At 37.8% G+C, this 121,956-nt stretch overlaps 4 protein-coding genes across 5 annotated transcripts; 2 read left to right on the forward strand and 2 right to left on the reverse strand.

The window, feature by feature from the left end:
* Positions 1 to 77: 77 nt before the first annotated feature.
* On the forward strand, positions 78 to 1,457 carry LOC143876417 (protein FAR1-RELATED SEQUENCE 5-like). Its single transcript, XM_077378113.1, has one exon. It carries the CDS (start codon positions 78 to 80, stop codon positions 1,455 to 1,457), a length of 1,380 nt encoding a protein of 459 aa, XP_077234228.1.
* Positions 1,458 to 13,756: 12,299 nt separating this feature from the next.
* Positions 13,757 to 18,873, reverse strand: LOC143876833 (AP2-like ethylene-responsive transcription factor AIL1). Its single transcript, XM_077378526.1, has 9 exons — positions 18,418 to 18,873; positions 17,040 to 17,664; positions 16,535 to 16,617; positions 16,194 to 16,202; positions 15,931 to 16,019; positions 15,756 to 15,829; positions 15,418 to 15,468; positions 15,174 to 15,250; positions 13,757 to 14,608 (listed from the first exon to the last, which is right to left on the reverse strand). Exons 1-9 carry the CDS (start codon positions 18,635 to 18,637, stop codon positions 14,010 to 14,012), a joined length of 1,827 nt encoding a protein of 608 aa, XP_077234641.1. The 5' UTR covers positions 18,638 to 18,873; the 3' UTR covers positions 13,757 to 14,009.
* Positions 18,874 to 35,853: 16,980 nt separating this feature from the next.
* On the reverse strand, positions 35,854 to 38,692 carry LOC143877905 (growth-regulating factor 1-like). The gene is made up of 4 exons (XM_077380218.1): positions 38,187 to 38,692; positions 37,666 to 38,086; positions 36,957 to 37,342; positions 35,854 to 36,165 (listed from the first exon to the last, which is right to left on the reverse strand). The coding sequence occupies exons 1-4, from the start codon at positions 38,359 to 38,361 to the stop codon at positions 36,158 to 36,160; spliced, it is 990 nt and encodes a 329-aa protein (XP_077236333.1). The 5' UTR covers positions 38,362 to 38,692; the 3' UTR covers positions 35,854 to 36,157.
* Positions 38,693 to 47,868: 9,176 nt separating this feature from the next.
* On the forward strand, positions 47,869 to 121,451 carry RGD3 (ROOT GROWTH DEFECTIVE 3). 2 transcript variants are annotated; one of them, XM_077380219.1, is made up of 29 exons: positions 47,869 to 47,994; positions 57,107 to 57,343; positions 57,768 to 57,862; positions 63,014 to 63,234; positions 63,347 to 63,404; positions 73,499 to 73,580; positions 81,123 to 81,427; positions 85,039 to 85,147; positions 85,248 to 85,872; positions 86,436 to 86,568; positions 86,664 to 86,732; positions 93,183 to 93,394; positions 99,301 to 99,541; positions 99,669 to 99,842; positions 99,947 to 100,369; positions 100,659 to 101,096; positions 101,360 to 101,479; positions 101,599 to 102,081; positions 103,762 to 104,300; positions 109,777 to 110,266; positions 110,377 to 110,445; positions 115,750 to 115,854; positions 115,946 to 116,170; positions 116,501 to 116,764; positions 116,854 to 116,903; positions 118,408 to 118,517; positions 118,625 to 118,707; positions 120,033 to 120,245; positions 121,011 to 121,451. In XM_077380219.1, exons 2-29 carry the CDS (start codon positions 57,295 to 57,297, stop codon positions 121,179 to 121,181), a joined length of 6,156 nt encoding a protein of 2,051 aa, XP_077236334.1. In that variant the 5' UTR covers positions 47,869 to 47,994; positions 57,107 to 57,294; the 3' UTR covers positions 121,182 to 121,451. The 2 variants fall into 2 exon arrangements, with proteins under 2 accessions (XP_077236334.1, XP_077236335.1); XM_077380220.1 differs by lacking the exons at positions 47,869 to 47,994; positions 57,107 to 57,343; positions 57,768 to 57,862; ... (2 more) ...; positions 73,499 to 73,580; positions 81,123 to 81,427 and having other exon boundaries at positions 85,057 to 85,158.
* The last annotated feature ends 505 nt before the right edge of the window (positions 121,452 to 121,956 follow it).

The raw sequence follows: 121,956 nt of genomic DNA on the forward strand, positions 1-121,956 counted from the left end.
CTCCATTGAAGACACGGTTGCACCATTCACATAATACATTACATAAGAAAGCCTTATGTAAGAACTTGATGGATAAAATGCACAGTGATGGGTTTGGTCCTACTGGCATTGCAAGGGCAGTTAACGCTTCAAACGATGGTTCACCTAGTGCTCTCACACCAGATCAGGTGTCATCTCATTTGAGAGCACAGAGGGCTAACAACATGGGACGAGAAGCTGCCACAGTAGCTAATCAATTCCAACAGAAACGAGCGGAAGATCCGAATTTTGAGTTTGCCATGGAGATAGATGTTGATGAAAACCTGAGATCGATGTTTTGGGCGGATTCGAGAGCCAGAGAGGCATACCTAACCTTTAGCGACGTAATTATTGTTGACGTCACTTATAAGACGAATATGTATAGGATGCCGTTTGCACCATTTACCGGCGTAAACCACCACAGACAGTCTACACTTTTTGGTTGTGCCCTCCTAGCAGATGAGACGGAGGAGACAATCACTTGGTTGTTTCGACAGTGGTTAAAATGCATGTTTGACAAAGCTCCAGGGTGTATAATAACTGATATGGATGGGGCGATGAGAAACGCAATTAGGCGTGTTTTTCCAAATACACGTCATCGCTTTTGCTCTTGGCACATTAGTAGGCATCTAGTTGAGCATGTTCCAGACATGCGAGATGCAACTACTCAGTTTTATAAGGAATATAACCATTGGTTTTATAGGAAACATAAAGCCAACAGTGAGAAGGAATGGGGAGCTTTGGTGGAGAAATATACTTTACATGAAAGACATTGGTTATGTAAGATGTGGGATTTACGAATGCACTGGGTTCCTGCTTATTTTAGAGACACATTCACAGCTGGAATGACTTCAAGTGCACGAAGCGAAAGCATTAATGCTTTCTTCGATGGATTTGTTAACCAAAGTACCACTTTAGAAGAATTTATGGTACAATATGAAAAGGCACTTGTAGATCGGCGAAAAAAAGAAGCTGAAGAGGATTGGAGGACTAAATCATCACATGCAGTATTGAAGACAAAGAGCACATTGGAAGCAGATGCTGCAAAGTGTTATACTATAAATTTTTTTGACTTGTTCCAACTTCAATTTCTAACGAGTATTGATTGTTGGGAGGACAAGGAGAGTGAGAATGGGAACGTCACTGAATACAAGGTAAGAATGCGTAATGAGGAGGAGTGGAAGAGTTACAAGGTTATATATGATGTATCAGAAAGTGTTAATGCTACATGTGAGTGTGCGATGTTTGAGACCGCAGGGATTCTATGCAGACACATACTTCGCAAAATGGATATGAGGCGTTTAGGTTCTATTCCCGAGCGATATCTCTTAAATAGGTGGACAATTGGGGCGAGATATCAAGTGAATAGTTTGGCATCTACAAGCATAGGAGATAGTGACGAAGTAACTTCATTACAACAAGGGTTCATAAAGTACTAGATGAACACCCGAGAAAGAAGAGTATTTTGAAGAAGATGGAAGAAGACTTAAATGTGTGGGTGGCGGAATGCGAACAAGCAAAGAAAGACAAGGAGATTGTCTTGGAAAGTAGTGGCAGTCAGGTACAATCTAACTATCCTCTCGAGACCCCCGAGATACGTATTCGCGACCCTCAAGTTGTGAGAACCAAGGGTCGGCCAAAAAATGCTACAAGGTTTAAATCTCCAGTGGAGGCCTCTCAATCTCAACCCAAGCAGCAAAGGACGTGCAAAAAATGTGGAGAAAAAGGCCATTATGCGTCCACGTGCAAAAACATACCCGAGGAAGAGGTATGTTTTTAAATCTCAATGTGTTTGTAATAATTTTTTCCAAATTGGAAGGTTTATAATATGTTTCTCTTATAGATGACAACAACGAAGGTTATAGAGAAAGAGGTTAGAGTTGGCGAGGAGGACCACCGTTGGAGTGCACTAGGTAAGTGTTTACAATCAAATCTACTTGTAATAGATTTATTGAAACAATCATAATAAATTTTTGTGTACCACTGATGAATTTTAATCATGCATTTGATGCAGGTCAGTAGAAGAGGTCGGAAATTGGTCACCGAAGCTTTGGTGCAAATGATTTTTTTTGTTCACCTGCTATTTGGAAGTTATTTCGTCAAGTGCGATGTTAATCCATACAACTAGTGTTTGGAACCTACAATTGGGAAGTTATTCCATACAACTGTTCAACTACAGTGGTTTTTTTATAAATTATGTATGCAATTGTACCCAATTTTTAGGATTTTCAATGTAAACATTTGGTGAATGTAAACAGTGTGGTGATTTGGGCCATTTCATGGAGGATTTCCCTATTTTGTGTCAAGATTCCAAAAGAACATGTGAAAATCTTGCAGAGTTTGAAAGAATTTTCCCAAAAATTGAATCATCTGCTGTAAATCAACACTAGGCCATTTCTTAGATTGTTGGAACGAATTTCTGCATGTTTGGTTCAATTACATTTGACAACCAGTGTATTTACAGCTCACAAACAATGGTTTATTTACTATCTCTGTTGCCAAAACGTAAGTGACACTTGCTCTGTTAGTGAAACCTCCACTCATGCATGGAAATATCTAAAGAGTAAGGTGTTTTGTTGGAATATTATTGTCCACATCACTTCTGTTTGGAAATCATCTCTATAGAAGAAAGGAAACACGTGTCCTAATTTGTGCACTTGCAGCTGCTTGTGGATTTGTCTTACCTATTTGCAAGCCAGACCATTTCACTATTGAAATGTTGTTGAAGTCTTAGAAGTGCTGGGTAAATGTTGCAAAAGGAGCCGAATGATCTAATACATGATATGTAGACTTAAAGTGGCTGGCACTATTCATGTTGTTCTCAGCAGAATTTATATCTATTGGAATTCTCGAGCTTTGCTCTTATAGATCTGGAATAGTGTCATATTCTAAGAAAATGCTCAAGTATTGGTCAAAAATTTCCAACTGGTTTGAAGTACCTATCACATTCAAACATTCACCATTCATATATGAAAAAGGTCACTTGAAGTACATCACCCATTCAACATTACATCACAATACCTTCAACACTAAAGAACCCCAAAATTCCAAGTACCTATCTGTTGACACCCCAGATCGGAGTCCACACTATCACATTAACTACATGTTCTAAGTCTTGGAGATATACAAAAAAAAAACCCAACAATTCCAAGTACTTTAACCAACGCATTTCCATTCCCGCGTTCCATCAAGACCTTCATTTGGGCTACCTCATCCCTATTTTGTTCCATCAACAACTTCATCTCATCCATATTGAGTTCCATCAAAAACTTCATTCTTTGTAGTTCATCCTTCGTGTGTTCCATCAACTCCTTCATTTCATGTAACTCAATCTCCCATCCTTCCATATGGTTGTTGGATTCCCTACGACCCCAAGTTTCATAAGCGTCTACGACTTCGTCTACCCAGTGGAAAAATTTGCAGTTCCACTTCGTACCATCCTGTGTGTTTTAGGAAAGTTAGAAACTTAAAATATACTACAAACCTAATCAAACATAATCAATCTAAACTTACATTGAATGCGCACGAGTAGAAAACCCAGCCTCGGTTATCTTTCCTATCAGTCTCAGCAATCTTCAAAGTTGCTTTAAACCCACACTCACATTTTATGGGGGGTATTCTGAACCCACGGAACCTCCCATTATTGTTGCTCGATGAAGACATGACTTTGTTTTTTGTCTCTGCAAATCAAAGTTAAGAATCAAAGTTATAAATTATTTCAATGAGATAGCCAGTAAGAAAAAATGGTATTCTCTGTAAGAAAATAAAAGATATCTACTTAGCAAAAATGAAACCAAGTTTAGGTGCAAAAATCCAGTTTTTAGCCTCTTCAATCCAGATTTTTAGAGTACAAAATCCAGTTTAGGTGAAAAATATAAACCCCAAAATAGCTTTTGCAGCCACAAATAGCTAAAACCTGGATTGAAGATGCTAAAACCTGGAAAACTCAACCACACAAATTTACAAGTAGATGAAACCATGAAACCATGACAGACTTTTTCTATTCCTCAAAAAAAAATTTGTTAGCCATTTTTTAAAGTAGATGAAGCCATGACAGTTTTTTTTTTTCATCCCACACAATCTGCACACAGGTGGTTTTATGCTAATGGAAACCATGATTTTCTTCTTTTTTTTATGATAAATTAGTTTCTCAAGTGGAGAGAAAGGGATAAGGTATGGTGTAAGAAGAAAAAAAAAAACACCAATAACCTAAAACTATAAAAACCCAAACGTAATTTCAAAAATCCAACGGAGAAGATAGAAAATGAGGAGAGGTATTTCAGACTGGAGAAGAGAGAAAAGGGGGATGTATATTGCAGAAGAAAAAGCCTAACCCTTTTTAATGGAGTTTTTGTTTCCTTGTTTATCGAAGCTAACAAACCCTAACCCTTTTTAAGTGTTATAAAAACCAATTTTTATGTGCATAAAAATGGTTTTTATGTGTATAAAAACCAGATTTTAGGTCTTACAAAACCAGGTTTTGAAACCCAGGAAGATGAATAATCGATCTAACGGCTGTATAAAAATTGAACAGGTTTTGAAACGGTTTGAAACCAGGTTTTGAAACGGTTCCTACACATGGGTTTCAAACCAGGTTTGAAAACCTGTTCAATTTTTATTCTTTTTGTTTCATCAAAAATTTTCAAAACCAGGTTTCAAACCCAAAACTGAAAACAGAGCTTCTCTCAAAACTCAAAAACGGTTCCTACACATGGGTTTCAAAGGGTTTGAAACCAGGTTTTCCCCAAAATTGAAGCTTCAAAGTACAACAAAAAGAAAAAAAAAAGAGAAAGAGGTGGAGAAACCCTTACTGTGGAAGATGTAACCCGAAACTTCGATTTCGTTTGGAGTTTTACTCCAGCGAGAGAAGCTCTGTTTTCAGTTTTGGGCATCGTTTCATTTCGTGCCCAAATTTTCAAACCCAAAACGATGAAAGCTGGTATGGTGTAGATCAATTCGATCTAACAGCTGAAGTTGTAAGGTGTTGACGAGGTTTCTAATGTTCAGAGAAATTCTCTACACACATGTGTAGGAACCGTTTTCTCTCTCTCTCTCTCTCTCTCTCTCTCTCTCTCTCTCTATATATATATATATATATATATATATATAAGAAAATAAAGTATGTCCAGCTGCACAGATAAGTTATATGTGCATGGCTCACAAACCATTGTGGGGGGGGGAGGGGGTTGCACATTTTTGTGGGGATCCAAAGCATTCATTTGGAAGACGGCGGTGTACCAAAAATCAGCCCTATAGGATCATCCTAACCCAATCAAAGGTGGATAGGGAAATGGACAGACACTGTTTCTGCCCATTATTTCCCTCCACAAATGGCAGGGTTAGGATGATCCTATATGGCTGATTTTTGGTACACACCCTATCCATGGAAGAGCGTTCCAAATGAATGCTTTGGATCCCCCAAAAAATGTGGCGTCCCCTATGGTTTGTGAGCCATGCACAGATAAGTTTATTTGTGTTATCTGTGCATGCTGCACATACTTTATTCTCTTTCTCTCATATATATATATATATATATATATATATATATATATATATATATATATATATATATATATATATATATATATAGAGAGAGAGAGAGAGAGAGAGATTCTACTAGACGAATTTTTCCTTTTTTGTAGGTACAAGTAGGGAACATGGGTACAACATCACCAGACATGCATTAATTAGATTTGAATCTTGACAAGTAATCTCTAGAGATTGTGGTGCTAAATTGGCTACCAAGCACCATGAAAGTTACCAAAAAAGCATTTTTGTACTCGAACATCCTTGAGGATGCTAGGCAAAAGGCAACCAAACATCAAGAGGGACCATCACCCAAAATAGCATGTTTTTTTTTTTTGGAGAATGACATTAGAAGCCCTGATATTACGCGAAGCATGTGAGAAGCAACCCACTCATATGATATTATTATTGTAGTTTAATCTAAACCCATGCAGTTCACTGGCGCTCTATTTTTTATTTTTATTTTTTTAAAGTAAAATGGGCATTTTTTTATTTGGTAGGTAAGTAGGGATTGAACCTCCGTACTGAAAGCTGAAGAACAAAGCCTCAACCAATTGACTTGGACGCTCAATGCTATTTTTAAGTGGAAAAGTAGCCATAATATTTGTTTTACACCCGTTTAACATGGAGAGAACCGGAGCTTCAATGACATATCCTATTGCAAGTGATTCGTGTAAACTACCATGCAAATGGATTATGATACTTTCCTAAACCTAGAAAATTACAATGAATACCTCGTATTGACAGTATTTTATACTCTATATATACATTTTACTTTTGAGTCTCAATTTCCTCCCTCCATCTCTTTATATATTAGGATTTGAGGAAGCTCTTAATGATTTTTCTATGTACAACTAATGGTGGAAGTAGAGTAAACCAAACTATGTTGAAGATTCCGACCCCTGAAAAAATGGGTTTCTCAAGAGTTGCGAACGATGAATTATGAACCCAAATCAGGCGAACCTATAAACCAGATAACATTGCTCTAAATCTTTTATAATGCCATGTGATAGGAATGGCATGACTAAAAAATTACACCTATTGCATGATCTCAACTGTTTAATCAATGGCCTAATGGATAATTTAAAAAAAAAAAAAAAAAAAAAAAACCAGTACACAATGAAGTATTGTCAAGTTCTCAAAGGCCTTCAAAGAAAGTTATTTTCATGTTACATCACCTAACGGTGTGTTTGACAATGCTACCCATTCTCCGAATTTTTAAAGGGAGCAAAGTTGCTAAAGCGACCCTCCCTCATGTTGAAGTATAAATGATTAAATAACAGCAACTCTAACAACTTAAGCTTTTGGAGTAATTTGTTGTTTCACATGGTATCAAAGTTATCCTAAGTTCTAAACCCAACAACTCCTTGATATTAAAAATCTACGTGTATGAGCAGCACAAAGGAAGGGCTACAGTCTACATGCGCCATGCGTACGGCCAACCCAAAAACAGAGGGGCCACACGAGATGAGGAGTGTTGGAGTATAAATGATTAAATAACACCAACTCTAATTGATTAAGCTTTTGGAGTAATTGGTTGTTTCGCACTTCACTCCGCTAGTTCCATAGATTCTGTTGCCCGAAAAGCAAAAAAAGAGAGGCGGAGAATGGAATGAACGGTTTGGTATTTTCAAAAGCATTTCTACCATTTCAATTCCCAATTAGAGTGGAAATTGGAAAAATGCAAAAAAGTGCTTTTCTAGCATTGCCAAACACGCCCTAAGCCAATTTGGCCTACAACCAAAGACCTTGATCATGTTGACATTATATGTGTGGGCCAAATCAAGCTTCTCTTGCACTTGTAACAAAATTGCTTCTTATATTATGTATCATTCTCCAATAAAACACAGTTTGTGGAAAATGGCAAACAAATGCCTATTAGAATAAATGATATTGATTTGGGCAGGATAGTAAGGAGGGCAAAGAGCATGTTGGGCCAGATGCAGGTCACATACACAAAATTTCAAACGGCCCTTAGTATGTCTTTTATTGTTCGTAGCTTTTATTTGAAGAGGGTGTCACATCAAATTCCAAGGCCCAAAGAACAATAAAAGCAAGGAAAGCGATGTAGAATGGGGGGAAATTGAATAAGAAATGTGGGGTTCCCTCCAAGGCAACAGAAAGAGGGCAGGCAAGAGGTGGGCATCGTGGGTGCTGCAAAAGGGGAGGTGAGAATGCCACAAAAAGGTTGTGTTTTTTGGATGTTGGAATTGTAGAGACAGCGAGAGGGAATAAATGAGGGATGGGCCATGCTCTTTCTTAATACTCCTTACATACATTGAGAGAAACGTGAAAGCAAAACAGAAACAATCAAAACTATACCTTGAAATTGCTGTTTTGCTTCTTATGTTTGATCCACTGCATCTCTCTCTTTTTTTCTTTGAAGAAGAAAAAGGAAGAAAGGACGTATAATTTAATGGGCATTGCTAGCTAGTATCATTCGCCACCATGTTGGCACATGTGCATCGTAACCGTGACCGTTGATCATAACAAGTTGATCATCACAAAGTCGCATGGATTGTATTGTCTCATGTCAAATGGGTGATTCCAATTCTTCAATTTAGAATAATAGCCACTGATACTGGCACCGCCATGTTTTAATAATTGCACAAACTTAGCTTTTATGTGTCTTTTTAAATTTGCATCGCAGAGTTTACTTGAACTTTAATAATCTTTTTTTTTCCAAGTAGGTAAGCTGGGATTGAACCTCCGACCTCCAGGTTGAAGTACAAAGCCTTGACCATTAAACTTTAATAACCATTGACACCAATCAACACAATAAAAGGTAAGATAAGTAAATGTAATTATCATCAATAGCCAAAATATTCTTTTCTTTTCTTTTCTTTCTGCATTTTCTTAAAATTATCTGCAAAATAATATTTGCAAGACTAGATTGAGTTAAAAATCTTTGTTCTAATATGGAGTCATGGTCATAATTAGCAAATTGTAAACCGTTAAAAAAAAAAAAAGCCTAACCAACAAACCGGATTTAAAATGTCTATAGCCTGATAAAAGATATATATAAAAACGGTTATTTATATTTGCATAGCAATATTTTGATACACTTGTTGAAGTATAAATGATTAAATAACACCAACTCTAAGAGCTTAAACTTTTTGAGTAATTGGTTGTTTCACACGGTATTAGAGCTATTGTATCGTAGGTCCTAGGTTGTGCCTTGTGTATGACAAACCCCCCCCCCCCCCCCCCCTCAAAAAAAAAGAAAAAAAGAAGGGGTCGCACTTGAGGGGAAGTGTTACGATAATGATTAAATAACACCAACTCTAATAGTTTAAGCTTATGGAGTAATTGGTTGTTTCACATAACTCACCTTGTTTTTCAGCATCCAATAAGAGTAATGTAAAATAAAGTGAGGCGTCTCATTATCAAAACAATGTTGTGCATATGTTGCGTAAGCTAAAAATTAAAAAATAAGAAGAAAACAATGGTATGCCAAAAAGATATAGTATAAAACGTAGTCGTTTCAATAGTATGTGATAGAAAAATTCTATACTTTCTTAAAAAACTATGAAGAAATGTCATTAAATTCTAAAATCTAAAATTGTTCTAAAGGTATGAAATAAGTTTCTCTCTTCAAATTTCTTAATTAGGGTTCTAATAATTTAAAAAATGAAAAGAAAATAACAAAACCACTATGAGTTAAAGAGCTTTTTTTTGACAAGTGATATTAAAATAACAAAAACGTGGTTCTATTGGAAGAACATTTAACTAGCCTTAATTTTTACATATTTTTCATAAAAAGATGCTCAATTTATTTATTTATTTTGCAAAGCAAAACCGCTTAAAATGAGAAAAAAATTGACATATATAATGTATACTAAAAATCGTTCTTTCCATTGTCGTTCGCTTTCTTTTCATGGAAATATTTTTGGAAAACATTTTCCATGAAATATTTTTACTAGAATTTTTTCTATTGCCGATTTTTTTACATCTCAAGCATAGTGCGTAGGGCCCATGATTTTATAACAAATGTTTTGATAAGTTGAGGCCCATCATTTTTAGGGGTGCAACTCGGGTTGGGTTGAGGCCAACCCTAACCCTACCCGAGATAGCATTCCCTCAACCCTAACCCGACCCAACTTGACCCTCGGGTTGAGGATGGTCAACCCTAACCCAACCCGCCTCCAAATCGGTTCGGGTTGGGTTCGGGTTGAGTCGGGTTGGGATCGAGTCATTTCTGACCAAAGAGATAAATACTACAAAGAAAAACATAATCCTGAGAAAATCATGACAAAATTAGAAGACGGAGGTCGGGTCGGGTTGCTAAGGCGTCAACCCTAACCCAAACCGAATTGAAATCGGGTTGGCTTTTCCCAACCCAACCAGAGAGAATGCCAACCCAACCAGAGCCACAATCGGGTTGAACCCGTCAGGTTCGGGTTGAGCCCGACCCAAGTTGCACCCCTAATCATTTTACACCCATCAAGAGAGTGGTTGGGGCCACCATGTTACACCTTATGTTTTGATACGGTAGGACTCGCCATCTTCACCCACACCCATGCATAGGTTGGCGCCCATCGATCATTTACATAATTTTCTGATAGGATGGCCCCATGATCTCCACCCACACTCGAGTACATTCATGTATATAACATGGCCAAGAATTCTAGTTTGATATAAATGGTAGTGGCAGCCCACTATATCAATAGCCCTATCAACGGGAACCACTTGCTATCTTGTTAGTAACAAGAAACCTCATTTGCCTCACAGATACTTACTTTTGGAATAAAAACAAATAGAGAATTTAACCTATAAAATATAATCCATCTAGTCCTTAAGAATCACGATTTAGCTAAAAATTTAAATATTAAAATATTTCTGATAAGTCCTTAAATACTAATGTTTATATAGAATACATACTACAGTTTTTTTTGCTAATCACTTAGGGCATGTTTGGCCACCAAGAAAGAAAAAAAAAATCTCAGGATATATGTTGGAATTGCTAGAGTCCACCGCAAAAGGCATTTTGCAGCTTGTCTGTCGCATGTCAGACCAGCCTCCTCGTGAATGAAGACAGATGGACCCTAGCAAATCTATTTGTTTTACGTAGTCTAAGAGAGATTTGAGGGTTGGTGAGGGAGAAGAGCATGAGCTGGGGTTGAAAAAAAAAGGCAAAGTAAAAAATCCTATTTTGAAGTGGAAATTCTTTATTTCTTTGTTGACCAACACATCGCAAGTGTACAAAAATATTCCAAGAATTTTTTCCGTGATTAACAAACATGCTTTTAATATTATTTTGTGCATTTTTTGTCATATATTTTCTACTATTTCTTGGCCACTTATTATTGTGTTTTGATATTGACAGAAACTCACCATGTCTTTTCCTTTTTAATTGGCTGATGAGAGCGTTTTGGCAATTGTAATAGCTTTTGACCGGTGGCTAAATAATAAAAGACAAGACGAATTAGTGCCATGCATTATTAAAAAATGATAGTACAAATATCAGTAGCCTATCTTTAATACGCGCATATCAGATTATAAACATCTTGTTGAGACTTGAGACTTGAGACTTGAGACAACGACAACCTTCATAATTTTACGAACTTTATAATCGATTTTGTGTAGGAACAAATTGGTTGGATATTCTTATACTAGCTCACAAAATGAACGGTCAGATCCTGAGATCTGCATGACACCTGTAGAAAAACATGGGGAAAGAATGAGAAGGGCACTTGCGGGAAGGATATTAGTATTCTTCTACTAAACACCTGTTGGAATTGCAGGCATAAGATTCCAAATACAGAACGTAAAGATGCCTATGTTGTGTAGTCATGTCATATGATTTTAGTACACCGGCCTTATTGGGACTGGTGCCAATACAAAGGAGCCCATTTGCTACACCCAAATAGCCTTCAGCTACAACCTACTTTTCTCTAAATCAAACAAAAGAAAGTTTCAAATTTAGTATAGGCCCCTGATATTGGCACTACCATATTTTAATAATTGCACAAAAATAGTTTGTCTTTTCTGTTTTAATTGGCTCCTGAAAGCTTTTTGGAAACTGTCTTAACCTTTGACATTAAAATAATAAAAAACAAAATAAGTTCGTACAATTATTTAGTAAATATTCGAAAATGACAAAACCTAATTATCTTTCTGTCAAAAGAAAAAGAAAAAAAAAACAGGACATAACATGAAATAAGTGAGATTGATTGTTCCAAGTCTGTTAATACTACTATAATCTGAATGCCCAAACAAAAAAAATGGGAAAGGTGAAAATTGAGATAGGAATACTCAAAAGAAGACTGAGAAATACTCAAATGGAAATTTGTTCTTTGTTTCAATTTGTTCACAGTGTTATTAGCCTTTTGCTGCCGTATGAATATTCATGAAGAATATTCTATTTATCTAAAGCAAATTTCTAAAGATTATGCATTGTCAAACACTCTACAACGAAAGTAAAACACCACTAACTACTTTAGCATACAATATCAAAGCAAATTGCTATTGAAACGAAGTACGAATTCAAATATGAGAAAAGACCAGGTATTCCACCCTTAAAACTAGGCAGAAAAACCCATATCAATTCACCTCTAGTAGTTGAAAAGTAAAAGCTATGACATATGAAAACTGTGAAAACTGACAATGGGGAATCGCTTTAATGCATGGGTGGCAGTATCAAATACTATATTAACACAAAGTTGACATTAGACATGATAGCCACACACATCCCAATAGAAAGTTTCTATTAGTTGCAAGTTTGCAACTCATTCATGTATAGTAGTAATTAATAGAAGATAAGAGACAGAGGGAGGCTAGTTGCATGAAAGAGGCTAAGGAGAGTAGGCTTTGTTGTAGGATATGTAGGGAGGGGATTGATAGAGAAGTGTCTCTGCTCGAAGTATCTTGTCCTATAGATTTTGTCTGCGTAAGATTGCAGGTATGTGCTAAGAGATGGATCCAGGACGCAAATCTAACCTAAATTTTCTGCCAAAACAGTACGGCATTCGTGACTTAAGAGACAGAGAGAGAGAGAGAGATGATGCCTTACGGCACGCAAATCAAGGCAGCTGCTTTCGCTGTCTAAAGAGTCAAAAGTGACGAACCGTTGGAAATTCAAAAAACAAAAAAAAGAAAAAAAAGAAGAAAGGAGATTTGCTAGCGTCCATCGTAAAAGACATTCGCGGATGGCCTGTTGCATGTGAGACACTATAAGTCTATGGGACCCTAAAGTCTGATGATCCACCTAATGGCTCAGTGGGAAACTAGAGCCACTAGATGCTATTGATAATTCCTTAGTAGAATTCTACTTTATATAGATTGGAGATTTAAGAATTAAGATCATCTATGGAAATGATTTTCGGGCTACAGCTAATTTAAGTTGTGGCTCAACAAATGAAGGGTCTGGATCATCTTTTGAAGTGGGTGTTGAATTATAAATGATTAAAGAACAGAAACTCTAACAGCTTAATCTTTTGAAGTAATTTGCCGTTTCATATTTTACTGCTTCAAAACTCACAACTCTGTGATATTAAAAGACCATATGTAAGGCCTACCACGCGAGGGGTGTGGGGACGTTGAAGTATTAATTTATTAAATAACACCAACTCAACAGCTTAGGCTTTTGGAGGTTGCTTCACAGTGGGCTTTACGGGAAAAAGCCAGACTTAACGCTCAGACACCCTATAAAATAATGAACCCATTGTTCATCTTAAGCAGGCCTCTCAGCACTCTTTGTCCATAAATTCTACTATTTATGAACAAAGAGTTCCGTGAGACGGGTTCCATCTCAACCGTCAAATTTAAAACTGATAAGATGCATATGACAAAACATTAAAAGCCATTTAGACACCATATAAAAACTCCAAAGTGATGAGGGATGACACAGTTGGTCCAGGTCCATTCATTGACCTAAACCATTCAATTGTTGGGCGCAACATAAATAGGTCATGACTGATTAAGTATAACTGATTAAAAAAACACCAACTCTAAAAACTTAAACCTTTGGAGTAATTGGTTGTCTCACAGATTATACTCTTGGGTTCGAAACCCCAAAACTACTTGAAATTAAATTCCACTTATAGGGCCAACCCAAAAACAGGAAGTCACCCAAGGGGGAGTATTACGTATAAACGATCAAATAAAAGGGGTAGGGGGAGCTTAAGCTTTTGGTGTAATTGGTTGTTTCACAACGACTGGAAAATCACCCAGAATTATTTGGATCATTCTATGTAGTGGGACAGCTACTGTATATGTTCAAAACAATACATGCATGCTGTATAAAAAATCTAAAAATCTTAGCTACTTCATACACATCTTCGTGTGGCTTTGTATCAAGTTTTCTTAGTTGTAGGTTTGAAAAGCTAAAATTCAGATTACTAACAAAAACCGTAAACCGGTTAGACCAAGTGTACACAAGAAACTCGTGTTTAGAAACCGTGTAACCCCTTTTTTTTTCTACTTTCTCTCCTTCTCATTTCGTCTACATGAAACCATTCTAAGAATCAGTCATTCCAAAGAGCAAACATAGGAAGTTGCTGAACAACATTGAGACTATTTGGCCGGGGCATTGCCATCCAATTCATATTCCCTACACTCCCATTGTCGTTCCCGTTGTTATTCCCACCCTCAAACTTCGGTGGCTGTGAATAGTAGAGTGCCTGAGAATAGTCAGCCCCACTGGTCGATCCAAGACAATTGTAGAATGAAGCTGGGGCAGGATCAGCCATTGTCCCCACCTTATGTTCACCACACTCACTCTGGTTGCTAGTAACATAATTAGGGCTGTTCCCATTCGAAGAATTTGGCTTGTAATTTTGTTCCGGCTCATTGTTATTCCAGACCATGTCAACCAATTCATCTGCACTACCGGCTGTTAAAGCGAGTTGTTGTGGTGATGGAGCCACCAAGGTGGTGGTGTCATCCGAGGCCGCAGAGGAAAAATCCTTGGGGGAGCGCTTAGCTAAGTCACTGGCAATGAGGGTCGTGCTTGAGCATATGCGCTTCACGTCATATTTGCTTATGTCGAAGTTGGTAACAGCACTCACTCCCCGGAATTTGATTGCCGCAATATCATAAGCCTCCGCTGCTTCCTCTTGTGTACCTGAATTGAACATCTATATCTTAGAACTGATGCAATGGATAGCGAAATAGAGACTTGGGGTGGGAATTGTTTAAACTGAAGATGGTTTCACTAATCTCGGTTTCTTAGATGGATTACAAAGGGCCAGTAATTTCCAAAGTAAAACATATATCAATGTTTTTCCCTGCTATTAACAATCAGTAGGGTTCTTTGTAACCCGGACTACTAGCACTGCATGATCCAATGGTGACCGTAAGTTGTGGAAACATTATTCCACAAATTTACATAAGCAACCAAATATAAACACAGGAATCGAAAAAGTCATTTTAAACTGCATATAAGCGACAACAGCATTAGAGATTAGAAATGATTTAACAACATTAGAATTACCATCCAAAGTAGAAAAAACGAGAAGTTCATCAAAGGGCATCTTGGTCAATAAAGTAACTATCAGGGGATTTATTAACAGTGAGTTTTGGGTAATTTAAGCAGGGGTGATATTAAATTGTTAACAATAAAACCAACGTAATTTTAAATGCAATCACAAATACTAAAGGTTTTTATACTACAAATTGGGGAGACATACTGAATGTTCCAAGATACAAGTCCTTGTTGCCTGCCACCCTCCCTATTCGAGCTTGCCATCTACCATGCTGATGGTGCCTGTAGAGGAAAAACAATTTGAGAGAGAGAGAGAGAGAGAGGGGAGTAGTGCTATGATTATATTACACTATTATATTGCTGAAATTATAGATGTGGATGAAAAGCTGCAAAGCAGTAAATAACAGTAAATAATAGACCATAAAATTAAAGTTGTTTTGGGGCAGGACCTAGTCACTCCTCTGTAGACCGATGCCCCTCTGGAGAAACCGCTGCTTTTTCTGAAAACCCAAAAGACAAAGTAAGTAAATATAGGTGGGAAGTTTGGTTTTTATTTTTTTGGTCCTTTTGATCAAAACGCAGTTACATTTCTTGTTCAGCTCAAAACCCGGATTTTTAGTTGTCCCCTCAGAATCCGTTGATATTTCATGTCATCACTTTTTTCAAAAAACAAAAAGATACTTTGACCAACACCCAGATATCCTCTTCTTCTGAGGAACAAACAAAACCCAATTTTCTAAAATTTTATATTCTACTGTTGAGATTTTTGTTCTCTTTTTTAGCTAACCTTCTTAAGTTGGCTACAAATTCCTGTCTCGTCATGTTTTTCATCTCCTCGAGCTCTTTTTCGTAAGTGCTCAGCTGCAAAAAGAAGACATGGAAGTACAAAGATTTAAAACGAAGGAATATTGATGCAGTTTTTTACTTGCGTTCGAGGAAAATAAAGAAGGAATCCAAGATACCGGAAAATTTATATGAGTTGTAGGACCCCAGTACTTGAGAGCAGCTAAATCATAAGCCTTAGCAGCCTTTTCTTCTTTATCATATCCCCCTAACAAAAAATAACAATAAAAAAACAAAGACGGATACATTGAGTAAGGATTCATTACACACCCCAAATTATTCCTGGATAATTCCCATAGATTGCACTGAAAAAATAAAATATTCACGAGACAGAGAAAATACAAAAAGAAGTCAAAAAACAATGGAGGTTTTTTCTACTAACCGAGATAAACTGTTCAGGTGCACCGTGCCACAATAGTAACCATAGGCAGAGATTCCAAAAAGGACAAAAACCATGGGGTTAGATGTTTCTTCAAAACTCAAATATCAATAGAACTTTCATTCAAACTTCTTAAACAATTTTTTTTTTATGTGTAAAAAAAAAATTTTAAAATTAAACAAAAAAAGAAAAGCAACTGATATTTGCACTTCCATATTTGATAAAGACACCAACTCAGCTTGCACTTCCATTATTAACAGACTGTCATGAGTTCTTACATGTAGTGCAAGTATCATTAGCCTCAGCCGTGGAAAAATGTATGTATTTTTTGCATTAATGTTTACCTTGTCTTCCTTTCCGTGTTTGTCCTTCCTTCCTGCAACTGTTATCCCATAAATGGGCTTCATATCTTCCAGTCCATCTATGTCTGCTCAAACCATGAAATACTATGCTCAAACCATGACTAATCGAACGGTTAAAAGGTGGTCCAAGTATATAAGACACTATGTATACGGAATTCTCGGTATATACTATTCGGATATCGACCATTCAAAACGTAGCTGAAGGGTAGATGCAGTCTCTGCATTGAGCCATAGTGCATATACCAACAATATATTTTCCAAATAAAACTAGTCTCTATTGATTGAAACAACCATGTTTTAATAATTGCACAAACTGACTGTCTTTTCACTTTAATTTGGCTTGGGAGGGCTTTTGGCAACTGAAATCACCTTTAGCACCTCATTAAAAAACACAAGACAGGTAAATTTATTACAATTATTATAACATGGTTGTGCAGATATCATATTCATAAAATAAACAAAAAGAAAAAAAGAAAAAGAAACCCACCTTGTCACACCACGATACTGAGAAGTTCTTTGCCCGAACGTATCAATAGATTTCCTAGGTATCGGTTCTCTGCCAATAGACTTTCCCACTGCCCTTTTCCGACCCTCCTCCGGCAACCGCGCAACGCCGGAGATTGCCGCTGAGCTAGACTGAGAACCAGGACTCATAGACAAAGATAAGGACTGGATATGGCACGTGTTCGCCTCGGCCGGAGATTTCTCGGCCGGAAATGGGTTCTGCCGGAGCCACGATTTGAAGCCGGAAATTGAAGTTGCACCATCAATAGCTACATGGTAGAGGTTATTAGGATGGTTTTGGAGAATGTTTTGGTTATCATAGTGTTGATGATGATAGTTTTGGATTATGGGAGATGTGTTAACGAGATTTTCTTCTCTTTCTCTTTCCGGGTTAGTAAAATTTGGAGGCATGTTGACATTGATTCCATTGACACTGTTGTGATCTCTTTGTAGGAAAGAGTGTTGAGTTTGGTAGTATACGTCGTTGTTTGGACTGTTATTTTGAGTGGTGTTTGAATATCCACCCAAGAAATCTTCGAGCTTTGGGCCATCACTTTCTGGATTGCTGTTAGTTGTTGAGCTTGGCATAGTGTTATCGTATCTCCAATCTACTGACCCATAGAAAGAATATGTTTAGCTGGATATAAAAAAGCTAAAAATAAGTGGGTTTAGTTAAAAAAAACACAATTGTAAGTAGGGCTACACTCTAATCTACAAGTGAGCATTTATCAAAACAGGACCATTAGAAAGAACGAACACTCATTAAGAAATTATAAGAATTTGAGTCAATGACAAAACAAGAACCGATTAAAAGGCAAAGATAGCAACTTAGGAACTGGGTTTGTCTTTTTCGAGTGAAATCAGCAATTCTAAAAAGGGAAATTTCACATTGAATGAGGCTGATTATCAAGGATTCGGAAAATGATACAGTGAAACCAAACAATGAGAAGGAAACATAATAGTAACCCACCAATGGTTTAGTAAATTGAGCTCACACTTTAAAAAAATAGAGCATAAGACAAAGAATAAATCAAAAAATAAACCAAAGAGAGAAAAATAGGGAGTTCTTCGTTATCCACAAACGAAGACAAAGAATAAATCAAAAAATAAACCAAAGAGAGAAAAATAGGGGGTTCTTCGTTATCCACAAACGAAGACTACAAAGCCAAAATATCTTCAAAAATTGTTTAGTGTATTTTAGTGCTACACTAGCTAATCCAACTCAAAACTAAAGGGAAACACGAATAAAAAACAGAAAGAGAATGAATACAACCATTTTCAATTCCTACATGCAGAAGGAAAAAACAATATAAAAAAGGGTATAAAATAAGGAATACAAAAAGGGTAAAAAATATCTTGACCTCCTCCGTTAGAGCGTCTAAAAGCTTCCATGACACAAAGGGAGCCATCTGAACGGAGGGGCATAACGGACAAATTAGGAAAACCCTCATCTTCACCTCCAAAACCCTCATAGCAACACCCAACATTCGAATCCTCACCACCTCTACTCGAACCATCCACCTCCCCACCTTCTATACTGTTCAGGTGTGGTGACAACGAAAAACCCAACCAGTTATTCATATTCTTTCTGCTCAAACCCCCAAAATCCTCCTCACTCTTCTCTCTCCTTTTAATCCTTTGCTCAAACCCCAATGCTCCTTCAAGTTATAAAACAGAAACCAATGCCTATAAACACAATATGATGATGATCATAAGCTTGCCCTCGTATTTCGTTCCTCCACCCACTCATCTTATATTCATCTCTCTAACAGACTACAGGCTAAAGAGAGACTGTAAAAACAAGCCAAGCTTTTGAGTTTCACCCCCTTCTGCGGATGAAAATGCCCCTGCGAGCTATTTAATAGGTAGATACCGGTGGATTTGTAATGACCCTTCAAATGTAAAAGAATTACGGAATAACCAGAATCCAGCGGTATTAAGAGATTTTGGATGGTCATGCGGCTAATAAGAGTTTCTTTCTATATTTGACATACTAGTGGGACAACAAAGGAAAAACACAAAAAGAAAGAGAGAGAGAGAGAGAGGGAGCATCTCTGTGGAATCAAATAAAATCTTATTCGAGTACAAAAAAAAAAAGTAAAATTTTATGATAAGATGAAAATTAAAAGATTAATCACAGAAGCACTACAAAAATTACAACCTACGGCAGACATAGATGCAATGTCTTCAATAAAAAAAGCAAAACAAAAAGACAAAAGCAACAGACCAAGTATATATCAAACATTGAAACTACTTCTAGAATTGAATTAAAATTAGACAAAAAAAGTGAGAGCCCGTTTAGATGCCAAGAAGGTTTGGATTTCACACATTTGCAGCCCTTTTTGTGTCGTGATTTAGATTCGGATCAAATTTTCTTATTTCCAAATTAGCGACTGAGAGTGTATAAAGAACAAATTTTCAAATATGCTGTAGAAATAAGTAATTGGAAATCCATAGATCTGGCTGTTTCCTTCACCCTTTTTGCTCCTCAGCCTCTCTCCCGCACTAGGAATTACTCCATTCCCTCTCTGTCTCCCTCAATATGAGCTGGCTGATCTATTCATTTTGTATTCAAAATTCAATTCCAAATCCAAATACTAACTATCCAGTAATCATCGAAACGGGCCCTTATTTGCTCAATGATCTAAACTGTTTTTTTATTCCTTTGCGTTCCTGTGGATGGAAAAGGAGCAAAAACCCATTCCCTTGGACGATTATAACCCACCAATTGTGGCCAATAAATGGATGGTAAGAAAAATAAAAACATAATAATTTGTATTAGTTGAGAAGGGTTATTATATCCATTAAAAAAATATAAGAAGGATCATTATACCGTTGAGGTAGGGCTTACCTGTTCAATATATGATTATGATCAATAGCTTTTATCTGTTACGACTTGCTATAGATGGCCATGCATCAAAATTCACACTCTTCGGTGAAATCTAACCCTCACCGGCATGAATATAAACAGTTGCTTCTTGGCTCTATAGTCCATCACTTCATTAAAAAGTGATTTATGGCCCAGTCCGTAAGATGATCCAAACTGTCCATTTGTTTGGCCATACTCCAAATAGGTTGTGCCCCCAAAATCATTTCCATAGGCCTATCCCTTCCGATCTATATGGGATATGGAGTTGGATAGGGTTTTCAGATTATTAAATGTTTTTATTTCCATTACGGCCAAAGAAATGGACCGTTTTAATCATCCTATGGATTGGGCCATACATTAATTTTTTGAATAGTAATGGCCTGTATGGTTGCACACCATATAAAATCTATGTCGTGAGATTCAGGACTACCTACCGGGATAAATATAAAAAAAGGGAACTTTTCCTTGAAAAATAACTTAGCCAAACGCTGGAAAACAATTTCCAATATTGACATTCCTGCGTCCAGACAGGAAACAGCCCCTTATGAAGAGTTGTCAATTCCTGCAAAAGAAGCAATCTTTGCGTCTTCTATCCGTTGGATATTGTGACCTATAGAGGACGTACGGATCTGAAGGAATCTCCAGGAGGGTATTTCTGGAATTCAAAACAGGTTGTAAGGTCGGTAACTTTGGAGCAAGCGGGGGTAGTTTCGTATTTTGATCTTCTGCAAGGTCCGTCTGTTTGAGAGAGAGGGAGGGGGGGGGATAGTTAACCTAGTATTGTATATCCTATTTTTTTTCTAAAACATTACATTTTTATCTTTTTCTGTTGAAAATGATATGATTAATATATTGAGAAAGTATATAAGTATAACCGCCCCTTTTTCTTCCAAGGCCAACCCCCCCTTCTAATGTAAAAGAAAGAGTACTCATAACTTTTTTTTGGGGTACACTGAAAGGAAAAATGTTCATACAACATCGACATTTTACCAGGATTGAACGTGGAAAGAAAAGGCATAAGTAGCAACAAAACCGATGGACAGAAGAAAGCGACGAAAGAGACGAATTCTTTTCAACATTGCAGAGAGAGAGAGCGAGAGAGAGAGAGAGACTTCTCCTTCGGTTCTGCACCCTCTAATCCCGATAAGGGGGGGATTAAAGGGAGCCCCGTTTCAGGAAAAAAAAGTGCACCCCCCTGCAAATCGGTACGCTCTCTTTTTTCCATAAACACCCCTTCGTACCCCTATTTTTCTTTTTTTTTCTTCAATCCTCTTTTATTATCACCTTTTGCTGCTCCTTCTCACTGATGGCACGGTTTCCCATGCAACGACAAGACGTCTCTCTCCTCTCTTTCTTTTGGACTCGCCCTCGCTTATTTTCAAGGGAACATGGGGGGGGGGGCGGGGCGGGGGGAGACTTCAAATTACACGTTAACAAAAAGCCTGGTGTGGGCCCCACTCGAATGACGTTAGCTTCATCGTCATAACTCAAAAGGCCTTCATTTGCTAAGACCTCGCGATGGAGATAATGTAACGAAACATTACTTTAGATTTGGTTAGTGGCCGGAAGTGGTTCATTATACTTGACTACGTGCAGTGGGTCCAACATTTAACGATGGAATGACCATTGTAGATTGTAATATTAACTAATGATTCTCTTTAATATCTTTTTGTTTTGCCTACACCTCCACTGATCACCTGTAAATTGTAATCGTGATGCATTTAGTGTAAGCCATTAGAATTGTAGTCGGAAATGAAGTATTGTTAATTGGTTTGATATATTGGATTACACAGGCCATTATGAAACAATGAAACTCATCTCAATCTTTAAGATCTTTCTAACTAAATCACAGCAACCCTATTTTTATTGAATAAATATCCATATCTATCTTCATCGTCAACAAGTTATAGCACGCCTCCTGGGATAAAAATGGAGTTCTAGCTAATTGAATCATATCATACAAACACAATCACCATTTTTCTCTTTTCTTTCCTCGCATCATTTTATCAATTGTGAAAGGTATAAAAACTAGAGTTGCCACTCGAGTTGGGCGGGTCGGGTTTTCTAGAACCCTAACCTACTCCACATGCTATATCGGCTAGGGTCGGGTCAGTTTTTTTATGAAAAAATACTAGATTCATAAACTCGGACCATGATTTTTGCAAGTCCGATCGGAGTGGCCACTGGTCCCATATATGAAGAGTATTTTTAATGTTGCAAAATTACCCTTTTATGTATGGAGGGCGTTTTTGTACGTTGGGTATAGATTAAGGATGCTCCATTGGCTTTTGCAGCTGCATTTAGGTCATGCTTGGCCTTAGGATATGGGTCCGGATCCATTGAACAACGCTGCCCATTCGATCCATTGGACTCTGAATAGGTCCATTAGGCCCATGTTAATAGAAATATCATTTCCATCAGCATGGCAGAGCTAGATGTAGCATTAAGGAGGGCAGCTGCCCCTGTTGAGTTGGGCCAAACTCCTTAATATGCCCAACTCAATTGGCCCAGCCCCCTTTAAAATTTGAAGCCTGCCCCACTTATGTATAAATCCTGGCTCAGCAACTATATCCATTAGGCCAATGTTAAGTTTCTCTTGTCCTTCTCACAATAAGATCTTCCCACATCACATGATATGAGTAAAATTCGCACCGGTCAGACTTTGACCAAGTTGAAATAGACTTCTCAAAACATTTTTGAAATACCGTCATAATTAATCTGGTCTACCTGGCCGGTCCCACCATCAAGGGACAATCCTACCCGTTGCAATGTATGGTACAAAAAACAAGAATGCGTATTTTTAGGAATTTTGCCCAAACTGATCCCGGCAAGTGTACTGGAAGGGCCATTTATTTTTTGATAATGGAAAACAATTATTTCTCTAACTGGGGCTTATTATCATAAATCGCAGCATGATCTAACGAATCCTCTGGTTCACTAAATAGTAAATACGATGTCGGTTCATGTGAACCCGTTTCCATGAACCGGGGTTGTATTATGTGTAGTTCATCTAGGTGGGCTCAACTCTGATATAACAAAAGCATTGAGTTGAACTCTTCTTTGGCGTCAAAGTAATAGCCATGAATAAGCATCCTCACTTCACTTTCTAATGAGATGGGCATCCAACTTCTCCTTGTCAATTAAGTACTCCCTCTCAGACTCTCCTTGTTTACCATTTTCACGGGGATAAACATGGTTAATGTTTACAATTACTTTATAAATTTAATGAAACATGACTCAAGATCTGGCCATTAGATCTTTGCTCCCGAGCCACCTCATGGTTAGGATTAACTCGACAATACAGTCCATGATAAAACGTTAAAATTGGCGAATTTTGAACCGGCAACAAAATTGCATGGTTCCATGCATTCAATTTTAACTCTGATATCCTATTGCTGACCTCTGCCACTCCGCTCGCGATTCTAGAGAGAACTGTCTCTGTGAGATTCACACACACACACTCACCATTTCATATCTCTCTCTCGTATCCTAACAAGAGGAATATTATATCGACCCAACCAATTATTGGAGATAAATCTTGGATTATTTCCTAGCCATCTTGAAGTTTTTTTTCCTAGATACATATACCTCCATATCATCTTGGTTCTGACATTACCTAACTTGTTCAACATGATCAATGCTCATGCACAACTGTTTCGAGACGAATCGTACAGTGATCAACTCGAGACATCTACTTGTCATCTCTCAGTTTAGGAATAAACCTCCCACCATTGTGTGGATCCCTAAACAATGGTCAAAATGACCAAGTACAATGGATCGTGATTACGTGAAAGAGACCCTGCCCAATGATGTGATCTACATACTCTATTTCCTACCACACTAAGGTCATAAGAATATTAGTAGTCATTGCATTCCCTACTAAATGATATTATTTCTTACACTTCTCTCCGTTCATTAGAATTATGCAACCGTGTGAGATTTTTTATGGCTCTACTTGCATCTGAGTACCTACAATATCTGGAGTCTAACCTAATCATATTCGAAATTTGTTCCCCCATTTATGTTTGTTTCATGCTTTTCCGGAGCAAGAAAGATGCAGTTAGAAATTTGATAATAGTAATCAGGATCTAAGTTGGAGAAAATACCTCGGTCCCTTTCTAGTTATTAATAGAAATTCGCACCCATCTAAATTAGCCTTAGCTTTGCATCAAGAATGATTGGTTTACGCAGTACTTCATTTCTTTTACCTCGCCAGCATAGCCTGAAACATTCTTCTATCACAAATTTTATCACGTAGCGGTTGCGGCCCAATTATATAATAAAAAATGAAACCTTCTGTGCCTAATACTAAAAAAAAATGACGAATTAGTTTTGCATAAGTTTTTCAACATATGACTTGTGCCATATCATGCTGCATGCACCATTGCAATTGTCGATATAAAATTTTGGTAATTTCGGCGGAAATTTCAACAAAGAAAACTGAAATTTCATACGCCCAAGAAGAATTTGGTTTGGATTTATCACATTTGCAGCCCATTTTGTGTTCTGATTTGGATTGGATCAAATCCTTAAATTTCCAAATTAGCGACTGGGAGTGAAAAAAATCAAATTTCCAAATAAGCTGTGGAAATAAGTAATTGGAAATCTGGCAATTTTCTTCACCCTTTTGGCTCCTCCACCTCTCCCCTGGAGACTGAAGTACCCCTTTCCCTCTCTGTCTCCCTCAACATGAGCTGCCCGATCTATTCATTTTGTATTCAAAACTCAATTCCAAATCCAAGTTCAATTTGCGAGGTATCCAAACGGCCCTAAACCGAATTCCGGCTGAAATTTCGGGATTTAGGCTAAAATTTAAAACCTTGATTACTTCCCATAATTGGATTTTGAGTCCAATTTGATATTAGTCCAAATCGTGGAAATGAAAATAATTTCCTCATTTTCATTAGAAATATTTTTCGTGCGATCCAAACAGGTTATAAAACGATCAATACGTTCCAACCGTTTTTCTGTTCTTCAAATCAATGGGGAAAAAGAAAAGTCGCTGAAGAGATCCAAAGTAAGAAGAACATTTCCTCGGACAGACGAGTCTTTTTCAACCGTTGAAACCCATCATCTGCTTCGTTTTCTCAAATCCCTCGAATCCTATTCAAAAGATTCAGAAAGCGTGAAAAGAGGAACACAGAGATGCAGTAGAATCGCTTCAAAAGCCCTAACTCTTAACTCCTCATGAAGCAGCAACTCTTCTTCATGGAACGACCATTGAAAACCCTAACCCTAACCTTACTTGTTACGGGTTTTGTTTTCTGCCATTGCCCTCTCCCCGTACATTCTACTAACCCTAACCCTAACCCTAACCCTAGACCAACCAGTTTCGATTCACCTTTAGGGGAAAGCAGACCTTCAGAAAAATCACCCAATTTCGATTCTCCTTTGAGGGAGAAGAGACCTTCTTCGGCTCCGCCACCGCCAAAATCGAAATTCCCGAAAATTCCCTCTAGGTCTCGGAGGAATCACGATCGAAAAATTAGTGCTCAGAATCGGAAGATCGAGAAGAAGATCGGGTTATTGTTTGCGGCCATTGCTGGTTTTCTTCAGGTAGTAGTAATAGGTATTCTAGGTCTTAAGAGATGGCAAATTTCAAAGATGAAGGATAGGCATTAGGTTTGATCTGTTTGATTTTTCTAGGGTTTGGGGGTTTTCTCACGATTCTTTTGCTTGGTGGGAGATGATCTCGGATCCTGAGGGCATTCGGGTTTAGATCCTTGCAGCGGGGTTTTGATTGATTGTATTCTTTGGTGATTACGGGGAATAGTTCTCAAATTGGGGCATTGCCGATTTTCTGTGTAAATGGTAAATGTTCATTGACATTTTCTTTTTCTTTCTTAATTTTGAGCTATGGTTTTTTTTCTTATTCTTTCAATTACACGATTGTCAAGTTTTAGTGTCTCTTTGATCGTTCCATATTTCCATCTATATTTACCTGCATTCATGATGCTATAGCTGTATTCTGGAAATTATTATTTTGATCTTGAATTGTAGAATGATGCTGCTTTCTTTTTCATTGTTATTCTTTTTTTGAGATGGAAATAATGTGAAAGTTATACTCGTTGAATTTACATTTTGTAAAATAATCATTATGCCAGGGTGAGTTGTGTGGCTTACAGGCTGCTATGTTGAGTTTGGAAACTTTGTAACTTGTTTAAGTCATCAGGCCAGTGGATAATTTGTGTTTTGATCCTAAGTTAAATATAATGCAATTGGATTTGGAAATGCATTGAATGGTGTCAACGTCAGACAAATGGAGCTGATTTCTAGCCAGAGTTACATGGCTTGCACGCTGAGATATTGTATTGTGATACGGTGGGTGCGAATCAGTTCGTAATACGATATGCGATAATTCACCAAATATTATCAAATTACAAAGCAGCATGAAATTTAAGCAGTTCATTGCCCAATTTGAAACTTCAACTGTCTTATTTCCAATATATATATATATATATATATATAGGGCAGTGCTTAGAGGGGTCGATTTGTCGCTGCCCTATATATACATATTGTATTGACTTTTAACTATTGAGTCTCAGGTTCTTGCTTCCCATAGGATTTGAATAGTTTTTCTAAATATAACCAATGATAGAGTTAGTGCAATAACCAATGATAGAGTTAGAGCAAATCAAACTCGTGTTATGCCTGCCTTTCATTCTTCTTCTTGTTATGCCTGCCTTTTGTTTCTGGATTCTCTTTGTACTTCTTCGTTTGACCATCTCGGTCTTTCATTTGGTTTTAATGAAATTTGCTACCATTAAAAAAAAAAGCATATCAAACTCGTGAATCGAAGAACCCTATCCCTAGCGAACCAAGATTTTATAAAAGTAACCAATCTCTTTCTTGCAAGTTTCATAGGTCATTATTTTAGTTTTTCAGTTCCTAGGTGCTGAAAATTAGTGAGTTTGGAATCATTTATCTTAGTTTCTGCTACAATATCTGCTATAGTTTTGTAATGGTAATCTACAACACTCATGTGTTAAATTCTGTAAGAATAATTGCGATTATATTTTGCTTCATTATTTTATCGTGGAGTAGTTTCTGCACTAATTTCATATCAGGGCAAATTAATTAGTTTTGCTAGAATTTTTCCCTCCATCATGATATCAGAGCAAGTTTTGATTCCTGAGAATAAATAACTTAAAATGACAAATATGAACTTAATGTTGACTGATGCCATGGGGTTGAAGTATGCAATCTCTAAATTGAATGAAACAAATCTTTAGGGGTGTCAACGGATCCACCAATGTCTCAGTCACACTCCATTCGAATCCTTTATCGGTCGAATCGGATTAAGAGTGTTCTTCGGATCCTACTTCTCTATTCCCACTTTTGGGAATCGCGGTTTATGATTTCCCGGAAACCCGATTCCTACTTTTGGGAACCGCGGTTTAATGTTATGTAAAACGCGATTTCCTAGCATTGCCCAACTACCTTGCGATTCCCTGACAATTCCCCGGCGACTCTCCGGCGGCTTCACGATTCCCGCTTCCGAGTTCCGACCATCCCAGGAGCCATCGATTCCCGCTTTCGATTCATCCTTGGTCTAGATCTATTGACACCCCTACAAATCTTAAAAGCTGGAAACATCACTTACGTCGGAAAAAACTAACAAGCCAATTATTGTCGGATGAGGGTCAAAAATGGATATGATGATAATGTAAATCCAATGAGCAGAGGAGTTTAAATTCCAATTCATTCAGAGATTCAAGAAGATAGATTGTGCCTTAATGAGGAGAATAATTATGAAGGTTTGTATGTAACATAAGACAAAGTATTTGGCAGTATATGAAGAAACCTGTCAACAAAGACCACTCCAATGAAGATGAAGGACTAGATAGTGTTGGTGGGTCCAATTCCAGTTTGATGAAGACAACAATGAAGTAATTGATGAAGGGTAAGAGTTGTAAAGTAATGCACGCACGATTGCGTGTGGAGGGCTTCACCAACATGCTATAGTGACGTGGGCGGGTTATCCACGTGTAATCAGTTAGGAGTTAGGACTTCAGAGTTCATAAAAAACATTGTGAAAACGTGGGAAGAGGTAGGAGAGAACGAGTAGGGAGGTTTCCTTTCTAGTAGGAGATGTAATCTCTTTTAGTAGTGTTTGTATTTCCTTGTTGGTAGTGGAGTTATAGGAGAGTTATTTGTGGGTTGTTTTTCCTATTTCGTAGGGAAGTTGTTATCTAGCTTTTGTTACAGTAAAGTCGAGTCTTGTGTAAAAGGTGGGAATTGTAAGTTGAGGGATTATTGGAAAAGTAATTAATTTCATTGGGAGTGACTCCTACACTATTTTCGATGGACGGTGGGTGTCATGATGCAAAGGCAAGGTGATTTTCCTCCAAGTGGCAGGGTTTGGTGCAAGCGCATTATCATTGTGCTCAAGATTCAAATAGGAAAAGAAAAAAGGAAGTTTAATGTGTCACCATCCTTCACAAAACTCAAGAAGTTAGTTGGGATGGTGGGGTCCATTAGGTTTTAAAGTTAAACTGAGTTTTATATAAGGTTTTAAATCATAGGGGTATAATAGGTATTATTTTTTAAGTTTCACTTAAGTTACTTCAGTGAATTAGATTAAAAGAGAGTCCACTCCACTCCGATGACACTATTCACGTAAAGTTTACGATACTATTCACTTCACTCTGTACAATATTATTCATATCGTTGTTCACGGCAATATTCATGTCAATTTTCATAGGGTTTTGTAGGGAGCTTTAAGTGAAGGTTATTTTTTTCAGTAGAGGAAATATTTGAGGGCTTTTGGAATTCTCCAGAACCTCTTCTTTTCTCTATGTATGTAGGCTTCGTGGCCATCTTTTACATGATATGTTATGAAAAAACAAACCTTGCTTGTGGAGAAATTCTCTTCTTCCTGATCTTGATGTGATATCTTGATCGTTCGGTGTGAGGCCTTCGGTCCAGAGGCGTGATGCCCTGGGTTTCTTGTTCTTTCTTCTACTCTAGAGTATCAAGGTGATTTTGTACATCACTTCATATTTTCATTTTGTGCCATTAATGCCACTACACATGGAACATGTAAACTATCTAAAATAAGCTAAAAAACGTGTTTCGTATGCACATACTCGAATTTAAGTATGATTTGGTCGACACTTTGAATTTATTGCCAACATGTGTCGCGTCGTGTCCGACACGACACCCGTGTCCACACATGTTGACACTCCTTTAGACACTTGTAAGTGTACTGCTAGAAGTGTCAGTAACTTAATATGTATGTGTGTGTATAAGTGTGACACTATTTCTAGATTTTTAGGGTTTCCATGTTAGGTACCTCATATCCGTGTTGAAACTCGGCACACGAATCCGCGTCCACAAATCGTGATTATATATACTTTCTATTTTAGGTGTGTCCCCGTTTCTATATTTTGGGAGTTCGCCGTGTCCGACACTCCGTGTCCATGTCGACACGTGACACTCGCATCCGTGTCCACAAGTCATGGAATTTAACTTAACCTTGTTGTGTTACCATATAGGTTCTATTTGACCTGATTGGGGGAGGAGACTAATAGTATTGGTGCGAACACGTGGTTCACGGGTTATTCCCGAACCTTAGGAGCTTAAAGGGGTAGGTCTTGTAATTGAAGTAACCCAGACCATATCCAAAACAGATTAAGACAATTGGAAATATTCAAACCAAGTATACTCTAAGCTAGTTTTCAAGATAAACTGAACAAGAAACTTGTAGACTATCCTCAAGCATGCATTAACATTAACAATTCTCACCAATAAATGCCATGAATAACTAGGACATCGAGGAACAGAAGTCTGATTACAAACTAAAAGTCAACGAAAGAAAGAAACCTAGGGCCCAAACAATCACCTACGTAGTAAGCAAGGGTGTCAAGCATAACAATGAGAATCTAAAGGGTAGGGGTACGTCAATATGGGCTACCAGAAATTAATCTGGCAGCAGAAAAGATCTCACCCAAGTGGCGAGGGGTGTGGGCCGTGACATCCCCCACATCTAGACTCTAAAATAATAACATGCTAAGATAAAGTCCTAAATACAAGTAAAAGAAAGCAGAAAACAAATACATGTCTCTCTAAGTATGAATCATGGCCGGATCACATCGAGTATCAAGTTGATTAACGTGATCGAATCTGGTATTGGATCTCGTGGCCGGATTGATTAATCTCTGCCGTTGAGGGTAGTGAACCTCGTAATCGTTGATTTTGAATTTAAAGTACCTGTGGATACTAGGGTTTTAGTATCATCATCAGGAGGTCAATATCAACTGATCTGATCTGAGATTTGGCGCTGGGTTGAATCAATCTCTACAATCAATTTTTTTTTTAATTGTGTTGATCTTAAATATCCAACAGTTGGATTAACTTGATTTTGATTGGGATCAATTTGATTAGCTGAGACAGGACTGACGAGGGAAGATAGGCTCGTGTCTGCTGATTTTAATAACAGCAGTGGGGCTTAAGATAGGCTCGTGTCTGCTGATTTTAATAACAGCAGTGGGGCTGAAGCATAAAGGGTAAGGTTTGTGGCTTTAATTGAAGGTTGTGAGATAAAGAAATCAGATGCTTGTTTCTAGGATGGTTGGGAATCCAGTAGAAGGTCCGTGGGGTTGAGAAGTGGGACGTTTACAACTGACTTTAGGGCTATAATGATAGTATGTGGAACTGTTATGACGGATCTCGACGGCAGGAGAGATTGGGGCTGTTGGTGAACAGATTTGGGGCAATCGATGATAATAATGTCAGGCCAAGATAAGGACTGGTTGCTGGACTGTATAAGAGATGGGGACTGTTGGTGAACAGATTTGGGGTGATCGATGATAATTATGGCATGCCAAGATAGGGACTGGTTGATAGCTTTTGGTTGTAGGTTGGGAAGCGTAAGTTGTGGGTTTGGACTGTATCAGCTAATCAAATTGAATTTAAGGGATTCAAGAACTGAAAACAGGAGAGTTAAATCAAATAAGGGAAATAAAAAACTTGGAACCACTCTAGAGTTCCAAGGACTTGCACCTATGGCGGCACGTCACAATTCAAAGCACAAGGGCTTAGCAACCAAGCTGAACATCATAAAATTCTATATCTCAAAGGGGACATAGGCCTCACATATTCATAGGCAAGGCAAATTCCACAAAAATCTGGTTGTGGCTACTCCTACTTCAAATCATAAAAACCAATCTCAACCTGCCACATAGGCAAGGCTAAGCTTGGACCTTTCTAAACACAGACTCTCCTAAGACTTGGACCCTAATTCACCTGGGACTTGGACTCCTTTATTGACCAAACATGTAAAAACAAAACTATACCTAAAAACTCCTTATATCAATGAGAGTTTAACTCCACGAAAATTTAATTTCCGTCTTGTTGCATGTTTAGTGGGCACTCTTGTTTCACTTAAATGACTTAAAAGTGAATTAAACATATGTGGGCCCTCTTTGTTCACTTAGATAAGTGAATTTAAAATAAAAGACTAAATTACCCTTTCAAATAGAAGGAAAGACAAATGTCCCATTGGCTAGGGAATCTCCCACTTCTGCACTCCTTTACCATTCTTATGCCAAATCAAGACAGAGGCTTTGGAGTTGAGTCCTTGTTGTCTCCTCCGGTACACTTTCAGGGGCTACTTTAGATTCCTCTCACCTCTCTCTTGACTAAAAAGAACTTGACCTTCGCGAGTTAAAAGCATGATACCGTTCATAGATATTGGGGCTGAGATGTTGGAACTCCACTCCAATCTATATTTATTCATTACCTGACTGTAGGAGATTTGCTGATGGTGGAGCAATATGGATGGTTAAGAATGTGATTGTGGGTCTTAAAATCGTAGATTTTATCAATAAAATAAATGTGAAGTCTCTGCAGTGATGCAACTAAAGGGCTTTCTTTGGTTATGAAAATCTTTCCACTTGGATCTTTCAGATTGTAAAACGTGGGAGATGAGTGAAGCTTGGACAGCAAAGGAGAAGGACCTTCAAAAATATGGCAAGGTGCCTAGTATGAACTACACGTTCTAGGTAGGGAAGGAATTGTGAATTGACCATTAAATTATTAGAGCAGGGTTAGTCTTTGAAGCCCAAGGGTGAGTCAAAAAAGAGTGAGGTCATTGCTTGATGTTAAGAAGAGGTGGACAAGTTGGAAGCATCTCACGCTAGATATTTTAATGGAAAGTCTTCATTGTGGCTTCATTGCTCGAAGGGTCTCTGTTTCATTCAGAATCAAATCATGAGGGAGTGCGTATACAAGTGTGAGGTTTTTGTGCAAAACTTGTTGATAGGAAACAATGTGTTTGTGCAGCTTGAGTGGTTTCTCAGTGGAAGCCAAAAATTGGAGAGGGAGTATTTGACCAGTTTTCCTGTTTTTGTGTGCTATATGTTTGGTCACTCTGTCCTTTGAAAGAGGGTTGGTACAACCAGAGCTCAATTATAAGTTAAGTTATGTGCTAGCCATGTGGGAGGAATTGACTGTTAGGTTGTGTGATGGTACTTTCCTCTTTGGTTATGATCCATAGCTTCACTCACAATGGTTTAAAGACGTGTCTATGGGCTGTTGCTTCCCTATAATATATGGGATCCCACAACAAAAATTTATGTGACTGGAACCACCTTTATTATATTCTGTGATTGTTTCATTAATTGTTTTCTCAGGCCATGTTTCGCAACCAATGAATTTTTTTTTTCCATGAAAATAAATCATATTTTTTTTCCTTGTTTTCTTAGACCCTCCTTCACCATAGAGTAAACTAATATTCCATGGGAAATAAAATTCATGGTTGCCACTTGCCAAACATGGCCTTAGGAATTTTCTTTTTCAAGCCAATCTTAATATCTTATTGAATGTATTCTTTACCTGCTAAGTACTCAAAGAGTATTTATCTGTACTAGTTGTAGTACGACGCTGATTGACTCTAGTATGTAACTGTATGTATTTATCTTCTTGGCTTGTGTCAAGCTTTGGGCCTAGCTGTTTTGTTTACATTGCAAAGCTCCTGAAATTTCCAAAGCCTACAAATCTACCCGGTTGATTGATCTTAACTAATTAATCAGTGTATGTTTTCCTGTGAAATCATTTGATTCGTTCTATGGTTTTGGAGTTAGGACTATTATTTTTTGAATTTATTTCATCCCGTACAGATTTTGTTCAATCACATACCGATTTTCTCAGCTTCGACCCACTACCTAATTTTCTCATTTCATATTTCCTGATTTAGACATGCTCCTAACCAAAATGTCAGCAGCCATGTTTGCCTCCCTCCACACATGCGAAATCTTCCGGGAATCAAATTTATGAAGGGTGGTTCTGATTGAACCTTTCCTATTTTACATTGGTTAAAAGACAAGATAAATTAGGGCTTCCTTTCTAAGAAATGTTAATATAGGTATTCCTTTGTTATGATACTGGCATTCCTCACTTTATTAAACACTTTTTTGAATGGTAGTTGGTGGCTTTGGCGGATTATAACCGTGGTTACAAAGTTTGGATTCTGGAAAAATTCACCCACATATTTTTACTTGCATATATTTATTTTCCCAAGGCACAAAAAAATTGTGGAAGGGTTATTAAATGTGAATTAGATTTTTTTTTACTACAATATATTTTACTATGATTTTGAATTTCTCACGTCACTTACAACATATGAGAAATTGATGAATTGTTCATCAGATATGGGTTTAATTGTGAAAACTCATCTAATTCAAAAAACATGACAATCTTTTAATTATATGGGACATTTTAAATTTTAAAACGATGCATAAAAATTTGGGAGTTTTTCAAAAAAAAAAATCTAATTTTTTTGGAGAATTTTGTAACTATGAGTATAACAATCTTAGTAGCTAGTTAATGACGTATAGAATGGAGAAAGGAGTGTCTTTACTAAAAGAAGGGGAGCACATTATTGATTCCCTATTTTTATAATTTTTTATATTTTCCTCTTTTTTTTTCGAAGAAAGAACATTGGGCATGGCGTGTGCACATGCATGCTTGGATATGTGTGTAACATTCTAATATTGGCCAAGACTCTATTAATCGGGCCATGCCCTAAACCGTTCAGATAAAAATTACAGGCGTAGGCCTGCTTTGAAAAATTTTAAATGATATCTGTTTGAGTACTTTATAAAATGTGAAGCCTAAAATTGACATCGACATAAATTGACAAGGTGATATTTCCATTTCTTCATATAAAAAAAAAGGGATTTGCTAAGCTCCATTGCAAAAGGCTTTCTGCGGCTGGTACCTGTTGTCTTCATTAACGAGGTGGCTGGTCTGATGTGCGACAGACCAGCCGCGAAAAGCCTTTTCCTAGCTAGCAATTCCCTCAAAAAATAAGCCCCTTCTCCGGGCTGAGTTGAGAATTCCGAATTTTTATGCCTCATCAGATATATGGCCTTTTTTGGGTTTTTTTTTCTTTTCTTGTTACACGCTTCATGTGGGTTTCTCCTTTTGCTAGCTACCTAGTGTATTATGGACCATGTAGCATAGCAATTAATTAGACTAGGAGAGAAAGAGGAGAGTTAGTCTAGGGGTCTCATAGTTAGACTAGAACCAGGTCTAGAAAGTGTTGAAATTCTATATATAGATATTCGTGAGAGGGAGAACGGGAATGAGAATGTGGGTGGGGAGGGCCGAGACTGTAAGAGAAAAGAAACAGAGTTATCCTTTTTTTATTCTCTCTTGGTGAGATATTGAGAGTATTAGCTCTCAGATTAGTTTGTCTACAGAGGACAAGAGAAAGGGTTATGGTTTGTGGGTTTTGAGCTAATCCGGTGCAACCTTTGTACTTTTGCTTTCTCATAGCCGAATATCATGATCTCACATGTGGATGTAAACATCTTGACCGAACTAAGTAAAACTCGGTGTGTACAACCTTACTATTATAGGATATGACAGAGAAACTGTAGCGTTAACTCTTAAACAGTGATTCCAAGACTCAGTCTGCTCACTTCGGGTCACTCTGATCGTGAGGTTCAGAAATTGAATCATAGGAATCCAATTTGATCGTCACCTGATTTCTAAAGCCCCTAATTTTCATAGACAAATAAGCCCACCATTCGCCTGGGCCCATATTCATCTTTAAGTCTTACAAATCATGAGCGGGCAAACATTCCAAATTTGGAATCACGACAGGTCTTACAATTTTAAATCAGAGAAGTTTAAGGTCCTTTTCCTTGCAACAATCTCTGGGCACAACAGTTTGTCCTTGGCAAGATGATTGATTTTTTTTGGGTGTGTAAGCTGGGGTTAGGCAAGAGGATTGATGCTGGGCTTTGACTACAAATATGAATCATTTGTACTTCTAAAATAACTCTTACAAACATTTTTTCTTGAAATTATGTGAATTGTTTTGGAATAACAGCTAGTAAACAGGGCAATAGGAAAAGGACCTCACTACTAATTCACAGTTGCTAAGAATTCTCACACATCTGTCTTCATATTTCTGTACTCCTCACTCTCCATCTCTTTGCTTCGTTGACTACTGTAACATCTATAGAACGTCAAACACCTGATGGCTGTACTTATCATGGCCAAGTTTCCACCAAAAGGCATATATGAACAGTAAAAGAGGTAGGAATTGCATTATTTAAACAAGGAAGTGTAGCTCTCATTTCTCATGATGAAACTTACAGATACTAACTAAAACACAAATCTAGAATTAGATGAAGTGGTGGTAAAAGTGCCCAATTGATGTTAAAGATACAACCATAAAATCAAGTTCTAAATTCAAATAAATGAGAGCTATGTCTCAGTATTCCAATTCCAACCGGAACCATAACTAGAGAAAAACTTGTAGGTAGTTTCATTCTGTTCATAGTAATTTACTATAACCATCTATCGATTCCTGCTTGTTCAATGAAATCCAAGTTCGAACTCCATTTTCCTAGTATTAATTCTTTTCAATGATATGTTGTTCACACAGACAGGCATGTTCATTGCAATAAGAAGCTTGAAGAAATGCTCAAGTTACCATAGAAAGAGCCAAAGATATCAAGGTATAAGAAACAGACACTTTCCAAATCCCAAGGATTGTTTTAACAGTCATTCAAACAGTTATTATATTAAGTAAAGGATAAAATCAAACTCAAACAACCAAAAGACAGGAATCCTCCTGTAACACAAAATTATTCAAGCTACCTTTAAAAGCAGTTCTCAAATTAAATTGATGACCACCAAAGGTAGTGAATCCCATCAGAAAAACCATCAGAAGATTGGGTCAATTCTCTGATCCAAAAAAGCCCCATCTTGAGAATTCAATCATCTGCACAGTTAAATTTAAATACAGTTAAGAAAAAAGAGAAAATAGGGGAAAGGTGAGAACAAAAACAAAAGGACCCATTTAAATTTGAAGGGAACAGATAATGGTCAACGTCAAACAACCAATTACTCCAAAAGCTTAAGCTGTTAATAGTGTTATTTAATGATCAATGTGAAACAACCAGTTGATACCATGTGAAACAACCAATTACTCCAAAAGCTTAAGTTGTTAGAGTTCGTGTTATTTAATCATTTACTCTTTAAGACTCCCCCATGGTGGCACATGTGGATTTTTAAAAGCAAGGAGGTGTGGATTTTGAAACCAGGACCTTTCACGAGGCAATAGCTCTATACTATGTGAAACAACCAATTACTCCAAAAGCTAAGCTGTTAGAGTTGGTGCTATTTAATCATTTATACTTTAACACTCCCCCTCACGTGTGGGCTTTGGTTGTCCGAACATGTGGAAACAGGGCCTTCCGCAAGGCAATAGCTTTGATACCATGCAAAACAACCAATTACTCCAAAAGCTTAAGTTGTTAGAGTTGGTGATATTTAGTGATCAATGTGAAGCAACCAGTTACTCCAAAAGCTTAACCCAATCCACATGTGGCCTGGTTGGCCATACATGTGGATTTTTAATATCAAGGAGTTGTTGGGTTTTGAAACTAGGACCTTCTGTGAGGCAATAGCTCTATACTATGTGAAACAACCAATTAGTCCAAAAGCTTAAGCTGTTAAGAGTTGTTGCTATTTAATCATGTATACTTAAACAATCGAAGACAGATGGATTACCATTACGATCACCCGTTCTGGAATTTGCAGCAAAGAAATTGGGAGTTGAAATGGAGAGTTGGGTCGTGGAGAATGATCTGTCTTCCTCTAAATCCAACCATGACTCTTGGTTTTTCGGCGGCCATTCGTCGAAGAAACGGCGAAGTGGCTGTTGATGCTCCTCTTCCCGTTCGACCTTCACAGGACTTTCCATTTTGATATCAGTCCCCAGAACAAAACAGTGTTGTTTAGACAGATCAGTGAGGTTCTGCAACTGAGGAAAATTGCTTGGTAATTCAGAATTGTTCTTCTGTTTCATTTGAGCCAAAGAATTCATTCTCATTGTCCCTGAAGTCTCTGAGAAGAAAGCATGCTCATCCACACCCTCCTTTAGTCCATGTAAATACCTATTTGTTATTTTATATGGAACAAACCAAAATCAGTACCACAAAAAAAAAATACATGAACACTAAAACAGGATGTTTTTCTTTGGCTACTGATATTTGCACTACCATGTTTTGATAATTGCACGAATTTAGCTTGTCTTTTCTGTTTTATTTGACTTCTAAGAACCTTTTGGGAACTGTAATAACCTCTGACAAATGTTTAAATTTCTCAGAGACAAGATGAGTTAGTGCATTTATCAAAACATGGTAGTGTCAGTATCAGTGACCCTTTCTTTTTCTCCACTGTATTTGTAACTTTTGCAGTAAGATATTTGCATACAGACCTGTAATCCTTATCAGCTGAACAGTAAGTTCCAGGGTCTAAATGGAGATGGGTACAGTTGTTTTGTGATGAAAAACCAATACCAGGATGTCTGGAAGAGGAGGAATGGGGATAAAGGAATGGATTGATGGGGTTAGTGTAATACCCATTTTGGTTTTGAGCTTGTAGAGAAGTAGGAAATGAAGGGTTAGAAGAGAGTGAAGAAGTTATTGATGTGGGTGGTTGCACTGGTGAGAGGTTTTTAGTCATTTCCACAGGCTTTCTTGAACGATTTCTGCCTCTGTGCATGTGTCTCTCACAGTACTTAGATTCTGGGTATGCTTCTTTCGAGCATCTCCATTTCTTCCCATCTGTTCTTCTGCATCTACCAGGTTCTGGGTCTACTTTTCTGCCATAACCCATTTCAAAACACCCCCTCCCAACTGCAGAAAACAGAACCCAGATCCCATAATTTTTTATTTAAAAAAAAAAAAAGTTCAAAAACCCATGCACATGAAAAAGACAGAAATAGAAATATCTTACAAGGTTGGTGAGGGAAGAGCCTTGGAGTGATGGGTTCCATGTTTCTTCTAAAGGGATACAAAAGTTCAGGTGGAATAGGCATTCCTGATATCATGTATTTGAAGATGAGAGCTTGATGTTCCAGTTCTTGATATTGGGATGCTGTAAAAAGAGGCCTATTTCTTCCATTCATCATCTTAATATCTCCAACAAAAAAAACACAATGAAATGGCGAAGGAGATATGAAAGCAACCACTCTTAGGGCTTATATTTCTGTGTTTTTTGTGAAGATATTGGCAGAGAAAGAGGAGAAGGTATTTATTTATGTAATAGGAAAGAGGGGTCTTTTGGTTTTTGGTTGAGGAATCTTCTGTGCATGGATAAAATTAATGGCTCTGATGAAAATAGTGCTGTCACCTGAGCCTGCTTTTATTATGACTCTGTACAAAAAGCTCTGCTTCTCTGCTGCTCTTCCTGTTACTATCTGGTGCCTTTGTTTCTCTTGTCTCTGCCATCTTTACGGAAACCCATAGGCTTAAAACAAGTAAAAATAAAGAGGAATTAAAGAGAGAGTCCTGTAAATGTGTACGGTTTGCTTATGCCTTTTTCTCTGCTGTTTTTCTTTTCCCCACTTTGTTTTGGTTTTTTATGCGAACCTTACGTTTGGGAGTTCAAGGGGCTGTTCTGACATGGGTTGAGTTTGTCTTTTCGCTCTGTTCTTATTTTTATATTACGAGGAATGATAGATATTCCGTGGAAAAAATTTCAGCGCTTGGTAGGTTTGCAATTTTACTTGAAAATGTGGAGAATTTTCAATTTTAGAAAAAAAAATCTATAAAAAGTAAGTTTGCCGAATGCTGGAAAATTCATTTTCCATGAAATAAATACCTGGAAAAATTCATGCCCTCTTAAATGTCCCCTCCTACCCTTCCCTCACTCTTTGAGTAAACTGATATTCCATGGAAAAAATTCATGCTTGCCAAACATGGTCTGAATTTCAACGTATAATTTTGCCAGGATGATTCCTTCTAAATTTGAAATTCATTTTCTAAAATTAGCAAGATACCCTATATTCCTCATTATAAAACAAAATCATTTTCCTCGTGTAGTTTGACCAATTGACCATGTTCATTTCACCGTTCACATGTCGGGCCCATTGAAAAAATATTCCCAGTAAATTAAAATTCAGGGGCAACTCGGTTACTAATTTCTTTGAAAACATGACAAAAATTATTTCGGTAAAAAAAAAAAGAGGAAAGTGTTGGTGCGCTCGAGTGCCCAATCACATGGGTCCCACATTTTTTGCGGTTATCCAAACCATTCATTTGCAAGTCCCTATCGTAGATAGGGTGTGTCCAAAAATCAGGTCCATTGAATCATCCTAACCCCTCCGAAAGTAGAGGGCAAAAATGGGCAGATTTGTGGACAAACAGTTTCCATTTTTATCTCCATGAATGGATGGGTTAAGATGATCCTATGGAGCTGATTTTTGGTACACACCAATTTATGTAAGGACCTTTCAAATGAATGCTTCAGATCATCCTAACAAAGTAGGCCCACATGAGTTTAGGGCACTTGAGCTCACCATAAGCTTGGTTCGCTCGAGCACACCATAAGTGCAGATATCAGTCCCCTTCAAACGGTCTTATTTTGATGGCATTTTTGTAATTTTTTATTGTTTTACTTTTTAAGGGCCCAAGTTAAGTGTCGTTCGGTACCCAACTTGCACAGTACAGATAATAGCCAATAGAAATCAGTTAATAATAGGAATTGATATGGACGCACCGTTTTCCAACAACCGCATTCGCCTCTTTTTTGAAAATGGTTTTAAAGTCTGTTGTTACTCAGTAAACGTTCTCAAAACAGCGAAAAAAAAAAATGGTTTATAAAATCTTAGGAGTTTCATTATCAAACCAGTGGAGTGTGAACATCATTTCGAAATGTGCTTCAACAGGCGCAATCACATTATACTATAACATGGCAGATGATTGATCCAAACCGTTTATCATGGAGGACAAGCTGAGTTAGTGCAATTATCAAACATGGTAGTGCCAGAATCAATAGCTCATTAAATGGTGCTACTAAATACTAATGCCTGCTAGGAGGGAAGAAAGTGCACTCTCGTTGCAGTGTGACTCTGTCACACACACATGCACTGCCCTTCCTTTTTTCTGTACACCCTCCACTCATGCTTCTTTCACTCACTTCATGTGAAGTTCAATCCATTTATTATCTTTTTCAATTTTTCGCATTTTTAGTTAGGCATTTGCACTCGATGAGGGACCCATTCCAGTTCAACTTGCCGAGTTGTTCTTTCTTGACTCACTAGGTAGAGTGAGTATAAATTGCTTGTAGTTCAATAGTCACATTGATTAGATGGTCCTAATTGTTTGATTGATAGCCCACAAATCAACAATTGAAAACTAAAGCAATGAGTATTTGCAACACAAAAAAGAAAGCTATTCGGCACGGAAATAACTTTAAAAGTTACAAATAGACATCCTAATTGAGTTTGGTTGTACAAAAGCCTGGCTTTTATTATTGGGGTTTTACTTGGGGGTTAGGTGCCACATCATTAAAATTTGGTTGACAGATAAATGAAATTCCTCAACACTACCAGGGATCTCTAGTAGTTGTTTCCTCCCAACAAAATCTAAAATGTGGTTTTTTGCTCCGAATCCTTGGGATTGATGCCTCTCTCTCTCATATATATATATATATATATATATATATATGAGAGAACATTTCCTACACACTTATGTAGGTAAGTTACCTACACACTATCTTAAAATACAGTAGGGGCCCACATTGTTTGGGTGATCCAAACAATTCATTTGAATGGTCCTCACAGAGACAGGGTGTCCACAAAAAATCAGATCCATAGGATCATCCCAACCCTACGATTTGTGGAGGTAAAATGGACGAGTATAAACCTTCACAAATTAGTCTATTTTTTGCCTCCATAGTTTGAATGGTTAGGATGATCCTATGGATCTGATTTTTTGTGGACACCCTATCTATGTGAGGATCTTTCAAATGAATGGTTTGGATCACCCAAACAATGTGGGCCCCCACTGTCTTTTAAGCTAGTGTGTAGGAAACCTTTTCTCTCTCTCTCTCTCTCTCTCTCTCTCTCTCTCTCTATATATATATATATATATATATATATATATATATATAGGCCCCCTACCGCTACTCTACGAGGTAATTTTCATAAAAATCTAAGGTTTCTCCCCTCCGTGTTGACTACTTACACCACTATTCTACGAGGTCAATACCTGCAACCAAAGAGAACCAGGGTAGCTATCAACTTCCAATGAGCAAATAGGCAAAATGGGCCATTGCTTTTCTTAATATAAAATCCCGGCTCATAAGTCATAACTAAGATTTCAAAGTCCCCCTCGCCCCTACCCCTTCTTTTTTTCCCTTCCCTTCTAAAAAACATGGAAAGCTAACCTACTCCTATGAACTTCTCTCAACCGGTGGTTGCCCACTACTCCAAGGATAGCTATCCCTAAAAGCTATTCATGTGCCAACCAACCCAAAAAAAGTCAATTAATAAAACGATTGGGAATTTGAAATTATCCAAGGAAGCTGTTCTCTGTGAGGATATAAATCCTTGGTAACCTATTCCAAGAATTGGATCCTCTGCTTGGATAAGTTTATCTTGAATAAACCCATGTGTGACAAGAATAAAGATGGGAAAAGATATCCCCCCTCCCCCCGAAACAGATAAAATCCCCCCCCTGGCGGTTTCTGTGAGAATGGTTCACTGCTTGAGGATAAATTCACCCTTTAACGTTTTTCTTTGCCTTTAAAACTTAACTAATAACGTTAAAGGGGGGATTTTATCCGTCAGAGGAAGGAAATATCATTTTCCATAAAGAATAACAAGCCTATCAAAAACCCTAGATTTAGTGGACATTAGGTATAAGTTGGTACAAGTGTGTCCTTACTAAAATCTAAACCATAGATTTAGGAGGCAATCGACATTATAATTGTGGACATAAGAAAGTATAAAATTGCTGTTCCTAAAATCTAAATCCTAGAATATTTTGTAGGCAATCGACATAATAAATGTGAACCCCTTACATTGCTTCTGGCCCAAAGATCAATCACTAAACCATAGTTCATTAGGACAGTGAAGATCAGCAAGGGACACTCCTCTCTAAGACCCGAGGACGTGAACGGTTGTATTTCTTTAGTTGGTTGTTGTTTGATAAAATTGAAAGCCAAAATTGAAAGCCGGGTGTTGGTTCTTGGTTGAAAATATTTGTGTTTGGATGTAAAAGTGCTATATTCTAAGCAATTTGGGGTAGTATTTTCTGCAAAATTGAAAGCCGGGTGCTGGTTCTTGGTTGAAAATATTTGTGTTTGGATGTAAAAGTGCTATATTCTAAGCAATTTGGGGTAGTTTTTTCTGCATTGTGGGTAGCATCCATCTAAGGAGATTTAAAGCATGGGATCTTTGAGGAATTTGGGTTGGATGGATTGGTTGATTTATGTTCATATATATTATTTGTTGTGGCAAGACCCAGCCGCTAGAAATCCGGTACCGGAAACTACTCAAACCAAACAATACCAACTGGCTTCCAATAACCCACAGAATTAGCCCAAACGAGTGTGTACAACAAATCAAGAGTGTTGTGAAATGAAGAAAGAAAACAACAAACCAAGAGACATAAGAGATTTATGTGGTTCGGGACTTGGCCCACTCCACGAGCAACCCGGCAATAAGAAATTCACTATTTTTTGAATAATGGCAGATTTCATTAATTAAAGGACAGGAAGACTGAGAAAGTCCACCCAAAAGAGTACATCAAATAGCAATGATGTAGGCAAATAACAAAAATACAATCAACTCGCCCTATTGAGGAGGAAGAAGATCAAATAATTCTATCTGCTGTCTGATATCACCTTCCCTTGCTAGCCTATCATAAATGAAAAAGTAGAAATTCACTATGAACAATGAAAATTTACAAACAAGGGTTAAAACCCTTACCTCTCCAACAATGGTGAAAACCCCCACCAACACCGTCTTCTTGCAACCCAAGAAAAAAACCCAACTCACTCTTACAATGTTTTCACAACCCCAAAAACAACACAAGAGAACCCTACAACATTCGGTCAAAGTGCTTGCAAAGGAAGAAGAAGAAGAAACCCTTGGAGCAAGAAAACCCCTTTTCTTGTAGAGAAAAGTAGTTAACCTCTCTCTAGAATGAAATCCCTAACTAAAGATAAACTCCATTTTTAGTGGGCTTATGAACCACATTCCAAGAATGCCCCCACTTAAAGAAGTAATTCCCAAACCTTGATAGAAAATCACCACTCGCCATTGCCAACATCACCAAACTCACCTTGGCATAATACTAAGAGAAGTCAAGCTCCACTCCAACTTATCTCCTAAGATCGTCTTTGTTAACATGTCTACTAGGTTCTAATTTGCTCATACTTTTGAAACAAGTACCTTGGCCTCTTCAACAATTTCACGAACATAGTGCCGCAATATGCTTTGTTCTCTTATGGAACACCGGATTCTTGGCCAAGCAAATAGCACCCATATTGTCACATAACAACTCCATATGTTAAGTGATCATACCGACTTTGTTAACATGTCTACTAGGTTCTAATTTGCTCATACTTTTGAAACAAGTACCTTGGCCTCTTCAACAATTTCACGAACATAGTGCCGCAATATGCTTTGTTCTCTTATGGAACACCGGATTCTTGGCCAAGCAAATAGCACCCATATTGTCACATAACAACTCCATATGTTAAGTGATCATACCGACTTCACCCATCAAACCTTGAAGCCACATCTCTTCTTTGTAAGCTTCCGTCAAAGCCATTTACTCGGCTTCGGTAGTAGACAATGCGACCATTGGTTGCAACTTTGACATCCAACTAATAGGACCATTCCCAAACCGGAACACATAACCCGTAGTGTATCTTCCTTTGTCTACATCATGGGCATAACTTGCATCAACAAAACCATGCAATGGCTTCAAATCCTTTCCTTATGTGATTGCATATTCACTAGTGTCTCTTAAGTAGTGAAGCACCCATTTGGTGGCCTCCCAATGCACTTTACCCAGATCAGCCATAAACCGACTTAAAACCTCAACCACATAAGCAATGTCCAGCCTAGTGCATACCATATCAAATATCAAGCTCCCAATAAGACTTGCATACAGGACTCTATCCATTTTCTTCACTTCCTTCTCCGATTTTGGGCATTGATTGGAACATAACTTGAAGTGATCCGCTAATGGTGTCTTTACCGGCTTAGCCTTACTCATCCCAAACCTTTCAAGTACCTTTTCTAGAAGCATCTTTTATGAAAGCGACATAGTTTCATTCTTTTTATCCCTTTTAATCTCCATTCCAAGGATTTGAGTTGCCGGACTGAGATCTTTCATCTCAAATGAATTACTCAATTTTGCCCTGAGCTCTTTAATCTTTGCTTTATCTTTGCCCACCAAAAGCAAGTCATCTACATAGAAGACTAACATCAAGAAGGTGTCGAGAACTTCATGTAGAGACAATGATTAGAGTCTCTTATACGGTATCCAAGAGTCATCATCAAAGCGTCAAACTTATTGTTCCATTGCCTCAATGCTTGTTTAAGCTCATATAAGGAATTATAGAGTTTACAAACAAGCTTCTTCTTGCCTTGCTTAACGTACCCTTGAGGTTGCTTCATGTACCCTTGAGGTTGCTTTTTCTCAAGTTCTAAATCATGTATGGCAGTAAGTGCATGTATAAGCTGAATGGTTACCATCTTAACAGCTGGTGCAAAAATCTCAAGAAAGTCAATACCTTCCTTTTGTGCAAATCCCTTGGCAACTAACCTTACCTGATACCTTTTGATTTTTCCATCAACCCCTTTATTGATTTTGTAAACCCGCTTGCACCCAATCGCTTTTCGGCTAATTGGTAACTCCACCAAATCCCATGTTTGGTTCTTGTGAAGAGCATTCATTTCTTCACCCATCGCTTCCTTCCAACTAGAAGATTCATCACCTTGAATTATTAGATAAAGTTGGGGACATCAAGGTTTCACATGCTAAAGTAGGAGCCAAATGGCTCTGATACCATATTAACAAATTGCAAAAGAAATACAATCTCTGCACTACATTCGTTTCTCACATCACAAGTGTACATATTTGTTTACAAGGTGATAAGATAAGAATAAAACTAACAAATATAGATAAGGGAAAATGTAGAAAATCAAGGAGCCCAACTTCTCCAAGGTGTTATCCTTGTTGCCATGTGTTATTTTGTTGAGAAAATCAAGAAACCCAACTTTAAAGTTGGGCTTCTTGATTTTCTCAACTTTATCTAATATGAATGGCCTCTTCAAATGAATTAGGTTCCCCATCTTCGGTTATTAAAGCCTCCACTGTGCTAGGATCCACACAATCTCCAAGAAACGCCGGCAAACAAATTTATCTTCTTGGGCGTTCCATTAATGTTGATAGTGCTTTTTCAACATTTTCATCATTTCATACATCCCCATCATTCTCATTGGTCACATGTTCAATGGGAATGCCATTTTCCGAGCTAGGATGCCTTGGTTCAATTTCAAAATGCTTCACCTCATGTCAAATCCTTCCTCCTCATTGTCCAAAGTCCTGGAAAGCACACGATTCATCAAAATGACATCCCGATTAAGAATAATCTTACGCGAAATTGGGTCCCATAAACGGTACCCTTAATACCTTTGCCATAACCAACAAAGATACATTTCTTTGACCTTGGATCTAATTTACTCCTTTGACAGCTAGGAATTAAAGCATATGCATCGCATCCAAATATCTTTAAATCAGAATAATCACAAGGAGTTTCGGACCATACCACTTGGGGTGTTTTCGCACTCGATGCCACCGAAGGAGATCGATTGATGAGATAGAAAGCCGTATTCACTGCTTCCGCCCCATAACTCTTTACCGAGGCCCAAATTGCTCAACATACACCTTGCGCGCTGTACCAAGGTCCGGTTCATGCGTTTCACTACTCCATTTTGTTGAGGTGTATATGCAACGGTGTTATGCATAATAATCCCTTTATCTTTCAAAACCTGATGAATTCATTCTTCTTGAATTCTATGTTGTTATCTGTCCGTATCACTTTAATAAATCGCCCGGTATAAATAAATGTAATAGTAAAATAGTAAGTAAAAATAAATAAAGATAAAGAAAGACTTTGATCAATCTTTACTTCAGGCTTCACATATGAATTATCTTTTGTAATAGGTAGGAGCATAAACTGAAACATTCTGGAGCTACAAGGGTAGCTATTGAATCGTTAGCACCACATAAAAACATTCCTCTTAGAGTATGAAGAACATAAGCTAGATGACGGAACGAAGAGACCTAGGATGTACAAGATCATAACATGAGTGATTCGGCAGATTTGGATTCCTATATATCCACTCATGCGGTACTTCACCATATGATTCACCTATTTCTCGATGTTCCAGGGCAGACTCCATAAAAATAAAAACAAACCTAAACTGACTCCATAAAAATAGAAACAAACAAATCATAAAGTGAAGATAAACTCTCCATGAAAATAGCAACAAAAATAGAGATAAAATCTGATTCTTTATTCAAACAAACTTAGATGACATGGTAAAGCATGCTGCTCTACAGCTTGGCACGTGGACAAAGAAATTGTTGGAGTTGCCATTTCTATCTAGCACCAACATGATTTCTTCCATGCCTCAAGATTTCATTTCGAGTATCCTTCCCATTATTGTTCAGGGGTCTACACAGTAGGCCGATCTTAGTAACCGTCCGATGGGAGGACTTTAATGAACGAACCTACTGCAGCAAAGTGTGAAAATCCTCCTTTGATAAGATCGGATCAGATTGCGTGATTTTCTAGCCCCGTATTCCCACTCGAGGCTTTTTTGAGTTTCTCTCACGCCCTGTTTTGGATTCTTGAGAATCGATTGTGGAAAAAAGTGGATTTTCCTTGCTTACACCATATAAAATCTCCTAAATTTGAGTGCAATCATCAGTTTTGGATGATTCTAACCCTCCGAAAAGAACTGCTCATTATGAAAAACCTCCATAGATCGGAGGGTTGGGACACTCTTAAGAAAAGATTTCAGGGCCACAACCTATTTATGTATTGGCCGAACAAATTAACGGTTTGGATCATCCTATTTCAGGGCCGTCCAGTCCTTTTGAAAAAAATACTAATTTATGGGTTTACACCATATAAAATCTATAAATTTTACATTAGGGATCAATTTTGTTTCACCCTGACCCGACTAATGGAGGGCTGAGATTAACAGTCCCTCTCCTATTTTCACCCCGCCTCTTCTTTTTAACTCTTACTTACACCCTCCAAAAGAAATAAATAAACAAACTTCCCACAAATGGAAATAACCATAACGGAAGAAGGCCGTAAAGGTTACCCGAAAGACATCTATTTTCAGGAAGTTAGTAGAGACGCCATGAACTGCAGAGGACTCTAATTCTCTCCTCACACGTGTCGATCGCACTACGAGTGATTAGAGAGATAAGGAAGGATTAGCCGAATTCTCTGTTCATTATTTTCTTAAATGCCCCGTGCATTGCACGGGTTTGATATATAAAGTAAACATTTTAAGGGTAGTTAAGTAATTTGCCCAAAAAAAAAAAAAAAAACCCTAAAATCTACGCCTTATTAAATCACCACGATTCGCCTTTACTTTCCCCATTTCTCTGTTATTATCTCTTTTGATGGCCCCATCCTCTTGGCTCCCATCGATTTCCTCATTCTGAATCGTCTCCGAAGAAGAAAAAGAGGAAAGACGAAGATAGAGAGAACAAAGAAGGTGCGTATTTCTATTTTTTTTTTAATATTTGCTTTGTTTTTATTTCGTTTTTGTGCGTAATTTTGGAGTGGGATCTGCAGTTAATGAAAATCATATATAAGCCATAGAATTGAACATATCATCAACCATCAGTTAATGAAAATCGGCAATTGTTTTGCCCAATTTGCAAGTCTTCTTCTTTTTTTTTTTTTTTTTCCAACACTCAAAAGCCCTAATTTGTTGTTATTCCGATAGTATAGATACAATAGATTCTACATGGGGCTCAACAAAAAATTACAGTTTAGAGTCAGTTGGTGAGATCTAAATCCGATCTGTTGTCAACATTAAGCAAACTATCGGAATATTTGAGAGAAATGATTTCTAAATCAATCTCTTGTATCATATTTGAGAGAAATGATTTCTGAAAGATAAAGAAATGTTACATAAATCGCAATGTAGCTGTAATAAAGACAGCATTGAAGAATTGAGTTCAACTATAGAATTAAATGAGTACTAGAACATGAGGCATCCGTGACCAATTCTAAAAGCAAGCTCTAATATGCATGTAAATATTAAAGCACTTTTTATATACGCTCACATATTTCTATGTCGACGAAAAGATCACATTGCACTCAAGAATTTGGTTAACTTTTCCCCTTCTTTCCATCTTCGATTGCTAAGATGCATTCTTTATAGTGCATGAGTGAAGTTGGACATTACATTTTTGTGTGTGTGTGTGTGTGAGAGAGAGAGAGAGAGAGAGAGAGAGAGAGAGAGAGAGAGAGTTGGTGAAGGGTTGGAGTTGCAATTGGAAAATAATGAGGGTACGAGAAGGATTGTAAATGGTGATGTGACCGATAATTCGCTCCAATACCACATTTGACGCAGGACGATCGGAGGAAGGAATCTAGGAAGCACGGGTACTCTCCCGGGGCTCCCGCACCCGCACCCGACACGTATGGGGTGTGGGTACGTCCGGGGTATGTACCCCATTTTTTTTAAAAAAAACCAGTTTTGGTGGTTGGGTGCGTGTCGGGTGCGCACCACGCGTACCCGACACGTCCTGCTTCTTCCTGCTGCTTCTCTTTCCTCTCCTGTACTTCTCTCTACTTTTCTGTACTCGGTTAAGTAAATGTCTTTACTATTTTATTGTCCATTTACTTAAGATTTACATGTAAATAACGAATACCCCCCTTTTGAATTTATTAAAAATAGTTTCAACGTCCAAATCTAAAAGGAAAAAAAGTCAACTCTCTAGTTCTAGTACAAAATTTAAAGAAAAAGGGTCGGGTCAAAATTTTAACTTTCTTAACTTCCAAACGGTGGGGTATTTTTCAAAATTTAAAAATTCATAAAATCTATTTTGTCAAAACATTATTAAATCCCAAAAGTCCGGTAAAAAAAATCTCATAATTTGGTCTCTAAAAATTATCCATCTTGTCAGGTACTGGTCAACACATTGGTCACAGACTTTTTTTTCTAATGAATGATGTATTGATGCCTCATGTTATGAAATATAGAACTTAATCACTTATGAAATGAAGAGAAATATTAGAATTTTTCATTTTGGTGATGTTATTGTTATTTGATTGCTCTACAATTATTTTTTTTAAATTTTTATAAATATATAATAAAATATTAAAATATATTATTATATTCGGCGTACCCGAACGTACCCGCACCCTGTTTTTTTTGGCAAATCACGTACCCACGTACCCGTGTCGTGTCGTACCCGCACTCGTGCTTCATAGGAAATGCCTATGTTGACTGTTGACCAGTGCCTGACAAGATGAAAAAAATTTTAGAGATCAAATTATGAAATTTTTTACAGGACTTTTGGGATTTAATAATGCTTGGACATGATAGAATTTATGAATTTTTAAAATTGGAAAAATACCCCACCGTTTGGAAGTTAAGATTTTTATCCGATCCGTTTTTTTCGAATTTTGTACTAGAGCTGGAGAGTTGACTTTTTATCCTTTTAGATTTGGGTCTTGAAATTATTTTTAATAGATCCCGGGGGGGGGGGGGGGGGGGTACTCCCTTATTTACACCCTCATTTACATGTAAATCTGAAGTAAATGGACTTAAATGACTTTACATGTAAATACGTAACGAAATAAAATTATGGCCGTTTCGTTCCTGTTTTCGACCGAAACGGAAATATTTCGGCCGTTTTGGCTGAAACGAAACGAAATCAACAGAACAGCTAAGGATACAGGTGATCGAGCTCTTATACCAAATTTGCATATGAGGAAGATTTTGGACATCAAAAAGGGCTTTTGGATAGGTTTAGAGGAGTGCAGACACTTGTATAAGAAAAGAAAGAGAACCAGGAAACCCAAACCCTAAACAAAAATCTAATACTTTTGGACTAAAATACCCTTTAATGTCCCACTTAAAATTCACGTAATGCATGTGTGGGGCCTATTTAAAACACTCATAACTCAAAGAACTAAGTCATTTTCATGGAAAGACTCTTACCCTTCTTTAACTTAAAAAGAATTACATAACACTGTAAAAACTAAATACAATTCTTTTAATATCAATAATGGGTTCATCTTTTTAACCTCTGGATTCTTCATAGCATCTTGGACGGCTCCCATCATACTCCCATCTTTAGAGAACTCGACCATGTAGAGTATAATTATAAGCTTCATTGGTTGGAGTTCGATCTTCGCGCGCGTTGAAAATGGTTTTCCTTTCCAACTGACTTATTATTTCCACCGTAGTATGTCAAATGGTTGTACCCTCTGATGAACACAATTTCAATAGTCCTTTAGCTTTACGATTATTGGTGAATCAAATGGTGTCATATCTGCTTTAGCATCACTATCCGCATTCTTTGTTATTAAGTCATTAACTGAAGCTATCGCAAACTCTGTCGGACTAGTTTTCTTTTCCAGGCCTATTTATAAAAGGTCAAGGTCATCCTTATCCATGTGTAAAGCGTATGAGCTATGTATCATCGGAACCAGTTTTGTATGATGATAGTGGATCATGTCTGTTGATTTAATTTCGTGCACCCCATCAATGCGCATTCGCCATATAATTTCTGGATATAGATAACTCAAAATGCAAAATGAAAAGCGGATCAACATGTCTACCATAGTATGTTTTTGCACGAAATCAGGAGTACCACCTCTCAAATTGAATTTTCTTTTATATTTGGTCACCTGTTTTGCTAGAATGATCCGTGTAGTTCTCATCCATGAAGATACACATAATTCAACAATTGCTACGTTCTTGAGAGATTATAACACTTACACATTTCACTAATTGCTATATCCTTGAGTGATTATATCATTTAGAGCTCAAGGTTAGAGCACTCGGAACATATGTTGCCCCCATGAAGGTATACAATAGGAGTACCAAATGGCATACTCTGCCTCACTTTGTTGACAATGTGGTGGTCACGATCAACTATATCATCCGTCTAATAGCCCTTAATATGGTTCGTGTGCAGCATTGAACCTCTTTTCTGGTTTAGTGCGGAGAAGATGATGCCAGCTTTCTTGCCCAATAGATGGAACGGCTGCCTGGCACGTAAAAGAGGTTTTTTTTCTTAGTGGCGGAGTCGGTTCATGTTAGCCATCCAAACCAATTGGATGGTTGAGATTGGTGCCTCCCTGCAATTTAAGTGATGTTAAACCCTATTGTAGCATTCTGGTTTGCATCAAAATAGCATAATAGTACTAGAATCCTTGAAAATTACAAGAGGCTATTCAAACAACATATTTAAGAAGAATACATGATTTAATAAGGCTTTTCTTTAATTCTTGATTTTAAAGAAATCCACCATTTTAAAACGATGCTATCCAAGCGACAATCGCCCATCACCTCCTGCAGAAGATCTCACCCGTATAAAGCCCCAGAGTTTTAGCCACCAGTAACAGTGCTATCACCCTAGGACACACCACATTGACCGGTAAAGCTCCATCATATCTCGAAGATCTCGCCAGCGATATACACGGCGCCATACCACAGTCACATTGCACCAGGAACAACGGAACCTCCTACAAAAGGGACCCTTTCCTCCATTCAAGGGCATGGTATACCCGCGGGATCAATCCACGGTATTCGAGGCAAATGCACCGCCTTTCCTGAGCCAGGCTCTCATTCTGTTGATCTCAGCACTGACTTAGCGTCGGAGGGTTCCCTGGAGTTCTGATTCCGGGTGGTCCCTAACCTGTTGTCTTGTCTATGGGTGCAGATAGCAGGTTGAGCTGACAACAAAGTAAAAAAGAAAGCTTTTGCAACATAAAACAGAAAACACTGTATATGAGGTTCAATCCCAGCTTACCAACCAATAAAAAACAGAAAACAGAAAACACTATATATGAAAGCTTCCAAGTCCCTGTAACAAACATGAGATAATTCACATGCACGAAAATTTGAAACTTAGTGGACTCAAAGAAGGATAGCAATTCTCTATGACCAGTGAGATTAACGCAAATTGAGAAATTTTTAAGAAATGAGAAGACACTATTTTTTTAAAAGGAGAAAAATGAACTGTGTTTATGGCAATGTTATTCGAAACACAACTCAACTCAACTAAGTCTTTGTCCCGAACTAGTTGGGTTCGGCTAATGAATCATTTAAAAAAATTTCATGAAGAAAGTGAAAGAATCTAACCAGCTCAAATTGACTAAGTTTAATCCTGACACTAGTTGGGTTCGTCTACATTGATCATTTTCTTCCATTCTATCCTATCCAAGGTCATGTTCTCCGTTATAGTCCTAGCCATCAAGTCTTTCCTCACTGTTTCTACCCAAGTTGTTTTCGGTCTGCCCCTTCCTCTTTTTACTCCATCAACTTGGCACGAGTCACTTCTTTTCACTGGAGCATCCAAAGGCCTACTTTGGATATGCCCAAACCATCAAATGAAACGTGTTTAAGGCAAAATTATTGAAACCTCAATTACCATTGAAGATCACTGTTCACAAATGGACCACCTTAATGACCACAAACATTAAAAATGAACAGAAGACAAGTAAACATTCTAAAACCACAGGAGAGAGCATTTGCTTATAATGAGCAAAATTAGAAAGGAAAACAGAAAGCAGACTTGACATTGCAATGGCCATCTTAAACCCTGGTTCACACAAACCATGACAATTTCTCAACATCTGAGGTGGAAAAAGGCCCAACAACTGTGGTTTCCAATGGTGTGTCCGTAAATATTCAAAAACCACAGGAGAGACCATTTGCTTACAATGAGGAAAAAATGTAGAAAGGAAAACACAAAAAACAGACTTGCATTGCAACCACCATCTTAGACCCTGAGCCACACAAACCATAGCAATTTCTCAACTTATGAGATGGAGGGAGGGGCAACAACTGTGGTTGCCAATGTTGTTTCCGTAAATATTCAGAAAACCACAGGAGAGAGGATTTGCTTACAATGAGAAAAAAAGTAGAAAGGAAAACACAAAAAACAGACTTGCATTGCAACCACCATCTTAGACCCTGGGTCACACAAACCATAGCAATTTATCAACTTCTGAGGTGGAGGGAGGGGCAACAACTGTGGTTTCCAATGGTGTTCCCGTAAATATTAAAAAAACCACAAGAGAGAGCATTTGCTTACAATGAGGAAAAAGTAGAAAGGAACACACAAAAACTTGCATTGCAAGTTTGCAACCACCATCTTAGACCCTGGTCCACACAAGCCATGGCAATTTATAAACTTTTGAGGTGGAGGAAGGGGCAACAGTGGTTTCCAATGGTGTGCGCTGATGAGGCCGTCTTCATACAATACATAGGGTAAAGTATGTAAAGACAGCTCTAGCTCGAGGTTTCAGTTTACTGGTTGAATACAAGACGCTCGCACACAAGTATTGTCCAGTTAGAATAGTCTTAGGGATGGTGGGCAGCCTGTAATTTGACTTATGGGAGGAGTGAGAGACGGGGAAAACGAGACCGATGAGCACACCTTCGTAATTACGAACAGTGTTTAAAAACTCGTTGACACGACAAGGAACTCACCCAAGTCGACAAGGATTTTCTTGGCCGCGTTCCGCGTTGCACCACATCCGCATTCCACGTTTTGCCCTACAGAGTCAACAAAAACTCCTTTGACTCTCCCGAGTTATGACCTCGTCAACCGCATTCTTGGCCACTTCCGCGCCGAGCCGACAAGGATTTTTCTTGGCCGCGTCCCGCATCACATCCGTGTTTTTAAACACTAATTACCACCTTACACTTCTTCCATTGGGATTGCCATTGCAGTGTGTGCCCAAACCCTTCCACCAATCCCCTACATAGGTAGCTGCACTCTTCCTCATCATCAAACCTCAATCCTAGATGTTTTCTTCCAATAGAAATAGAAGAATCCTCTTTTCATGGTATAAAATTTCGGTTTTGGTATTGGTTTTGATCTCAGCCAAAATCAAAATTTTGATTGAAATACCGAAATTTCGGCCTAAATTCAGTAAAAAACAAAATTTCGTAAAAAAACGAATTTTTAGCCGAAATTTCAGCTAAAATTTGATAATTCGGAAAAAAATAAATTTAAAGATCACATTTGGCAGAAATTTCCAAAATTTCAGAATTTCGGCCGAAATCTGAAACCGACACTGATTCAAGGTACTATCGGTGTCGATCCCGGACGAAATCCGAAATTTCAAACCATGCCTCTTTTAGCAATCTCATGATCAAGGTCAAAGCCTAGAACCCTGCCTGCGATTGACAAATGCCACAATTGACAACAAACATGAAAAAGAGATGTGTTTTGTGAAGGAAAAAAGCAAAGGGCTTCTATCATACCTTATTGCCTCCTAGGGCCTCTATTCAACCTTTTTACCTCTCACTTGTTTATATTTGGTGAGAGTTGAAATCCTCTTTTAAGAAGGTCAAGATCAAGGTCAAAGCCTAGAACCCTACCTGCTTTTGACAAATGCTAGTATAGACAATCAACATGTAAGATATATATATATATATATATATATATATATATATATATATATATATATATATAGAGAGAGAGAGAGAGAGAGAGAGAGAGAGAGAGAGAGAGAGAGAGAGAGAGAGAGAGAGGAAAATGATTGTAAGCTCGAGCGTACCAACCTTATGGTACGCTCGAGTGCCCAATCACATGGGTCCCACCTTTTTTGTGGTGATCCAAAGCATTCATTTGCAAGGCCCAATCATAGATAGGGTGTGTACCAAAAATCAGCTCCATTGAATCATCCTAACCCCTCCAAAGTGGAGGGCAAAAATGGGCAGATTTGGACAAACAGTGTCTGTCCATTTTGACCTCCACAAACGGATGGGTTAGGATGATCCTATGGAGCTGATTTTTGGTACACACCCCATCTATACAAGGGCCTTTCAAATGAATGCTTTGGATCATCCTAAAAATGTGGTCCCACATGTGATTGGGCACTGGAGCGTACCATAAGGTTGGTACACTCGAGCGTACAATCCTTTTCCTCATATATATATATATATATATATATAGTGAAGAAGAGCAAGGGCTTCTATTCTTCCTTTTACATCTCACTTGTTTACATTTGACGAGAGTTAGTTAGTTATTCATCTAATGAGAGGGGTATGTGTTGGTCCAGGTAGTTGAGGAGAACCTATATAAGGTGGCCTAAGTCACTTAGTTGAGCAAGGTTTGGCAAACCCCTAAAATCTTACTTTCCCTCATGTTAGCTCTACCTTGGAGATGGGAGGAAGACTTTTCATTTTTTTTACTCTAAGTTCACTGTTCTTTGTAATTTGTTTCTTTTTTTTTATCATGTAATAAAGAGAAGTCATAAGGCTCCTTACTTAACCAAGTGTGTGATGGTTTCATTGTGTCATGATCTTATGGTGTAAATCATGAACAATTTTTGATGTATTCCGGGGTTGAAATGAAGAAGATGTCATGTTTGTAGAAATGGAGGACCTTGATTCATGTTCTCTCATTCTTTGTTCGAGAAACATCTAGGGTTCAAATAGAATTTGTTTTCAAAGTTTGATTATTGATGAGAAAAATTCGTTCAAACTCAAGGAAACCCATAGTTCTCAAAAAAGATGTTAAATCTCTCCTTTGTTTCTTTTCTAGTAAATGTTCTAATATGGTGGTCGACCTTTTTGGACCCATTGGGTACTGTGTCAACATCGAACTTGCTGTTGGGCTCATGGGCTCGTGGGCATATCATTAAAAAGAAATGAAATAGAAATAGTGTTAAAAGGCTTCTTACACTACACATTGTGAGGAACAGCAAACATCGATACTAGGTGAAACAATGGAGTGGACTTGCGGCATGGTGCAAAGCCCAACATTACCTAAATCAGCAAAAACATTTGTCCTTAAAGCGAAGAATGCATCAGTTTCCTATGTGTGCACTAGAGCGTTTTCTCTATATCGTACAAGGAAATGCTTGGATTGGATTTAATTCTAGTGTTCACATAATCTCATTGTAGGTATCTTTACATGAAGCTCATTAAATAGAACATTGTCAGATGAAGCCTGAATGGACAATCAAGATTTAAGAGGTGGTTATTAAGTATTTTCATGTTGTCTTTCAGACACACACTTTGCCAGACACACACTTTGCCACTTGGCACCTGTGTAACGTGTGTAGGTGTCACTGTCTTTTAGTACCTTTCGGTTCTTGTCCCAAAATGTATGGTGTTAAAACAAAGTTGCAATACATTGTTTTAACCCCATACAACAATATGTAATTTTCTAGTCGTGTTGTGAGGAATATAAAAGACAGGTTGCTTAGTGCATTTTGGAATATTTATTGGTGTTGGAATTGAATGTTTTCTAAACTCTTACCTGATTTATTACTGATGAAAATTCATGGTTGCTGAAAATATGTGTACCATATTTAATGGGCATGAATGTATTGCTTGTACTCATGTACTCTCGCCTTGCACTCAGTTTTCCCATCTTATTTATTTTACTCTTTTTTTATATTTAAAGATTACTCTTTTTTGTTCGGAATTCTTAAATGGATTTGGTTTGCATTTTGAATGCAACAGGGTATAGCTGAAATTAATTTTGTCGCACACTGTTCTGAATAAGGAACTTTAATAACGTTCTGCATAAGAAACATTAGTAACAGATTAATAATAAGGCTTAATGGAGCACATAAGTTACTCATAGTGTTTGTTGGTTGTGTTTTCCTTTGTGCAGACAGCTGTTTCCTGATGGATACTATTTTTGATTTGCAGTGGGCAAGTCTGATAAGCGACTTTGATATGGTTAAGAGTTATATGGTATTATGAACGTTAATTTCTTTAGGTTTTGTGGAATAAGGAAAGAGTACTTTTTATGACTTTGCAACTGGCTCGAATGAGAGAGGTTGCACCTTTACAGTCATTATGGCTCAACAGTCGTCTCGTCTTCAACGTCTGCTCATTCTGTTGGACAGTATCCATCAATGCAGCATATTCCAATTTCTTTTGATTTGAAAACAAAATTGAATTTCTTGATAAAATTTTTCCACAATTTCTTGGTGAATTGAATGTATTGTTGGACATACTTATATTTTACTTATTATCAATATTATCTTGATATCATTTCGATATTTGTCATTTTACATGTAAATAAATAGAAACTTTTATTATTTACATATATTTTAATTTGAATAATATAATTATTTTATTTTCTTGGGTAATTTACTGATGCAATGCTGATAAAAACTTCCATTGGTGAAATTTCCCAATTAATACCTGGTCTGAGAACTATGTTTGTCACTATGAGTTGGCATGTGTATATCATTGTGAAGCACACTTTTAGCGGAATATTTCTTGTAAATTATTTTGTTTTGGCTGTTTCTTTGACCCAAACTAAGCTGGTTCATCTCAAGCAACGCGATTCGCAGCTGCGCAACAAATCGGGGATATTGCCAAGTCACACCCTAAAGATTTAAATTCTCTCCTGAAAAAGGTACTCTGTTACTTGCAAAGGCCATTCTTCTTCGCTTATCTATATGTCTTTGCGTCTTTTTTTCCCTGTTTCCTTCGAACTTTACTTGAAACTATGGTTACTTAAGTTCATTATTCACCCATTTATTAATTTCTGTTAATTTTTTGAATGGTATTTCTGTTAATTATTGAGGGCTGTTCTTTTTTGTGTCATTACAGTAGTCAGAGTTCAGATGCATGCATGTACTGACTGACTACTGCTGATGTATAAGATGCGATTGATGGTTTTTTATTTATTTTATTTAAATGGCCGGCGTGGGGGTGGGGGTGTGGGGGGGGGGGGGGGGGGGGGTGGGGTTGATAGTTGTTGTTATAGTAAACAGGTTGTGATACATACCATTATTATCTAGCAATTTCCCAACCTCAAAATTAAGATGGTGGTTTAGTTCCATAGTAGAATTTACAGGCTTTGTTCCTAACCTTTTGAGGCTGTTCGGCATGAAGACAGCTTTACCCTGGCTACACTGTTCAGATCTGAAACCATGTGTCCGCTGCAGATTGCCTTTGGCAAGCAGAGAGGTGGAGTAGTTGATCGCCAGTCGCCACTATCCATCCACCGCCAAAATGATGACAATGAGATCGCTGCCTTGTGGATGATGTAAGCGAAGCAGAGAGAGGGCTGTTGGTTTTGGTGGTGAAAGAGTGGGGGGGTCGTGGTGATTGAGGATAGTGAAAATCTCAGGGCTGTCAGGGTTTTCGGCGACGAATTTGTTCTGGTAATATTTTCTGTTAATATTTTATCACGGGCGAAGGTTGACATGAACAGGAGGCTTAGGGATGGAGTTGTGTGTGCTGCGCTGCTTTTTATGGGTTTATCTCAGAGCTGAGTGAACCGGGGGCTGGGAGTTGGAGTGGGTCGAGGATAGTGAAATCTCAGGTCTGTCCATGGTTTTAGTGACATTTTATCCAGGACAATGGTGACACGGGGCATCCAACTAAAACGATTCCTCTCTAGGTTTTGTGTGTGTGCGTGTGTGGCCTTAGAAAGTTTATGGAATGGTTAGAGAGAGGGTTAGTCTTACCATTCAAAAAAGGAAAAAAAGAAAAAGAAAAAAAAAGAGAGGGTTAGTCTTATAGATCTATTCTTGACAGATCTATACTGACGGTAGAACTGTGTTTACTTCTGGTATAAAAGGTATATAAATTTCACATAGGCTAGGGAACTCGGGACAAATTTAAGGGTATGTTATATAGGGTTATAAGCACGAAATCTGACTGTTATAGGTTTTGCAATGACTGATGTGGTTTAGAATGGAATAAACACCATATACAGTAAAAGGGGATAAGGTTTAAATGGATTTTAGAGTGATAGATGGGTTGCCGATTGGGTATATGGGTATAGACTAGTACTGGCCAGGGGTTACTGGTTGAATGTTGAACAGTCTAATGGAGTGGACTGTGGATATACTGTACGGTGACATGTTTTCTGCAGGCTTCATACTAGGTGCTGGGAACAAGTAGGCTTACAAACAAAGAGATTTGGGTGCAATTTGAGGTCTGTAATTAAACAGGATGAAGGTTCTAGAAAGGGTCTTGAATTCGTATGACTCAAGGTAGGTAAAGATAGGGGTTTGGATAGTGGGTTACTTGTTTTAACCGTCAAGAAAATATGAAGAATTTGCGGTCTGATCCTGGATCCAAGTGATCACAGGTCAGATATAAAGTTTTGGGCTGTGTGGCAGGCTATGGGGTGGTCTGATGTTGGCGTAAGGTAAGGTAATGAAAAGAAAATGGGGAAGAAATGTAAAGTTCTGAAGAAGTGGTCGGCAGTTCAGTTCTGGGTTGCAGGTGGTGAGTAGGAAGGTTTAGGTGGCCTGCTAGGTGATGTAGAAACATGGTTTTAAATCTTCACCGAAGCCGAAATGTTTCCGTTTCCATCCCCACCAAACGATATCTCAATGGATTTGTTCCACTTCATTATTTTGGTTGAAATTTCGATCGAAATTCGACTTTACGGATTACCGAAATTTAACCGAAATGGTTGAAACGACAAAAAATGAAAAGATGTTCCAATTTACAATGTATAAGACTGTTTTATCCAAAAAATAAAAATAAAAAATCCTGCCCTAATCTGTTGTAAATCGAAAAAGCTTTGTAAATCAAAGAAACACATTTTTCCTATTTTTCGATGGATTTTTTTTCTGGAAGACTCTGTTTTGGAAAACCCTAAAAAGGTTGAAATTTTTTCTTGAAAACCCTGTTTTGGAAAACCTTAAAAACTTTTGAATTTTTTTTTTTACATAGGAAGTGTTTCTTTGAGTTTTCAACCTTTGATTTGTTGCATTTATAGGTAAATTGTCACTTGGCTGTAAATGGTGCAAATAGTGGTGCCAATACCAATTGTAAAGGTAGAAAAATATTTAAGATTTTTTAAAGTAATTTTACTTTGCATTTCATCAGCATCATTGGACTGCCCAGGTTTTAGGTCGAAACCAAAATTTTTCGGTTTCGGCCGAAATCATGTGACATTTCGATTGAAATTTAGGTGGAAATCTTGGATTTCGGTGGAAATCTTGGATTTCGGTGGAAATTTTGCCGAAAATTCAGATTCATGTACTTTCGGTGTTGGTTTTGGCCGGAATCCAAAATTCTGGGTGAAATTTTGGGCCGGAATTTTGGATATCGGCCGAAATTTCATACAATGTGGACTCACAACAAAGTAATCTTATCTTATGAATTTGTCAAATCAGCATGGGACAATAACACCTCATAACCGTATGTGGTACTGGATAAAGTTGGGGTCCTTGGAGGGATGATTGGTCATTGTACTTCTTTATTGACTTTACTATTCCTGACATGTGCGGCAACGGATATCACTTGGCTTTCTATGTGATTAAGCCATTATGGGTGGCTTTTATTGCTTATGTGATGGTTTTGAAGTATGTATTTGTGCATTTACCAAAGTTTCATCTTAAAATTTTATCATTTAGATATGTTTCCATACGTTTCCGTGATTTTACAAGATTTCCACCGAAATTTCGGATCAAAACCAAAATGTTTCTGTTTCTGTTTCTGTGCCGAAATCGATACTGAAACCAAAGCTGAAATTAGAAGCCTTGTGTAGAAAAGTTTTTGGGCAGTCGTAAATGAAGGTTGTGGAATTTAGCAGTTTGGTGAAAGGTTTGGGTAGGGGCTCTTGTTTGATGGATGGATGAAGGATGGAAGGGTGCATGTGGAAGGTTAGTGGTGGTTGATGGGTTCAAGGTCGCATGCAAAGGCTTGAAAAATGTAAACAGAAGGGAGGAGCATGAGAGAAATGAAATTAGAGAAAGCGAGTAAAGAGAAGCAACAAGGAAATAACATAGCATCACACCAATGATCTCCCAGGCATCAAACAATTGGGTCTAAGGCATCACACCTTGGGGTAAGATTTCTTCACATCCATCTCATGAAGCAAGGGTTTCAATTCATTAATCCTCAATGTTTCTCAGAGGCCATATAAAATTTTAACTCCTACAAAATTCACGATTAGGGCTCCTTAAACTCACCCAAATCGTGTTGTAGACACCAATTACAGTCCCTAGTAGGACTGCTATCAGCTTAAAACTCTTCTACATGGACCGTCCTAATTCAAATAGATTTCTTAACATTCTATGGACTCCTATTTTCTTCCAATAGAAAACTGACAAATGTACATTGATTTATTCAAGTTTCCAAAAATAAACTCCTAGTCTAATATTACATGGACTCTGAAATATCCTACTACAGGCAAACTACTAATCATTATTGAAATAAAATTGTAAACTCAAACACCTGACAACACTAGGGCTCTCTAACTACTGACCAATAGAATTCCTTCTTGATAGAGAGTGGGCCTCTTTGTGATTTAATTGACATGATGTCATCTTATGTCATAACTCATAAGTGTCTATTGGACCCCAATTGAATGTGATACTGGCACCCTCTTTGATAATATCTTCATTATTGATAGTGTCACCCTAACGCGATGTTGGTGTACCCTTTGATATAATCTCCAGAAATGATTAGGACACCCTATCACGATATTGGGTTTATCTCAGGCTGAGTGATATGGACACCCAAAAAATTTAGGGATCCAGGGATGGTCCCCATCAAAATATTGACAAGAACATGCAATATAGGGATGAAGATGTGTGTTCTGATGCTTGTCATGGGTCTATCTCAAAGCTGAGTGACGGGATCTTTTTGCTGGTACCTAGTTCTTGTTTTACTATTATTTTATCCAGGGTAAAGTTATCTCCGTGCCAAGCAGCCCCTTTAATATCAAATTCGTCCCACTATAATTCTTTTGAAATCCAAAGTTTCCCTTCTTAGACATTGCAAGTTCAATACCCAAATATAGGTCCAGGGCCCAAGTCTTATCATGTCGAATATTTGCTCCTGTTGATGTATTTGTTACAGTTACTATACGAATTCTATGAGATGGGAAAAGTCACGGTTATCTCTCCATCATGTTTCATCCGGTTCAGAACTTAAATTTTTATAAAAGCAATCTCTACTTGCGACCAATATTTTTTGTGGACAAATTATTCCTTCATTTTGTCACCAGTGACACTTGTGGTAGTTTTTTTTTGTGTGGTAGGTAATCTCGGATTGAACCTCCTACCTCTAGATTGAAGAACAAAGCCTTGACCATTGAGCTAGACTGCTAGAGGCTCAATCTGTAGTTTGTGGTAGTTTCTTAGACGATGGAGTATATTTGTACTCTGAGGGTGTTTTTCTTGCCTTCCATTGTAAATTTACTTTGGTATAATCTTCAATTCATTAAGGCTGTTAGATGATCTTATAAAAAATAAAAGTTCATAGGTGGGAGGAATAAGGGCATATTTATCAACTGCTGCATAAGGGCTATTTAAGTAGGAGACATCTCACATTTAGGATGGATAATGTGAACTTTGAGTAAGACCCTGACAAGTTATCTGCGAAATTCTGATCCCTCTAATTTTTACTAGTTTGTGATATTTTCTTGTTGGTTTTCCATTCCCTTGGTTGGCAAATAATGAACGAGGCTAATGGGCTTGGTGTGCTGTCATAAATAATTGCTTCCCTTTCCATTAAACTTTCTATTTCTTGTAACTTTTTTTTTCACGCACTTCTCTGCCGTGACCCGTATTTTCTCTCTCTTGAATTACAGGTTTCCCAATACCTATGTAGTAAGAATTGGGATACAAGGGTTGCTGCTGCTCATGCAGTGGGGGCGATTGCCGAGAATGTTAAGCAAACTTCAGTGAAAGAACTGTGTGAATCTATTGAAGCGGAGATGTTGGATTCTGGAATTTCTGATGTTGTTAATGACATGGTGATGGCATGGTCAAATTTTGACCCTAAAACTATAGCAGGCCTCTCTTTTAAAAGGTTAACACCCCCTTCTATCTCTACAAATTTACAGACACCCACAGATATATACTCATGCCACTTATGGATGCTCAGAAGCTGTTGAGAGCTAACCATGCGACTTTGTTTACAGCTTTGACATTAGTAGGGTGTTGGAATTTGGTGCTCCACTATTGGCATCTGTAGGACAGGTAACGGCATGCTACTTGTCTATCTTCATTTACTTCTTGTTTTCGAAATTCTCTATCCAGTACCTTGCGTTCTTATGGTGTTGCCATTGCACAGTGGAATTAAGTTAGCATATTTTTCTTTTGAATGAGAGCATGTGTTGAGCTTTTGTACGTGTTAAAGTTTAGTTCTATTGCTTTATTCTTATTGCTTTTGATACACGGGGGGTTAATAATTTTCTGTTATTTCACAGGTTCACTTATGAGTGACACATGTAATACTCTCATTGTTCTTCTGAAAAGATATAAGAGAGAAGTCATGAGGCACTATTCACTGCTTCTCTTCTTCTACTTCCTCCCCTTCATTTTCTCTTTTTTCTTCTCTCCTCTTTTTTTTTTTTTTTTCACAACTTATATTCTCTATCTCTTCCTTATATTGTAACATGGTATCAGAGTGTTTACCCCCCTCACCTATCCTTTAATTTTCTAGCATCCTCTCTCTTTCTCTTTATCTCTGTCTCTGTCTCCCTTCCTTCCTCTCTCTCTCTCTCTCTCTCTCTATATATATATATATATATATATATATATATATATATATGGAAACCCTAAATCAGTTATGTGTTGATCAAACCACAAGATCTACATATTTCTCTTGTGTACAGAAACCCATATGGCTGTCCGTGTTTGTGTGCCTGTGTCCAGATGACCTAATTTCTTTTTTTGCTAGGTCAAAACAAGGAGGAATAGTGATAGGGTGCTATCCCATTGCCCATTGGTGATGCTGTGATCGAACTACTGTGGAGGCTTGTCCAATTGTCTTGTGTGAAGACTCCTGTTGTCAATTAGATTCCATATTATGTATTTGTCTCCCTTTATGCATAATTTGGAGTTAACACATTGTTTTTTTCTTGCTCGTGTGGCTAATACTCCATTGGCATCGTTGAAGGCCCCTCCTTCCTATTTGTTTGTATGGCATTGTCCTCGGACATCATAGACATCATACTTCTTAAATTGCTTGATTTGGAGTGCAATATTTTGGTTGTCACATAACAAGTTATAGTAAAGCTAGCATACCCAATCTTATCAAGATGCTGTGCTTGTAACTTACCTCGGTAAAGTTGAATGGGACCGGTTACCTTCTTTAAGCTTAATCTTTAAAGGTCGCCTTGTGTGCCAGAGGGAAACTAAATTTGTTTTGTTGAAGTTGAAATTAATCAAACAATAGGTATGAAGAGTGGCCGTGGAAGGACTATTTGGTTATGATTTGGTTACAGAATATCATGGAATCATAAGTGAGTGCGAATATGGTGTTTTTGATAGTACCGAAGAGTTTTTTCATGCCACCAGTGAGACAATTTCTTCTGATAAAAATATCTCGTGTTTATGAACTGTCTGACAATATTTTCTTGTTGCAGCAGAACAAGACCCTCGATGAGTAATAATATCTATGTACGAGGTATGTGGAAATAATTGAATGTATATCAGCTTGCATGGAATGATTTAGGGCTGTTGAAGAGATAACACGATGAGTTTAGAGTGGCAAAATTCATCTAAGGTCTCAATGTTGCTTATCATTTGGTTCGTGGACAAATCTCGATCTGTAAAGAGCTTGACTCTTTTACTAATTTGTATTCCCTTCTTCTGCGTATTGGAGTTTCTGTAGTCTCAAGTGGCAGTGTTGGTGGTGGATCTACCTTTAGGACATTTGTAGGCAGTGCTGATGTAGGTATAGGACTTGGTGTTGGTTTTGGTGGAGGCCATTATGGCCATGGTTCAAGGGAAGGAGGACTATAAAATCAGTTATAGTATCATGTGGAGAATTAAGTGAAGAATAGAAGAAGAGAGGAAGAGAAAACTTCACATGAGGGAGGAAGTATCCATTAATTTCAAAAATGAGTGTTTAAATGTCTAAAATGCCCAAAATTAACCAACATGTTATTTTCTAACACCCCCTGAAGTTGAAAGCTTCCTTTAAACAATCCCATGTTGTTAATCAAATTATGGTGATTATCTGTCTTGAGTCATTTAGGGAATACATCAACAAGCTCATCTTGACTGGACACATGTAAAAGAAGCACTTTTTGGTTGCCTACTTTCTCCCTAATAAAGTGATAATTGATCTTAGTGTGCTTGGTTCCAACATTGAAGACAGGATTCTAAGACATTTTAGTTCCATATTTTGATTATTGCAAAAAAGAGAGTATGTATGAGTTGCAGTTTCTGTAAGAGAATTCAAGTAAGTTCTGCTTGCATATTTTGATTATCTCACAAAAGAAAATATGTATGAGTTGCAGTTTTTGTAAGAGAATTCAAGTTAAGTTCAGCTTTTGCTCTAGATCCGCCTTATATTGCTTTTTCTTGTTCTATTACACAAGGTATCCATTCACAAGCACACAAAAGCGAGTTATAGAACATTGTGTATTAGAGTCACCTGCTCAATCTGCCATTTAAAAAAGAAATCATTTGCTCAATCTGCGTTACTTTACCCTTGCACCTGAATTTACACTTTTGGTTGTTTTAAGTGTCCTTTGGGTCGTAAAGGTGCCGACAAATCTAATTCACCGCCTAAGTGTTATTAGGTCCTATGAAAATGAGATACTCAAAGGTACAAACAATGCTATTATATTTACCAGGATTCCTGACCGTTGCACCTTCTTTACCACTCATGTTTATGATAAATACTGCTGGAGTGATGACTACCCTATATATATAATATTATCAATCTTATGTTTTTTTCTTAGAAAATGATCATTTTATTAAATAAGAGAACGAAGAGGACCTACGATCGAGATGGTCGGGACAAGAAATACAAATGAGAACAAGGAATCAGGGAGGAAGAAAAATCAAATATCTCCAATCTCATTCGGTTAACGCCCTATCGGGGAAGACGATCTGCATGTTCATTGGCTGATCTCCGCACATGATGGTATCAAACTGAATGAGCAATCAACAGGTCCTGGATCTCATAAAAAAACTTTGCAAACCTCCACGGGTGAGGGTTGCGGCCCGTCCAGCCATCTAATATCATTGAGGGTGTCTCCCTCCACTATGAGATGGCTCAAGTCCGATCCATCGAAAAACCCGAATGCCTTGCAACATCGGCTTAATTCCCAATTCTAGGATTGTCAACAGATCCACTTCGGATCGGATCCACCTATGTTTCACGATCCATTCAAATCCCTTATCGGTCGTATTGGATTCAGAGTGTTCTTTGGATCCTACTTCCCATGTCTCAGTCACGATCCATTTCAAATCAGACTGTCCATCGGAGTGTCCTAGTATGTCCTACTTACGCTGTACATAGTTACAGTTCTCAAAAGAGGGCGAGGGCAAGTTGCAACGGCGACGACGCAGCAGATTAGAGACTTGAAGTCAATGGTTAGAGAAGGAAAAGAAGAGTCTGACTGACTTCAGACAGATGAATGACAGAATACTGAAAATAGAAATCGCTTGAAAAATAGATATGGCTTATTTTTACTAAAATACCCTTGAAACAATCCTTAATGTTATAAAAAATGAAGGGTATTTTCGTAAAATAATATAATAATATTGGATTTCGGACTGTCCCGTGGGCTTTATTAGTTGTCTGGATCCGATCGGTAATTTTTTCGGATCCTATGATCGGGATCTGAAATATGTCCACGGATCCTAGTAGTGTGTCTAGGTCCTGTCCATTAAACTTCGGATTCGGATAGTCCATTGGACTGTCTGGATCCATTGACACCCCTACCCACTTCATTAGTCTTTGATCCCGATAGGATTAGAGAAAGCCCATATGGTCTATCCCATCTCATCTCTAAGGATCCCCCAACTCCTTCCAGGTTTGTATTTCTAATGCTAGATTCGTCAAAGTTAAGTTCAACCGTCGGGGATCAGGTGGAGTTTATCTTCGGGCAATAGGCTTCACTCTTGTCAAAGAATATCAAATCTCCTTCCAATAGTGCCTACGGTCCTAGCTCTAGTAAAGCCTAACGCAAGGTAAAATCCTCATCTAAGAAGTGATGATCGGTATAATCTTCATGTAGACGAAGTATGGATTTTTTACAAATTTCTTAAAAAACCGGGCGTTCCTTTCCTTCTAGAGAACCCATATAGAGGCTAGCAATGCGACCCTTCATAGGATTCTACCTTTCCTTGTCCAGGGCACAAAATAGCATCCCTCTGGGAGGTTAGAAATGCGACGCGGGGATACCCACAACATGCCAAATATACTAAGGATATGACTCCAACACGGCAAATCTGCAAGCATGAGCAAATTATCGACTGACTCACAAGCTTCCAAACATAATGTACAATGTTTATTATCGACTGACTCGCAAGCTTCCAAACATAATGTACAATGTTTAATATTTTGCATCTTACGGTTGCACAAATGATCCACAGTTATGATCTTATCCAGGAAGGCATTCCACCCAAGCACGCAGCTCTAAGTGGTGTGCAAGAATGCCTCAAACTTTGGCCATTTGCTAGGGCGAGGGGCGAGATGAGAAATGAAGGTAGAAGGATTTACGTACACTGAACTTCCCTGATGAGGTCAAGGTCCAAACCCTTTTATCTCTTCCATGAATCGCAATGTACATCTACACATAAGACTCCAGAATACCCATCAGTTGAGCTACTCTGTCTACCTCCCAATCAAAGAAGTTTTGTTCAAAGTTTATCTTCCTGGATAGCCGACCCTCTTCTCTCATATGACAATCTTGGACCGACAATTCTTTCATAGTAACCACTCCAAAAGGTCGGGAAATAGATCTCTTAACACGTCTTCCAAACACTACATATCTTGCCAAAGCCTTAGTCTTTTGCCTTTGTGAACTCTAAAACAGATGCCTTCAAGGAACTTGTGCTTGTTTCAAAATATCCCTCCAGACTATCAAATTATTCTTTTGTAATTGTTATCCGAAGTCCAATTCCTGGGGTTGGATAGACTTGCTTTAAATGACTGTGGTCCATAACAGGTGGCCACCACCACCAAAATCTCTACAGCCACTTACCCAACAATGCATAGTTAACGTCCCTTTGAATCTGCTCATGTGTTTGATTACCCCAATCAATTATTTGAACAAGGAGAAGTATACGTGAAAGTTAGTTTGGATCGCCTTTATCATCTCTATCCTAGCGAGACAAGATTCCGCTTCCATACAGATAATCTTCTTTCCTCCCTTTCCACAACTGGATCCCAAGGCCTCATATTAGGTCTCCCATCATAGAAAGGAAGACCCAGATAAATAGTCAGAAGGGAATCTACAAAGCACCCTAGCAATCCGGCCATCCTATCTATTCTTTTTGTGAAGGTCAACGAGGAGAAAGTATTGAAAAAAATATTCTCAACCTTATTTTGATAAAATATGTGAAAAGTTGCGAAGTTTATGATTTATCATGTCCCATTTCTTTCCCTTCATTGCCGCTTTTTTAATTCTTCTCTGTTTTACTCAATTTCTATTCACGATTCTCTTCTTCTTTATATTTTAACAGTTGGATATAATGGTGTGTCTTTTAATTTTGTTTAATACAACTATGTTTGACCATATCACAGTAAAAAAATTGAGTCATGAAATAGTAATGCCCATAGCTTATTTTATTTGAAGCCCAAAATTTATCTAAGAACCCAGGCGGGCACTATAAATTTTCTTAATATGTAAAAAAATTTACAAGAGGGGGACATACCACCTTGCCTCCACTCCCAATAGAAAAACTAGAGTTACAACGAATGCTTGCAATTCCTGAAGCATCGCATCTAATAGTATCCCTAGATCTAGTCGGCAGATCCTTCTAACATCTAAAATCTTTATTACTTCTATATTCACAAGAATAATTGGCTATTTTCAATCATGTCCGGCATTTTGCTAATCAGATTGTGGATGAGTTGGCTAGAGACGGTGTATCGAAGCAATCTTTAGCTCTTTTTTATTCTCTTCCGCCATGATTTTTTCTGTTTTTATAGTTTGCGCGGTGTATTTTCTTTCTTCGCCTGTATCTTGACCATCTCGGTCTTTTACTTTAATATATTGGGCCTACTATTTTCCAAAAAAAAAAAAAAAAAAGAAAGAAAGAAAAAAATTGGCCAAAGAGTCTGCAACTTGATTTGCTTGCCTGTAAGCATGAGAGATCTGCGGCTTCAACTCCAAGATTAGTGAAATCAACCCCCACCAATAAAATTTAATGAACCAAGGAGGGTCTTTCTTATCATTGATAAGGTCGATTAACAATTTACTGTTAGACTCCATCCAAATATTCACTAAGCCAAAAGCTTTACAATATCTAAGACCATCCATCATGCATCTTACTTCTACCATCACTTTAGTACCGCTATTATAATAGTGAGAAAAAGCGAAAATTACTTTGCCATTATGGTTACCTTTGGAAGCCCCATCTGAATGAAACTTAACCTCACCTTATCTTGGCTTTACCCAAGCCGCGTAAAAAGCCTTCGGGCAGTTTCATGGCTTAGAAAGGATTTGTATTTTGCTAAGAGCCCAAGCTTCCCATTCAGAGCATTCAAATGTAGGCAAGAAGAACTTAGCTAGCGAGTTTCCCCAGGACATGACATCCTTAATGGTCATATTAATGGGTTTGCTTAAGCCTTCCATTCGTCTTCTCCATCTTTCTCTCAACATATGAGGGATGGAATAATCTTTAGAGCAAATTCAAACATGGATTTATTTTTTCTTTTAGCTAATTCAAACTACTGAAAGAATCTAGCAGTTATAGTTTGATTTTGCATAATAGGGACAACACCAAGGATAACAAAATACCCCCATATGGTCCTAGCCAGCTCGCTTTCTACAAAAAAGGTGGTCCAAGTCCTCTTCCACAGGTGAGGAGCAGAACATGCACAAGAATGGGATAGGAATAAAGGTATCTTTAAGCCTACTATCAACTGGAACCGCATTAAAGTAGATTTTCCAATTGAAGCACCCAATTTTGGATGGTAAATATTTCCAGGTATGCGTTGACCATCTTTACTTCGGCATTTTCTCCCGCCCTAAATTCCATGCTGCTTTGGTGGAGAAGTGACCATAATTGTTTAGTGTCCAAACAAGCTCATCCTCTTTATCAGATAGTTGAATCTTGGATGCTCTAATGACGTTAGCTACTCCTCGAGGAATATTGGTCTCAACCACAGATAAAGCCCACTCTCGAGAGATGCTAACCACATCTTTAACTTTAAGTTTAAGATTCACCTCATCTCGGTTTAAGGCATGGGTGATGATGGGGCCATTGCCAAAATATTTATCTGTCCAAAAAGCAATATATCCCTTCCCAACAATCCATCTGCTACTTCTAAGCCAATCATCTTTCAGAATGACCATATCTTTCCAATGTTTAGCATCAAGAGCTTTGGTTGCCGTTAACAAGAACCAATCACCCTTCTAGTATTTAGACTTCATGAAGTCAGTCCATAAATTTGATTTCACATGCATATTGTAGATGCTCTTATCATGAAAACCTTACAAAAATCACGAGGGACTTTCCCGAGTTGGAGACTCTATTCCTGCAACAGCTGCCGTTGGAAACGAGGGCCCTCACGCGGAAGAACAAGTGCGGGAGGACTCTCCGGAAGAGGTTCCAAGGCCACCTTCCTTCGGTTTGCAAAGGGTGTCTCAAGCCACCCAATGATGTTTCCTCCCTTGATCCCTATTACCCCACCAAAAATTTATAAAAATACTTTTAATTTTTTTGAGGACCACTTCAGGAGGTTTCAGAGCAGATAAGATGTATATTGGGATAGAGGCGATAACATGATTTAGGAGAATGGGGAACCAGATGCTAGAAAAAATATGGTGGAATTTTTCATCTTATCGGGAACGAGAGATATCAAAAAGTTTTGTGTTCCAAAATACAAACTCCCTTACTTTCAAAAGGCCCTTGAAGAAGAAAGAGAGGAAATGAGGCAGAGATGGGCGTCTGTGCAAAGAGGGAAAGAAAGGCTAAAGGTAGGTCTCTCAGAGGGGCTGGTGCCTTATCGAGTAGAGGTGGAGGCTGGTGTAGGGGAGGAGGTGGATGATTTCTTGGCGATAGGGGATGATTTCGAGTCAGGGTCGGGGGACCTCACACCAAAGGCCGAAGGGGAGGAAAAATAGAGAAGCGAGAGTCGAGCAGAAAAAGGAGGGGTCTTCGGACCCTAATATCTAGAAAGTTCCCCTTCTCCTCACTGTTGTAAATATTTTTCTTTGGGTTAGCATTTTGGTGTCCTCTTTTCTCTTGTTTGGTTTTAATAGTCTTTTAGTGAAAATTCTCGATGGATTTTGAAGAAGATCTGGATCTTTTTGGAAATAGAAGTCTCGGGTTAAAAGTTTCTCTGTGGTGGAGGAGTATAGCTGGACTAGAGTGAGAAGATTTCTTATTCTGGGGAATCTTTTAAGTATTAATGGTGTGAAGAATTTGTTAAAGGCAGGGTCCTGGCAGTTATTTCTTCAACAGTTGTGCCAAATGGAAGATAGTAAAGGAACATTGGAGTAGGCTTGAGGAACCTTTGTCTTCGCCGCTTGGGATGCATTTTCTTCTCTGTTCTGAGGAGCAAGATGTGTGTATGAAACGATGCAGTTGCTCGACTACTGTCGAGTCTCTTATTAACTTGCCACTGCTGAAGGGATCCCTATGGTATAGTATGTGTAGTCTCAAGAAATTGATGGAGCTTGAGTTACAATGGGGTGAGGTGGATCGGTTGAGTTGGTTCTAGGAGGGTGAATTATTCAAGATCCCTAGTGGAGATCGCAAAGGAGTTGTATGCTGGCTATGTTAATGAATGTTCAGGAAACTCGATAGATAGCATCTTTTTTATCTTGCCAAGGCTCTCTTTTCCTGACATTGGAGATTGTTCTAATGTGCTCATGCTTGTAATCATGGGGGACTCCTGGTCCCTTTCTCATGTACTTATAAGTATGATTTATAAATATTAATGTCATCTTAAAAAAAAAAAATGATTTAAGAGAATGGGCTTACCTCTTGAAGACAACAGCTTTCCTTTCCATCCTTCTACCTGCTTTCTCACCTTTTCAATAAGCTCGTTGAAATAGATTATCTTCAATCACCTTTATATAAGGGTGCTCCCAAGTACTCTATAGGAAACCCTTTATCGGTGAAACCCGCTTCTGCAATTCTGATTCTCATTCTACTCGCATGGTTTTTCTCTGATCAAGCAAACAACTCTTATCCTTGTTGATGAGTTGACCCGAAGCAGATTCGTACATGGCAAGGAAATTCATCATATTTTCTATTGATCGCTTCCTTCCATTTGAGAATATAGTTGCATCATCTGCAAATAATCAATGAGTAACAGGGATGTACCCTCTGGAGCAAAAGTAATAATTTGCTTACTTTTCTTGAAAAATCTTTTTCAAACCTTTGCTCAAGACCTCCTCTGCAATAATAAACAAAATAAGGGGAGAGAGAAGGTCCCCTTAGCGAAGGCCCCTTGTTGATTTAAAGAAGTCATTTGGTTCACTATTTATGCATATAGAGAACCAACAGTTTGGTATGGTTCTACTTATCATGTTCATAAAAGATGTACTAATTCCAAACTTTTCCAGAACTGCTAGGAAAAAATCCCATCTCACTCGATCATACACGTTGACCATATCCAGCTTAAGCAAATCATTGCTACCATAAACCTTCATGTCTCTGCTTTGGATAATTTCTTGAACAATTGAGGTATTTTTAGTGAAATTCCTGCTTTTAACAAAGGCGCTATGTTCTCCAGTGATATAACTTTTTGAAGAATAGCTGCCAAGCAGTTAGTAATAACTTTCTAGATGATTTTGTGGCTAAAGTTGCAAAAAATGCCCAAAGCATATTGATGTGGCAAACATAATGTGTAAGGGAATAAAGTTTAAGCATGTTCGTACTTTTGTATTACATTATCAAAGCTGAATATGATCAGCATATAATTTATCTATTTTACTGTCACCTATTGTTGTACATAAATGTTTTAACTAAAGCATATAATTTTATTTCTCGAAAATGATTTTTAAACTAAAGTACACAATTGTCTTTCTTGAAAATAATTCTTTCATTATTTCATCTCATGATTCATAAGATAGAAATTATTTTTTTCATTTCTTTTGTGTTATGTATTATATATTACGTTAAAGTCTAACTGTTATTTTTTGGTTCAGGAATATGATATTACAAATGATAATAGCAAGAGTCAAGTGGAACGAATAGCTCGTCAGAAGCAAAATCTTCGTCGCCGGTTAGGTCAGTGCATTTCCTCTTTGATCTCATTCTATTGTGGATTATCAAATCAATTGAACTCTGGATTGTGATGGGGTATGCTATTAAAACTATTTGCTTTTAAATCCATTTACCAAAATTTTAATATAGTATCTCTTTGGGTTTATGCTTTTTTTGCAACCACCAATCTCTTTCCTTTGGTGCTAATGATTGTCTTGAGTTTGTGATTCGTTTTTAATTTTCATTATTTTTTGGATGAATAATACGTACAAAATTATATAAAATACTTGTATCGTAAGAGAAAGAGAAGTTTCTGTTCAAGAAAAGAGAAGGAAAAGAATCTTTTGATTAAAGTTAAAAAATTGTTTGATAATTATACTCTACTAGCACATGTTAGTTAAATAACCATGCTGATACGTTATACAACAGTATACATGTTTTGCAAATCTTTTAAAATTCTAGTAAACGCATGAGAAACTGGTGTCTGGGTGTATTTTGTATGAAGTGCGTATGATGACTTGATGGGGGACCTTCCTTTTTTTTTTCCTGAATGATTGATGGGGGACCATCCTCGGCAGGAGAAAATCCGGGGCCCACCTGGAAGATTCCGTAGCTATAGGAGGCAAGTGTCTTTTCTTTTGTTGTAATGGCAAGCTGGTTTTTATTATTCACGTAAGTCAAGGGTGGCGGGGGACACTTTTTAATTAGCTTTAATTTATTAAGTAAATCAAGAGATCCCACATGTTTTAAATCACTCTAGTTATTAAGTGACCAAGGGAGCCTGCCTTGCACTTGCAACAAGAGGGAAGGGGTCTAATTTTCTTTTGAGCAGGTCAACTTAGGAGGGTTGTCTCTTTTATGTTTGGTGGTTCATTAAAGAGTCCACTTAGTAGGAGGATATTGGTCCAATGTTTTAAGGAAATTGAGCTGACCTAATCCATGCTTAGCCTTTTATAGATGGCTATTTGTGATAGGGTGCTGTGGTAGAATAGGAGTATGGTCCTTATACTTCAAGGAGCTTAATTTTTGTGGAGTTAGAAAAGATATATATATATATATATATATATATATATATATATGAGAATAGAGTTCCTGAGGGTGCCCTCATATAAGCTTATATGAGGTGGCTCTCACAAAACATAAGGGGCCCACATTGTTAGGATGATCCGAAGCATTCATTTGAAACGTCCCATCATAGAATGGTTGTGTACAAAAATTCAGCTCCATTGGATCATCCTAACCCCTCCAAAAGTGGGGGAAAAAATGGGCAGATTTGTGGACAAAACGTGTCTATCCATTTTTGCCCCCACTTTTGGAGGGGTTAGGATGATCCAATGGAGCTGATTTTTTTTACACACTCTATCTATGATGGGGCCTTTCAAATGAATGCTTTGGATCATCCTAACAATGTGGGCCCCTTATGTTTTGTGAGAGCCACCTCATATAAGCTATATGAGGGCACCCTCAGGAACTCTATGTGATAAAGAACAGAGTCATAACACAACTGAAGCTGCATATCAGTGAAACAGCCATCAAACAGTCCTACCTTGAAAAAAACAAAGCAAAAAAAAAAAGAAGGCTAAAAACATTCAATCTATTCACCATGTTTCTTTCCAGTCTCTGTATTTGCACAATCAATGAGGAGGTCTCGACATTCCAAGGCAGAAAATCAGTTAAAATTTTTAAAAAGTAATAACTCTAGCTTCTTGAAATTTTTATCAAGCAATGAGAAGTGGATCATCCATATTCTTGAACATAGAAGTAGAAGTATTGATTATCAGGGTGGTGACTACCTCAGTAAGTATATGATTCCCTAACCTTTCACCTGCAAAAGCAAAAGAGCAAATAGTGAAGATCCAACATGGATAGAACTTAAAAAGCGAAAAAAAAAGAAAACATGGACCACGGCGCAGTTTAAAGTCTCTTAACTTACCATAGGACTGGGCTTGTCTTGAGATCTCTGAGGCACTGACTCAACCCTCCTCCGCCTTTCAGGTGATCTTTGAACTCTCTCCCTTGACAAATAGTTCAGCTACAACAGTCAAAAGCATTGCAAGTTAATGTGTCTCAAATAATAGATAGTTGATGACATATGATTTTCACAATGGTTTGTGTAATCCGCACTCTTAAAATCAGGAACAATTACTTTATCTTGAAGCTGCATTAAAAAATGTCAGTTCAATCAAAGAGCTAGTGGCAGAAAATGATAATTGTTAAATACTTATATCTCATGAGTAAAATACCACGACAATTGGATATGTAACAGACATTGAGCACAGCAAGATCTAGCAAGGCAGAAGTTACTAATGTAACATTGACAAACTCAGTAGCCTGGTAGCATCATGTCATAGGCAAACATACAAAAGTTAATGGAGAAAGAGATATTCTTTCGGATTAAAAGAAACTAAAGCAGAAATTCGAATGTTAGAATGCGTGTATGGGATCTGTCTGAGAAGTTTGGGCATGGACCAACATATATACTAATGGCATGATCGGAAATTATGACATCAATTACAGAAAATATGAAATGAGGCAGACCTGATAAGTGATCCTTACTCACCACCACAATTAGTTGCAGTGCTCCTAAAACATAGGCTGGCCAATATGCAGAATCACAAGCATAAAATGACCTATTGTCAAATGTTTCAATTGGTCCCCAAATTTAACAGAGATAGCAGCAGCTGCTGTATTAAAAATTTAAGCATGCAACTGAATATAGGTTGATGGGTCTAAAGCTCATGTAATACCAACATATAGTTTCCAATAAATAAAGCAAAAGCCAGGGCAAATGAATCAAGAACTTTTTTTCTAACTTGTCTCTATCCAATTGAAAATAAACGTCAATTCATAAGAATATGAGGCCTATAGATATGGGCACGGACAGACATTTATGCAAACATGTGCTCAGGTTCCAAAAGTTAGCACAGAGGATGACCAAGATGGACCAGTGATCTGAAGATGCAATTTTGTTTAGTAATATATAACACATGAATCTTAACGTACCTGAAATGAAAAAGATTGTATATTCATTTAGGCTCCGTTCTTTTCAACGTAAAAATGGAAGTAAAATTTGTTTACGTTCATTTTTACAACATAAAACAAAATTTTCCTCCATTCTTATGTTGAAAGAAACAGAGACTTAGTGATAAAATTTGGTTTAGCATACAGAAAATATGAATTTTTAATTCTCATCAGACATAATATGGTTACCTGAAATTTTGTAGGGAAATATGATTTGAGGCTGCCATACTTCTCAAGAACACTAAGAATGGCATATACTGGATTGCTAACATTCTTCAAAATCTCTTCTACCTATGCCTTTTCTTCTCCTCCCAAAGCAGATCCCAAGTAGTTGGGCGGGTCAATCCAATTTTTTCTACATATCATTGTGAGAAACAAAATTGAATTAGTAACAGTAAGAAAGAAAAGCCAGAAAATAAACTAAATAAATCCAAGTAGAAGAAGATAGCATTTAAAAGGCCAAAATATTCAAATTCCATTTATCGATTTTTCTCTCCTACCACTACCTTTCAACTTTTTTTCTTAATCCATCTTAGGAATACAATTAATATACAGATTTAATGCTGATAATAGTACCAATTAATTTGAACAACTAAACCCCACTAACACAGCCAAAAAGAAAAAAAAAAGGAAAGGAAAAACGGAAAGGAAGAGAAATGGAATTCTAAGATGGATGGGAATTATATTACGATAATATATCGTGAAAATCATTCTAACTATGCCCTAATAACCAAAACCAAAGTATTTACCTGGCCCATAAACAGCGTATGAATTTGATCTCCGAGATGTGCTCTTTTTAGATAATTCAGTCTAGGCAATTCCTGTCTTGGTAGCAATAAGAAAAGAGAAAACAATATTAAGAAAATTATTAATGTCAAATGTACTTTGTTCTTGCTATGTACTACTATAATTAAGCAAAGGAAATAATTACAGCAAAAACAAAAAACAATGTAAAAGAAAGTAACTAACCAAAAGAGAAAAGGGAAACAGGGAGGCCCCATGTGCATTTCTACCAAGAGGAGGCACCAAAACGATTCCTGCATGTATAGGAGCATTAGAGGAAAAAAAATAAAGAAAACAAAGAGAAATAGGACAAAGCTTATGCGATTGTAGGATCAAAAGGAATTGCTAGCTTTTCAAGAACGGAATTGACAACCAACGACCTGCATGATAAATGAAGACGTTCAATATAAATGTTACCTACAGTAAATAATATAATAATAAAACATATGCCACTTAATCATTAAAAAAAACATATGCCACTTAATTTAGACAGATGTATGGAATGGTGGAAACATAGAAGGAAGAAAAGAGTAATTACAGCAATTTAACATACAGATGATGGTTAAAAAATACTCTAGGTGTAGAAATGTGAAACACAAAAACAGCATATATAAAAAATACCGGAAAATATAAATGGCAGTACATATTGGACTCAAATTTCCACATATCAGAGTGGAACAAAGGAAGAAAAAAGAGATGCATTTATTATCAACTGCTATAAACTAATACGTTTTGGACTGATAATCGGTTGTAATAATCTAAAAAGAACAGGGCCTAATAGACTAAATTAAAATGGGATTAAACCAAACCTAAAGCTTTTTATAGCCAGAAAATAAGGTTTAGAGGAGCTGTGAAACTCACCATTCCAGGCAAGAAGTTGAAGCGGTTGAAGAACACCGTCATGCTGATTTCTGGGGGAGAATGGTTGGCCGATATTTCCAAGGAAAGCTTCAGACCCTAAGCTAAGCCCCGCCTCAGATTTTTCGAGCACAGAGGGAAACGAAACAAAACTGAAAACCCTTGATTTCCTGAAACTTGCTGCAATTGATAACCCTAAGCTAAGCCCCATCTCAGATTGTTGACGTGAATGGGTTTAATACGTTTAGGGTTTTGATTTGAGGTGAGAGGATGCTATGGTGTTTATGGTTATCATCTGAGGTTAGAGAAAGAGAGTTGTATAAAAATATCTCTGACGACTGAGAGAGGAATGGAGGACATCTGTATAAAAATATCTCTGAAATAAGGAGCAGAGAAATATCTGTAGTAGGTGAAAAAAGGAGAAGAAAATGTCGTTTTCACCCTCCCATAGCTAGTATATACAGATTTGTGGGAGGGCAAAAAAGCGTAAATACCTTGCACACTGACGTGTTAAATTGACAGATTTTCCAAAAAATTCAAAAAATTCTCTAATTTCTCTTCTGCTATAATATATATATATATATATATATATATATATATATGAGGAAAGTGAAGCTACACCGCCGGCTTAAAATACAATGGGTCCACATTGTTTTGGTGATCCAAACCATTCATTTGATTGCCCTCACATAGATAGGGTGTCCACCAAAAATCAGCTCCATAGGATCATCCCAACCCTTCAAACTGTGGAGGCAAAAATGGACAAATTTGTGAAGGTTTTTACACGTGCATTTTTGCCTCCACAAATCGTAGGGTTAGGATGATCCTATGGAGCTGATTTTTGGTGGACACCCTATCTATGTGAAGGCCAATCAAATGAATTCTTTGGATCACCAAAACAATGTGGGCCCATTGTATTTTAAGCCGGCGGTGTAGCTTCACTTTCCTCTCTCTCTCTCTCTCTCTATATATATATATATATATATATAATGCCCTTGTCCCTTGAACAGATGCATTGATTGTATAAATACAAGTCTGATTGCTTGAACCTCAGAAATTCCGCCATTTCAAGCAGCAACAGTCACACAAACTAGGGAGATTAATTCCATCTTCTTTCGTTTGAATTTCTCAAGATCCTGATGGACTCTTTCAACAAGAATGGCTTGATTTAGCAAGGGGATGCTAAATCAGTGATTTTTTTTATGGTAAACTCCTTGATTCACAAGGAGGAAACTGATAGAAACAAAGGGAAAGCTTCAGCTCAAGGTAGAAATTACTTCTTGGCCTTAGACAAATTCAGTGAATGGTTTCTCTTCCAAGAGAGTTAAAGCGATTCCCTTTCTCAAAAATCAATGTCTTCAATGAAAATTATCTAAAATCTCCCAAACTAAAGAGAGAAATTGGGCTTATATACGCTGCCCTTACAAAAATCACTTTCCTAAACTACCCTTAGTAAGAAAATGACTAGAATAAAGATGACAAAGTGAACAAATGACTAAGCTACCCTATTTGCTTAGTGTTACTGATCAAAGGTAAACCTATACTAATGCCACACGAATGAGCAAGCTAGACCGATCTAGAGACTCCCTGGGGATGCTCCTGGATCACTTAGACAGATCTAGAAGGTTCTGTTTTCTGTTCTAAGTCTCTGTTGGTTTCTTTGGTTCCAAGGGATGAGATTATCTAGGATGGTCGGTTGGGATTGAAGTCTTACTCATAGTAGGGTTTATTTTCGGAGCTTATATGTTATTTTTATGGGCTTATCGAGAGGATATTAGATGTTTTGTTGGTTTGTGTGTATTTGAGAGCGTTTGCTTTGGTGTTGATGTAGATCACCTTTTTTTTTCATGATTTCTTTTGATATTTTTGCTATTTTTAAATCCGACAAGCAGCTTAGTTCTGCTGCACCATCGAAACATGAGAACTTGGTTGTGGCTTGGTAAGTTTATTTTGTGCTCTGCCAAAACTGCGAATACAAAATTAACCTGAAAAGAGGAGTTTACCTGCATTTACAATTGGAATTTCCTTTAGTTGTAGGGCTGAACTTTCATATTGGGGAGCTTCCTCATTTGAGAAAAGGTGTCTTGTGGAGAAGGAAATTTTCGGAGCGTATATGTTATTTTTATGGGCTTATCGAGAGGATATTAGATGTTTTGTTTGGTTTGTGTGTATTTGAGAGCGTTTTCTCTGGTGTTGATGTAGATCAACCTTTTTTTCCTGGTTTCTTTTGATCTTTGCGCTATTTTTAAATCCGACAAGCAGCTTAGTTCTGCTGCACCATCGAAACATGAGAACTTGGTTGTGGCTTGGTAAGTTTATTTTGTGCTCTGCCAAAACTTCAAATACAAAATTAACCTGAAAAGAGCAGTTTACCTGCATTTCCAATTGGAATTTCCTGTAGTTGTAGGGCTGAACTTTCATATTGGGGAGCTTCCTCATTTGAGAAAAGGTGTCTTGTAGAAGGAATCCATTTTGGCTTCCTCATACCAGAAATCCACATTAACCAAGTTCCATTCTTTTCATTGGAAGGAAACTTTTTGATCTGTCACTTTTGTGCATTATAAGTGAAAAGGTTTAGTTCAAATACATTAATTACTTGGCATTGTGTAGGTGGAAATGTTTATTATTGTCTTATGCCATGCATGTTAGTTTGCAATATGTGTCTTACACATTAAGGCCCTGTTCGTTTAAGATTATGACAACCGATTGTGAGTGCCAAACCGATTATTGGACTCAAAATTATATTATTGGACTCAAAATTATATTTAATTTTGAGTCCAATAATCGGTTTGGCACTCACAATCGGTTGTCATAATCTTAAACGTACAGGGCCTAACTGTATCTCTTCTGTATTAACTTTTCTTTCTATTTTGGATACAATCATATGACTGTTCCTTTTTGCAGGCTTAGATGTATGTGAGCAGTTTATGGATGTGCATGATATGATCAGAGATGAAGATCTTATGCAGAAGGTTCATTCCCATGGATATTACGCATCACAATCTGGGCAAAATATTCGTCATCTAGTGGCTAATATGATTCCAAAAAGATTAAGTGCAAGGGAAATTAATCTGTTAAAACGGAAGGCCAAAGTAAATGCGAAAGACCATCCTAAAGGCTGGACCGAGGATGATGATTTTGAGTTGTCTTATTCCCAAAATTCTATGTCAATAAAGGGTTCAAGTCCCGATGAACTCAATTCGGATAAGGTAATACCCATTATTCTATTGCATTCCAGTCCTTTCATAATTTTATTAGAGTAATATTCTAGTCTATTGCAGATATTTGCCTATATTGCAGACTGTCAAGATGAAACCAATACTGATTTAGAAATTCAGGTTCAAAACATCCAAAAGAGCCCATACGATTTATTTCCAGAAGAATAACATGGGAAATGAAGGGCGATGGTCTTTCATCCCCACCTGCAATACGCATTCGCCCCCTTTTAACGTGATTTGACGTCAAAAAGCGTTAAAGTTGCCCACTGTTCACGTTATAAGGGAGGCAAATGCGTACTGCAGTGGGAGTGAAAATATCATCTCCCGAAAAGAAAATCTGAGTTACAAAGACCATATTGCTGGCATCAGCATGTCTGCATATCATCTGTCGTTCCTGCATCTTGGAGTTTTCTTATGCTAGATTTACTTTGATTTTTCCATAATTTCCTTGAATTATTTGGACTGGTCTTAAAGTGTCCTTCTTGGATGAATGTACTCCCTGCACCCAGCTGTTGAAAGAATTGAAGTGCAGATAATTTTTCTTAATCGATTACAGATTAGTTTAGGTTGAGTTTGGATTTATAATCGAGGAGACCTAATAGGATTAGGAGTAGTGAAGATATTCAAGACTTTTAGTTAGTTTTGGATTTGCTTTCTTGTAGTAGTCTGTAATTTCTGTGTTTGACTCTGAGGAAATCACATGTTAAGTATTTAGTTGATCTTTTAACTTCTTTTTTTTTCTAGGAATTCATCTCTAAATGGAATTTAGGGGTTCTAAATAAAAGCTCTAGCTGGCAAGGGTGGTGAAATTTATTGGACATTTTCTATTTTGTTTCTTGCGGAATTTTTTAGCTCTTTTCCATTGGGTGCTTTGTTGTGTTAAGTTATGTCAGAAATATCTCCGAGATTTTCAAAATATAGCGACATTTTGATAAACAACAAAATCCCAATATTATCCTGAAAATTTTGAAAATATAGCTATTTTTTTATTTACCGCGGTAAAATCATGATATTTTTATTTTATATTTTTTTTCTTAATTTATTTACTTTTATATATTTTTTAATTAATTTTATTTTTATTGTTTTTTCCTGATATAAAACCTACAAAAAAATAAAAATAATATATCCCAAGATTTTCCCTTGCTGAGAAATTCCCGAGAACGATATTTGTGAAGCAAGTGTTAATTTTCCCCTGTTCCTGCTGCTGCTAATAGCTTCTGATTGTGAGGGTGGTGGAGTTTTCAAAAGTTCTTCAAGCTGTGATTAGCTGGTACTGGATGTAACAAATGGTTGGAATTCATGACTCCAAAATTCTAGAAACCACTATTTATGGGTAATTCCAGTGTACCGCAAATTGTTTGGAAAGTCCATATTCATAGAATTTAAGTCGTAAGGAATTCTCTGTTTTCTGAAAATCTTTGCATGCTGAAATTCTTGACCCCTAGTAGCAGCATGGTATTATTCAATTGGACGGTTGTACCAGCAATTATGTGGATGTAAACTTTTTCCTTGCATCAAATATTACTAAATCCACTTATTTGAAAGTATGTAGCTATTAAAATATGCTATTTTATCGGGAGGCTTATTCACAGTCCAAAATATATACTTTAAAATGTTTCTATATAGAATCTTGATCCCAATTGGGATGGGATTTATTTGCTCATCATTTGTCTCTCTAGTCATATAATTCTGAAACTTCTGGTGAAGCTTTGCCCTCAGTGATTCTTTTTTAAAGTTTGAGCATTTTGTTGTACTAAAACTTTGGTGAAAATGGCATTAAAAAAAAAAAAAGCTTTGCTCAAAATGTTTTTGATCTCTATGTAGGTCTATTCACAAACTTTGGTCAAAACTCTGCTAGAATGACAGGTTTGCTTCTACATAGATTTATTCACTTATGAAATTTGGTTGGTTGTATTGGCTTGCAACCATCCGTCCTGTTGTGTTAGCTAGCTGTTAGTCTGCCGCCCTCCTTTTCCTATATACTTTTAGACTTGAACTTCTAACATTTGTTTCAGTAAGATAGTCCGACTTCCTTGCCATCATTTGCTCTGCATTAGCTTTCCATGTGTACTAGTATGCCCTGACTTAATGATAATTGTTGTGCATTGTTTGCTCGTTTTTAGTAGGAATGCAACATTTGGTGAAGAGAAGTTATGCAAACTTTCCATTAAAAAAAAAAGCTATGCAAACTTCTAGAACCTTAGTAGTCCATTCGTTGTTATGTTTGGAATTTTCGTATCATTGCTTGCTTGAAAGAAGTTGGAAAAAGGATTTGCTCCGAAACATACGGGGCAAACGCACAAAATTATCAGATGTTTCTTTCATTCTGGCATGTTCTGAAATTCACCTCGTTTCTGCAAAAAAATGAATGAAGTAGTTTAGTCATTCTATCATGTTGCGATTCCAAAATATTGGAATCTAAACATTTTGGCTTTCACCCTCTTGTCTAGCTGAGGAGGGCGAGCCTTGGGTCAACGGTAAGGTTGCTCCATTGTGACCTGGTGGTCATGGGTTCGAGTCACGTAAATAGCCTCTCTGCAAAAGCAGGGGTAAGGGCTGCGTACATGTAGCCCTCCCCAGACCCGGCAATGGCGGAAGACTCGTGCACTGGCCACCCCTTTTTTTTCCTCTTGTCTAGCTGAGATTTATTGTGGTGCAATGAATAATCATCTCCCACATGGCCTATTCCAGCTGGAACAACTTATTGTCTCATTCTGATCCTATCATTTTTGTCTCGGTTTGTCCTTACTGAACGAATGCCCTATTCTGTCCGGAACAATTTTTTTTTTTTTTTTCAAAATTTTACAATTTTACCCCAGCCCCCTGAATGACTATTTTCTTAACCTTTTCAACCGCTTTATAGCTTGGTTGAAGGGCATTCTATGCCTTTCTGCACCCTTTTTAAATGCCTTTTTTTTTTTTTTTCTTTTGACCACTTTCTACCTCCACTTCCTCTTTTACCTTTTCAACCTCTCTATAGCTTGGTTGAAGGGTTTTTTTATGCCTTTCTACACTCCCTCTAATTGCCTATTTTTAATTTTTACCCTTTTGACCACTTTATAGTTGGTTGAAGGGCATTTTTTGTCTTTCCATCCTCCCGATACACACACACACAACCAAATGAAGGCTATACAAAACATCAATTGCCTTATTTTTATCACTTCAATACTTTTATTTTTCTGTATTTTTATCACTTCAATACTTTTATTTTTCTGTAATCCTTCCAAAACCTTTAGGAGAAGATTTTTGTCAATCAAAACTGATCAACCATTCAATCCCGCTTATTGAAGTCCCTAGCCTAGGAGAAAACTTACGTATGAGAGATGAGATGTGAGATTTAAAATAAGTCAAACTTCATTTTTTTGTGATATTTTATATTTAAATTCGACTAATTGTGTGATGTGTGGTTTATGAAAATTATCAATACTTTATGAAAATTATTTACTTTCTCTAGAATGGCAGAGCTTTTCCATTTCCCTAAAATATAGAAGACAACCTCCAATTGTGATTATGCTTTTCATTAACTTTCTTGTAAAGCATTCAATTGCATAAAATTCACCATCCTAGAATTTTTCACTTTGAGATTTTTTTTTACTTTGCAGGTATTTGCAGACACTGTTGTGGATGAAGACAGCTTTGATCATGATGGTGATGGGAGGTGGCCATTTTGCCATTTTGTTGAGCAACTCATCCATGATATGTTTGATCCCAGTAAGCATCCTGTAGGTTTTATCTCGGTCTGGCCTTTACCTGGTTTGCTGCTGAAATCATAGTTTTCTGATAACTTTCATTTTCACGGTCTGATTTACAGTTTGGGAGGTTCGCCACGGTAGTATCATGGCGCTGAGAGAAATTTTAACCCATCAAGGTGGTTCTGCTGGAGTATTTATGCCTGACTGGAGCTTAGAAAAATCACGGCTTGTTGAAGTTAAGGATAAGAGTAACGTAATCAACTCAGCAAAAAGAGCGAGAGAAATTGATCTGAATATACAATTGGCGGGGCCGGGGGGTGAGTCAGAGCCAAACTTGAAGAGACCAAAGGTTGAAGATGAATCAAGTCCATTAGTAGTAAGCTCACTAGCCTCTAAAGACCAAGATATTAACCTTGGTGTTTGCTTAAGCTTTGATGATGGTGCGCGGACTTCAACTCCGGGGCTGGTTAATGGTGGACTGACTAAAGGTCCTCTTAAATTGGAGTCTGAGTCATGTCTCGGCGGGTTTGTGTCTCAGTGTAAAGGAGAAGTTGGTAATATGATAGAAGAGAAATTAGTCATCGAAGATAGGTGCTCCACTGCAAAGATGGAGTTACTAGCGAATCTGCCTGAAGGTTGCAAGGTGATGAAATTGGTCAAGCTAGCGAGGCATTCATGGATGAAAAACTGGGAATTCCTTCAAGATTGTGCTATTCGTCTCCTGTGTGTACTATCATTAGATCGGTATGGTTGTCGATTATTTCAACTTTTTTTTTTTTTGCCTCCTTGCCTTCTTGTGGACCTTTTTGGTTTAATTATGTGAAACAACCAATTACTCCAAAAGCTTAAGCTGTTGGAGAAGGTGTTATTGAATCTTTTATACTTTAACACCCCCTCACCTGTGGCCCCTCTTTTTAGGGTTGGCCTACGCGTGGCACATGCGGCCCCTCCTTTGGGTTTGGCCATTGCATGTGGATTTTTACTATCCAGGAGGTTTGAACTCAGGATCTTCGCTCTGATCCCATGTGAAACAACCAATAACTCCAAAAGCCTAAGCCGTTGGAAAAAGTGTTATTAAATCTTCTATACTTATAACAAATTAAATTAAGAGCTCTAGATACCCACATGGACAATGAACAAACACTAATACTTTTATCTTGGTATTAAGCCGAGTCTGCAGATCTTTTTTCTGGTTAATACTTCTTCTGTCTTAATATGCTTCTGCCTTGATATGCTCTCTCTCTCTCTCTCTCTCTCCAGGGAGGATGTTTTATTGAGTCAATCTTTTTTCATTTTTGTTGATGCAGTTTCGGAGATTATGTTTCTGACCAGGTTGTCGCCCCTGTTAGGGAAACTTGTGCGCAAGCACTGGGTGCTGTGCTCAAGTACATGCATCCTGCATTAGTTCATGAGACTCTGAATATCTTACTACAAATGCAGGTGACTGATGTACTCTAGTTTCTTAGATTGTTTAATCGTCATGTAATTAATGGAGGCTGCCAATGGCCTTATAATCTCTCTTTCTATTCTTTCAGTGCAGACAGGAATGGGAGATTCGCCATGGGAGCCTTTTGGGGATCAAGTATTTGGTTGCTGTTCGACAGGTATGATTCTTTGCATGTATCAGCCACCCTTTTCTTATTGAATAGCTGCTGTCAATTTTCTTCCACTTTATATGTATGTTATCCATATATGGATTGAATGTGTGCTGCATTGACTAAATATATATGACATGGAAAGCCTGGAAGGTCATCTGTTGAGGCAAGGTAGAGCCACCATTCAACATTGCATTTCGTGCTCTGTCATCATCTATGCAGTGGGTTATTTGCCTTTTTGTTTATTGGTACATATATTATGTATATATTAATATTTATAAATGGGCTGTATTTATCTGGTCGACCAGAAACAGAGTGGGGCCCACGTTTTTTGGTGATCCAAACCATTCATTTGATGGGCCCTGACATAGATAGGGTGTGCCTAAAAATTCATCTCCATAGGGTCATCCAAACCCTTCAATTTGTAGAGGTTTAAAACCGTCCATTTTATGTGTGCGTGTGTGTGTCTCGGAAAAGTGTTGCTACTCGGTCTTGTAGCTAAGCTTATCTACTCGGTCGGGTTAAATACAGTGTGGGCCCACATTGTTTGGGTGATCCAAACCATTCATTTGAAAGTCCCTTACCTAGATAGGGTGTCCACAAAGAATCAGACCCATAGGATGATCCTAACCCATCCAACAGTGGAGGGGAAAATGGGCAGATTTGTGGACAAACTGTGTCTGCCCATTTTTTCCCATTTTCCCTCCACTGTTGGCTGGGTTAGGATGATCCTATGGATCTGATTTTTTGTGGACACCTTATCTAGATAAGGGGCTTTCAAATGAATGGTTTGGATCACCCAAACAATGTGGGCCCCCACTGTATTTAACCCGACCGAGTAGATAAGCTTAGCTACAAGACCAAGTAGCAACACTTTTCCCATACATACATACATATATAACAACCACTTAAGCATGTTATCAAGGTTCTGAAAATCGGAATCGGATTGTAAGTTGTAAGAGGGTTCGAAACGGAAATCGGATCGTAAATCGTAAGATGAGATAAAAATTCTATGATTAGTAATCCAAAGTACAGACTATATTCATCATGCAATAAATCACTAAACAACGCTCAAACTATATTCATCATATAATTTATCATAACTGTAAACAAAGCACACACTCAAATCCATAGTCATCATCATACAAAGAAGTGTTGGTAGTAAACAAATTATATTGAAATGATTTCTATATTGAAATCACAAACAACTCTCAAAATCTAAAAGAAAAAGGCCTAAATCATTGAAATCACGATTAGTTATTATTAGAATAAGCCTATTAGGGGCATTCTTGTCATTGTAGCCTTCTTTTATTATATAAATACTTCACTGATGGGTAGCGTAGCCCTAACTCACTCTTCTCCTTTTCCTCTCTTTCACGTAACATGGGAGGTATCGGAGCCAGGTTTTCCGATAATCGTCAGCCTCCATCTTCTCCATCTCCTCCAGCCTCCAACCAAAGCGAAAACCATCTACCACATCGTAACCCATCTCCCCCTTTCTTCAGCAGTTAATAATGGTTGGACTCTTCATCAGTTAGATGTGAAGAATGCTTTTTTACATGGCGACCTCCATGAGGAGGTTTATATGGAGCAGCCTCCAGGGTATGTTGCTTAGGGGGAGTTGTCCTCCTCTGTCTGTCGTTTGAAGAAATCTCTGTATGGCTTGAAACAATCTCCACGAGCATGGTTTGGGAGATTCAGTGAGGCCGTTATGCAGTTTCGCCTAAGGCAGTGTGCAGGAGATCACAAGGTACTCAGTCCTTAGCAGGGTGCATTCTATTGATTGTGTATGTTGATGACATCATCATTACAGGTAGGGGTGGACATGGTTGGGGTCCAACTCGAGGAACCGAACCGAACCGGTCACTTTGGTTTGGTTCGGTTCGGTTCCAATTTTAAATGGTTCGGTTCCGGTTTAGTTTTTTGGGAACCGATTATATATGGTTCGGTTCTGGGTTTGGGTTTTTGGAACTGAGAACCATAGTTGTCAAACTCTTACGAGTCAACTCTCGAGTCTAGTCGAGTCGCTGAGCTTTCGAGTCGAGTCGCCTCTGTTGAAAACTCTTACGAGTCATCTGGTGACTCTTACGAGTCGCTCCGGGTCGAGTAAAAAAACTATGACTTTTACGAGTCGAATCGAGTCGTTGGGCTTGGGCTTTCTTGCTTTGATGGTTGAAAACTTGGAAGTAGGAACTTAAAACTTAATTATTTTTGTTCATGCAAGTTACAAGCATGTAGTTATTTACTAGTAAATGGTGGGCCCCACGCCATCAAAATATGAGATGTGAAATGGCGGGCTCCAGTCAAATGCATAAGTTTGGGTAGGGACGGTGGACACCACCTTGTCAATAACATTAGGGGTAAAATTGTTATTGGGCCCCACCCCATCTCTGCATTGGTTTGGGTAGAGACAGTGGGCCCAACCAATCCTAGGCATGGTCATTAAATATTGAGCCCCACCCCATCATAGCATGAGGTGTAAAATAATTCGTCCAAACCATTCAAAACAAAAAAGTTCGTCCCACGGTATATGCATGGGTTTCGATAGATTTGGTGGGCTCATCAGATCAAAGGTAAAATAGTGGACCCTACCTATGCTATTCTTGGGTATAGAATATGGGCCCCACCCCACCCAATCAAAAGATCAAAACATGATGTAGGGGAAAAATACTTTCCAGGGAAAACTTTTTCTGGAAAAGGTGAATGACATTTGGAGAGTTACGTGCTTAGTATATATTATGGATGGATACATGGATTTTTTTGGCTTAGTGCTTTATCTATGTGCAATTGGGTCATATTTTTTTTTACATGCTTCATCTTTTGAGATATAATGATAGTTTTTTCAACTACATTTCTACTCTTTTCAAAAACTCTTATGAGTCACGAGTCATGAGTCACAAAATTAAGAAATCGGGTCACGATTCGAGTCACGGGTTGACAACTATGCTGAGAACCGAGCGTGATGTGCCCCCTTGAGCATAAATTCACCCCCCTTTAACGTGTTTCTTTGCCTTTTTAGAAAGTAGAAAGTAGAAACCCTAGTTGTCCACTTTTCCCCTTTAACGTTTTATTTGCCCACCACCAACATCGCTGTCTCCACTCTCCATCGGCTCTCGGCTCTCTGCTCTCCAACCTCCGGTACTCCATCTCTCTCTCTCTCTCTCCAACCTCTGATTAGGAAAAATATAAGATTAGGCAAAATATCTCCATTTGGTCAAAGGTTGGGTAAACCCAGAACCGAACCGATCAAGTTCGGTTCTGGTTTAGTTCGGTTCCAAAGATAAATGGTTCGGTTCTGGTTCCAATTTCGGGGAACCAATTATATATGGTCCGGTTCTGGGTATACCCCAGAACTGAACCGAACCATGTCCACCCCTAATTACAGGTAGTAATTCAGGTGGAATACAGAAGCTGAAGACCTTAAAAAAGGAGTTTGCTACAAAAGACTTGGGACGTTTCAGATATTTTCTTGGGATATAGGTGGCATACTCCTCTCGTGGCTTGTCTCTATCATAGAGGAAGTATGTTCTGGATCTGTTGGAAGAGACTGGGAATCTTGGAGTAAAACCTGTATCTATACCTATGGATCCCAATGTAAAACTAGTTCCAGAAGAAGGAGATCTGTTGGAAGACCCTGGCAGGTATAGAAGACTAGTGGGTAAGCTCATATACCTTACAGTCACTCGTCCTAATATATCTTATGCTGTAGGGGTGGTCAGCCAGCACATGAGTTCCCCATGTACCTCACACTGGAGTGTAGTGGTTCAGATCTTGAAATACTTGAAGGGTGCACTTGGAAAGGGCCTACTATTCAAGAGACATGGTCATATGTGAATTGAGGGATTCTCTGATGTTGATTGGGCTGGATCTCCTGCAGATAGGAGATCAACTACAAGGTATTGTAGGAGGTAACTTGGTATCATGGAAAAGCAAAAAACAAGATGTCATTGCAAAGTCAAGTGCAGAGGCAGAATACAGAGCGATGGCACACACGAGTACATATAATATCTGGTTGAGACCACTTTTATCTGAGATTAGGATTGTTCTTCGTCACCCTCACAGTTGTATTGTGAAAACAAAGCTGCCATCTACGTTGCAACTAATCCAGTATTCCATGAGCGTACAAAGCACATTGAAGTCGATTGTCACTTCATTCGTCAGAGGATTCAGAAAGGGGAGATATGTACTGTATTTACTCGTTCTGCAGATCAGTTGGCTGATATGTTCACAAAGCCATTAAATAAAGCAAAGTAGCGATATTTGTAACAAGCTAGGAATGTATAATTAATACATTCCAGCTTGAAGGGGGAGTGTTAGAATAAGCCTATTAGGGGCATTCTTGTCATTGTAGCCTTCTTTTATTATATAAATACTTCAGTGAGGGGGAGCGTAGCCCTAACTTACTATTCTCCTTTTCCTCTCTCTTTCACGTAATAGTTATCAAAATTCAAAACAAACAGAACCTGAATCACTGAAAACAACAACAATTTTCCTTCTTCAAAAGTGTCGTCTTATTGAGCTAATTTAATATGAACAACGGTTTTACCTCTTCTCTCTCTTCCACGTGGAAGAACAAACCGCCAGCAGAAAAGGGTGTAGAAACTAGCAAGAGAGGAGAGGCAGATAAATTAGCAAGAGAGGGAGTATCTAGGGAGAGTCTAGAACTATTTGATTTTCTCCCTCCCTAGCTTCTAATATTTGTATTGTTCGGTCTCTTCTCTATTAATGAAATCTCTTTACCATTCAAAAAAAAAAAAAAAAAAAAGAAAAAGAAAAAGAAGAGTGTGTAGAAACCGAGAGCAGTTGCATGGGATTTAGGGTTTTCTTTACTTGTTTTTAGGTTGTAAGTTGGAGTGGGGATTTATATACGATTTATTTCTAATTGTAAAGGCCCCACTGCAGACAAATGAGTGAACTGAAAAAATCATAAAAATCGTTTTAGAATCGTAATAATTGTTTGAATCGTTCGAAATCCAGTCCAAATCCATATTATTTAGGAGACAACAAGAAAGATGCACTGAAACCACATCCATATGATTTTCCGACGGAATTCCATCCATTATTCCAGTCGAATCCAGTGACCTTTGGCTGAAATTTGTACTACGTATTGTACATATTTTTTGTGGCAACCTTTGACGGAATTTTGTACAAGGAATTGTACTTATTTTTCTGTGGCAACCTTTGAAGGATTCCAAAGGCCTTTGAAGGATTCCAAAGGCCTTTGACTGGTTCCTGTTGAAATCCTGAGGGGCTTCAGCAGAATTTTGGCTAGATTCCAGTACTATGTGTCTTCCATGTCTCTTAAAGATTCGTCAAGGGTACCATTCAAAATAAAAAAAAGATTTGTCAAGGGTTAGGGTTTTTGTATCATAGTATCAAATGGAACTCTTAGCCTTTTTAAATAACATCTTTTAATAAATCAATGTATTGGGAAATAAATCGGGAATCTAAAACCAATATGTGACTCCATTTGCTTGTCGTATTCATTGTCAAATTATGTTTTTCCTCTAGACACTGCCGCGAGAGGAATTCCACCGTCTTATATGAATTCATGTCATTTGTTACCTTTCCCAATGAATCTGTGTAACATAGACTCCAAGTCATCAAGGAGTGTCTACCCGCAGAAGAAAAAAAAAAACTACTATAAATCTTCATTGTACATGTACCATTAAAAAAAAATCTTCATTGTCCATGTAGAGGGGATAAGGCTGGCTATTGAATCTTCTTATGGAAGTAGTTGGATAGGACAAGAAGGGCTGTGCGTGTAACTTATTGATTTCATTATTTCATCAAGTGGAGTTTCACTATGTTGTGATATTCACTACAACAGGATTTTCCCATTTTACTCGAATTGGTCTGTCTCATTTAGCTTCATTTATATGTTTAACATTCTCGTAGTCTTCTTTATTGAGATTAGTGGCATTGTTTTAACCTCCTTCATTGTTCAGATCAAGTTGGATTTATGACCATATAACTTCCAATTTTGCGATGAATATCTTTTTTCTATTTTTGACTAACTCAAATTGGTATTTATCAACTAATGCCAAAGCTCTGTAGATTTCTTGTTCATCATGAATTGAATCCGTCATGCCAAATCTTTATTTTATTCGCAACTTGATTCATGTGGGCTTTTGAGTGTGGCACTCATTTATTATTGATAACGATAGAATGAGGGGCGCCCTTGCAAAAACCAGCTTCAAGGCCATCCCCATTGGTCAGTTTCAGCAAAGTCAAAGCTGTTTCCATTTTTCCTGCGCCATTCTCTTTTTTTCGGCGCCGTCTTAAATGCTCTTTTTTGCTGAAACTGACCAATTGGGGCACCCTTGAAACTGGTTTTTGCAAGGGCGCCCTTCAATCTATCATTCCTCTTTGATATTTTATAAAAAATGTGTTTGGGCATGTCTTGTTCTCCGGACTGCTCACCCTATTTGCTACTGAGATTCTATTTGAGCTTCCCAGGAAATGCGTCAAGATTTGCTTGCCTTTGTACTTCCTGCGTGTAAAGCTGGGCTAGAGGATCCCGATGATGATGTTAGAGCTGTTGCTGCCGACGCATTAATACCTACCGCGGCTTCTGTAGTTTCCCTTAATGGCCAAATACTACATTCAATTGTTATGCTACTTTGGGATATTTTGCTCGACTTGGATGACCTGAGTCCATCCACTAGCAGGTATGTCTTCACATATGTATTTCCACCTTTATGTAATAATTTATTAAGTTGCTGTAAAATATGTTGGATATGTTGCCTACATTACAGTGTAATATCTTGAACTAGAATGGGTATAAATCAAAAGTCCCTTGTAAATGGTCACAGCTAAATCTGAATGCATTTTCACTCCAGCGTTCATCCTGGGTAGTTCAGCTCCTGAAAATTGTTATATGGTCCTGCTAATTTTTAAAAGTTGAAAATTATGATAAAACTATCACTTAACATAGAAAGATATGTCTTCCCAAGACTCTTTGCTTTTATGGACTGAATTGCCTAAACCAAATGCATATACATCGTTTGATTTTCTTCATCACCTTTTTCCCATGAATATAACTTTATTGATGAAATGGAAAAGCCATCGGATTTTCCAATACATAAAATGTCATGATTTACAACTTTACCTAGAAAATCTACTACCTCATTTGTTTTAAGCAATTCATCAGCCAAAACAATTCAACTCCCCATTTTGTGTTATTGTGTTTATCTTAATTAACTTGCAAAATTTGAATCCCACAATACACCATTACTAGAATCACCTCTAGGCATTAATCTTTACCTAATGTATGCCCCTTTACTTAATCTCCTAAAAGGCTTGCTTTAACTAATTATGAAAAAAGCTTGCTTTAAATATTAACCATCTCTACTCTTTTTTTTTATCAGTAACAATCTCTACTACACATATTGCTAGGAACTACATAACCAACTCCTGTGAATGTTGATTCCTTGGAGAAATTCCTCAAAAGCCAACTTCAAAGTATTGATTTTATACAGCATCACGCCTAAAGTTAGATTTGTTATTCTTCAGTTACCTTTTTCTGTAGCCAATGCGAGTCTTTTTCTTGTCTGCTTCTGCCTTATACCAATGTAGCTCTAGTTGAGGAAGGAGTGGTGGGCCCAACGTTGGAGACATTGCAATGGACTTCTACCAGTCAAAGGAGGGGACTATAATGTCAGACACACAGAAAGTGCATTTTGACTATCCTAATTCACATCATCAAATCAAACCTAAGGAATATCGGCATAATAGCTCTCGAAAGCTTTAAAATGGTTTTATCTCAACGTTATGGTTTTATCACAAAAGGATACCAACATCTAAGAAGAGGAGCGCCGTTGTCATTTGTGTATTCATAATATTGCCATTGTTTACATTTTGCCTGAACCTTGATTGTTACACATAAGGAGCGGGTGTCTAAGAATGTTGTGATAGGGTAGGCATAGGATTGTTTGCTCCTAAAACCATAAGAGAAACCTAAGGAATATCAGCATTACCCATACAAACCCTTGTTTTTGTCGGAAAGGAAAAGAACCCCAAAAAAGAACCCCAAATGGGGTGTGACTAATTGAGAAAAACGAGAGACTGTTACCTTTGCCGTACCTTTTAAGAGGTTTTTGCATCTTTTACCAATACGAGCATCCCATATGGGATCCTATTAGAAGTTATAAGGAGGAGCAGATTTCCCTACTCTCCCATTCAGCTAATTTTTAGGAGGTGGGAGTCTCCTGCTCTAAAAGTTGAATTTGTAAACTTGGGAACCCCCTTTGCACCTATTTTGTAGGGGGTTCCCCCATATCTCGAGACTCTCCTCTACCTCCTTTACATAGGAAAAGAAAAGAGAGATTCTTCTAGCTCTATTTTGAAAGATCTGCATCTCCTCTTCATGGTAATTTTCTTTTGCGATATGTGTTTTACAAAGGGGTTGATCTTCCATCCAATCCAATATCCATCATCCAAGGAAGCATCTAGTTCAAATCTGTTGCGATTCGATCTTTTAGAAGATCCGGATATGGGCAAGGATTAGATCAAGCAGAGAGATCTTGGTTTTGATCTTGATCACGTGATCCTTCTATTTTATTTTTGATCGTACATATACTACAACTTAGATGTTGGGCTTCTAGGAAAAATTTAATAGTATTTTTGCAAAAAGTATGTCTATTCCTCAATATTTTCCGATATTATATGCTTGTACAAAACTTCCATCTTCAGTTGTGCCTATGAAAAATAATTAGAAAAAAAGCCAAAAGAGCAGCGAAAAATTGCTGTCTTCCTGGCTTTAAGCTTTAACAAACCGAACATCGGATGGCCTCTTGCTATCAACATCTTGTTATCAGAACTGTAAATTGAGTTGAAGGGGAAAATTCTCTTCAGGTCATCATACCCTATCCATGTTTAAGCTTTGTTTAGAGCTTTTGAGTTTATGGTCAATAAACTCTTACAATCAGCTTAATTCATTTAGAGCTTTCATTTTAGCATCGAAAATCTCCTTGATTATCAGACCAAAAAAAACTGAAGACATCTCAGGTCTAAGATTAAGAGTTTCAATAGTTTAACCTTTAAAGACCATTCAAAAAAAAAAGTTTAACCTTTAAAAGTGGCGAAATTCAATTAATCAAGAAACCCATATAATTCTCTAGCTGATTTGCTTACAACTTCATATTTTAAATACCAAAACTCTTCAAATAAAATATGCTTATTAATTATTAATAAACCATGGCTTCTTACAAAAGGAAAAAAAAAACTTGACATCTTAAGTTCAAACAATCCACAAAACTAACATATTCTTTGTTTGGAACTGAAGAAAGATGACAGAAACTCCATAACCTAGTACAACAGTAAAAAACACATAAATAATTTAAGCCTTTCCCCATAGGAAAACAGAAAGAAACCCTATGGAATCTTCCTTGGCATACCCAAACGGAAAATCTTTGTTTGTTGCTCGAGCATCACCTTCCTGTGGCAGATCGTAGTCGGGCTTTGGGGTTTTCGCCCCGAAGATCATGGGAGTCTCGGTGTCTCATGAAAGGAGTTGCCAACCACTGTTGCACTGAGTTTGAGAACATGGTTGTGGGAGTCAGGGAGCTTGCTGCGGAGGAACACTTTTCTCATACACACACACACACACACACACGGAAAAGTGTTGCTACTCGGTCTTGTAGCTAAGCTTATCTACTCGGTCGGGTTAAATACAGTGGGGGCCCACATTGTTTGGATGATCCAAACCATTCATTTGAAAGGGTGTCCACAAAAAATCAGACCCATAGGGTGATCCTAATCCATCCAACAGTGGAGGGAAAAATGGGCGGATTTGTGGACAAACTGTGTCTGTCCATTTTTTTTCCCATTTCCCCCTCCACTGTTAGATGGGTTAGGATGATCCTATGGATATAATTTTTTGTGGACACCCTATCTAGGTAAGGGGCTTTCAAATGAATGGTTTGGATCACCCAAACAATGTGGGGCCCCACTGTATTTAACCCGACCGAGTAGATAAGCTTAGGTACAAGACCAAGTAGCAACACTTTTCCCATATATATATATATATATATATAGACACACACACACACACACACACACACACACACTAGTAAAAAATCCCGTGCGATGCACGGGCCGACAAAGAACTGTACGGACCACATCATAGGTTGATCCAAACAGTCCATGTGATTGAACACAACATAAATAGGTTGTGCCCGTAAAATCATTTCCATAGGCTGATCCTAGCCCTCCAATCTATAGAGGTCTCCATATCCTCTTAAGGTGCTCGGAATTCGTCAATATTTTTACAGGTGTCCTGAATCCATAGTATGATGTATTATGTTCACAAAAATCTGTAGTATTATGTAACATATGCACCCAATCCGTAATTTTGCAAGGAAAAAACGCCACCATGTTGACTTTGTGGAAAAAATGTATAATAAAAAATTCATAAAGAAGGGTAAAATAGGTATTGTGAAGGGGGTAGGATTGAAAATATGGGGATTTAATGGAGGCATTTGTGAACAAAAGCAAAAAAAAGTGATGTGTAATTCTCATAGAATTTTGGAAGAAATTCAAATAAATGTTTCCTTTTCCCTTCCACTATATGGTATATACTAGTAAAAAACCCCGTGCTGACAAAGAACTGTACGGACGACATCATAGGTTGATCCAAACCGTCCATGTGATGGAACACAACAAAAATAGGTTGTGCCCGTAAAATCATTTCCATAGGTTGATCCTAGCCCTCCAATCTATAGAGGTTTCCATAATATGTTTTTCCTCTTAAGGTGCTCAGAATTTGTCAATATTTTGAAAGGCGTTTGGAATCCGTAGTATTATGTAATATGTTCTCAAAAATCTGTAGTATTATGTAACATATCTTCCCAATCCGTAATTTTGCAAAGAAAAAACGTCACTATGTTGACTTTGTCCACTTTTTTTATTACAAAAGCTTAAAGGAGGGGGGTATGATTGTAATTATGTGGCTTTAATGGGTGCCTTTGTTAAAAAGCTTAAAGGAGGGGGTAGAATTGAAAATATGTGGGTTGAATGGGTGCCTTTGTTAAAAAAAGTAAAAAAAAGTGATGTGTAATTCTATTAGAATTTTGGGAGAAATTTAACTAATTCTCTCCTTTTCTCTTCTGCTATATATATATATATATATATATATGAGAAAACGGTTCCTACACACATGTGTAGATAAGTTATCTACACACTAGCTTAAAATACAGTGGGGGCCACATTATTTGGGTGATCCAAACCATTCATTTTTAAGGCCCTCACATAGATAGGGTGTCCACAAAAAATCAGATCCATAGGATCATCCTAACCATTCGAACTATGGAGGCAAAAACTGGACTAATTTGTGAAGGTTTAAAGACATCCATTGTACCTCTAGAAATCGTAGGGTTGGGATGATCCTATGGATCTGATTGCTATATATATATATATATGAGAAAACGGTTCCTACACACATGTGTAGATAAGTTATCTACACACTAGCTTAAAATACAGTGGGGGCCACATTATTTGGGTGATCCAAACCATTCATTTTTAAGGCCCTCACATAGATAGGGTGTCCACAAAAAATCAGATCCATAGGATCATCCTAACCATTCGAACTGTGGAGGCAAAAACTGGACTAATTTGTGAAGGTTTAAAGACATCCATTGTACCTCTAGAAATCGTAGGGTTGGGATGATCCTATGGATCTGATTTTTTGTAGACACACCCTATCTATGTGAGGGCCTTTAAAATGGATGGCTTGGATCACCCAAACAATGTGGGCCCCCACTGTATTTTAAGCTAGTGTGTAGAGAACTCTCTACACATATGTGTAGGAACCGTTTTCTCTCTATATATATATATGACACACGCACACACTCGAGGGAGCAAACTTTATGTTTTTGGTCTTTATGAACATTATCTGAACAATAGAGGTCGAGCCTTGGCGAAACGGTAAGGTTGCTCCATTGTGACCTGGTGGTCACGGGTTCGAGTCACAGAAACAGCCTCTCTGCAAAGCAGGGGTAATGCTGCATACATCTAGCCCTCCTCAGACCCCGCAATGGCGGGAGCCTCGCGCACCGGGCCGCCCTTTTTATGAACATTATCTGAACAATGATTTTGTGAAATTGATTTTTCTGCTGACTTTACTATGATCTTTCTCTCCATCTCTTATGCATTAAGGTATCTGCTGATCTTGGATAGAGTGTTTAAATTTGAAATTTCCATGTTTTTTTTTTCTGCTTCACCACAATTGTAAAAGGAGCTTTGTGCTGACTGCTGACCTTGAGTTAGTGGTATATTTTATTTTAGTCTGTCAAGGCCACCTTTGTAATTCAAGTAAATTGGCTCACATATAGAAGGCACATGGTCTTTCGATTACTTCCACCATCTTCTCCCATCTTTGCTTAGGGTCTGATTGCTTTGTAACGTAGATTGATCCAATTTCATGTTGTTCTTTTTCTCACTGATAATTATTGCTTACAACTATAATGTTTAATTTATGTTTTCCCATGATGATTTATAAGCTACTTTTTTTTCAGTTTGATTTAGAAGCCTATTGTAGATATTTATGCTCTTGAAAATTTATCTTCTGCTACTGCAGTGTGATGAATTTGTTGGCTGAAATATATTCTCAGCCAGAAATGGTTCCAAGGATGCTAGGAGCATCAACATCCTTAGAGAGACAAGAATTAGATCTTAATGAAGTAGTTCAGTCTGTTGAACATGGAGATGGGATTAAGTCAGAGGAGAATCCCCATATGTTGCCAACTCTAGCACCACGATTGTGGCCATTTATGAGACACAGCATTACATCTGTCCGTCTTGCAACTATTCGCACGATGGTGATCTTTTATTTTACGCCGCTTTTCCCCCGCATTAAAATGATTATTAATTTATTATCCGTTTCTGTGAACAGACACTTGTTATTGTTTGTTTTAATGTTTGACTAACTGAGACTTTCTTGGGCAGGAGCGGCTACTTGAAGCTGGATGTAGGAGGAGCTCTGATGAATCCAAAGCAAATAGTTTCTGGCCAGCTTCTATTTTGGGTGATGCCCTTAGAATTGTTTTTCAGAACTTACTTTTGGAGTCAAATGAGGAAATTCTTCAGTGTTCAGAAAGGGTATGGAGGCTCCTCCTTCAGGTTAGACGATTTCCCCCTCTCGAACCTAATTTGCAGTGTGTTTAATGAAAATATCATTTTTTTTTTTTTGAGTTCTCATATTGACATGATTATTCTTATGCCAGTGCTCGGAGTCGGATTTAGAAGCTGCTGCGAAGACTTATATTTCTTCATGGATACAGCTTGCTACCACTCCATATGGATCCCCTTTAGATGCTACAAAAATGTTTTGGCCTGTAGCCCTTCCTCGTAAAAGTCATTTTAGAGCTGCTGCAAAGATGAGAGCTGTGAAGCTAGAGAATGAAGGCAACAGAAGTGCTTTTGATCCCATGAAGGACCCTCTTTTGAACGAAAAAGGTGGAGAAGTTTCTACCAATTTCACTAAAATAATTGTCGGTGCAGATAGTGAAAAGTCGGTCACTTATACGCGAGTAGTTATCGCGACAGCATTGGGTATCTTGGCGTCAAAGTTGCCAGAATCATCTTTGCAGTTTGTGGTTGATACATTGTGGAACGAGCTTACCTCATTATCTGGGGTCCAGCGACAGGTAGCCAAATGGTTTCTTTAGGTCTCGTTACAAATGTTGTGCTCATTTAATAATTATCTTTTGGGGGATGCTAGATTCACAGGCGCCCTTGCAAAAAAGGTAAAGGGCGTCCCCATTGGTCAATTTGCATTTAAGATAGCACAGAAATTACAATCATCACTGTTACAAATGCAAATTGATGAATGAGGGCACTCTTTACCCCCTTTTCTGCAAGGGCGCCTATGAATCTAGCATTCCCCTTATTTTTTTTCTCTCAATTATTGCCACACCAAATGTTCTATTCTTTCAGGTGGCTTCCATGGTTATTATCGCTTGGTTCAGAGAGCTTAAAAGCAGGGACCTGCCCGGAATGCATTCAAGCATGCTTGGCTTTATCAATCATCTTAGACAATGGTTGTTAGATTTGTTAGCATGTACTGATCCTGCATTACCTACGAAAGATTCACATCTTCCCTATGCTGAACTTTCTAGAACTTACACGAAAATGCGGAGTGAGGCCAGTCTATTATTTCGTGTCGCCGATGCATCTGGTTTATTTAAGAGTGTCTTATCAAATGTTAGTTTTAATCCGGAGACAGTAAGTGTTGATGATGCAATCAGTTTTGCGTCAAAAATTTCACTGTCAACCGACAATTCAATTGGGAAAGAAACTACAGAGAGGCATGATGATATAGAATCTTCAAAGCAACGACTTTTGTCAACTTCCGGCTACTTAAAATGCGTCCAGGTTTGTTCATAGATCTGTATTTCTCTTGAAAAGTTGTATTGATTTTTGTCTGTGAGGTTCCTGTGACTTTGAAGTTTTGAACCATAGTGAGTATGAACTTTTAATACAGGAGTTGCACATTTTTAATGTGCCAATTACTCCTGGTTTAATCGATGCTTCAAAATTTTGCCCGTCTTATGTTTTAGTTGCTAAAGTAATTTTACTGTGGGTGAAAAGATAACCAAAATCTCTGGGCTACTTTTTCATTTGAAAATCCTTGGCAGGCCAATTTGCATGTTACTGTATCAGCCTTGGTTGCTTCTGCAGTCATCTGGATATCAGAGCTACCACCAAGGCTAAATCCAGTCATTTTGCCTTTGATGGCTGCTGTCAAAAGAGAGCAGGTAAATATCTTAGAAATTCTTCATTTCACACAAAATTTGTAATTAGTTCTCTCTTTTTTTTCCGACTTATTTATTTATTTTAGTTTTATTTATTTCTCTAACTTGTTTTTTTTTCGAAGGAGGAAGTACTTCAACAGAAGGCAGCTGAAGCGCTTGCCGAGCTTATTTGTCACTGTATCTCACGTAGGCCTGGTCCAAATGATAAGTTAATTAGGAATCTTTGCAGTTTGACATGCATGGATCCTTGCGAGACGCCCCAATCTTCACAAATAAGCTCTGTGGAAATTATTGAAGATCAAGATCTCTTGTCTTTTGGAAGAGCTACTAGCAGTCAGAAGAGAATGGTTCAAATGATATCTGCTGGGGAAGACCGGTCGAAGGTTGAAGGGTTCATAAGTCGACGTGGGTCAGAACTTGCTTTGAAACATTTGTCTAAAAAATTTGGTGGTTCACTATTTGACAAACTTCCCAAGCTGTGGGATTGCCTTACTGAGGTTCTCAAGCCTGCAAATTCTGAAGGGGTGCTAATTACGGATGACCAGAAAATGATACAGACAACTGATAGTGTTAAGGATCCACAGGCCTTGATAAACAATATCCAGGTGCTTTTTCTCCCTGTGTTAGCTGGGTCTTTTTGGGCTTACTAAGTTGAGTTATTCTTGATAGTTTACATATTTTAACTGGGGACGATTACACTTGTTTTTGTCTAGTTCCTTTTACTTTGTTTCGTGGATTAAGAAGTCTTCACTTGAATTTCTATACTTTCCATTTTCTATACCTTATGATCAATCTAAATTTTCAGTGTCTCAGAATCAGGTGAGGTTGACCTTATCCTCCGTCTACTGATGCATAATTAAGGACTAAGCCATTGTGAGATTTTAATGACTGATCCTTCAGTGGTGCTGCTGCTAGATGTTCTCTTTCCATAATGGATTCCCCTAACTACGACAGGAAATTGAGGCCATGGCTTTTGATTAGAGAGCCACCTTATGAGATTTCTTGTTGTTTCTCTTTTCTGCTAATAGATTTGTTGATTTTCAAAACTAATTTATTTTGCTTCTCTTATTTACGGATGTAATTAATAAATACAGTTACTTGTTTCTCTTTACGAAGTGGGCATGCATGACATCTAAGCAATAGCCTGATGGGGAGATTGACAGTATATTGTAAGAGCATAATAGTCTTTTCATAGTGAGGAATATACTCGTAGTGTTTGTGTAAGTGAACTTAATAATAAAGAGGGTTTATTGGTTGTACAAGTCAAAACATCTCATTCTGCGTAAACATTTCTATCTTCTTCCCTTCTCTTCTGTACTATTTGTTCTTAGCTTGCATCTGTGGGATCAATGTGATTTCTGAAATTTAAGGTAAATAAATGCATTGAAGGTCTTTATCTGGTACTTCTTCCCAGGGTGAGTATTGCATGGCAGCCAACTAGAAAAAGATTCTATAACTTTTTTGATCAGGTACCAGATGGTACCAGATGGTAGTAGGGTGTTGAGTGTGATGGCTGAGGTGTATAAATAAGTTTAGGGACTGCTAGTGGATATAGAAGGGACTGATGGCGTTTAGGCTGGAACAAATCTGTAAATTATCTATAATTGGGTTTTAAGGACTGGTTTCGGGTCAGTATAGAGATAGGACGGACTGGTATAGGGTAAAACAGTTCCCAAAAGGTAAATAAATTATCTAGGATATTAATCTTAGGACTTTTTTAGGTTCATGAGTAACATGAGAGGGAAGATGCGGGTTTCATGGGAGATGGGTGCACAGGTACTGTGGGGTGTAGGACCAAGGCTCTGGCTAATTTACTGTCAATGGAAGTGGCCTGTAATGGTTTATTGGGTGGTTGGAGGGTTGCTAGTCCAATTAGGAACGGTTTTGATGTAGGTGAGCACCCCAGAAGCTTAGTCAAGAAGGATGAGTGGATGATTGGCAGTAATTCAGTAAATAAAACTCAAAGCTGAGTTTAAATCTTGGTGAATCACTACATGTTTTACTTGTCATAGTTAGTAGAAGTAGAATAATTGTTTTATTTAAATAGTTGTAAAGTGTATTCAGAGTAATTGTATGATGCAGTTTATTCAAGCACCTTTATGAAGTACATTTGAGGGTTATGAAACATAACTATGATTAATGAACTAGTTGGTTTGAATCAAGCTTTATTTACCTCTCCATGAATCAACTGCTACGGCCCACCTTTGGCTTGAATTCTCTACCTATATGGCTTATCATCTTTAGTATCATTTATACTTTAAATATGTATTTCTGTTGTTTTACAGGTGGTACGTTCTATAGCACCAATGGTTAATGAAACCTTACAGCCCAAGTTGCTCACGCTTCTTCCATGCATCTTTGGGTGTGTGGGCCACCATCATCTTGCTGTTAGAATAGCCGCTTCAAGATGTATTGCTTCAATGGCCAAGTCAATGACTACTCGTGTAATGGGGATTGTGATTGAGAAGGTCATTCCTATGTTAGGCGATTCCAACTCAGTTCATTCCCGACAAGGTGCTGGCATGCTTGTAAGTTTGCTTGTTCAGGGATTGGGAGTGGAACTGGTACCCTATGCCCCTTTGCTAGTTGTTCCCCTTCTGGGGTGTATGAGCGATTGTGATCATGCTGTTAGACAGAGTGTAACACATAGTTTCGCTGCCCTTGTACCTCTTCTTCCTTTAGCAAAGGGCCTCCCTTCACCGGTAGGTCTGAGTGAAAGTTTATCTAGAAATACAGAAGATGCACAGTTTCTTGAGCAGCTACTTGACAACTCCCATATTGGTGATTACAAGCTTTGCACTGAGTTGAAAGTAACATTGAGAAGGTACTTATGAATATAGCACCACTTTTGGCTTGATTATTCGGATTCAATGTTTTAAGCATCAATACCACAATGCTGTTTGCAATTTATGTTGTTTTTATGGGTGGCAAATCTAATTTTAGTTTTATATTTCCCAGATGAACTTAAAATTCATTATTGCATCAATACCACAATGCTGTCAGCAATTTCTGTTGTTTTTACGGGTGGCAAATCTTATTTAGTTTTATATTTCCCAGATGAACTTAAAATTCATGATTGCATAACAACTTTTATGCCCTTTTTTTTTTAATGGAAGATAGTATTAATAATAGAGAAAGGAGACCGAGATGGTCAATACAGATAATACAAGATCGAAGAAGGAAACAAAAGAAAAATATCAAGGGGGAGATAATCAAATCGCTCCAATCTTTCTCTGGATACCCTATCTTTAGCTAGCTTATCCGCTACCCCATTCGTGCTCCGCTTGACATGATAAGCAACTATTTGTGAACCTCCAATATTATCTTAAATTTCATCAAAAGGAGTCTCAAATCTCCAAGGAGTTGAGTGAGTTCCATTAAACCACCTAATTACATTCGTTGAGTCTCCTTCTATCACCATCTTTTCCGATTCAACGCTTTGGGGAAGAGAAAAGAACCTGGATTGAAACTCGAAGGGGGGGGGGATTTCTCGCTAAAATCCTTCTATCACCACTTAGTCCCATGCTCTGTATCCTTTAAAGTAGCCAAGGTATGGAGCATCCAAGCACCCACAAGGGTTTGTGTATTTGCATGTGCGGCAATCTTAGAAATGATACAGACATTCAACTTCTTGAGGAAGCGAAAAATGCTAATTATCGATCATTGTGCTCTAAGCTTAGAAGCAGGGGAAACGACGGATCACTTATTGCTACATTGCAAAGTAGCAAGAGAGGTATGGAGTAGATTGTTATCAAGATTTGGTGTAGCGTCGGTTTTCCCGGCCAAATTAGCGGAATTACTAGAAATTTGGTAATTGACACCATGGAAGAGAAAAGGGAAGATCGCTACTATATAGGTACTATGGAAGGAGAGAAACGTACATGTTTTCAAATGAGTCTCAAAGAGACCACTCTTCCTATTCAATAAGATGATTGCAATCACGATATCTTGGGTGAGAACCATCCCTAGCATTGCATTTGTGTCTGCATATGATCTATGGTATGGTTGGAGAGTGATTTGCAATGGAGCTAGGGAAGACCCCAAAATGGATCAAGTGTGGAGCCACCCGCCCAAAGACTATTGAAACTTAATTTTGATGGTTCCAGCATGGTAAATCCGGGTCCATCCTGAATAGGGGGAGTATTAAGAGATGACCAAGGAAATGTCATTTGGGCTTATTCGGCCCCAATAGGTATTTCAGATGCAAATGAGGCGGAAGTGCGAGCCATATACCGTGCTGGAACCAGATTTAAGATGCTGGAACCATCAAAATTAAGTTTCAATAGTCCTTGGGCAGGTGGCTCCCACACTTGATCCATTTTGGGCTCTTCCCTAGCTCCATTGCAAATCACTCTCCAACCATACTATAGATCATATGCAAACACAAATGCAAAGCTAGGGATGGTTCTCACCCAAGATATCGTGATTGGAATCATCTTATTGAATAGGAAGAGTGGTCTCTTTGAGACTCCTTTGAAAACCTGTGCATTTCTCTCCTTCCATAGTACCTATATAGTAGCAAGAAATGCTACGTTCCATAGGATCTTCTCTTTTCCCTTCCATGGAGTCAATTACCAAATTTCTAGCAATTCCGCTAGTTTGGCCGGGAAGACCCACGCTACACCAAATCTTGATAAGAGTCTACTCCACACCTCTCTTGCTACTTTGCAATATAGCATTAAGTGATCCGCCGTTTCCCCTGCTTCTAAGCCTAGAGCACAATGATCGATGATTAGCATTTTTCGCTTCCTCAAGAAGTTGATTGTCTGTATCATTTTTAAGATTGCCGCACATGCAAATACACAAACCCTTGTGGGTGCTTGGATGCTCCATACCTTGGCTACTTTAGAGGATACAGAGCATGGGACTATGTGGTGATAGAAGGATTTTACCGAGAAATCCCCCCCCCCCCCCACATCTCCTTCGAGTTTCAAATCCAGGTTCTTTTATCTTTCCCAAAGCGTTTGATGTAACATCTTTCCAAAGTTGCCAGCAATCTATCCACTCAAGCTCTCTGGGAAAAAAAATCCTTCTAAACATTGGAGTCCAGATCACCCCGTTCTCTCTGCGAGTAAAACAGTCCTTGACCAACACATCTCTCACCATTGTAACTGCATACAAATCTGGGAACAATTCTAACAAAGGTCGAGGCTCACACCTGAATCTGATACGATCCCCTGCATATACTCTAAATCTTATTCCTTCTGCAATTTTAGCCTTAAATTTCATGACATCTCGCCGCAACGTGGATCCCTTCTTTCTGAATCTATCCTCTGATTCCCATCCTCATGGTGTTGCACCATACTTGCTTTCAATCACTTTGGCCCACAACTATGACACCTCCTCCCCAAATCTCCATAGCCATTTGCCTAAAAGTGCTTGGTTGGTTTCCTTTATCCTTCGAATGCCTAGGCCTCCCGCCTTTTTAGGTTTGCAGACTTTTTTCCACTTTAGCAGTGGGATACCTTTCTTCTCATCAGACCCTCCCCGTATGGATCTCCTCCGGACGCTTGATTGCAATGCTCACAGGGCATTTAACCATTGAGAGCTGATAGATAGGAATATTGGCTAACACTGCTTTAATCAGAGTTAATCTGCCCCCTCTAGAGACTAGATTTCTTTTCCAAGTGTCGAGCCTTCTTTCTACCCTCTCAACAATCGGTTCCCACCATTGCTTTTTTGGCCTACCCGCTCCAAGGGGTAACCCCAAGTGGAAGGATGTAGATCCACCAAGCATCCCAGGATTCTTGCTGGGCCTTTTATTGATTATGAGTCCCTATTAATGCCGAATACCTTTGACTTGTGAAAATTTGATCTTTGACCTGTGATTACTTAATAGCATCGCAAAATGGCTTCGAGGTTCACAACCTTTAGAATATCAGCGGAGCTGAATACTAGTGTGTCATCGGCGAACTGTAAATGGGAGAGTTCTAGGTTTCTGGACCCAACTTCAAAGCCTTTGATCAGCCTCTTCCCTATTCCTTTATCTAATAGCCTACTCAAGCTTTCGCCACTATCACAAATAAGAAGGGGGACAACGGGTCTCCCTGCCTGAATCCTCTTGATGATTTGAAGAAGCCTTGAGGGGAACCATTTATGAGAACTGAAAACCATGCAGATGAAACACATTTATGATCCATGATCTCCACTTAATACCAATTCCCTTTCTCCCAATTAAATAATCAAGGCCGCTCCATTCCACGCGGTCATGCACTTTTTCTATGTCTAGTTTACAATCAATTCCCTGTTTGCCCAACTTTGCTTGGTTGTCAATCGATTCATTAGATCTAGGAGAACAGTATAGCAACATTCATGTCTATACATCTTATCCAGGTAACAAAGCCATCAGACATAGCAAAGGTACCCAAATGCTGGAATGTTCATCCAATTTTATGATTGGTATTAAAATAATGATCCGGTCTCTGGAATGTTTTATACAGTAAATCAGACCAATATGACATCCAAAAGGTCAGATTGAAAAATCTAACAACAAGACTAATATAGCATGAACAATCCCACAACTACCCAATGACATATCTATGCTTACGTAAGCAATTCATATGAACAACAAGTAATCCTATGAAATACAGTTGCTTGAAGTAGAATAGTCTATATCAAGCCAATCTCTACTCCAAATCCACATTTTGGAGGAGACAACCAAGAGGGAAACTCTCTCTCTCTCTCTCTCTCTCTCTCTCTCTCTCTCATAGAATAAAAGTCCAAATTGATAAATTTTATGGGTTCTTCCACAATTTAAGCCCCACGACTTGTCTCCATAGGAAACTCCCCTCACTTGAAATCCAATTTAAAAAAACAATACCCCTTTATTGTCCACACTCCACACTTTAATTGCAATGTACTAAAAGAATTTAACCTTGAATGGATGCTGGATTCATTAAAGAAAGACCGAGATGGTCAAATACAAAGAAGAAAAGGAAAAAGAAAAAATAGAATACGGAAGCAAAAACTCAGATTCAAGGGGGCCAAAAAATCAAAAAGCTCCAATTCTTCCTTTTCAACCCTTTCAGTAGCGAGCAAATCTGCCACGCTGTTAACGGAACGACGCACATGCTGGAAGGTAATAAGAGAATTACCCACCCAGTCTTGGATTTCGTCCAAGGCAAATCTCAAAGGACAAGGATGGAGACCTTGAAGCCAACGAATTACATTCTGAGAGTCTCCTTCAACAATCACTTGTCTAGGGTATTCCTATCAAGCAATTTAAAACCTTGATGCACCGCCTGGACCTCAGCTTCGTTTTAGTCCGTAACACTTATGGGGCCGGCAAAGGCCCATATTACCTCTCCCACATCATTTCTTAGATTTGAGAGGGTAGTGAGTAACAAGTACATGTTATGGGGTTGGCAAACAAAGAAAAAATAAATTCTTTGTTTATAATATGATTTTTGTTTTCCCTGTTTTCCAACCACATTCCATGCTCTGCTCCTCAGCACCCATTAAATATCTTTTTCTCTCCCATCCCTCTGTTACAGCAGCTGATCAAATATGCCATGAAATTTTCTTTCATGGTTTCCAAATATGCCATCCATAAAAAGGTGGGGGTGGTACCAATTGAGGAGAAGATGAGAGAGCACCGCTTAAGATGGTTTGGGCGTATCCAACGTTGGCCTTTGGTTGCTCTAGTGAGAAGAAGTGACTCGTGCCAAGTTGATGGAGTAAAAAGAGGTAGGGGCAGACCGAAAACAACTTGGGTAGGAACAGTGAGGAAAGACTTGAGGGCGAGGAACATAACAAAGAACATGACCTTGAATATGATAGAATGGAAGAAAATGATCCATGTACACGAACCCAACTAGTGTCAGGAGTAGACTTAGTCAATTTGAGCTGGGTAGATCCTTCCACCTTCTTCGTGAAAATTTTCTAAAGGATTCATTAGCCGACCCCAACTAGTTTGGGACAAAAGCTTAGTTGAGTTGAGTTGAGTTTTTGGTTGCCAAATATGCCCCAAGTCTACTCAAATCTCGGATGGACCCTTCGGGGGGCCATGGTCCCCACACAAACCAATCTTTGGTGGGCCATGGCTAATGCATGCATCTAATAATTATATCTGTAACAAAAGCAACTAGAAAGATACAGGGTAATTCATTAAAATTATATAAATTAGAATAAAATATTGTGAATGTTGGAGCGATATGCTTAATCCCATTCCCTATCATGTGTGTAGCGCATTGCCCATCATTTATTTGATTCTCATCATGTTCGTAGTGTAAATTATTTAGAGAAACAGTATTGCTACATTATTTGATCTTCTGAGGTTACAAATTTTTTGGCGCTTCCAGGTATCAACAAGAGGGTATAAACTGGTTATCTTTCTTGAAACGGTTCAAGCTTCATGGAATCTTATGTGATGATATGGGACTTGGTAAAACGCTTCAGGCATCAGCCATTGTGGCATCTGACATAGCTGAGAGGCGTGCTTCCAATATTGGCAAGGATCATTTATCACTAATTATCTGCCCATCAACCCTAGTTGGACACTGGGCCTATGAAATAGAAAAGTATATCGATCCCTCTACAATGACTCCTCTCCAGTATGTTGGTTCTGTTCAAGAGCGTGCTTCACTTAGGGATCAATTTGAAAAATACAATGTCATCATAACATCATATGATGTCATTCGAAAAGACATAGAGCATCTTGGGCAGCTTGTTTGGACTTACTGCATTTTAGATGAGGGACATATTATCAAGAACTCAAAGTCTAAAATTACAGGTGCTGTAAAACAGTTGAAGGCTGAGCATCGTCTCATACTAAGTGGAACACCGATCCAGGTTGGATTTTTTTTTTTTTTTTTTGATACAGGTTGGGTATTATTAGCCTTGGCAATCAACTGTTGGAGCTCCTGTTGGCCTGACAAATGATCGACATCTGTCTTTTGCAGAATAATGTCTTGGAGCTTTGGTCCCTTTTTGACTTTCTAATGCCAGGGTTTCTTGGGACCGAGAGACAGGTGGTTTTACAATATTCAGAAATTTGTATAGTATTTGCAATAATTAAGTCCCTTATTATCTTTATTGTTTTCTCTCGTACTCATCTGTTAATTTTTTGTTGATTTTGCTTTTAAAAATATCATTCTTGTGGAATAATACGAGTCATTTGTAGTTGGCTTTGCCATATTTAACATGCTGATGTTGTCAGCTGTGGTAATGCCTTAAGTAATTAATCCGTTCTTGTGTTGTCAGAATTCTTTTCCTTTACTCTGTATGAAATCAAATATTGTTTGCAGGAATGACCATAGTCTAGGAACCCAGTGTATATTAAAATTTAAAAATTGTGAACACCGTCTGAAGTATATGGATACCCCTTTCGGAGGTGTTCACGCTTCCCAAAGCAGTAATCCCTCTTTTAGTCCCTCTTTTATCGTAACATTCAAGTTTTGTTTCAATTGCTAACCTCATGAGGAGTGATTACCATATTGATCTAGTCGCTACAACTAACTGAGAACCTTCATATTAACCATACCATTAAAAAAATCCTTCACATTAACCAAGCTCTCTTACAATAATGACATGTTATATAACTCACACTGGAATGTATTATTTCAAAAACTTTTCACATTATGACGAACTGAGATGATGTAATTTTGGATATATTTTTTTGAAAGATATTTAATTTTGCATATTGTCACATCTTGTTTAACTTTTTCAATAATCATTAGGTCTTGCTCCTGCGGCAAAACCCACTCTTGCTCACACTTCAAAGTACTCAGCGTTGTTGACATGTTGGCAGTTAACGACATGTATTAAGGGAAATTTATCTTCTTTTTGTACAATAGCATTCTAATTTATAAATGCTGCTCATCTCCCTCCCCAAAAATCTGTAAGTATGAAAGTCAAAGAAAACAAATATGGATACCTAGGAAGATATGCTTGTGTAGTCAGAACTGTTTTCCCCTGCACATGCTCTTGGTTAAAGCATCAATTCCATACATGCACTTAAACTAAAACTAAGACTTCCCATAGTTGCAATTAGATTTGGCCCAAACTGATACTCGAGGTTCTTGTCCATAGAGACCATCTCCTTTTCGATTTGGTCCTTTCTAAGATCAAGGTTTCTAAAATTTTCTTTGCTCTATTGATGAAGAACAAATTTAAGAGCTTGTGTTTGCAAAAAGCCAGATTCTTGGCCATCTCTAGAAATTCTGTGATTTCCATCATTTAATCACCTATGAGGAGGAATCGGTCAACCATTAAATCATGTGAACTCCCCATAAGGGAGTAGAGTCATTGAATTCAGGTCATGGATGACTTCTGAAAACCTAGATGTGGTTGGACCGTTGGAGTAAAAAATGTAACATGTGACTTATCCTCCAACAATTACATTGATTGAATTAATGTCTCTTGACACATGCCGGGGGCATCCAAAATAAGATTTCAGTCCACCAAGGTTATTCCGCAAGATTTCTTTATCCCCCTAATTGCAAGGGGCATCAGCATCCGTCATAAAACAATAAAGTGATTAGTGAGCTGAATAGAGGTTGAATGGTTATGTTTTGCAATAACCAACCCCTACCATTAAAGATCTAGAGAATCCAACTCTACCATAACAACCCCTAGAGATGAGAATTGGTACTTTGGCCGCATCCCAAATTGATTTCATACAATTCTAGGCAATAAATTCCAATTTTGTTTATTAAATAGGAACACCATCTGGTCTATATGTTGCAATTAGATCCCTTGTTGCTCGTTTGTAATCAAATCTATTTAGTCTTCTATGCATTCCAATGGAATATCTCAATGAAAAAATTAATCTAAAGGCAATGGTTTTTTTTTTATGAGCAAGGCAATGGTTGCCGACCTAGAAATTCGTGTCTATTATATAATGTTAATTCGTCCATGTTTTGGGGAGCTGAGATTGGGGCCAGCATTGACTCCCAAGAGCTCATTAATGAATACATTGAAAGGTGCCAACAGCCTCAAGGATGAATCAAGCCTCTTAGGGATTTTTGTCGACGCTCACAAGCAAAGACAACGGTAATGACAAGATGGGATTATGAGGAGAATAGCACATCTCTCGCTGATCAGAGGAAAGGATATGAGTAAATTGATTGTCCTTGAGTGTACCTAATAATGCATATTAGAGATCGAAGCAGGGAATCGTTAATGCCTACCAGGTTATACGATGGGGTGGCAAGGGAAATTGTAAGAGTTTCCTCATAGAGGAACTGTCCTGAATTGTGCCGATATAAACATCCCTGAAATTGATTTTGATATTAGAAAAAGGTTATACGAAGACTTGGGCAGTGAATGTCCCTGTTGTTAGAACTGGTTTAGACCCTTTAGTAGGACCATTTTGGCCATTTTGGATTTTGTGAATATATACCTCTTTGTTATGATCTTTTGTGGTTCATGAATTGATTTTAGATTTCACATGGATTATATTCCCCCTCTTTATTGCCTCACATCTTATTATGAAATCTATGGTAAATTTTAGATGTTTTATGCACGGTTTTATATTTCCCCGAAATGTTTCCATTTTCATCCCCTCCAAAATGTTACTTACATGACTTCCTTTAACGTCATTATTTCCCTGAAATTTTGACTGAAATTCTTGAAATTCTATCGTAATTCCATAAATTTGACCGAAATTCCCGAAATTTGACCGAAGTAGTCGTAATGACCAAAAAATAGGTAGATGTTACTATTTGCAGTTCATTTCAATTCATTAATGCAGAGAATGATATTTGGTAGGCAACATCATTCAACTGCACAGCAAAGTAGCCATATCTTATGCATAGGATGTCAGATCGGCTTGGGACTAATAATACATCGAAACTCTGTGGATTTGACATAGAGGTGGGGTCCTAGGGGGAGACCATCATTGTACTTTCTTATACTTCCTTTTTTTTATACTTCTTGAAGTTGTACTTCTTTATTGGCTTTACTGTTCTAGACATCCGCCACAACGCATGTCGCTAGGTGCTAGGCGTTCGATGTGAGTAAGCCATTATGGATTGTTTTGTTGCTTATGTGATGGTTTCTATGTATCAATTTGTGCTTATTCTAGCATTTCCCAAAATTTCATCTTTAAGTTTCTTCATTTGCACATTTTTTCAAGATTAAAAACTTTCATCATTTGCATATGTTGCTATGCATTTACTTGATTTTACAATATCTCCACTGAAACCGAAATGTTTCCGTTTCCATGATGACAGAAACCAAAACTGAAATTTAAAACCTTGGGTTGATGAGCCATATGATCCATATATAAGGGCACTGATTCAAAAAAAATTTTTTGAAGTAGATTCATTCTAAAGAATAAGACTTAGTTTGGTTGTCTCATTGCAGCGGAGAGTGAAGTATATGTGACGTTGTGTGAGAAAGAATTTCAGTGGAATTGAAGTGAAGTGGTGTAAAAGTTGGGTTTGTTTGGCGTCATTATGAAGTTGGGGTTTTTTTTCTCATCATTATCAAAATGGATTTGATTATCGAAACTTAGATGAGTGCTCTCTCTCTCTCTCTCTCTCTCTCTCTCTCTCTCTCTCTCTCTCTCTCTCTCTCTCTCTCTCTCTCTCTCTCTCTCTCTCTCTCTCTCCATGGATTGTTCTAACCGTTGTCTCCTTGTCTCTCCATTGGCACATGATGCGGACCCCAACCTTTATTAGCAAGCCTGCCATCTTTCGTTTCCTTGGTTCGTTGGAATACTAAAGGAATTCTCGTGTGACAATAGCGTAGATCATATCAGATTCATTAGCATGTTCTGTCTTCATCTCTTGGTTGCCATCACAATTTAGTAGTCCTTTCTTTGAGGGGAAGAGCTTCCAAATTTTGGTGGGTCACCTATTTTGAAAACCTTCCCAAGTCACCATAAATAGCAAATCAATAGAACATCTCCATCTACCCCATTTCCTCCAAAATCAAAATTCTTCTGCCCACAAGAAGCCCAATGCTGCTCCTATCTTTGAACCCCCTCAGTTCAAAACCTTCCATTCCAAGGACAACATCAAAAGAGGAAGAGAGGAAGATGGTGAAGAAGAGAGACATCAACAACCCACAGATACTCTGGTAGTGGTTCTCGCCAACGTTGGATGTACCCGCAATGCAACATCGACGCCCCCTGGCCTCCCCACCGACCTGCACAAGCCCTATCACCACCCCGACAATCATTTCGTTTAAAAAATTTACCCTTGTCTTCATCTCTCACTTCTTTTCCGAATCCAAAACCCTGAAAATCTCCAAAGTTTCGTCTCGATTACTTCTATTCAACTTCAACCTTCTGAATCCAACCCTCTACCACCGTAACCATCAAGGGGAAAGCACACCCATCACCCCTCGACCCTATGCCATGCAAATTTTCATAAGACCACTTTTTTCTCACCATCTTTAACATCCTTTTCAAAACGCCTCTTTTGCTCCTCCCATCAGCAATGATTTCAACGATGAAGAGTAAGGGGAAGAGGGAAGTGATGAAGACGATGTCGGGTGATGATGGGATCAGTGGAAGAAGAAAATGATATTGAGTGATGATGGGATCGTTGGAAAGAGATATTCGAGAGGAAGAAAAGGGTGTAATTATCAAAATGCAATTGAAATCGAAACGCATATTGAAACTAAAATCATAAAAGTATTAGAGGTATACTATATATATGTTACATAATTATTTTTATATGAATTGCATGTGAAATGTGGTGTATGTATTATGTATAAGTATTTATATGACTTAAATGTGAAATGTGGTTTTTACTTGAATTACCAGACATGTGACAATAAATGTCACTAGGTTACCAGACATGTGACAATAAATGTCACTAGGTATTCAATGTTTTTAAACCATTTTTTTGATGATGTTAAACCATTATGTATAGTTTTTTGCTTACGTCATGGTTTTTGAGTGCACATGTGCCTGTTCTAGTACTTCTTGAAGGTTCCTCTTAAATGCCTGCATTTGCATATGTTTTTCGAAATTTTACAAGATTTCCACCTAAATTTTCTTGTTAATTAACATGTTTCCATTTCTATCACAACCGAAACACATACCAAAACCGCCTGAAACCTTGCCAATCAAAGCTAGTTTGATGAAAAAATGCCTACGTTCTCTCTCTATTTTGTTGAAAGTTCGACAACCAAACAAAGCTTAAAGGTACTTTAGTTTGTAGGATCTGGTTAACATAGACTGGGTACTCATTTAGTTTTTTCATGTTTATTTGACATACTCATGTTGTTTGTAAGATACTGATAGCAATAAGTTGAGCTCTAACTTTGTATTTTACACTCATATTCCCACTAAATAGCTGATTATATGATGACTTCTATAGTTCCACACTGCGTATGGTAAACCATTAGTCGCAGCTAGAGATTCAAAATGTTCTGCCAAGGATGCTGAAGCAGGGGCTCTTGCTATGGAAGCACTGCACAAGCAGGTACACTTTTTCTAGTAATTTTTATTTGGTTACTATGCCATAAACAATCATTGTTGTGCCCATTTCAGTTCTAGTACTTTTTTCCTAACAGGTCATGCCATTCCTCCTCCGTAGAACAAAAGATGAAGTTTTGTCTGATCTCCCAGAGAAAATTATTCAGGACAGATACTGTAATCTCAGTCCTGTCCAATTAAAACTTTATGAGCAATTCTCTGGTTCAAATGCAAGTAAAAATATCTCATCTATGGTAATTGAGACAACAAATGCATCAGAAGAAACTAATCCTTCACCAAAAGCATCTACACATGTGTTTCAGGTATTATTGTTGGATTCTTTTGAATGATTCAGGTATTATTGTTAGGAGGAATGATAGAATGAAGGGCACCCTTGCAAAAATAAGCTTCAAGGGTGCCCCTATTTGTTAATTTCTGCAATGTGCATTTATGGTGGCGCCGGAAAAAGTGGAATGTGCCTAAAAAAGTGGAAACCATGTTGACTTTCCAGAAATCAACCGATAGGGGTGCCCTTGAAGATGATTTTTGCAGGGGCACCCTTCATTTTATCATTCCTCTATTGTTGGCTACCGAAATATAATTTTCCTTTTTCTTATTTTATTTGATGCACTTATCATAGCTGTTAATTACAGGCACTGCAGTACTTGCTGAAGCTTTGTAGTCATCCATTACTTGTCCTTGGCGAAAAGCCTCCAGATTCCCTTATGTGCATTCTGTCAGAACTCATCCCTTGTAGTTCTAGCATTTTATCAGAACTTCATGAACTTCATCACTCCCCCAAATTGGTTGCTCTTCAAGAAATATTGGAAGAGTGTGGAATAGGGTTGGATGCATCAAGTTCCGAGGGTGTTGCAGGAGTTGGGCAACACCGAGTTCTGATCTTTGCGCAACACAAAGTAAAACTTTTCTCATTCCTGTTTGGTTGTAGTTCTTTTATGGTTCCCAGTATGTTTTTGCTTGTAAGCTCCTTTTTATGATTGTGCAGTCCTTTCTAGACATAATTGAAAGAGATTTGTTCCAAACTCATATGAAGAGGTGAGTCATAGCCACCGAATTCTTTTATGTAAACTCAATATATTAATGTCTTTCAGTTCCAGATTTCATCATCACTGGCTCATTGTTTTTTGCGGACATACATGCTCTTAACCTCTTTTACTGCTCTTCCATACTATATAATTCCAAGAATATCGGACTTCTGATTGCATTGTCAAGTTTCAATTTTAGATGTAATATCCGAATTCTGAATGCATGGTCAAATTTCAATTTTAGATGGTTACAGTTACTGATTATTCTCATATGTAGTTTGTGTAGTTGATTATATTGTTCTTTGTATTTTTATTTTTGTACTAGTTTTGAATGCATTGCAGAGGGCGAGCCTTTGCGCAACGGTAAGGTTGCTCCATTGTGACCTGGTGGTCACGGGTTCGAGTCACGGAAACAGCCTCTCTGCAATGCCGGGGTAAGGCTGCGTACATCTAGCCCTCCCCCAGACCCCACAATGGCGGGAGCCTCATGCCCTAGGCCGCCCTTTTTACTAGTTTTTAATGCAAATAAAATAAATTTACAAGAGTTTTACGATCCACCCAGACTTTTTTTTTTCCTTCCGTCTTAAATTGTTCTCTTTTATTTGTTAGTATACATGTAATCAGGCAACTGATATTCTTCAACATCTTTAGTAACCTATTCTTAAACTGTTCTCCTATTTGATCACTTGTGGGGGATTGCTTATGTCATATAACCATCTGCTATTATTGAGTGGGTTGTGGTTAATAAATCTGACAGTGGAAATCTTTTCCAAGCAAGTATAATTTCACTTAATATGATCTTTCCTTTCTTTTTCGTGCAAGTATTATTTCACTTAATATGATCTTTCCTTTCTTTTTCGTGCAAGTATTATTTCACTTAATATGATTTTTTCATTTTTTGTGAGGAAATAATACTTGAGGTATTGGCACTTCCAATTTTTAATATTTGATGTTAGGTATTCGGCTGATAATACTTTGCGTGATCTGCATGGAATGATAATCTCAGTTTCCTGCATTTTGCTGATGTTCTATGTCACAAATGTTGTTTGCGAGCATTTCTCGGCAAGGGGAAATCTCGGGATATATTTAATTTTTTTTTTTTTGGGTTTTTATATTGGAAAAACACAGTAAAAATAAAATTATTTTAAAAATATCAAACTTAAGAAAAAAATATAAAATAAAAATATCATTAAAATATCGGGATAATTTCATGATATTATCGAGATATTTTATGATAAAAATTTTAAAATTAAAATATCGCTATATTTTTAAAGTCTCGGAATTAGTTTGGGATTTTGTTGTTTTATCAAAATGTCGCGTTAAAAACGCGATATTTGGAAAATATCGGAGATATTGTTGACATACCTGATGTTTAGCTGAGTTTGAGAATTGTCATACTTATCTACTAGCTGTTCAGTCTGTAATTGACTATCGATGGTTACGTGGAGCAATTTCTACTACTACTCATCACATCCTCCTGTTATATATACTAATGAACTCTTTATTTAAAGCAGCATCACATACTTGCGGCTGGATGGGTCTGTTGAACCAGAAAAACGTTTTGAAATTGTGAAAGCTTTCAATTCTGACCCTACTATTGATGTGCTCCTGCTCACAACACATGGTAGGGTTTGATTATAGCTATAACAGAATTTTTTATTTTTTTTTGAAATGGTTAGTTATAACGGATTTATTAATTCCAAAGTTCACGTAGCTATCTGCAATATGCAGTCGGTGGGCTTGGTCTGAATCTGACATCGGCCGACACACTTATTTTCATGGAGCATGACTGGAATCCAATGAGAGATCACCAGGTAACTAGTATCTTTGTCTTTGTTGCTATATATGGGTATCATGTTGTTTGAGTTATTTGTTGTGTTGTTTTAGGGGTTCATAATTTGTGAATATGAATAGATCTCTGCTGCATTCCTAGTTTCCCTTTTTCTTCTTGCATGATGCAATCACCTTTCACTTTCTTAATCAGTTTGACACTCACAATCTCTTATCATAATCTTAAACGAACAGGGCCTAAAAACGCCGACCATAATCATTTCTGACAATTGTATCGGGAGTCTTCCCTGTCCTTTATTCGTTTTTTTTTTCCTGAGTTTGCAGCTATGAATCCCTCTATCATCTAACAATTGTGATACATCTTTTCCCAGCTGCAGATCTGGTGAGTTTTTCTTAAAAAAATTATTGTTCTTGTCCACTACATATTTCGTTATTCTTAAATCAAAATTCATGGTAACTGAGTGATGCATTTGTATTTTCATCACAGAAAATCTGATGTTCAACGGACTGCTTGTAATGGGTCTGAATAGGAAACCACTTTTTGTTATTTCTCAAATTTCATTCATGGAAGATAATTGGGAGAAGATAGATGTGGGGATGCATTTCCCAATTTGTCATTGAAATACAGTCCGGTAAATTATCATGAAATGTTTCACTTTTCGAGTTAACTAGTGACCCACAAATTTTCATGAAATTGTCTCCTTTTGTTTCCTATGACAAATTTTCATGAAATGGTCTCCTTGTGTTTCCTTTTCCAAATTATCATGAAATGGTATCCTGACCTGGATTTTTTTTCTTGAAAGATAGCAATTTTATTTATAGCTGTACCCAGAATACGACCATGGGAACCAGGCGTCCCACCAGCGTACAACATATATAGCAAAAGGCCGCAAAAATCACCACCATGTCAATGTGTTGAAGGGTTTTTCTTTTTATGGATTCAAATACACCACATTGTAGATGTCATGTTGCAGAGTCACCTTTTTATAGATTCAAATGCAGCGCATTGCAGATGTCATTTCCTGGCAGACTAATTCATGCGGTCCTAAGTTCCTATCGCGGAAATGGTGGGGATCCACCAATGTTGTATGGTATCCCTAAGTGGGCAATCGTGGGTCTATGGTTTTCAACAATAAGTTGGACCGGCAAATTGTATCGCTTCATGGTTCTGTTTCTAGACTGCCTCTTGTTGTACAGCTTCCATTGTAGATTAATCGTCTATGGTTTTGAGTTTATTCATAGTAGCTTGTGAAGAAACTGCACTGTTGGGTTCTTAAAGTTTTGAACTGCACTGTTTCCAAAATGCACATCATTTTGCTATAGCTGATTTTGTTTATACTGCATGCAGGCAATGGACAGAGCCCACAGGTTGGGTCAGCGCAAAGTTGTAAATGTCCATCGTCTCATCATGCGTGGAACCTTGGAAGAGAAAGTTATGAGCCTCCAAAAGTTTAAGGTGTCCATCGCGAATGCTGTTATAAATGCCGATAATGCTAGTCTGAAAACCATGAATACTGATCAGTTGCTTGATCTATTCACTTCCACACGGACCAATAAAAAGGTATTTAACTACACCCCTTAGGCTTTCATTTTAACTATACACTACAAAAGCTATGTTATTCACTTAGCATTTTACTTTTCTTATAAAACTGAAGCATCATTTCCAATTTGTATTTTTTAAACAACCAATTACTCCAAATGCTTAAGCCGTTGGAGATGGCGTTATTTTATCTTTTATACTTTTAACACTCCCCCTCACGTGTGGCCCCTCTTTTGGGTTGGCCATTACATGTGGATTTTTAATATCTAGGAGACCTTTGCTCTGAGACTGATACTATGTTAAACAACTAATTACTCCAAAAGCTTAAGGGCATGTTCGCCAACCATTTAGATAATGGATTCCGGCACTTTTTTAGGTGATAAGAATGAATAGTGTTGAGAATCGAAAAAATCTCGTTCGGTATATCTGACCCGTAAAGCCCATTTCCAATATTTTAGCACTTTGCGAGACTTAAAGCTGGGATTCTATGAAGCGACAAAAAGTCGTTTCTATAAATTCTCATCAACCCGATTCCACCCGTCTCTTTAGGTGAGAATGAGAAGCCTTGCCGAACACGCCCTAAGCCATTGCAGATGGCGTTGTTTCTTCTTTTACACTTTTAACACTATTTAAAGAAGCGGATGAAAGAATCTATATCTTTGTGAACAAAAAATTAATCATATGCATGTCACACAAAGTTCAATTGAAGTCCATTCCCTCCAAAAAGATTTAGAAAAAAAAGAGAGTAAGCACTTAAATCTCACCCATTCTCTGAAATGTTACCAGGGTGCTCCCCTTTTAAAGAGTTCTGATGGCAACCATGATGAAGATCAGAAATTGAAGGTTAAGGGGAAGGGGCTGAAAGCCATTCTAAGTGGTCTGGATGAGCTCTGGGACCAGTCACAGTACACAGAAGAATACAATCTCAGCCAGTTCTTAGCAAAGCTGAATGGCTGAAAATGGAACCAATCACCACTGCAGTGTACAAAGTGTATATTGGGAGAGGAGTTTGTCGGCTCGAGATTTTGATGTGTCGCTCTGATTCTTTGTTTTATGTATATGTTCATTTTTCTATGAGAAGCCGATTAAAATGAGGCTTGACTTTCCTCCAGGAAGGGAATGATGGTCGTTCATTTAGAAAGGCATCGGAAAAAATTGTAAAATGTGGATATTTCATATGCCATCAGCTTCTTATTATATTCATGTTTTCAGCTCCCAATTTTGCTATTGCTTTCTTCTCTTTCTTTCTGCTGCCATGTAGAATAATTGGTTGCGAGGACACCTTAGTAGAACTCTACATGGAATGTTATTAAAACACTTGAAACTTTATTTATTAAAAGACAAGTCATTGACCAAAATACACCAGAAAACTGCGGGGCCCTGTTTACCGAATAATTTTTTCGGGAATTTTAGTGCTTTTCTCGTTTCTGCAACAACAAAACCATTTTGCCAGAAACCAAATTTTTTTTAGGGTTACTAAATGAACATGCCCTGAAGTTGAGATCCGCTGCCTTGATTTTAAGAATTAAGGGGCCGTTTGGATGCGCAGCTGTCAGAATCTTGGATTTCCTCAAAATCGTAGTTGGGACTTGGGAGCATGGCTTTAAATTTCGGATTTCCATCAACACTGAAACCGAAATCGTCAAAATGTCCCAAATTTTTGGAAATTTCGGTCGAAATTTTGATAAAATACTAATTTTTTATTTCTTTACAGAATTTCAGCCGAACGTTT

Source organism: Tasmannia lanceolata, unplaced genomic scaffold (genome assembly GCF_043159265.1).
Source record: "Tasmannia lanceolata isolate RefF3 unplaced genomic scaffold, GAP_Taslan_0.1 ptg000005l, whole genome shotgun sequence".
NCBI lineage: Eukaryota > Viridiplantae > Streptophyta > Magnoliopsida > Canellales > Winteraceae > Tasmannia > Tasmannia lanceolata.

Excerpts from the sequence above, each read along its gene's own strand:
- LOC143876417 (XM_077378113.1), top strand. The coding sequence starts at position 78 with ATGCACAGTGATGGGTTTGGTCCTACTGGCATTGCAAGGGCAGTTAAC.
- LOC143876833 (XM_077378526.1), bottom strand. The coding sequence starts at position 18,637 with ATGAATAACTGGTTGGGTTTTTCGTTGTCACCACACCTGAACAGTATA. Across the intron at positions 16,618-17,039 it reads CAGTATCGTGGTGTGACAAG|ACATAGATGGACTGGAAGAT; the intron begins GTGGGTTTCTTT and ends TGGTTTGAGCAG. Across the intron at positions 15,251-15,417 it reads GTCTACAGAGGAGTGACTAG|GCACCATCAGCATGGTAGAT; the intron begins GTCCTGCCCCAA and ends TTTCCTCTACAG.
- LOC143877905 (XM_077380218.1), bottom strand. The coding sequence starts at position 38,361 with ATGATGAATGGAAGAAATAGGCCTCTTTTTACAGCATCCCAATATCAA. Across the intron at positions 38,087-38,186 it reads GCTCTTCCCTCACCAACCTT|TTGGGAGGGGGTGTTTTGAA; the intron begins GTAAGATATTTC and ends TGTTTTCTGCAG. Across the intron at positions 37,343-37,665 it reads TCAGCTGATAAGGATTACAG|GTATTTACATGGACTAAAGG; the intron begins GTCTGTATGCAA and ends AATAACAAATAG.
- RGD3 (XM_077380219.1), top strand. The coding sequence starts at position 57,295 with ATGGCTCAACAGTCGTCTCGTCTTCAACGTCTGCTCATTCTGTTGGAC. Across the intron at positions 116,904-118,407 it reads TTCCAAACTCATATGAAGAG|CATCACATACTTGCGGCTGG; the intron begins GTGAGTCATAGC and ends TATTTAAAGCAG. Across the intron at positions 118,518-118,624 it reads GCTCCTGCTCACAACACATG|TCGGTGGGCTTGGTCTGAAT; the intron begins GTAGGGTTTGAT and ends TGCAATATGCAG.